The sequence below is a fragment of the Marmota flaviventris genome, chromosome 13 (assembly GCF_047511675.1).
Source record: "Marmota flaviventris isolate mMarFla1 chromosome 13, mMarFla1.hap1, whole genome shotgun sequence".
Lineage (NCBI taxonomy): Eukaryota > Metazoa > Chordata > Mammalia > Rodentia > Sciuridae > Marmota > Marmota flaviventris.
In genome coordinates this window covers 22,076,578-22,220,756 of record NC_092510.1, presented here as the reverse complement: position 1 = coordinate 22,220,756, position 144,179 = coordinate 22,076,578, and the positions used below count along the sequence as shown (strand labels likewise).

The following is a 144,179-nucleotide window of genomic DNA, read 5'->3' as shown; positions in this document are numbered from 1 at the left end:
CTTCTAAGTGTTCTACTCTGCTGGTAGTATTCTCAATTGAGTTTTTAAGTTGGCTTATTGCTTCCTGCATTTCTAGGATTTCTGTTTGTTTGTTTTTTATAACCTCTATTTCCCTGTATAGTTGATCTTTTGCTTCTTGGATTTGTTTATGTAATTCATTGTTGAAGTGATCTTTCATTGTCTGATTTTGCTGTCTGATGTCTTCCTTGAGACTCCAGATCATCTGAAGCATGTATATCCTGAATTCTTTATCTGACATTCCATCAGCTGCAGCTATTACCTCTTCTAACGTTGAGTTGACCTGCAATGCTTGTGGTCCTTTCTTTCCTTGTCTCTTCATACTGTTCGTGTTCCTTTCTTCTTGGTGAAACTGTTGTGCTATTGAATTTTCCCCCTATATATTTATATTGGTCTTGTATAGTTGCAAAGTCTCCCTCGCAGGCGCGGGCGGCGGCTCTGCCCCTCCTCCAATTGGGGCAATGTGCCTACCATGCCAGCAGGCCGCTGGGCCTGCTCTGCCAGTCGGTAGCAGGTCCGCCGACCTTGCAGGCGCGGGCGGCGGCTCTGTCCCTCTGCGGGCCGCTAGGCTTGTTCTGTCGGTGGTCACAGTTCTGCCTACTTTGCAGGCGCAGGCAGCGGCACTGCCCCTCTGCAGGCCTCTGGGGCTGTACTGCCAGTGGGTCGCAGGTCCGCCTACTTTGCAGGCGTCGGGGGGGGGGGGGCGGCTCTACCCTTCCTCAGGCCACTGGGCCTGTTCTGTCTCTCGGTTGCAGGTCTGACCTGTTCTGATGGTGGTCTCAGTTCTGACTACCTTGCAGGCGCGGTGGGGAGGGGGCGGCTCTGCCTCTCAGCAGGCCACTGCTCCTCTTCTGCCGGTGGGTCGCAGGCCCGCCTACCTTGCAGGAGTGATTGGAAGCTCTGTCCAGCCGCGGGCCACTGGGCCTTTTCTGTCGGTGGTCACCGTTCCCCTACCTGGCAGGCGCGGGGGGTGGGGGGCGGCTCTGCCCCTCAGCAGGCCGCTGGGCCTGCTCTGTGTTTGGTCACAGTTCCCTCTACTATGCCGGCGCAGGGGGAGGGGGCGGCTCAGCCTCTCAGCAGGCGGCTGCTCCTCTTCTGCCGGTGGGTCGCAGGCCCGCCTACCTTGCAGGAGTGATTGGAAGCTCTGTCCCGCCGCGGGCCACTGGGCCTTTTCTGTCGGTGGTCACCCTTCCCCTACCTGGCAGGCGAGGGGGGTGGGGGGCGGCTCTGCCCCTCAGCAGGCCGCTGGGCCTGCTCTGTGTTTGGTCCCAGTTCCCTCTACTATCCCATGGAACCTTTGAACCACATCTGGTTTGGAGCTGCCCAATTCATGAATTGTTGCTTATTCATAAAAAAAATCTTTTAAAATTTATGCTTTTGTGATTCAGTTTACTTTTTTTTTTTTTTTTTTGGTACCAGGGTGTGAACCAGGGGTGCTCAATGACTGAGCCATATTCCCAACCCTTTTTATGTTTTATTTTGAGACAGTGTCTCACTAAGTCACTTGGGGCCTTGCTAAGTTGCTGAGGCTGGCTTTGACCTTCCTCCTGCCTCAATCTCCCAAGTTGCTCAGATTACAGTTATATGCCACTGGTATACACCACCCAGCCTGGCTTCAGTTTAGCTTTTAACACAGCCTGCTTGCATATTAAATTCACCTGTGACATGATAATTTAAAATATGTTGATGGCCAGAGAATTATCTTCAAAGATCCCACCAACCAAAAAAAAAATTATACTTCTAAAAAACAACTTGTTAAAAAATAATCTATAGGCAGAAAGGGTAAAAATCTCCTTTAATTGGCCGCTATTAGGATCTCCTAAAATAATTTAATAAATTTGACAACAAAATTCATATTCAATATCATATTTATCCTCTCCAAAAGCATTAGTATTTCTGTCCATTTAATACTCTTCTGTTAGGCTAGTTACCAGCTTTCAATTTTAAAAATTATGGGACTGTAGGAAGACTGGTAAGAATGGAGCATAGCAAAAAAGTGATGGAAATTAGGGCAACTGGATTTGTATCAAACATATTTCCATCTCTTCAGACCTGTTACAGAAGGGGAACAGTCATCCCTCTCAGAACAGCACAAAGAGAAATGTAAAAATCCCAGGCAGATACGCTATTAAAGGTGAAAGAACTTTCAAATTTAAATGCTAGCCATTGTGATCTCTGCTTTCCAGATGAAAGAACCAGATAATATGTGTGGCCTGCACACATTATCAAAGATTACTTGGGTTAGAGATTTTGAACATTTTATATAGCACACTGTGAAGGGTGTTTCTTCATGTTAACAAGGGCATAGGAAACTTCTGCTGCACTTTCCCTAAAGGATTCTCCAGGTTTCTGTAGTGTGAGAGCGAGCACATGCATCTAGTCAGAAGCCTATGCCTTTTAATGTAAAGAAACATTCTAAAATAAAAATTTATTTCTTTCACCATCCTTAATGTGGACTTTTTGTCTAATTTCATGTTAATAATGTGGAATTTACAGAACTGCTATAAATCTAGCTTTCCATAAATAATAAATTTTGATATTTTGTTGGGTTACAGTAATTAGACTGGTGCCATGTAGGAAATGTCTTCCCTATGTTAATTATGAAAATTAAAAAGTCTTTATAATGGGCTTACCCAAATTCAGCAACACTCAGTTGTTTTTTTTTTACTTTTAAAAATATGTTGTTAAGAGCAGAGATTCTTAAGTTAGCAATGTTAAGTTTATTTGCAATGAGTGATATATATTCTTTGGGATAAAAAAAAAAATATTCAGTAGGACAAGCTGAAGGCAGCAGGGCCAGCACCAGTGAGACACGGGGCTTTCCCCACAGTGCCCTGCATTTTAGAGCTAACTGCGAGGTTGAGCGGCAACCAATTGTCATACATATAGAGACAGGATATCCTCAGTAGATTCTGCACTTCTGTGTACCTGCATAAAATCAGGTTACCTCTGATTCCAGCCACAGTCTTGGGGAGCAGCTCTGAGCAAGCTACCATCTTTATGCTGCCAGAGCTTAAGCTGCACATCTTTTTCTTTCTGCCCTGGGGCTTCTCTGAAGTTCTGGTGAGTGTGGACACCCAGGGAGCCGGTTGGCATTACCATGCCAACACAAGAATTAACGTCCAAGTGAATGCATGTCTGACTACTGTGTTTTTAAGAGGGAAAAATGTTCATCAAATGACAAAACCATGTACTATCCGGAAACGTTTCTGTCTGTTGGAGTCCTAAAATAACAATCCACGTATGATTAAGCAAATTGAAGGCATCTTTCACATTGCCTCTGAGTTATCTTCTGAAAAGGAGCTCTGATTCAATTGCTCCCATTAAAAACAAACAAACAACTTGAAATGCCTATGTCTGACAGAAAGAATATGAGCATTTATTTTTTCAACTATAAATGTCTCTAGGATGTGTTCCTTGATTTCATTTAGTACCTTTATTCTATGCTCTTAAAGACTTTGGTCTTTTCCTTCTAATAAAATCTTACCAAAATAAATAAATAAATATTCAATAGAATTTGAACAAACAATGAAGCTTAACACCAAGTGCTTTCTATGTGCCAGGCCCCTAAATTTTTTCCTATATTAGCCCTCTAAATCCATTCAATAGTCATGATTTAGCATCATTCTCATGTGACTGATAAGGAAACTGAGCCACAAAGAGCTTAAGTTGACTTACCTAATGCTACATAGCTAATAAAAGAGCTGGTATTTGGACCATGGAATAAGGCTCTAAAATTCACACCCCAGATCAGTGGTTTAGACTATTGAGCCTTTTACTAGACATTTTAGTTAGAACTTCATTACTTTGCACAGAAAAAGGTATCTGCGTCTCATTCTTTATAGTCTGACAGTGTGTTAGCTGACTTCTTGCTGCTGTGACCAACATTTCTGACAAGAACAACTTGAAGTAAATTTTTACTTTTTTGGCTCATGATTTCAGAGGATTGGCCCATGGTCAGCTGATTCCGTTGGAATGGGGCTGAGGTGAAGCAGAACACCATGTTCAACATAGAAGGATGTAGCAGAGGAAAGCTGCTCGGCTCCTGGCAATCAGGAATGAGAGAGAGAGGGTGGAGGAGAGGCAGAGAAAGATACAGTCCCCAGGGCACACCCTTAGTAAAACCTACTTTTTCCAGGTATGCCCCATCTTCCCACAGTTTTACACCCCACCCCACCCTGCCCAGTAGTCCATTAAAACTATTAATCCATCAAATTGATGAATTCAATCATTGCCTAAAAAGCCAGACCTCTCTGCATTGGGGACAATGACTTCAACACATGAGTTTTAGGGGACATTCTAGATCCAAATGATAAGAGCTAGTAAGTGAGCAGACATGATTCTGTTTTGGTCTAATTGTTCCTGCTCATCTCTGCTCCAAATCTAACCAATAACAAAAATGCTATGAGTGCATGACAGGATACAGACACAAGTTTCTATGTTTCCACAGGCACAAAAATGATGCTTCACATTTTCTTCTAAGAAAGCACATTCATGCACCTGAGGAAAATCACGTAAAGGCAGGTTTTATATTTCTGTAATATGTTTCTCTCAAATTATTTAACCACCACTGGAAGGTCCCATTGCTTTTAGAATAGAACAGTCTTTTCTCTCATAATAGAGTAGATCCTGCTAAAATAGCTCAGTTCTGCTCAGGAGGCACCATGTCTACAAGAGGTGTAGTTAAACAATGAGACAAAGGAGTCTCCAGAGCCTGTCATGTATTTACCTACTTGATCACCCCTCTATAAATTAAACTATAGAAGTAGTGGCTTGGGGGCAATAAACAGGACAGTGTAACTACTTTTGAATTCACATCTGAGTCAACTCAATGTTTTATTTAAGACCTGGAAATAAAATATAAATGGAAGACACTGAGGAGGCATGAACAAGATAATCCTGTAAGACAGTACAAGGAAGACCAACAAAAATGGGATGTTGCCATAGTTACCAGGAAACAGCCTGGACTCTTGATATCAGAAAGATATTGAAAAATGTGGCAAAATAAGCTCCTAAGACTTGAGTCATTCTCTCTCTGTGTTCTTTAATTACTGTGATCGTGGCCTTTGGAATCAAACCAGAATAGGAAAAAAATACCTTTATTCTGCCTATTGGCAATGCTCAATCCTTAGGAAATTTCCTCTCTGGAGCCTCTATTGAGTATCAGAGTAATTAGAGACATGGTTACCTTATAAAATGAACATACTTTCCTAATTAGAAAATGGATCTGACCTACCTATCACTCATGGAAGCCCACCACCATGAAGATCCCAGAGAAAACTATGGTGCCAGCCGAATAACACCACTTTCATTAATTCCATATCCCCCAAGGGACCTGCTTTTGTCTCAGTTGACAAAATCTGTAGTGAAAATGTAATGGACTTATCAATTGCCCCAGAGCACTCTATATTCTCTTTTCTTCATTATAGGTCAATAAGATTTAGAAGTGAGATTCAAATATGTGTAGCCAGCTGATCAACGCTTCCTACAATGTTTGTACAGATATTCACAGATGAAAAACATAATGAAAATCAGAAAGAGACAAAACCAGAAAGGCAACTTCCATCTGTAACAGAGTTTAAACATAAATAACAATTTATGCCTAAATGAAACTGGGCTTCAGGTCTACAATGAAGCAAATTTATTGTGTCTCCCTTTCTATTTGTTTGGACTGCTTTTCTCATATAAAAGTTTATTGGACTCTGACTTTACTCTATCAGTGGCTGTATATATGAAAAAGACAGAAGTATATTTAGAAGACAATGAGATTGGTAAAATAGAAAATGGAGGTGAAAGCGCATCAATTTGTAAATCTAACAGAAGATACTGGGCCCAGTGATCTCTAAGTATAGAAGAATACATCATCTGTAGTGAATGAATGAAAAACACAAGGGTAGTTTGAACTTGTGTATATTCAATATAGTCCTATTTTTTTCCATTCAGATCTATTTCTGGGTCCTGTATCTAGATGCAGTTCCAAAGGAAGAAAATAGACCACAATTGTTACATTTCTTCTAGAATATCAGTGGGTTACACCTTAAAATTCTGGTTTAGAGTAAGCAGGTGAGTTCCATAAATGGCTTCCTGTATGACTCTCTAAAAATGGGAGTTCATAATCCGTGTGAATCAAATGTATGAAATATGATATGTCAAGAGCTTTGTAATGTTTTGAACAAATAATAATAAAAAAATTTAAAAAAAGAAAATAAAAGTTAAATTGGGCATTGAAAAAAAGTTGATAAACAAGTGTTTCATATATTAACTTTAATAAGACATTTTTAGGCTTAAGAATATTGAGTTTAAAACATTTTAAAGCACACATTTTGTATATACTCAACTACCTTAAAATGTTACTCATTTTATATAAAAAATTAATTGAAAAGCTTTTCAAAAAATTATATACTTGGGTAAATATTTACAAAATAGTTCAAAAACCAAACACCAATGCCATAATATAAAGAATATAAAATAAAAAGAAATAAAAAGAAGTGATGGGGGTGTTGAAATGGAGAAAGAAAGACAGAGAGAGAGAGAGAGAGGGAGGGAGAGAGAGAGAGAGAGAGAGAGAGAGAGAGAGAGAAACTGCCCAAGAAGGAAGCCACGATCTTTTAACACCTTAGCTCAGAAGTAAGATACCATCATGCCTACCATATTCTCTTGGCCTCACAGACCAATCAATACTAATACAATGTTGGAAGAGACTACATAGGGTATAAATACCAGGAGCCAGGGAATCTATGGGAACCATCTTGGATATTGGCTGCTGTAAAGGGTAACTATGACATTCAGAGCAACTTAAATCAAGTATTTGGTCACATCCCCTGATTTCTTTGGGACCCAGGAACACAGTGAGAATAATTCTATATCTGGCCACCTAAGGGAGAGGATTTCAATAGACACCAGACTATAGGAAATAGTAGCAGAGACACTGATGACAAAAACGAAAGTCACCCTGCGATGGACTAAATTGCACACGCACATGCTTGGGCGTGCACACACACACATCCATATCTTGAAGCTCCTATCCCATTTGCAGATGGATATTTTGGGAGGTATTTAGATTTAGATGAAGTCATGAGGGTGAGAGCCCTTGTGATAATTTAGTGTCCCTATAAGAGACAGAGAGTTTACTTGCTTGTGTGTGTTCTCTCTCTCTCCTCTTTCTTCCTCTTATTCTCTCACTTTCTCATCCTCCCTTCAAACCCTGAACCATGAGAGGATTTCAAGATGGCATCTGCAAGCCAAGAAGAGACTCCTCACCATAACCCAACCATGCTGGAACCCTTATGGTGGATTTTTGGCATCCAAACTGTGAGACACTATTTTTAGTTTCATAAGCCTCTCGATTTACAGTGTTTTATTTTGAGCTGTCAGGAACCCTACTCCATGCACTGTCTCCCTTGTGCTGGAGCACAAGCCTTGTTCAGATGGTACTGCTTGTCACTTCATGATGTTTATGTCCAGTTGAACAAAGTAACCACATGCTGATTGGTAATAAGATCATTTTTGAGAGATACGAAATGTGAAAGAGTGTGAATTCAGCCCTTTGGCAGGTAAAAGTTCCAGATCTAGCCCATTTGAGAGCAAATAGTTTAAGGAAACAGAGGTGGCAGGATATTTGAGCATTATCTGATTACCCCACCAACAGTCAAATAAAAGCATCAAGTTTGCAGGGAGGCATCCTCTGTGATGAAAAGTGACAACTGACAGTAAGAGAACACACACACACACACACACACACACACACACACACACAGGACTTTAAAAAGCAAGTTGAATGATACTAAATGTACCGTTGTTAGGTCCATTCATAGAGGGGCAAAGAGCCCTGTGCACCTCAATATCTCTGAAAGAACACATCTAGTAAGCACTGGCGTTGCAATAATGGCCCTCTGAAATAAATACCTTTCAGAGAGTTGAAATAGATTGCTTATTCTTTGTCTATAAATACTAAGCTTGTATAAAATGGTTATAGAAAGATTTATATGAACAAGCTCATTTTATGGGTTTTTAAATACTTCTTAAACTTAGATACAATATACATAACATACAATTCCCACTTTAAAGTATACAAGAAAGTAATTTTTAATTTATTCAAAGAATTGCACAATCATCACCACTATCTAAATGCAGAACATTTTTTATCACCCCCCCAAAAAAAACACTGTAACCATTATCAATCACTTGTACTTCTTTTGAGATAGCATTTTAAAAATATATTCTACAGAATGATAGCTTGAGGAATGTCAATGGATGTTTTACCAAAAAAATTTCATAATCAAGAAAATATATAACATTGGATTGCATAATGTTTAACAGACTTCTTTATTGCAAGACCTCTCAATGATTTTGATATGTTTAGATCATCTGTCATACATCTCTATGCAGAATATAATGGGCAACATTTCTCATATTTACTTAATCATGAAACTAGAGGGACTAGTGTTCCAAAGACAAATTGAAACACTGTGATGAGATGTTATTCCTGTCTTCTGAGACTCTACATTCTAAACTCACACTACCTAATTCGATAGCATTAGCCAGATGTGGCTGCTGATGACTTGAAATGAGGTTAGGCTGATTGAGGAGTGCGGTAAGTATAAAATACACACTGAATATGGAAGATTTAGTACAAAAAACCCAGAATGTAAACGATATCATCAATATTTTTATATTGATTACATGTTAAAATGATAATATTTCAAATATATTGGACTCAAACAAAATACATTATTAAAATTAGTTTCACCTGCTTCTTTTTAATTTTTTTTATTGGTTGTTCAAAACATTACAAAGCTCTTGACATATCATATTTCATACATTAGATTCAAGTGGGTTATGAACTCCCATTTTTACCCCAAATACAGATTGCAGAATCACATCGGTTACACATCCACATTTTTACACAATGCCATATTAGTAACTGTTGTATTCTGCTACCTTTCCTATCCTCTACTATCCCCCCTCCCCTCCCCTCCCCTCCCATCTTCTCTCTCTACCCCATCTAATGTAATTCATTTCTCTCCTTGTTTTTTTTTTCCCATTCCCCTCACAACCTCTTATATGTAATTTTGTATAACAATGAGGGTCTCCTTCCATTTCCATGCAATTTCCCTTCTCTCTCCCTTTCCCTCCCACCTCATGTCTCTGTTTAATGTTAATCTTTTCCTCCTGCTCTTCCTCCCTGCTCTGTTCTTAGTTGCTCTCATTATATCAAAGAAGACATTTGGCATTTGTTTTTTAGGGATTGGCTAGCTTCACTTAGCATAATCTGCTCTAATGCCATCCATTTCCCTGCAAATTCCATGATTTTGTCATTTTTTAGTGCTGTGTAATACTCCATTGTGTATAAATGCCACATTTTTTTTTATCCATTCATCTATTGAAGGGCATCTGGGTTGGTCCCACAGTCTAGCTATTGTGAATTGTGCTGCTATGAACATCGATGTGGCAGTATCCCTGTAGTACGCTCTTTTAAGGTCTTCAGGGAATAGTCCGAGAAGGGCAATAGCTGGGTCAAATGGTGGTTCCATTCCCAGCTTTCCAAGGAATCTCCATTCTGCTTTCCAAATTGGCCGCACCAATTTGCAGTCCCACCAGCAACATACAAGAGTACCCTTTTCCCCACATCCTCGCCAGCACTTGTTGTTGTTTGACTTCATAATGGCTGCCAATCTTACTGGAGTGAGATGGTATCTTAGGGTGGTTTTGATTTGCATTTCTCTGACTGCTAGAGATGGTGAGCATTTTTTCATGTACTTGTTGATTGATTGTATGTCCTCCTCTGAGAAGTGTCTGTTCAGGTCCTTGGCCCATTTGTTGATTGTGTTATTTGTTATCTTATTGTCTAATTTTTTGAGTTCTTTGTATACTCTGGATATTAGGGCTCTATCTGAAGTGTGAGGAGTAAAAATTTGTTCCCAGGATGTAGGCTCCCTATTTACCTCTCTTATTGTTTCTCTTGCTGAGAAAAAACTTTTTAGTTTAAGTAAGTCCCATTTGTTGATTCTTGTTATTAACTCTTGTGCTATGGGCGTCCTATTAAGGAATTTGGAGCCTGACCCCACAATATGTAGATCGGAGCCAACTTTTTCTTCAATCAGATGCAGAGTCTCTGATTTGATATCAAGCTCCTTGATCCATTTTGAGTTAGCTTTTGTGCATGGCGAGAGAAGGGGATTCAGTTTCATTTTGTTGCATATGGATTTCCAGTTTTCCCAGCACCATTTGTTGAAGATGCTGTCCTTCCTCCATTGCATGCTTTTAGCCCCTTTATCAAATATGAGATAGTTGTAACTTTGTGGATTAGTCTCTGTGTCCTCTATTCTGTACCATTGGTCTTCCTGCCTGTTTTGGTACCAGTACCATGCTGTTTTTGTTACTATTGCTCTGTAGTATAGTTTGAAATCCGGTATCGCTATGCCGCCTGATTCACACTTCCTGCTTAGCATTGTTTTTGCTATTCTGGGTCTTTTATTTTTCCATATGAATTTCATGATTGCTTTATCTATTTCTACAAGAAATGCCATTGGAATTTTGATTGGCATTGCATTAAACCTATAGAGAACTTTGGGCAATATCGCCATTTTGATGATGTTAGTTCTGCCTATCCATGAACAGGGTATATTTTTCCATCTTCTAAGATCTTCTTCTATTTCTCTCTTTAGGGTTCTGTAGTTTTCATTGTATAAATCTTTCACCTCTTTTGTTAGGTTGATTCCCAAGTATTTTATTTTTTTTTTGAGGATATTGTGAATGGGGTGTTTTTCCTCATTTCCGTTTCAGAAGTTTTGTCGCTGATATTACAGAAATGCCTTTGATTTATGCGTGTTGATTTTTATATCCTGCCACTTTGCTGAATTCATTTATTAGTTCTAGTAGTTTCTTTGTAGACCATTTTGGGTCTTCTAGGTATAGAATCATGTGTTCCACAAATAGTGATAATTTAAGTTCTTCTTTTCCTATTTTTATGCCTTTAATTTCTTTCTTCTGTCTAATTGCTCTGGCCAGTGTTTCGAGAACTATGTTGAATAGAAGTGGTGATAGAGGACATCCCTGTCTTGTTCCAGATTTTAGAGGGAATGCCTTCAATTTTTCTCCATTCAGAATGATGCTAGCCTGAGGCTTAGCATAGATAGCTTTTACAATGTTGAGGTAAGTTCCTATTATCCCTAGTTTTTCTAATGTTTTGAACATAAAGGGATGCTGTACTTTGTCGAATGCTTTTTCTGCATCTATCGAGATGATCATATGGTTCTTATCTTTAAGTCTATTGATGTGGTGAATAACATTTATTGATTTCCGTATATTGAACCATCCTTGCATCCCAGGGATGAATCCTACTTGATCATGGTGCACAATTTTTTTGATGTGTTTTTGTATCCGATTCACCAGAATTTTATTGAGGATTTTTGCATCTAGGTTCATTAAAGATATTGGTCTGTAGTTTTCTTTCTTTGAGGTGTCTTTGTCTGGTTTTGGAATCAGGGTGATGTTGGCCTCATAGAAAGAATTTGGAAGAGCTCCATCTTTTTCTATTTCCTAAAATAACTTGAAAAGTATTGGTATTAATTCTTCTTTAAAGGTTTTGTAAAACTCCGCTGTATACCCATCCAATCCTGGGCTTTTCTTGGTTGGTAGTCTTTTGATTGCTTCTTCTATTTCATCCATTGATATTGGTCTGTTCAAATTATGTGTATCCTCCTGACTCAGTCTGGGCAAATCATATGACTTAAGAAATTTATCGATGTCTTCACTAACTTCTATTTTATTGGAATATAGGTTTTCAAAATAATTTCTAATTGTCTTCTGTATTTCTGTAGCATCTGTTGTGATATTGCCTTTTTCATCCCGTATGTTAGTAATTTGAGTTCTCTCTCTTCTTCTCTTCGTTAGCATGGCTAAGGGTCTGTCAATCTTATTTATTTTTTTGAAGAACCAACTTTTAGTTTTGTCAATTTTTTCAATAGTTTCTTTTGTTTCAATTTCGTTGATTTCTGCTCTGATTTTAATTATTTCTTGCCTTCTGCTACATTTGCTGTTGTTTTGCTCTTCCTTTTCTAGGGCTTTGAGATGAAGTGTGAGCTCATTTATTTGTTATTTTTTTTCTTTTTTTGAGGAATGACCTCCAGGCTATGAATTTCCCTCTTAAAACTGCTTTCATTTTGTCCCAGAGATTTCGATATGTTGTGTCTGTATTTTCATTTATCTCTAAGAATTTTTTGATTTCCTCCTTTATGTCTTCTGTAACCCATTGATCATTCAGTAACATATTGTTCATTTTCCATGTGATGTAGGATTTTTCCTTCCTTCTTTTATCATTGATTTCTAGTTTCATTCCATTATGATCAGATAAAATGCATAGTATTATCTCCACCCCTTTATATTTACTGAGGGTTGCCCTATGGCATAATATATGGTCTATCTTTGAGAGGGATCCATGTGCTGCTGAGAAGAACATGTATCCACTTCATGATGGCTGATATATTCTATATATGTCGGTTAAGTCTGGGTTATTAATTGTGATATTGAGTTCTATAGTTTCTTTATTCAACTTTTGTTTGGAGGATCTGTCCAATGGTGAGAGAGGTGTGTTGAAGTCACCCATAATGTGACTCCTAGAAAAATTTTTAATTATACATGTGAATTGATTTCTATTTCTACATATATAAACCTTTCTTAGAAATATCATCTGAAATCAGTTCAAAACTCTGTATCTTATTTGTGAACTCTGGAAAGTTATAGAGTTGTTTCTTTAACTTGTAAAAGTTAGGTACATACTGTATAAAAAAGAAAATTCATTATATTTGTTTAATAATAAGGTTTCATTTAAAAATCCTGATAATCAGTAAGTATGAACAAAATACAATGAGGTTACTGTAAAAAAAAAGGAGAGAAAGAGAGAGCCTGTCTAATGTACAGCTCTTGCTCGAGTTGGTGCTTACAAATATTAAATGGAACAATTTTACCTAATTATATATTACTATTTTAACAAGAGATCTGGCTAATTAACTTTACTTACAGCAATAACATGCACCCTGGTAGTGATACCTGCAATTATTGTGTCTTACATTGTAATTTTTACTTTATTCAACAATAGTTAAAGTAGCTCTGTGCCCAAGCATAACTGGAAATCTCCTCAGACTGGTGAATGCGGAGCATGTTGGAGTGACTGCCACAGCTGGCAACGGAAGAGTGGCCTATTGCTTTCAACATTCTGGGAAAGGTAATTAGACAGACTCATGATGATTTAAGAATTAAAAGGAAAGACTAACCTGGGAGGAAGAGAGATGGCACCTCTAGAACCACAGGTGGACAGGTTCAGAACCAGTTTTCATCAGCCAACTAATATCCTAGTAGGTAGCAAGTGATCTGGAGGAACTAAACACTAGTAAGTTAACCTCCCCAAGACCTCAGTCTTGGGGTAAACTGCTTAGAACTGAGTTGAAGGAGATTCAGTTTCCTTCAATGAATCCTGTTGTCTTGAACAGAGATCTGAATCCATAAGCATCACTATAGCTGGGGACCCAGGAATCTGCTGAGCCATGAGTCCTCAGCATCATCCCTGCAATAGTAGGAAGCAATAGCAGGAGTGGATTTGAGATTCCCGTCTTTTCACTTGAGTGATACTTGTGTTTGGATGTGAGGTGTGCCCTCCAAAACTCCTATGTTAATGCAGAAAGGTTCTGAAGAAAGCTAATTAGATTATGGAAGCTGTAACTTAATTAGTACATCCTAAGTTGGAATGGACTGTGTTGTAACTGTAGGTTGGGGTGGGGGACTAGAGAAGTGGGTCACTGGGGGTATGCCCTGAAAGGGTCTTGTCTGCACCCCACCACAACCACCACCACTCTGTCTCTGTTTCCTGCCATGGGCCCAGCAGCTTTCCTCTACTGGGCCCTTCCCCCATGATGTTCTGCCATGCTCTGGGCCCAGAGCAATGGAGTCAGCCATCTATGGACTTTGACCTCTGAAATCATGGGCCCCAAATAAACTTTTTCTCCCCTGAGTTGTTATTTTCAGGTATTTTGGTCACAGTGACAAAAAAAAAAAGCTTACTAAAACAACTGGGTAGATCTGACCCATTCTTAGATGGTGCAAGCTCCGAGGGTTCCAGGACAACTTAGTGAGAAGACAGACCAAGAGGAAGAAAATGGGTTTCCTATAAATAAGGCAGGAATTGCTTAAACAAGCAATGACAGTCATGTGCTACATAATGGTGTTTGGGTCAATGGTGGACAGCACATTGTTGGTGGTTCATAAGATTTATATAGCCTGCTGACATTGGAGCTATCTTAGTTTGTGTTAAGTACACTCAGTGATGTTTGTACAATGAAATCACCTAATGACACATTTCTCAGAATGTGTCCTTGTCCCTAAGTGATGCATCACTGTGGTTATACATGTAAAGAAATAGGATCATATTTTAATTCCAAGTTTATGAAGCAGTTCTACCAAAAATATATATTTTGCATATATGCCTCTTGTCAAAATCTCCTCCTCAGTTGATTGAATAAATCTCCTCCATCCTAAATTCATTCATCATGCATTTTCCATTTTGAAGAATCTTCAGATTTTTTCTTTTTTGGCCCATCATATCATAGTGTACATTACAGTCTCACAAGGTGCCCATAGAATGATAAATTGAAATGGATAGTTAACTCATGATTTATTTTCTTAAAGCAACTGGACAAAAAGGCTACAGTAGGAATGACTATATCCTTACTTTTTATTGTTTATTGTGCTTGACTGAGATGAATCAAGGGTAGAGTCCTGAAAAAATGTTTTACCTTATTTGGGAGCAAATGAGTTTACCAGATGGGTTCAAAAGTGCTAGAATTGTTTCTTTGTTCTATGATGAACTCCCTCTTAGGATACTGCTGGGAGCCATTAGCCAAGTAGGTATGACAATTTCCTTGCCAGCGTACCCCATGTTGCAGTGACATTGAATGTAGGTGACCTTGTTCAAGGACCAAGGCGGATTAGGGCATTCCCGGTTTAGGTTCCAGGTTTAAGGTTTAAGATTATTCCTGCTGGGAATAGGGCGTATCCTGCTGCCTGAGTTCCCCTTCAGTTCTCACGGGATTCAGACAGTATATTTTTGAGATAGAAGCCCAGTGGAGGTGGATTTGGGCAGAGAACGTGGATTTGGGCAGAGAACGTGGATTTGGGCAGAAAGTGATTGTAGACGGCTGGAGTGAGTTCGGGAATAAAGAGTTGCTGTTTGAATCTACAAGCTGTGTGGTGGCTCGTGATTGTGTGCCCAGCCAGACTGCGGCATTTGTGCCCAGCCAGACTGTGGCAGGATACTACAATGCAAACTTCTATAGTATCTTCATATTGTTGCATATCAAAGACTAAAACACAGGATGTGCAGAGAGATGATGTGAATTGGAGGCTTATACTGATATTTACTAATTGGGCAAATTTGAGCAACTTAATTCCTTTGAAATACCAGTTTCCTCTGGGAAAAGCTGGGAATAGGTGCCTACCACTTGAAGTTATTGATGATTAAACACAACCATACCTGTGAAGGTGCCAATCAAATGAAGGCAACATGCTTTGGGAGGTGGCATATGGATGGGCTTTCTCAGCTTTCACTCTGGTGGCAATCTCTGTTTTGTGCAGCCTTTGATGCTACTGTTGGTGTGACTTCCTAAGCCAGAGTTTCTTCCACAAGCTAGATTTATTTGTAGTGAATGTTGCCCCGTTGGGAATTTTCATTCAGAAAGTACATTTCTTAGTCTAAATGACCTGGGACGTAATTATAGTCTAGCTGTGTGATCTTGGGTAAGTTATAGCCACTCTCTGGAGCTTGATAACATCATCATTATTTAAACAAATGTTTTGATTAGGGAATCCTGAAGTTCACACATTTATTCCAGTGCCAGAATCTATAGAACCCCCATTTGAATATATGAATATATGAATAAGAGTCATGAAAGTGCTTATTCCATGTTGTGCTCAGATTAACTAAAGAAATTCAAATATTATAGCAACATGGCACTTATTAAATTCAATTCAAGTAAGTTAAGTAATAGACAATCATGTTGCAATTGTACAGCATCCAGCATCTTATTTAAAATATTGAATAATCCAGTGTGATATCCATAATGCTAACTTAAGAGCTCTTCCTGGATGAAAAGTAAATGTCTAGAAATTGAATATTGAATATTGAATATTGTCGCTATGTGAATTTACTGTTTTGAATAAACAGAAACTAAGAATCACGGGTTATTTCTTTCTAGAACTTCAAGTTTGTGAAAGACTTGTTCAAACATATCTAAATACAACATTAAGCAAGCTGAGAGCAGACTGTCAGTTTCTAATGAAGAATTCCTTTCAAGAACATGACACTTTTATTAAAAAGAAAAAGAAACACAGTGTTGTTCTCTCATGGCTTCATTCAAAACAGTATTCAAAGTGAGAACAATTTGGAGCCTAAAATAAAGCCAATAAAAGAGAAATTTGTGCTCATAAAAATTTTCACTCAGGATGTTTAAGTCAGACCATACTTTTTTACTGGCTTCCAAGAAACCAGCATCACAAAGTTTACAAACACCATGTGATGATATTCCACTCTCAGGCCATAGTACTCTACTCCAAATTCACGGAATATTCTGTGAATCAATATTCAATCTGCAAACCCATCCACCCTATTGTCATGGCATATCACCTTTTGGTTAATCATAGTTAGGAATAGAAATAGACTCCCTTCTCCTTCCATATACAAGGAAGTGTATGGAATATAGTAGTGATGAAATTATAGACATGGGTGCATGCTTACTGACTTTCTGACCTGTCTTAAACCTCTTTCAACTCCTGAAACCTCAATTGTTCTAAAGGTAAATGGGAGATAATGCTACTTTTAACACAGAGAAGATAGGAAGTCAATGAAATCATGTGTATTACTAGTACCTCATACAGCTCCTGGAACATGGAGGGCCTCCTAAACGAAAGCAATTATCATTATCATTCTCTCTTATTTTAATATTTTACTTGTTACTATAAATATTCGTTCCATTGCAAAAGTGGCAAAAGATCTAATTAATGGGTCAACTCTTAGATCTATTACCTGTTCCCCAACTAAGTAGCAATGCTCCCTTGGTGAATCATAACTTGCTCCTCCAGCTTCAAATATTTCTTCTTTAGGGTAATCATAATGTGCAAAACCTTTTTCTCACATAGGTACAATGTAAGATATGAGACTCTTCTACCTTTTAAATGCACATTTCATAGCATTGCTTCATGACAAGGTGGGAAAGCCTGGGAAACAATGTTAGTTTTATGTACTGGCAAGGTAGGAATAGGAAAACTAAAAGAAGCAGTCTGTGTCCAGAAGTCTCTCATTTTAAAGCCACAACATTAAGTGCAGGTACTGCTTGTAAATTCTCCAGGCTTCTGATCAGGCAGGCCTCAGAAACCTTGGGGAATCTTCCAATGTTCAGTTTCCACAAGTATGGACGTTGAAGAGCTGTGGAGCCTACACTCTGGTGATAAGAGCAAGGCAGCCAAATACTTCTATTTTGTAGAGAGGGAGAAAGAAAAAAAATCCATGTAAAATCATACCATGCTTCCTGACCCACTAAACATGAGCAGATCACTAGTGGGGACATTTTAACTTTTTCCTATATAGTACTGATATGAGTTGATAAATTTATAAAAAGATGAATAAAATTTACGAAGTATGATATTCCCAGCAAATTATAAGCCATGTTGATTCTCATTATTCGTGCTAGTTATATTCTATAAAGCTCTCACAGACACCAAATTAGCAAATATGGATCGTTGCTCCCAGAGGAAATGCTGGTTAAGTTCCTGTGGCCTCTGGTCACAACATTTTCATCAATCAATGAATACACAAGATTGTTGCGTGTGTGTTTATCTTTAAAAAAAAAAAAAAAAAAAACCCTGATTTAATATGTATTTTCATTTCATCAGCATTTAGTTCTTGACCAGCAGCACTATAAACTGTACCTGAATAAGGCTAACTTTACACTTAAATTTTCTCTGAGACACATCACAGCCTTCTTATACTAGGAACAGCAGAGAGCATTTCAGTATAAAGTTTGGGACCATTTCAACAGTGAAACTGCCAACAAAAATACAAAAATGTGAAAAAAGTAATTCTAAACAGACCATGAAAGGAACATTTCTTTGCAGTATAAGAGCAAATACAAAGTAATAGAGAGTCTTTGCATTAAACCTTAGCTAGGAATATGCACCTCTGAACACACAAATTTGTCTCAGCTCTGCATATGTCCACAAATGACCAGGAAAGTCATGTAAGTATTGTTTTCAGGGTTGCAATTAACTTTAACAAATAGGTGAGTTCACAAGTAGAGAATCCATAAACGAGGAGGACTGACCATATCAATACACAATAATCAGTAATAGAATATATGATTAAAGACAACTTACAGTTAAGCAGCACTACTTCAGTTTGTACTAGGTACACCTAAATTTCACAATAGCCTTCTTAATGGCAGAGGAGGTTTATGAAAAAAAAAAAACTTAACATTTCTTTCAAGTTGACAGTATGTACCACAAGAATATGGAGCCCCTTTGGTTTCCCCATATTTCTTACAAGACACATAAAACCTGGCTGATTTCTTTAAAGCATTAAGGCTTGCAGGTATTAATGAGTCTATTTTGGTAGTTGGTGCTATGGGCATATTTTTCATACATAAGTGTCTGTCATGCTACTATTTTCTCATGTTTGGGGAACTTCCTCTTAGGTGATTACAGATCATACAAAGATCACAAGGAAGACCATAATATGTTGCCTACTTGAAGCTGCAAACTCATGAGTTGGCTCTGAAGAAGTCAGGAAACCTTCATCTGTCTCTTTTTGTCAGACTTTCATGTAAATGATTACATACAGCAGCAGATCTCCAAATGTGGTTTCTGAATGAGCAGCAACTTGCTAGAAATACAGCTGTTGACTACTCATTACCTAATCTCCCATCTATTACACAGGAACTGCTGAGAGTGGGGCCTGGAAGTCCATGGCTTGACAAGCCCATCAGGTAACTCTCAAGTTTGAGAATCACTGATCAAAGCAATCTTCGGAAGAATGTCCATGTCATTTTACTGATTAGTAAAGGGGCATGGGTCCTTGGATCCATAATAAGATTTTTAGACAAGTTTGAATTTGAATCATGAGAACATAATTATACATATTCCAAATCCAGCACAAAATTAAAAATCAAAACCAAAAACAAAATAAGCTTAAACTGACAGTGCATTTTAAGACATTATTTCAAAATCAAATCATTGAAATTAATGAGTTTTTGTGATATATTTTAACACACAACCTATTTATTAATTTATTTTTCCATCCATCTAGATAAATTAATCTGAGTTAAGGATTTTTTTTTTTAAGGCAAAAGGGATGGGGTGTGTTTGTGTTGTGTGTCTGTAGGTATTGATATATATGTAAATAAGTCATATAGAAAAAGCTAGCCCTACACCAGTATGTCAGAATTATAGTCAAACATGACATAAACTACTGTAAGAATGTTTTTAAAAGGAGTAAATAAATGTTTATTATATTGATTGTACTACAGCCAAGTAGCTTATGTAGTCCACTTGGAACTTTTAAGTGTGAGACATGATCTATACTAAATAGAAATTGTATTTTATTGGAAATTATGAGCAGGGTAATGGCATATGTACTTTTGTATCAAGAAATCTTTGTTTTAGACTTTGCCCTTTTGCAAACTGAGTTCTTAGGACAACCCTTTATCTTTCTGAAGTTCAGATTCCCAATCTGTTAAGTGAGAGTATTGGGCTTAGTGAGCTCTTAAGTTCTCTGATAGATTGCAATTCGACCTGAGATAGACATTGGGTTAGAAATGCAAGAGTTAGCTTAGAACTGGAGTCTCAGAGATGAGGAAATGCACAAGGTAAAGACATGTAATGAAAGCCTCAGAGATGGTCCTGATTATTGCAAGACTGGATAGAATACTCAGTGCCAGCAAAAATGGTGGCCTATGGAAAGAAAAATTAAGGAGGCATCAACATTATTATGTGAGGGAATGCTGCCTTCCCATAGTACAAAGATAATGCAAGTACTGAAGGTGACATTCGTATAGAAGAAAAAACATAATTCTCCAATTCTCCTTGGAACTGAGCCTCCTCAGGAAGCCAGCAAGATAACAGAAGATGACTCAGTTGGCAATTCTACTCACTGCCCTTCATTCAACACATTCCATGTGTTGGTGAGCCATTACTTATCCTCTATTGCGGTCTTTTTACAGTGTTTGATCTCCAACTCAATTGCCTAACTCTCACTCACTCGCTTCCAGCTAAATTTGTAAGATCATCCAGCAGCAAGACTTTGATATTTAGTCCCAAAAGTTATACTCAAATTCTTGCATCCAGTTTTAAAATGTAAGTTTTGTTATTATCTAGGTATAACAAGGCCAACAGGTCAGGAGATGCCTGCTTTTGAGAAGGTAGTTTCTTATTCTCAGGGTTCCCAAGAGAGCATGCTATACCGCACTGAGTCACACAAGCACTGGGTGGTTGGAAGGCAGAAGGAACAAAGGGAAATCACAGGCAGGGGTCATTGTGTTTTCTATGGGAAGGAGCAAGTGAGGCAGAGTAAGCAGATTTGGGATTGGAAACTTTGACTGATTTTGGCAGGCTCTAGGGCATAGGACTCTCCTTGGTTGGGAGAAGTGTAAGCCCCAGGTAAAGGAAGTATTTAGTCAGAGTGGGCAGTGTGGACTTTGGATTGGTTAGTTTGCATATGAAAAACATGCTTGCAAGTGACTCCTTCATTATCTGTAGAAATTGGCTAGCCCTAGGAGGGCAGTTTCTCCATAATCAACATGGCCCCAGAAACAATGGCCAAAATAAAATGAGTAAAATTCTTAATATACACCTCCAGTGGCCACTTCCCTCCGGCCACATTAGATCCTTAGATATGATGAAATCAAAAGATGACAGCCTTTGCTCAAAGCAGTTGAAGTTGAGCCCCAAGCTGAATACCTTTTCCTTAATATGATCATATACATGGAACAATGTAAAAATGAGTTAAGTATGTGTAGGAGACCTAGGTTTGGAATCAGTATTCCTATTCAATAGTTCTGGGATATGTCATTTAGCCACATGAAAGCACTTTTTAAAAAAAAATCTGTTCACTAGTCATGATAATATTAACCAAATTTTTGTGATACCCTCATAAGACAGGCCCTTTAATACCATAAAAGAATATAATGGGTTAGTACTTATAGTTATTTTAACAGCATAAGATTAGATTGACAGAGGTGAACACTGTAGTGTTTGTGGGTAAAATAATATATCTAGATTTGCTATAATTATCCGAGTAAACAAACAAAAAATTGAAAAGGGTTGATGACATGAGAATTTAAAAAAAAAATACTGCTAATAATCGGACTGGATGATGGGAACACAAAACTCATTATTCAATTCTCCTTTTGTGTATTCATGAGTATTTTCGTAATAAAATGTTTTAAATGCAGGCTGAGAGACATAGAAGTAGTTTTAGACATCAGCAATCATTGAAGGACTCTTACATGGAAACTGAATCTTTACTGTACAATATTTATTTTTAGTATCATGGGTCAAAAATATGTCCTCTTTCCTAGACTTTTGGTTTGCTGAGGTTACTTGATCTTTTCATCAGTTCCAAGTGTCTCCAGGCTAATATTGACTTAGGTTAATTAAATTCTTGCTGTAATACATTTGTGTTAAGCAATGTAATCCCTAATGGTGAAACACTAATCAACATGCTATGACTGCTTCATGATGAGTGGTCCTGTCAATTAGGGAATTTCCCTAATCAAAATCCCTTCACTCTCAAGAGAGTGTCCCTGAATAGCAGCGAAGGTTGCTTAATTAGTGAAGTTAAAACAACTTTCAGAGACAAGGTCAAGATGACATTTCTATCTGTGCCATGCTGATAGAATTCTCTAAACAGAGCACTTAGAAATCTTGGTGTGAAAATTCCTGTCAGTCTTAGAAGGAAAGGAAAAGAAAAGATGAGAAAGAAGGGAAAAGAAAGGAAAATATGTTGACTTGAATAGCAGTTAACTATTATTGGCTTTACATATATTGACTTTAATAGCAATTAATTTAATGTACTAGCTATTGGCTTTACACAGTATTTCCTTAAACTTTTGATTGAGAAACTCTACCCAAAGTCATCATTCTCATTTGAAAAAATAACAATCCTTTAAAAAAAATCAATGAACTATAACTATAAGCCAATCAATAGAGGAAATTTTAAAAAGAAGCAATTCTCTGAGAGTCATCTTCTCATCTCTGTAAAACCAATGAAAGAGATTGCAAATAACATTGAGTCAATCTGTGTGATAAAAGGAGATGAACTGTGTAGGAGGCCTTTAATCAAAATGCTTTATGCTGCCACAAAGCACTTAATAATCAATGTGTCTGCTATAGAAAAGCAGCAGGGATGAACCTACACAAATATATTTTATTTAGTGGTGTCTGTGCATTCAAATGACAAAGAATTGTTTTCTTTTCCTTCCCATAAAATGAAAATCTCAGTGACAAATCCTGAAAAAAAAAAAAAATCTTTACTTTGTATGACCAAACAATTCTGTATTTCCAACTGATTAAATTCTCAGTAGAACACATCAACTTTCAGATTCTTTGTTTAACTTTGTGTACTTTCATCTACCATGGTAATGAAAATTTAGCAATTCTCTAAAAACATTTAATTGCTCAAACTAATAACAGGGTCTTCTGATAAAATAAGTCACATTGTTTAATCCTTGCCCATTTCCAAGACCAGTTTGCTTTAGATAAAAGATCTCTTTAAACCTTCCTATATTTTCAAACTTGACTTTGATGCAAAGTATAAACAAATAATTTAGCTAAGAGGAAGAAAGGAAAGGCCTACATTTATTGAAGGTATGTATTTTTTCAGGTAAATAAGTATCCACAACTTTGTTAACAAGAATGAAAATGGGATTCAGGAATTGATTTGTAACTTATTCAAGCTTGGGCATCTGTAAGAGGCTGAATTTCTTTTTTTTTTTTTTTATTTTTTTATTGTTGGTTGTTCAAAACATTACATAGTTCTTGATATATCATATTTCACACTTTGATTCAAGTGGGTTATGAACTCCCATTTTTACCCCATATACAGATTGCAGAATCACATCAGTTACACATCCATTGATTTACATATTGCCATACTAGTGTCTGTTGTATTCTGCTGCCTTTCCCATCCTCTACTATCCCCCCTCCCCTCCCCTCCCCTCCCCTCTTCTCTCTCTACCCCCTCTACTGTCATTCATTTCTCCCCCTTGTATTATTTTTCCCTTTCCCAAGAGGCTGAATTTCAACATCTTACACACTTTTCACTTTCTTTTGTTGTTTCTGAATCTTATATAAAAGTCAAGTATTTGGAATATTGGCTACCTCCCCTCAGCAGAAGAGTCATAAACTCAAAAAAAGATCATATAGGATTCTATACTATCCTCTCCTATTTTAACATAGGATCATTGTGTTTTAAGTAAAGAAGAATGGAGGGAAAACATCATGGAGTCTGCAGAACAGGATGACCACCCACCTATTAGTGGGACTGCTAGTTCAACCTTACCCATTCAGGGTCACTGCAAATTGACATAATATAACTTGCCTCTCAGTTCCCAAGTTTATTTTTCAAATTTAAATTTTTTTAATGTGCTTTTCTGTGTCCTCTTGATAATTAATTCAAGCGTGAATATAACCAGAATTGCAAATAAAGTGTAAGAGAAAAATCTTTGTATTTGTATAAGAAAATGTATGATATAATATGTGATCTTGTGCTTGAAAATACTATGGAAACTGTTCTAAAGCCTGTAAACACTATGAAACTGTGTGATCGCATTATTATAGACCCAAGACAAACTTGTGCCAAGTGAGTATCATGCTGACATATAGAAACTGAAAATAATCCTAGCCAAGAAATTTGTTATACATTTCAATAACAATAAGGGGTTTTACACTATTCCATACCTTGGCTGATAGATTATAGACTGAAAGAAAACCACCAAAGATCAATTGGTTGGTTTCAAAATTACAACTTCTAGGACTGATATCATCTAAGCCTGGAGAAGTTGATTAGACAATAGGCCCAGGGTCTACTTTCCTCAAGGAGATTAACTGCAAACCACCATACATTTCATCAGTAACACCCAAAGTATAAGTCTCTTGTCATCCACCCTCTTCTCCACCCTGAAACTCTCAGTCCTTCTGGGCCCCTGGGTCAGCCCTCTCTCAACCACCCACCCTAACAATTGAGATGAACTCTCTGGAAATAAGGCTTCATTCACTAAATCTTCTAAATGTGCATGGTTTCCTATCTCTCTCTCAAGTGAAGTCTTCTTGTTATCTTCTCACAGTCAGATGGCTCAGCATCAGGACCTGGGGTTTTTTCTTCTTTCCTCCCCATCACCAATGTTAACAATTATCATCTGCCCCTACATCATATATAATAGCCTCCTCCCTTGCCCCTTAGCTGTCACTTAACTAAATCACAGAAAGTAGTTCCTAAACTGGAAGAAAAAGTTGTTGGATCTACCAAAGTTTGCCCTAGTTAGTAATTTCAAATCATGAAAAAGTCCAAAGCCATCTTACCTAAATTATTTATTTGTACTTGGCACCAAAGTCAAGTTTGAAAATCTAGGAAGAGTATAAAGAAGTCTTTTATCCAAAGCAAACTGGTTTTGGTAATGGGGAAGTATTGAATGTGACCTGTTTTGTTTTATTTTGGTTCCCAGTTATTAGTTTGAGCAATCAAATGATTTTTAGAGAACTACTAGTTGGTCATAAGCCTCGGTTATCCTCCAGTCACCACCACTCATGGAAGACTTTGTCAGGTGATCCATAGTCTTCCTCTCCACTGCAAGTCCTGCCAATCTCCTACCAAGTGAAGGACCTCCAGCACCTTGATCTTGGGTGACCTCCTCATGACATAGGACCATCTCTTTTGCACCTCAGCAGTTACTCATTCCACTAGGAAGGCTTTGGACTTTGTCATGCCTTGACATTACTAATGAGGGCATTTCTTGGTAGATCCCAACTACATTTTCTTTCAGCTTATTAACTAATTTATTATCTTCTCCTACTGTGACCAATCTGCTGCCTCACAATGGCCTCCAAAAATTGTCTGCTTTACTGTCCCTCCTATTATCGGCCTCTAATTTCTTCAGTTTCATTCTCCTTTTGATTAAATTCTATAATCCATCATTTCACTCATAATCCTATCCTACTTGTCTTGCACAAGTGGGATCCACATAGATGGTGTCCATGTTCTCTGGCCTTGCACTGGAGTCAGTCACTCAATCTACTTACATTTTTAAACAAATGATAAACAATAGGTTACATTTTTCTGGTCAACATACTTCACTCTTTTCAGTGTCTATTTCTAGTGTATGTTACTCTCCTTTAGACATGTCCTTAGAGCCCCAGCTTTTCCTTTTCTTATAGCCACTTCATGGAATATGTTGAAGCCTTCAACACTGCACCACCGCATTCTTCCACACATTTTTCTTCATCTTTTTCAACTCATCTTACATTGATTTGCCATTTATCTTCCTTTAAAAAGTCATTTCCTAATAGTTGGATCCCATCAACTCCAGTCTTCCTCAGAAATATATAATACCATTTTTTTCCATCTTACACATTTAATCACTCCATCTCAAATCAATTCTTCTCAATGGAATTTGAACATGTTCATGTCTAATCAGTTATAAACCACTCTTTTAACGTCACATTCATATCCAATCACCTTATCTTTCTTTCCCACCCTTCTGGGAATGGAAAAAATTTCCATTTTCTTATGTCTCATTTATTCAGCAATTTGTGCTAATCTGTTTTTTGACTATGTCGCTCCATCAGAATAATTCTCAAAAAGGTCACTAATAATTGATAACAACTAAATCCTATGGACATATTTTAATTCTATTTTGAATACTTTAGCTCACACATCAGGCCACGGGGAGATGGAGCGAGTGCGGTTGCACTGACATGGGTATATAGGTGCAGACCTGTGTGTCCTTGAGCTAGAGAGTGGGTTGTCTGGCTTCTGATCTGGAACCTTCTTTGTGCTAACAATGAAAGAATGAATTAAAAATGGGTGATGTTGAGAAAGGCAAGAAGATTTTTGTTTAGAAGTGTGCCCAGTGCCACACCATGGAAAAGGGAGGCAAGCACAAGACTGGGCCAAATCTCCATGGACTATTTGGGCCGAAGACAGGTCAGGCTGCTGGATTCTCTTATACAGATGACAACAAGAACAAAGGCATCACCTGGGGAGAGGATACACTGATGGAGTATTTGGAGAATCCCAAAAAGTACATCCCTGGAACAAAAATGATCTTCGCTGGCATTAAGAAGAAGGGAGAAAGGGCAGACCTAATAGCAAAAAAGCCACTAATGAGTAATAGCTACTGCCTTATTTATTACCAAACAGAAATGTCTCTTGGCTTTTTTATGTGCACTATAATTTAATTGATGTGATACACCAGAAATCAGATCATGAATGACTGACAAAATTATTTTTGTTGGACAATCCTGATTTAAGTAAAACTGACTTGCAGTTAAATTAATATTTTGGTTATATTCCCACTTCAGTAAATTCTATCACTGTTTCCCCTTTTTAAAGTTATGGTTGGACTTAATTAGTAATGTTCACAGAAATGGTGAATGACATCTGAAAACTGGTTTTATATTTAGTTTTATAGAATTGATTATGTGAATATGTTTAAATATGGGGGAAATCCCTTCACTCAGAACCAAGCATGATTCACATTTGTTTCAATTTGTGTTCATTAGCCTATTAAAGGCAGTGGTTGAAGATAAAGAAGCAGTGTCTACTTTATATTTTTGTTGACCATGCCAATTTAATTAGAATTCCCTGTATCTAAAATGCTATTTTTTCCTTATGGAAAGGCATTTTAGTGTGATTTATGTATGATATTAAATAAAGAATATTTAACACTTCTCACATTTTATAGCTGATCTAACTGATGCTTTTAAGTCAGCATAATACAATAACAAGTTAGACTTTACTTTTTAATTCTTTATTTTCTAAAATTAAGTTATCATTTAGGATTGTTTTTAAACAACTATTCAGAAACAATACTATGGAACATCTAGGTGGTTGGTAGTGGTGCTTTTGCCAACTTATTAGATGGAAAGATTAAGGTAAAAGAGATATACCCATCAGTACAAATTTGTAAAATATGTTACCATAAGATTTAAGATAATTAAATTAACAATCACAGATCATGAAAAATAAATAAATAAACAAATACTTTCAGCAGTGCTGGGTATTGTTAACCATTGTTTATTTCTTACATTCTCTTCTTTTTATTTCAAACATTTATGTGTACATACACTCAAGTATGTACCTTCTGGTTTTTCTTCTTTCCCTTTGGCTACTTCTTAGTCTTTTTCATAAAGTCAACTTCCTCTCTCTGACCATTGACCTTAAGAGTTTCTCAAAGCCAAGAGCAAGTTCATATTCCTCACTCATGGTACAGTTTCTCCCTTGATATCAACGATAGCCATGACTTCTCAGATTTATCTCTCTAGGAGGATGTGGTTCTGAGCCCCAGGACTCTATATCCTAACACCTAACTTTACATTCTATATGTGTATACTAAAACACTTCAAACTCAGCATAGTTAAATATACACACAAATCTTAATGCTTCAATAGCATTAACTTATAAATTTGTATGCTACTGCAATTACTCTAGCTGCATAAGGCAGATGTCTCCCTAAGATTTATCCTTGGTCTCTACTGTTTCTCATTTATTGTTCTGGTTTCTCAGAACTTCTATAAATTTTAATTAATAATACCTTACTTATATGTTTTCACAGTCCCTGCCCTTAGACATCATTATCTCTGGTATAAATACATTGCAATGATTACTAAACAAAAGCATGTTCTGCATGAGGGCAGTCTCGGCATTTTGTGGGAACTTGCTAGATGTGTAGATTCTCAGGCTACCCCCAGAACAACTGAATCATATTGTGCCTTTTAACAAGGACTTTGAGTGAATCATATGCATACAAGTTCAGAAAAGCACTGAACTAAAGAACATCAAAACTTCCCCACAATTCTATAGGCCCAATGCAAGCAAGTTAATTTCTACCACCTGAAGATTAAGACAAACAAGAGTCTTTTCTCATTAGCAGTATGTTTAAACCCTCAAATTCTCCAATGAAAGAAGATACTTGTAGTTAACACTTTATTTTGTTGATGTTGTTTGTAATTAAGGTTCTTGAATTGCAATGTACGTGACTGTGGCTTAACTCCAAGTGGAGGAGGGCTGGAGATAGGAATTCTCATGCATCTTCTTATAGCTCCTAGAAAAAGCATTAGAAACAGCAAACGAACCAACAACTTCTTATTTTTAAGCAAGTAGGAAAATCTGTATTAAAAATCTGAGTCTGTTCAAAACCCCAGATAAATCTCAAAAACATGTTGAATGAAAGAAGCCAGACACAAGGAAATACACAGTGCCTTGGTCCCATTTAAATGAAGTTTAAGAAAAGGCAAAACTTACATCAGCACAGAAGAAGAGTGTTTACCTTCAGAGGAAAGGGGAAGATTATGACTACAGAGGGACATGTAGGAACTTTCTGGGGTGATATTCCATGGATGTGGGAATATGGCACATATAAAAATTCATCAAATTGTACAATTAAGATGTGTTCATTTTATCATATGTAAACCATTTTTCAATATAAAAAATAAAAAATAATATTAAGTAAACTTATGTGAAATATGATTTTTATAAGACACAAAACTTGAGTGAAGTAAGCATGGTGGCAAATGCCTGTAATCTCAGCGACTCAGGAGGCTGAGGCAAGAGGATTGTCAAGTTCAGGGCCAGTCTCAGCAACTTAGCAAGGCCCTGTTTCAAAATGAAAAAATTAAAATAACTTAGGGTATATCACAGTGTTACAGCACCCCTGGGTTCAAACTCCAATGCTACAGGGGAAAAAAAAAACTTGGCTGAACTTACTTCAGCATAGTATTTGAAAGTTTGGTGTTACCAAATCATAGCCTAAGCCAGATCTCAGAGAACTAGGGTTCCCAGGACTATTCTACTTTGGGGAACTATTCTAATAAAGTTCTTTGGAAAAATATAGTTCTACTCTGTTCTAATGAAATGTTATTGGAACACAGCCATGCACATTGGTTTGCAGGGACTATAGTCTATCAAAGCCTGAAATAGTTTGTAGCTGACCCTTTTCAGAAAAAAGTTCACTGATCTTGACATAAGCCAATGGTTCATAACTTTTGGGGACAGTTTTTGAATCTTTTGGAGAACCCAGGAAAGAATATAGATCATCTCTTCAGGAAAGTATATAGCTTTTTAAATACAACAACTATGGGCTGGGGCTGTAGCTCAGTGGCAGAGTTCTTGCCTAGCATGCGTAAGGCACTGGGTTCGATCCTCAGCACCACATAAAAATAAAACAAATAAAATAAAGGCATTCTGTCCATCTACAACTACAAAAAAACTTTAAAATAAATAAATACAACAATTATTTGCAATTTTAGAAAATCTATATACTCTCTGTGTTAGGTGCAGGGCAGGCTGAACTAAGTTGTCTGCAGGGCAGGCTGAAGGAATGTTAGCTGCAGGATAACCCACACACTCAAATCCCCCTCTGTCTGGTCCTTTATCACTTGTTTGCATCAAGTCTGAACACTCAATCCCACTCAAAGCTGAATACTTGACCCCTACTCCTCTGGTGCAACAGAAACCCACATCTAGCCCCTGCCCCATCTGCCTGAAGGCAGAAGATGACACTACTGTATGATCCAATCACTGTATACCAACAAGGCAGCTTGCAGACCCAGAAACCCCATTAGATTTGGCTATAAAACCTCCCTCCTGCCGGGCCCCTCTCCCTTGCTCTTGCTCTCTCTCTCTCTCTTGCTCTTGCTCTCTCTTTCTTCTCTTGCGGTTGCTCTCACTCTCTCCTCTCCTCTCCTCTCCTCTCCTCTCCTCTCCTCCTCCTCCTCCTCCTCTTCTTCCCTTCTCTCTCTCTCTCTCTCTCTCTCTCTCTCTCTCTCTCTCTCCTCTCCCCTCTCTTTCTTCTCTCTTTCCCCACTCTTTCTCTCTCTTTTCTCATCTTTTGCACTGCTGCAATAAAGATCTCTTGGTCGCTCTGAGTGTTATGGTCATTTTCCTTTCACTCTGAAGCACGGTCATCAAGCCTCAACTTAAGACCTCTGTCCAAGGCTTTTTATCACAGATTACTAATCTGCTCTCCTGAGAACAATCCACAGGTTGGTTTTTTTTGTATTTAACCACATCTGATTGAACTTCCTACCACATCCTCCTTTGTGCCATGGAACTACTGCTGGTTATAGCCAATAACAAAATTACCCAGATCACAAAAGCTGAATATCTAGTCCTACATCAAGCACTTCATGTTCATTGTTTTTCTCAAGGGAACAATCTGCATACAACCCAAACTTGAGAAGCCTTTCTGAAATGTATGCACTTTGGTACCAACATAGACCAAGGCCTTCAGAAGTGTGTGGGGGTTTTTAGCCCCCTGTTCCCTCCTGACCTGCGGGAGAGATTGGGGGAGCACGCCCCGACCAGGATGGGCCAAGAAAGGTAAAGGACAATCAGTTGCGCCAGGGAGAACTGTCAAAGCAGGAGCTCATTTAATGAGAAAACATACACAGCTAATATAATGTACAGGAGCCAATCAGGATAAAGGTCAGCAGGGTGGGGAGAATTTACATCTACACCCATCCTACAGTCAATAATGGGAGACATAAGCTGTCCTTGAGGGCCGAAGGGTTCTGAGCCTATCCCAGAGGTGGTCCCGTTCTTCATCACAACCCACGGCAATGCCTTCTGGCTAATCCCTAGGTGCTCTCTTAGCCATATGTGGCCCCAGGACTGGGAAGTGGGTAGCAGCCAGCAAGTTAAGTTTCCTCTTTTCTGATGCAACATGCCCCACTTTACATCATGCCCTACCCAAGTGATGAACTGGAAGTCCCCAGCATCAGAATTAGAAAAAGCACAAGGCAATAGCTTACAGAGGTGTAAGAGGTGTCCACATATTAAAAATGTTGGCACCTCTATTCACTTCCATAGAAACCAAGAATACAGAGGAGGTGAAAATGTGTGGATTAGACAATGGAATCTGTGAGGATGTTATGAGCTCTTTTTCTGCAGGGTCATGCCTGTGCATCTATTTATGTCCTGTGGTGCATTCATATTATAGGAAGCTAAGAAGTAATAAGGAAATGGATGAATTAAACCAATTTATGAAAACAAAAGTTATTATTTTATAAATGGTTTAAGCTTCCTGGGAGCAATGTGATAGCTTGATTTATGTTCTTTTATATAGAAAGATAATTATGAGTAGCAAACACTCCCTCTGTTTCTGTAATTCTGATTTCATCTTAATGGGCTCACATAATATATCAAAAGTCTGCTTGGTGGGGGGCCTGCCAGGTTATGAGCACTATTTATGGTGCTGAAAGAAAGCACTTACAGAAGTCATTTGATGAGGATATGGCAAGTTTTGACCAATTCCTAAATTAAAAAAAAAAATCATACAAAACAAAGACACTCCAGTCAGCATGGTCTCTGATCTAATGCTGATTCTACAATTCTTCATTACTACTTTCCTTGTTGCTGTATGAACAGTGGGTGGCATTTTACAAAAGCTAATTAATGCTGGTATTTTAAATTGCTTGAAAATAGAAGGAATGTGCCTCATGCTGACAATTAGTTAATCAAAAAAATAGTCATTTCTCTCACTGTGCAAGCTTTAGCTCATTTTATAAAATCCATTCGCATTTCTTTCCAGAAGCAATGTTATAGATTCTCTTCTCAGTAGAAAGGCTTCATGGGTTAATCAAGGGGTTCAATCTCTAATTCCCATAAAGTTGTTTTAAAGTAAAAGGAACATATTTCTGTCCATATTTGCTACTTATTGTATCAGTTTGATAAGAATCCACAGATCTGTATAGACATTGACTTCTTATGAATTTAACAAACAAGCATTTAATTACTCAGATAAGTATATTTTTAAAGAGAACTGAGTGACCCAAACTCTTGTTGGTATTAATTTGTAGTAGTTAGCATTGTCAAAGCCTCAGAGTAATTAGCATGCATCAACTTATGCAAAATGGACATCTAATATGGAAAGATTATGACTTTCAGAGCAATCATATTTCAGAGCCAGAATAGACTCAAAAGAATACAAGGCTGACATTAGACTCCTTGGCTCCCAAACCACAAGGAACATATTACATTGAGAACTCTTTAATAATACAATGAGAACTCACTTAGTGGTTGCTTTAGTCAAATTTTTTGCTGATATGACCAAAAGACCAGACAGGCATAATTTTAGAGGAGGAAAAGTTTATTTGAGACTCACAGTTTCAGAGGTCTCAGTCCACAGAGGGCTGCTCTGTGACAGAGGTGAGGCAGAACATCATGGTGGAAAGATGTGGAGGAGGAAAGCACCACTAGACATGGAACCAGAAAGCAGAGAGAGCTCTTGTTCACCAGGGACAAAAAATATATATCCCAAAGGTACACCCACAGTAATCTGCTTTCTCCAACCACACCCTACCTGCTATAGTTATCACCAAGTTAATTCCCATCAGAGGATTAATGCATCAATTAGGTTAAAGGTCTCATAACCTAATTGTTTCACCTCTGAATTTTCTTATATTATCTTACACATGAGTTTTTTGGGGACACCTGATATAAAAACTGTAACAATGATTCTCATCACCCCTTCTGCATTAGTCAGATTTTTGTCACTGTGACAAAATATCTGACTAGAAAAATTTAGGGGAAGAAATTTTAGCTCATGGTTCCAGAGGTTCAATCCATGTATGGCCAACTCCATTGCTCTTAGCCCAAAGTGAGGCAAAACATCATGGTGGAAGGGCATGGCAGAGTCATGGAAACAGCCAGGAAACAGAAAGGAGGAGAGTAGGAGGAGCAAGAAACAAAATATATAATCCCCAAGACACATCCCCAGTGACTTTCTTCCTCTAACTCTACCCTATCTGCCTACAGTTACCACCCAATATTCCATTTAAAGTATTAATCCATCAAGTGGATTAATCTGTTGCTTAGATTACAGCTCTCATAATCTAATCATTTTTCCTGTAAACATTCCTGTGATAACACAAGAGTTTTGGAAACACCTCATATCCAAACCATACACTTTCCCATTGGTTTGAAAGCAAGCAGGCACTTTTCTCCTCCATCAAAGTATACCAATAGAGTTCCAATGCAATTCCTTCTCTCAACTCTTCACCTTTCACCATCTCATGCAGGCTGAGGGTAGATGTTTGACAATGCTGGCAAAACTACTATTATAATCTCTTTGCATATATTAACTGATTCTAGCACCTTGATTTAGAATGAAAATGAGAGGACATGTGTTGAACTTTTAATTTTAAGGACACCACAGAAGATAAAATAAAAAGCCTAGAGTGTGTACAAAGAAGGGAACCAGGAGTGTGCATAGAGTCAGAGTCTTCAATGGCTCTACCTTTAGTGAAAGAGTAAACTGTGCTGCTCAATTCCACAAAGAAAGACATCACAGAAATTGCCTGTCTTCCTTTACCTCATTATTTATAATCATGAGCTAGTTTTGATACTGAAAAACCAGCCTCTACCTCAGAGCAAAGCCTGTCCAAGGAAGGGACATCACCTTTGTCCTTGCACTCCTGGGCACATTCCCACCCTGCTAAGTGGTTTATCTACAAATAACAGGAGAGATCTGCTGTGCCAGGTGTCCCTGACTCAGTCAGGCTAGGTGGAGACCCATAGTAATCCCCTAGCAGCCACCAAACAGCATGAGACAGGGAAATACCTGGGATGCCAGATGACCCTCCCAGTAGTTTATGGTGGTTGATAAAGTGCTGGGAAACCATGTAGTTCAGTATGAACACCCCTCTTGGCTTAAACCAATCAGTTCAAATGAATACCCCTTTTGTACTGACCAATCACCCCTACCCAGCTTGTTCCTGCCAGTGAATGTGCTAATCATGTTTTAGAGTTGTTATTTGATTTTCCCGCGGTGTGTGATGATTTGCTAAGAGAGGCTATGATGTATGTGGAGGTCCCTGCCTTCTCCAAAGAATGCATAAAACTGCTGCAAACCCTGGGCTCGGGACCTCTCAGTGTCACCAGTTGCTGTGTGCGCGCAGAGGACCCAGCTAGCTCGCAATAAACACCTCTTTGCTGTATACATCGATCTTGGTCTCTGGTGGTCTTTTGGGGGTCCCAAATTCGAGCATAACAATACTGCTTTTTGGCCTAACTTTATACAATCTGTTTGGTTTTAAATATCTTAAGTCAGGAATTTCCTTCAAAGTAATTCTATTATTTAAACATATTTCTAATATTCTGTAGCAAGCAATATTAGAAAATTTGTCCTTCCCTTATTATAGTGACTTAAATAAGAATAAGAAGGGACTTTCTGGGTTGTAACTATTACACAGAATCTTTACCCCCTACCTCAGTAGCTAATAACATTAAAAAAAACATGAAAAAAGTTAAAAACCTCTAAAACTTTTCAGTAGAAACCAAGGGGCCAGGGTGGGGGTGGGGAGGGGGAGACAAGGGGTCTCATTGAAACCAGAAAGTGAAGCAAATCCTTACTAGAGAAATGTATGTTCACTCAGTCTTCCAGGTGGTCCCAACAGAACATCAACATAAGCTGACATTAAAAAATTAAAAATAAATTGCAAACCACAAAAATAAATTGCAAACCACATGAAAAAACAAGGCACCATGAGGAAAAACTGGCTGTAACAAGAACAGAATCAGATGTGTGGTCTGCTAATAGTGGAATTTTTAGATGCAGAGTATGAGAATGCATGTCACTAAAGAAATGAAAGATAGTATTAAAGTAGGAAGAAATAATAAGAAACTATCAAACTTGGTTAGGCAGATTTCAGAAAGAAAGAAAACATCTAAAAATATAAATGTAATAATTAACATTTATAACTCAATTGATGGATTGAATAGCAAATTATGTGAAGAATTAATGGACCAGAAATAAATCTGAGGACAGCATGCAGAATTCGAATGCTGACAAGATATTTGTTCTTCTGAATAGCTTACAGGTTAAAAAACACATCAATAAGAAAAATCTTGAAAAGAATTTTTGAAGAAAATTAGGATAATGATCTTAATATTTCCTATAAAATGAAGCAGAGAAGAATGAGGAATAAAATGTCTAAAATAAAATGGGGAGCTTCCCTTTTCACTTATCAAAATATTTAATAAAAACGTAACAGAAAAATGCAATATTAACATAAGAATTGACAGACAAATCAATGTATTAGAATATGTAGCTATAAAATATATTCTGATGAGGAGGAAAACTTACTAAAGAAAGCATTCCAAACCAATGGAATATTATTTAGACACATTTATAATATTCTGTAGCAAGCAATATTAGAAAATTGGTCCCCCACCTTATGATAGTTACTTAAATAAGAATAAGAAGGGATTTTCTGGGTTGTAACTATAACTCAGAATCTCCCCCTGCTCACCCCAGTAGCTAATGAAATGAAAAATAAAACATGACAAAAGTTAAAAATACCTAAAACTTTTCAGTAGTCACCAAGGCGCGGGGAAGGGGGCGGGGTGCAGGGAGAGAAGGGCTCTCACTGCCCACTGAACAGAGTAAACTCCGAAAACTTTTGAGAGCAAAGAAACAGAAGACCTTGGCACTGAGAAGAAGGGCTAGGATGACTTGGTTCCTAACCCCACCCCACCCACAGCTTTGGAATTTGTACTGTCAAAAGTATCCTAAGGCTGGAGCAATGGCACATGCCTACAATCCCAGGGAATTGGGAGGCTAGAGCAGGAGGACCCCAAGCTTGATGCCAGCCTCAGCAACTTGATAAAACCCTATCTGATAAAAAAAAAGGAAAAAAAAAGAAAGAAAGAAAAAAGTGCCTATGGGTTTAATCTCCAGAAAAAAAGCAAATTATTAATTAATTTTTTAAATGCTGAGAATAAGGAGAAAACAAAAGTGAATTATGTTTAGGATGCTAGGAGAAATAAAGAGAAAACAAAAGTGAATTATGTTTAGGATGCTAGGAGAAATAAGGAGAAAACAAAAGTGAAATATATGTAGGATGCTAGTAAGCCATAATTAGTCGATTCTTTCCTTGAAAAGACAAAAAATTTTTAATTGTTAGACTATTTATAATAGTAATTTGGAGTAATAAAAAGTATGACTATACCTGTTGGCTATTTCTTTGCAGAAATGTCTATTCAAATCCTTGTCCCATTTTTAAAATAAAGTTGTTTGTGGGGTGTCATTTGTTTGTTTGATTTTGTATTGTCTTGTCATGATTTTTCCTATTGATTTGAATAAGCTGCTTACATATTTTGGATATTAACCCTCTATTGGGTATATGGTTTGCAATGTTTTCTCAAATCTGGACGTTGCCTTTTAATTTTATTGATTGCTTCCTCTGTGGTATAGAAACATTTTAAGTATAATATTCTGTTTGTTTATTTTTCTTTTGTTACCTGTGCTTTTGGTGTCACATCCAAAAAGTCATCACCACAGAACAATGTTATGGAGCTTTTCCTTGTTATTCTAGGAATTTTGTGGTTTCAGATCTTACATTTAATTTTTTAATCCATTTTGAAATGTTGCTCAACATCTCTAATTATCAGAAAAATTTAAATCAAAACCCTGATGAAATATCACCTCACAGCTGTTTAGATGGCTATTATCAAAAAGTCAAAAAATAACAAATGTCAGAGAAAAGAATTTATGTATTTATGTATTATTAGTAGGAATGTAAATTGGTAGTAATTATGAAAAAACATATGGAAATTCCTTAAAAAACTAAAAATAGTTTTCACATGTGAGAGAAAACATTTGACCTTTGACTTTCTGAGTATAGCTTAATACACTTAGCAGTTCCATCCATGCCAATGACACAATTTCATTCTTCTTTATGCCTGGGTACAGCTTCATTGTATGTATACCACATTTTCTTTATCCATTCATCTATTTTGATAGACATCCAGTCTGGTTCCATAACCTGGCTATTGTGCATTATGCTGCGATAAACATTGATATGAATTGGTATGCATATAACACTATAGTATGCGGATTTTTGTCCTTTTAGATGAATACAAAGGAGGAGAAAGGGAGAAAAAGGGGAAGTGTTGGGGATTGAAGTAGAGCAAGCTATGTTACATGTATTTATTAATATGTCAAAATGAACCCCACTATTATGTTTAACCATAACACACTAATAAAAACATTTTAAAAAAACTAAAAATAGAACTGCCAAAAGATTCAGTTATCTCCCTCTGGTTATATATCCAAAGGAAAAAAATCACTACCTCAAATATACTCTCCCATGTTGCAGCATTATTCATAATGGCCAAGATGCAGAAACTATCTAAATATCTGTTGGTGGGCGAATGAAAAAAGAAAAGGTAACACACACACACACACACACACACACACACACACCATTGTGGAATATTTTTCAACCTTTTAAGAAGAATGAAATTATGCTACTTTCACAAGGTAGATAAACTTGAAAGAAATTATGTCAAGTGAAATAAGTAAGGCACAGAAAAACATGATCTCATTTATATAAGGACTCAAACTGTTGAGGACTGTGGGTGAAGCTCAGTGGTACAGCAATTGTCTAGCACGCAAGAGGCCCTGGGTTTGACTACCAGCACTTCAAAAACAACTTTTTCATTAAAAAAAGACTCAGAAAGAGAGTAGAAGGGCAGTTACTAGAAGTTGAAGGGTGGAGAAAATGGGAGATGTCAGTTTCAGTTTCTTACCACTGATGCTCCATAACTTCCTGGCTATTGCCATTTTACACTGGAGATTCATTCCTAGGAGTTAAATTGCCCACACTTCATTCAGCACCTGGTAAACCCTCACTCCTCCCAATCTTGCCTCAGAAACAGCAAACAATCCATAACTAATCCTGTTTCCTCAGAATCCTTCACAAGGAGCCCAAACTGTCCATTAAATCCTTCCTGCTTCCTGTTGAGCAACATTCCGGGGTTCTGTGGAGCAACTTCCCTGAAACTTCAAGCCAATAAATCTAATTTAGTCAGTCTACAGACTTGTTCCTGGTCTTCTTTGGTTGATTAGGATTCAACATTATCAACATAATGGCAAGAACTAGGGTTTTGTTTTTTTTTTAATCAAGGCAAAAATACACACCTCATAGAATTTATCATTTTAACCATTTTTTGGGTGGAAGTCCAGTGACATTAAGTACATTCATATTATTGTGCAACCTTCACTAGCACCCATATCCAGAAATTTTTATCATCCCAAGTTGAAACTGAAACAAATTGAATTGCCTCCCTTTACCCACTTAAAAGGCAATTCTCCTGCTGAGAGAAGGAATCTTAAGGGGCTACGTCCATCCTCACTCCCTGACCAGCACCAAAGAAGCAATAGATTGTGAGTGGAGATTGACCCTCAGTCCCATCTAACATAGGATAACTAAACTTACGTATGTATATCACCTCTTTTTTTTCACTTCCCTGCCCTTCTCCTTTAAAAGTTCTGCTAATTTTCAGGGATTTCAGAGTTGGAACTTTTGAAATAATTTTCTCCCATCTTCCTTTAAAGCTGGTTTTGAATAAAACCCATTTTATTCTGAGTATTTCTGGAGCACCAAGTGTTATGGCCCAGCCTCTTTCCTCCTCCAGCAGGATCTTGTAACAGAATTTTATATCCATTAAACAATAACCCCAACTCTCCCCTCACCCACCCAGCCCCTGGCAAGAACTACCCCACTTTGACTCTATGACTCTATTCCAGGTACCTCACATAAGCAGAATCATATAGTCCTTGTCCTTTTGTGACCGGTTTATTTCATTTCACATAATATCCAAGCTTCATCTGTGTTGTTGTGTGTGTGTTAGAATTCACATTCTTTTCAAAGCTACATAATATTCCATTGTATGTGCAAACCCCATTTTGTTTATCTTTTCATCTGCCAGTGAATGCTTCAGTTGCATTCATCTTTTGGCTGTTGTGAGTATAGCTGCTATGAACATGAGTATACTAATTAATATCTGTTTGAATTCCTGTTTTTAATTCTTTAGGGTATATACCCAGAAGTGGAAATACTGGATCATATGGTAATTCTAAACCCTTGACTTTCTGAATATGGCTTATTTCATTTAATATGATATTCTCCAGTTCCATCCATTTGCCAGCAGATAACATGATTTTATTCTTCTTTATGGCTGAGTAGAACTCCATTATGTATATATACCACATTTCTTTTTTTTATTGCTTTAAAAAAATGACAGTGGAATGCATTACAATTCTTATTACATGTATACAGCACAATTTTTCATATCTCTGGTTGTATATAAAGTATGTTGACACCAATTCGTGTCTTCATACATGTACTTTGGATAATGATGTCTTATCACATTCCATCGCCCTTGCTAATCCCTTGCCCCCTCCCTATCTAGAATGCATCTATTCCTCCCATGCTCCCTCTCTTTACCTGTATATATTACTCCCCATGAGTTAGCCTCCTTATATCAGGGAAAACATTCAGCATTTGTTTTGTTTTGTTTTTTTGTTTTTTGGGGGGGGAGGTGATTGGCTAACTTCATTTAGCATTATCTTATCCATTTATCTGTTGAAATGGAGAAAACTATTATGTGTGTTTGTGTAAAAAAAAAAAACCACTATTGCTTATAACTATAGTGCACTAAAAATAAAATGAAAAACATCATGTGGGAGGTCAGTACAGCAGGCCTAGACTACAGAACCATCCCCCCAATCCCAGCCATACTGCTCATGTCTGTCTGCTACCTATCATTCTGACTATGTCACATTACATGTTTCAAACATTCCTTGAGATGTTACCTTTATAAGAGAAAAATTATCTGTGAAGTTCATTACCATTCTATTATTTAGTCAGAAATAAGTGTTTGGGAGATTTCAGAGTCAGGACGGTAAATAAAGCAGCCAGCGATTCTCCTTTCCTGAAGTTATAATAATATATACAAAATTCTTTAATAAACAGAAAGCTATACTCCAGATGCAACCAAAATATAAAGAGGCACAGGTGAATGCCAAATACCTCCTTTACCTAAAAGGAATAAACCAAAGGTCTTGGGGCAGAGAGAAACACTGCCGTTTTTGAGAACTTCAAACCATCCTCCCACTTCCCAAGCCTTGCTGTGAGTCAGTAAAATTCTGGAATCTGTCAACATTTACTCAAAACTAGAGACTGGTCTCATCTCCTTGTCTCCTTGCCTTGTCCTCTAGTGGATTCTTTCTAATACCCTCTCTCCACCACCTTGATGTCCTTGAACTCCAACCTAACATACACACAATGGAGTTTTACTCAGCCACAAAGAACAGAATAATATCATTTGCTAGATAATAGATAGAATTTGAGATTATTATGTTAAGCCAAAATAAACCAGACACAGAAAGTCAAATGGTATAACTTTTTCTCAGATGTGAAAGCTAGAAAAAAAAAAAAAAAAGGAAGATGATCTCATGAAAATAAAAGGGATACCAGGAGAGGAAGGGGATCATGGTGTGAGAGGAAGGGTAAAGGACAGATACTGGGAGATAAAATTCACCAAGGTATGTTATGGGCATGTACAAATATGTAACAACAAAGGCCACTATACTGTACAATTATAATGCACCAATAAAAAGGATCTTGTAAAAAGGCTGAGGCAGGAGGATCACAAGTTTAAGGCAAACATCAGCAACTTTTAAAATCCTGTCTTAAAAATAAAAACTAAAAAGGGTTGGGGTTGTAACTCAGTGGCAAAAATGTCTCTGGGTTTAATCCCTAGTACCCCCTTACCAAAAAAATCTTATAAAAAATAAAATAAATTTGTAAATAAGAAAAAGATGTCGAAGTCTCTAAGAAATCTTGCAGTAAAGGAAATTGATTCGGTGTTGCTCAACTCAAAATTTGCCAAGGTTTTGTGTCCCCTTCTCAGGTTTAACTTTTCACATAACATGTATTAACATCCATGATATAGTTGTGGAGACACAAGTCAGAAATGCTGAGTGAAGAACCTAGGATCTGGGATCTGGATGTCCATGGAGCTGAGTTGATCCTGGGCTTCCACCTCTGATGTGTGGCTTCAGCAAGTTGCTTAGCAGTTAGATCCTTCATTTTTTCACATATAGGAGAATAACTGTAAAACACTGTTATGGACTGAATGTTTGTACCTCCCGATTCACACGTTGAAGCCTCTAATGCCAACATAATGGTGGGGTGGACCTTTGGGAGGTAATTAAGTCATTAGGATTAAGCCCTGGTGATGGGATTAGCGCCCTGCAAGAGAAGGAGCTCCCTCTTTCTCTCTCTACCATGTGAAGACAGAGCAAGAAGGCCATCCTTTGCCAGCCAGGAAAAGAGCCTTCCTGAGAAACCAAATCAGCTTGCGTATTATCTTAGGCCCCCCAGCCTCCGGAACTGTGACAAATAACTTTGTTATTTAAGCCCCCAGCTTCTGGTGTTTTATTCTAGCAGCCTGAGCAGACTAAAGCTTCTGCCTCCTAGGTTTCCCTTGGAGGCATTTAATGAGAGGACAGAAAACTGCACATATAGTTTCCCCTGCCTCAGATGTGGCTCGTACTTTCCACTCCCATTCCTAATTCATCAGCAATAAAGCCTGAAGTCGGTGCACTAAACCTGCACCTTCATACACCCCCTGGGAGGGTTCCCAGTAGCTGCTACTGACCTGGAAGCAACTCTCAGCCTCCTAGAATTCAGATAACCAACATTACTAGATATTTTCTATTGACTAACAACACCAAAAGTATCATATAAATATTTTTTAATAAAAATTATAAAATTTAATTTTCTTTGGATATATCATACATTTTCATTAATGGGATATCCTGGGCTAAGAGGATACAGAAATAGGACACAGATTCCCAGAACAGCCTGCTGATTTACTGAAGGGTTTTATTCCTGTTTGTGCCATGGACTTTGATGAAACTTGTTGACCTATGTCAGAATAATTTCTATAAATCAACAAAATATAATGTATAAATTACAAAGGAAACCAATTATATTGATGAATACTTACAAAATTTTTAAAAATTATGGCACTGTAATATATATGCTTCTTTATTAATATAATAAATATTAGGATATAACCATTGGTCCAGTAACTACCATGAGTTTGACATCGTGATAAGCATAAACTACATTTCAAGATTCTGTAACAATTGTAATGTCAATTTAAAATAACCTGTCATGGCTAATGTTGAATGTTGGTTGACTATAGTCATTGTAAGAGAAGATCCTACATTTCTGTAGGAAGAAATGAAAGTAAATGTGATTTTTCTACTTAGAAGCAGCTCTAGTGGTAACTGTCCACGGCAATATCCTCAAAGTATGTTTCATAGAATCAATGTTGAATAGATTGCACAGGAAAAGAAGGTTCTGTGGTAGAAGTTATTTTCCAAAAATGATAGCAACACTATTTCTTGTCCTGCATACCCTTCTAAATTTTGCCACTCCTTTTTCAAGATGCGAAATTGAATTCCCCTGCTGTGAATCTGAGTAGGCTCCTGGCTCAACTGTAAGTAACAGAATGCAGTAAAAATAATGCTGCATATTCCAAGGTTATGTCAGAGAAGTGGCTACAGCTGCCACCCAGTGAGTTACAATACTTGATCAGAACTCTGAGCTACCATACAGTAGACTTAGTGCCTGCAGAAAGCCATGCTGTGAGGAAATTCAGTCTAGTGGCATAGAGACCACAAAGAGAAGCTCTAAGCTGAAAGGAAGAGAGATGCCCATCCAGTCCACAGCTGCTCCTGTCTTCTCCTGACTACAGTGGCATGAAGGACCCTGACTCAAAAGGAGCTGGTGAATTCTTCCCAAATTCCTTACCCCCAAAATCTGAGAGATAAGAAAATTATCATTGTTTTAAGACTCAAAGCCTTGGGGCAATTTGTTTCACAGCAGTATTAAAGGTTCCATTACAAAATTTGGGCAAAACTGGATTAAACCAAACTCTACCTGAACATTGTTTTTTTCCCCTGCAGAATTTCTGAGTTTTTCAGATGCTAATGAACATTTCATCTCCAAAATGAGCATTAGTATATAGTATTTCTGGATTTGTTTCCACAGACAACCAATTTTATAACTATTCTCAAGAGATGACTTTGGAAAATAGTAGATTAAAATAATGTTCTATTCTCATTTGTATGTTTCCTTCTTCTGTAGTGACCTGAGCTATAATGAAGATTTTACTTCACTATTAATTAATTGAAGAGCAGCAGTTATTGGCCAGCTCAGAGAAAGCTACTTCTTGGTAACTCCTGTGTGTGACGTCAACTCATTCCAGCAGTATCAGAGAGCAAACAGCATAAACTCTGAATGTCACTCACTGTTTGCTTTGCCAATAATAGTTTCAGGATGTGTATTCTTCCAATGGATTGACAAACATTTCAATGAACTGAAATTCTCATAACCCTCCTGCTCTTCTGAGTATCTCACCTTCAAATTGAAAAGCTCTAAGAACAGGGAGAGGTGGGGTGGGGGCTGGGGGTGGATTTTTGTCTCACATCTCTAATCTCTTCAAGAGGAAAGAAGGGATGGTGTGAAAATTTCACTCCAGTGTAAGATCAGTTCCCAACATGGTTTGAAGAGTATTTCTCCTGTCCACAAAATACTGAAAGGCCAGTGATAGGGATTAAATTGCTAGTGACCTAGTGATTAGGAAAATTTTGCCCACTTTGTCATTGTTTAAAAATTAGAGGGACAATAGTGAAAAAGTTAGAAATAGTAAAATTTTCTAATCAAATATATAAAATAATAATTAAACTAAAAGATTCAAATCTTAGTAAATATGTAACAAGGGAGTTACTTACTGATTTGATTATTTTTTTAAATAGGAGGAGTTATTCTTTGGATTCCCAATTAGTCACTGAATGTCTACATCAAATGTTATAACCATGACTCAGTTTCTCCACAAATAAAATGCCACTCAGTTTTCTAGACCTTTTACCTAAAGAACTCTAAGTACAGTAGGTCAGAGCTGGGACTAGGTGAAAGGTGAAAACAAGTAAGAAACTCCTTAGGGATTCAAAAATGAAGGGGACAGCAAACATCTCAGTCATCAATATAAAAAACATTTAGTGTGATATTTTAATAACGTAAATTTATGCAAACAAAATCTATGATGAGCAAAGTGTCAAAAAATCAATTAAAAACAAAGCCAGTGTTGCTGATGTTCTCTCTTTGCTTCCAGATCATTATGGCTCAGTGTGGTGCTAATACGGGATCCTATACATAAATTGTGCTCTACCAATACATTACATATGTGAATAATGACAGTCAAGAAACAAGTTCTAGCTGGGCACAGTGGTGTATGCCAATAATCCCTGTAGCTTGAGAGGCTTGAGATGGGAGAATTGAGAGTTCAAAGCCAGCCTTAGCAACTGGCGAGTCACTAAACAATTCAATGAGACCCTGTCTCTAAATAAAATACAAAAAAAAAAAAAAAAAAAAAGGTTGGGGAAGTGGTTTAGTGGTTGAGTGCCTGTGAATTCAATCCCTGGTACACGCCCCCAAGAAAAAACTGTTGTAAGATTGTAAATTATATTCCAATAAATTAGTTATTTTTTAAACACATATAAATCCAAGACATAAAAATAAATATAGTTACTATCTTCAATGTTGCAAATAATTCCCTAATGGATATCCACCAGTAAATCCACTCGAAAATGCTCCCATCTGTTATTGATGCAAACACAACCTGAACATCTCTAAGCCTCCTTCTGGTGTCCAGGAACTAGTACTAGTAGATTAGCTCAAACTAGTACTAGTACAGGAATGTTAGAGTACACAAAGCTTCAAAAGCATTCCTTCCAAGTCCCTCCTGTACTCTCATTCGAAATTGCACTTCCCATTCTCATAAATATTCACTAGTGAGTGTGTCAATACTGGCAGAGGAGAGCTTGCTAGTTAATAAGTAATTATTATAATTTCACAGGGAAACCAATAGCTTTCCTAGGCTCATGAGAATGTAAAATATGTAATATATATTTTTGTATATATATATATGTGTGTGTGTGTGTGTATATGTATACACACACGTATATACATATATATGTATACACACAACTAGGCTCAAGAGAATATTAAAAAAATTATGTATATACATGCTTGTATATATGTGTGTATATATATATATAATTTTTGTATACATATTTATATTCATGTACATATACAGAAATACATACACATATATATGTACGTACAAATTGTCATATTGCATTCCAAAAGGTACCAACCAATTTAAAGAGCCACTACAAGGAAATTACACCAGTTCTACAATCTTGCTGGTACTGTATTATATAATTCAAAAACTATTTTAGTTATCATTTGAAAATTAGTTGTTCAGGGTTATTTAATATAATTATTCTTACAATTATTAACTTTTAAAAAATTCTGTTTTCTAATTGTTTTCACATATTCATTTAATCACTCAATATTTATTACATACTTATTATGTGTTAAACACACAGGAAATGTCCTTGTCCTTGTAGAATTTATAATCTAAGGAGATGCATTCATATGCTCTTTTATACTTATACTTTAAATTAGTTGTATTTGGACACAATACCTTTATTTTACTTATTTTTTTATGTGGTGCTGAGGATCAAACCCAGGGCCTCGCATGTGCTAGGCGAGCGCTCTATCACTGAGCCACAACTGCAGCCCCTATAAATATTATTTTTAAAAAATATTGCATAGATCAGCACTATGGGTCTTCTTTCATAACACAGAAATTTAAGCGTGTCTTTTCTTAAAGGTATCAATAATCCCATTATCATTTATTTCTTCAAAAGTGAAGTTATTTTTCTTCCATATATAGAATAAATAAATGGTCTGTCAATTTTTATTATACTTTAGTTTTATATTTAATTCATTAATCTATATATATCCATGTCTTGTTGAAATGTTGTCCCATCCTAAAAAAACATATTTAACAAACTTTCCTTCACTTACTTAAACCCACTCACACGGTTTTGTATACATATATTTACCCTGTATTGGTTCTCTTCAGTTTGTAGTATTCATTGGTATTGCTATTTTTGTTGCAATACGAATATATTGTTTGGAGAGTTGTTGGTTTATATATTGATAATACATATTTTAAAAGAACACAGTCACTGGATACAAAATGAGTAAGATAGTCAATGTAATAAAAAGATACTAAATCATCAGAACTGATTGAGTTGGAAAAGGGAGTTAAGGGTTGTGAAATGTTTTTATTAAAGATTTATCTATAAAACATTACAGTGGGTCTGTCTTAAAGTGAGATTTCCTATAATAATGGGCTATCTTTTAGCATACAGAAAACAGGAGAATGGTCAGTGTTGAGAAAGATGCTTAAAGAGCCAGGGGCATCAGGACAATAGCAAAAAAGTTTCCTGCTGTGAACAAGTAAATTTTACAGATCATTATGGAGAAGCTTGCTGACTGAAGTCAGGAGCTGGATCTACTAGGGCAGGAGCACTGGAAGTTGTTTCATCAATGTGACATGGAAAGGCATGAAAAGTTCATTCAAGCTGAGTATGGGACCAGAAAGAGGAGACTGGACGGACATTCAGTAAGACACAGTGGAGCAACCACAGGGGATTCTTTTTTATTTATTGGTTGTTCAAAACATTACAAAGCTCTTGACATATCATATTTAATACATTTGATTCAAGTGGGTTTTGAACTCCCAATTTTACCCCAAATACAGATTGCAGAATCATGTTGGTTACACATCCACATTTTTACATAATGCCCTATTAGTAACTGTTGTATTCTGCTACCTTTCCTATCCTCTACTATCTCCCCTCCCCTCCCCTCCCATCTTCTCTCTCTACCCCATCTACTGTAATTCATTTCTCTCCTTGTTTATTTTACCATTCCCCTCACAACCTCTTATATGTAATTTTGTATAACAATGAGGATCTCTCTCCATTACCATGCAATTTCCCTTTTCTCTCCCTTTCCCTCCCACCTCATGTATCTGTTTAATGTTAATCTTTTCTTCCTGCTCTTCCTCCCTGCTTTGTTCTTAGTTGCTCTCATTATATCAAAGAAGACATTTGGTATTTGTTTTTTAGGGATTGGCTAGCTTCACTAAGCATAATCTGCTCTAGTGCCATCCATTTCCCTGCAAATTCCATGATTTTGTCATTTTTTAGTGCTGTATAATACTCCATTGTGTATAAATGCCACATTTTTTTTTATCCATTCATCTATTGAAGGGCATCTGGGTTGGTTCCACATTCTAGCGATTGTGAATTGTGCTGCTATGAACATCGATGTAGCAGTATCCCTGTAGTACGCTCTTTTAAGGTCTTCAGGGAATAGTCCGAGAAGGGCAATAGTTGGGTCAAATGGTGGTTCCATTCCCAGCTTTCCCAGGAATCTCCATACTGCTTTCCAAATTGGCCGCACCAGTTTGCAGTCCCACCAGCAATGTACAAGAGTACCCTTTTCCCCACATCCTCTCCAGCACTTGTTGTTGTTTGATTTCATAATGGCTGCCAATCTTACTGGAGTGAGATGGTATCTTAGGGTGGTTTTGATTTGCATTTCTCTGACTGCTAGTGATGGTGAGCATTTTTTCATGTACTTGTTGATTGATTGTATGTCCTCCTCTGAGAAGTGTCTGTTCAGGTCTTTGGCCCATTTGTTGATTGGGTTATTTGTTTTCTTATTGTTTAATTTTTTGAGTTCTTTGTATACTCTGGATATTAGGGCTCTATCTGAAGTGTGAGGAGTAAAAATTTGTTCCCATGATGTAGGCTCCCTATTTACCTCTCTTATTGTTTCTCTTGCTGAGAAAAAACTTTTCAGTTTAAGTAAGTCCCATTTGTTGATTCTTATTATTAACTTTTGTGCTATGGGTGTCCTATTAAGGAATTTGGAGCCCGACCCCACAATATGTAGATCGGAGCCAACTTTTTCTTCTATCAGACGTAGAGTCTCTGATTTGATATCTAGTTCCTTGATCCACTTTGAGATTTTTAATACATGAAGTGATATCAAAGGAATGATCTCAAAGCAGAAAAGTCAAGAGAAAGAAAGGGCAAGAGGAAGGGGGTTAGAAGTCTACAAGTTAAGTTGGCAATAAACTGTTATGCACCTAAAAAATAAAAATAAAAAAAAGATACTTCAAAGACTGACTTCTTTGGTAGAAAACATACAAAATTATAATCCTCGAAAGGAGCTTACCATTTTAACTCACAGTACTTGTTTTAAAAATGCCATGTAGCAGGAGAAATTAAATAACAACTGCAAATTTTAGTCCAAGCCTACAGAAATGGCATTGGTGATATTTTAATTAATTTGTGTTTTTCCAAACACCTTGTTTTTAAGGTTTCCTGAGTATGTTGCTTTTCTACCTTTCTCCATTGATCAAATAATTCTTGCAGGCTAGTTTCAGATGGCTCTATCACTGAAAACACTGCCATTATCTTTGTTTTATGTGAGGTTCCAATTCTGCTTTTTTGTGTATTTCCAGCTAAATGCCTGGCAATCCTTAGCCACAACATAACTCATAAATTGAAATTGTCAATAATGAAGCTAGTTCTCCAAAGAAAATATTATAATAAAGAACAAGTAGGAGCTGGAGTTGTGGCTCAGTAGTAGAGCACTTGCCTAGCATGTGTGAGGCACTGGGTTCGATTCTCAGCACTGCAAATAAATAACTGAATAAAATAAAAGTGTGTCCCCATCTAAATTTCTTTTTTTTTAAAAAAGAAGCAAGTATGCTGGGGGAGGGGTCTAGGAAATAGTTGATGTCAAGCAGGCAGGGTTGGATAAAAGCATCTTACCCTGAAAATCAACTCCAACTTAAATTCAACACAATAAAAATGTCCAAATTGGCAAACAAAGGAATACAATGGAATCTATTTTGAAAGATCTTCCACAACATGTTTTTCAAAGCAATAGAATAATTTTTATTAAATGCTAAAGCATCAACAATTAAGCTCTTGTAGAGCAGAGTCAACTTACTTATGAGCAGATCACTCATTCTCTTTTCCCAAGATCCCAAACACATACTTAGCTATTTTTCTATTTGAAAAACAGCATTACTTTCAGAAATCTACCTGTGGAGCTTTGTGACTTCTTGCTCCATCCAAGGTCTCAAAGGAATGTCTGTGGATTTTTAAGAAATCATCTGCAATAAACCCCAATTCAAACCTTTAGGATCGGTTTTTAAAATTTATGATTGGTGTCATGAAAATAAAAGACTTATCTATGGTTGCCACCTCCTTATTCTAACAGTCTCCTCCCAGATAAAAAAGAAAGCATGGGTATTTGAACATGAAATGACACACAATTATTGTCAGAGCGATCATTTGGTGACAGTTTCTGCTTTGAGGGCATGGGTCACAAAACACAAGGCTCTCAGTGAGCTGGAAATGGTAATGTTGCAGAATTTTCCCAGTTTGAGTGGTCCTGAATGGTAATTGAAATGTGGGTGATTTGATCTTCAAATTATGAAACAGCACACCAGAACTTCTACACCTTACTGCTCATAAAAGCAGTATCAGTCTCAGTAGAGAGCTTATTAGAAATGCAAGATGTGCATTTTAACAGGATCACCAGGGAATTTGTTCAGTTTTGAGGAGCCGTGTACATTAGAAATTGAGATTTGTAACTCTAGCACACATTCTTCCCAGTTATTTCTTTGTATATAAATTAAAATAGGAAATATATTTTTTTCTGAAATTTATGCAAAAATAATCTCAAAAGTCACAGAAAAAGTTTCCCTCTGAACATGAAAATGTTGTATCATTTCAATTGGTATTTGGATATTTTTAGTATTGATCCAAGTACTAAAAACTGGTTGTTAATTTCTAAAATACTAAATATTGGTTGTTAATTTCCCCCTCCTACTTTAAAATACTAGTAGTAGAAACAAAGAATATAAATAAACACTATCAATGGTGTTTTTTAATCACTGGGAGGAATTAGTGCTAACAGTGATATAGCTGGTTCATACTAAGATGATCATCGCTGAGTTTATATATAGTTCTTTGAAAGACAGCAGCACAGACAAAAATGATCATCATAAGAGGCCTGCTTCCTAAGCCATGAGATCAAGGGCTCCATGCATTGCAATAGTGCATGTGTCTTGTGAAGTCAAGGCCTGTAGGTAGAGCAGAAGCAGGAAACAATCCGCTTCAGAGACTGAAGATTCCAGGCTTCACTTCTATCACTAAGGTAGTTATATGCTGATTCAAAGTGTATAGTTGGAAAGACACTCACTCAGTTTTTAGCATCTCATTGAAGTTGTTTTGGACTGGATAAATGACTTTGGGACATCAAAACCTTAAAGCCATGGCCTGCGGTGTTGGCCCATGCCTATAATCCCAGCAGCTCAGGAGGCTGAGACAGGAGGATCCTGGGTTCAAAGCCAGCCTCAGCAATGGTGAGGAGCAACTCAGTGAGACCCTGTCTCTAAATAAAATACAAAAAATAGAGCTGGGGATGTGGCTCAGTGTTCGGGTGCCCCAGAGTTCAATCACTAGTACTAGGAAAAGCAATAGAATATGGAGCACAAAGATCCAATCAGTTTCCATTAACATCCTTGGGAAAGAAACCAGAAAACATTAAGGCTGAAATTAAGAGTGAAAAAAATATACAAAAACATTAGACTTCTGGCTATGGCTGAGTGAGGATGTCAATAAATCCTTTTCCTTAAAACAACTACAAACAATAATTTGGGGAACATTTAAGCTTGTATTCATTTATTTTTGTAGTTGTAGATGAACAGAATGCCTTTATTTTATTTTTTATTTTTATGTGGTGCTGAGGATCAAACCCAGTGCCTCATGCATGCTAGGTGAGTGCTCTGCCACTGAGCTACAGACCCAACCCCATTTATGCTTTTTAAACAGTCAAATTTCAAATAAGCCAATAGGAATGAGACACTCTTGCCTGAGGCTGCTGCAAACCCTCTTCTTCCCTGTCCTCCAGCTCATAAACACAGGAGTTTTGCCAGGGCTGGGGAAAGGCTGTAATGCCAGGCTGCTACTCTATTTGGTGTGGTGGAGACACCCACACCCAGGGGCATTATCTGTGGAACTGATGATCTTGATGATGAGTAAGCGGGGAGGGCCAATAATTCTATAAGGTTGAGGTTGAGGTCATAAGTGGGGCAATGATATTCCTGGCTCAAGCTTGCCTAGGGCTGAAGGTGGGAACCGAAATAATACTGCAAATGAGCACAAAGGAACTTTTTGGGATGAAGTAAATGTTCTGAAATTCAAAATCATTGAATTGTACATTTACCCTTGGTAAAAGTTATATGAAAATTATATGCCAATAAAACTTTTAAAAATAAACAAAAAGGAAAACTCTCTAGGAAGAAAGAATGTTGGGATCTATAGCTCTAATGAACTCACCATGTCTCTAGCCAAAATTTTTGATGTTGCTCAGTCTTAAACTTGTTTTGGCAATGATTTTATTTTTATGATAAAATTTTTATAAGGGCTATAATCTTAAACACATTACTTGCAAAGGGAGAATGATCACACTGAGCTCAAAAGTAAAAGTAAATGTCATATTAATAAAAAGCATAAATTTTTACAGAATTTTAATACAACAAATTGAGCTCTCAGAATCATATAACAAGTTAACAAGTAGCTCTTGTCAAGGCAATAGAAATATGCACAAGTGTGCTTATTTGATGCCCAAAAGAATTAGTTTACATTTACAATAGATTCTTCTCAACAGTAAGTTATATACATATGGAGTTTGATTTGTAAACAGTGTTTTTCCCATGATACTTCATTAAAATACATTTATTGCAAAAGTGAGGTCCTCAAGTTTAATTGCTTTCAGTAATAGGCAAGTTAACATAAATGAAGCAAGAAGGCTAGGTGTGCTACCATCTACAGAGCCATAATTTCTGGATTTCAATGCCATCTTGATACTTAGTTTCTGAATCAAAGAAACTGTAAGGGGTGGCAAGGATTGTGATAAATTGGAGAGGGTCCCCAGAAAATTGGCATTTTTTAAAGAATGGAAACCTTTGTGGCTGATCTTACTTTTTCAAGAGAAATCAAACACATATTTTTATATTTAAAAAATCTTCAGTTTATTCAACTGAAAAGAAAGGGTTTTCCCAAGAATCAGTTAGTGGCTTTTGTGTGCTATTTAGGCTATAGAAGACTTTCTTCAAATTTGCATTATTCATAGAACACAAAAATAATGAAAGAAACAAAACTAGATTATATTTTAAGTCCCTCAGGATTTGTTATGATTTTTATGAGACTCCAAATGAGAGTTAGTGAAGTCATGAATAGCCTATTATCTGGCTTGTTGGTACATTTAATTTATGTCAACTGAACTCATTAGGTTAGCTCAATTTAACAAGTATTAAGCAACTGTTAGGCATAGCTGGGCCTAAGTGACAGTCTATGCCTTTATGGATGTGTAAACCCACCAGTGATGGTCAGGCATACACATTTCAGGGGAGAGAGTGCAAAGCTGGGAGAACATCTTGTCTGTGGAGGAGGAAAGGGATGTCCCCCAAGGTGATGTTGCCCTTAAAGCATGGTTTTAAAAAGGAGAGAGGACTGGCCATGGGCATCTGGAACTGAAGAGACTCACATAGGTGTAGAAGGACATAGGGCAATGAAATAGCTGGTGCCCAGAAGGAAAGAGCACCCAGAAATGAAGCATTTACCTGCTTACTTGCAATTAATTGAGCTGCACTAATCAGTCACTTGTTTGTAGTATCTGGCATTAAGGAGGAGATAAGCCAGGGCTCCAAATGGCTCAAACCTTGGCTTACAAGTAAAAACCATTCATTTAATTATACCTTTTACATTAGGATCACAAGGATAATATTTTAATATGCCAAATCCTCTTAAATATTATATACACCCAAAACACAAATATGTGCCACTTTTTACACAAACTATAAATATCATGGATTTGATTCTCATAAACATTTGTAAACTTAATTCTGATTAAAGTTTATTAACTCATTAAAAAAACTGAATCATCCCAAACAATTTTGAAGCTACATTTCCAAATAAATTTTGGGGGGCCTCCTCAGTTTTCTAAAAATTATCCTTAACAACCAGAATGATTGGCTATAACTCAGACTGAATTCTTGTTCAAAATACAGATGGAATGTTATATTTTTTAATAAGGACTATAAAACTCACAGGAGGAAGTAACCAAATATTAGATATCTCTGGGTCTGAGTCATACCATGACCTTAATGTTCAACTCCTATCTGAGCCTATAATCCCCATCCAGGGTTATTATATTACTACACAAGCTTGTAGATTAATTTCACTATTAATATTTTATTTTAAGGTATACTATATTTTTTAATACACATTAAGCATGATATTTTCTCATTTGAGGAACTTTAGAACTCACGTAAATACTGCATTCTTTTCATATCCTTTCTACATAGTAGGGCCTCTAAATTTGTTTTAATTCTAAAATGAAAACATTTAATTGGATCCTTTATCTTTCCATCATGTCTCACCACAATTTCTAAGGTTGGTCTGTTCAGTTCCTAGCAGACTTTGGTGTTCTATGAATAGAAAATCCAAGGAAAAACATCTTATGTAAATTTAAAAAGGAAAACCTACAGTTTAATAAGATTAAAAACAAGGAAAGGCAGAAATAGAGATTTTAAAGAAAGGAAAAAAGATTGGAAAAATAAAATAAGACCAAAGTTAGTTTGTAAAATATGTCACAATATCCTCTGTCCTATTAAGATGATTAATTTCACAAATTCGATCTGGGTTTCCTAGCAGCCAAAGTAAAGAAGGAAGCATAATCATATTTTTCATAAGGCAAAATTAAACAATTAACTCTGAAAAAATGACAAATATCCTAGATCTGAATTTTTTGAGAATTTTATCTCATGGGTCCTCCTAAGAGGATAATTTACAATGCAATTACTAGGAATGAACTAGTGCTATTTAATAAACTATGACATTTGAAACAAATAAATGAAGTTCTGCTGGGGGTGGGGAGGTAAAGAGTTCTTGAAAGTGACACTTTCCTGGCAGCCATCTGGTTGTTCCCAGATAAAGTCCTCAAAGATATCTTAATAAAGAATCTGAATGAAAATGTAAGAACACTGTTTTGTTTTTGTTTTATGGTAGGTGATTAAACCCAGGGGTGCTTTTACTACAGTGCTACATCCCTAGTTTTTTTTTTTTTTTTGAGTCAAGATCTTGCTAAGTTGCTGAGGGTCTCATTAAATTATCCAGACTAGCCTCAAACTTGTGATCCTCCTGCCTCAGCTTCCAGAGTTGTTGAGATTACAGGTGTGTGCCACCATGTCAGCAAGAACACTGTTTTTTTTGGGGGGGGAGATCCCTCAAAATAAACCAAGAATATGTATAATGACCAGCATTTCAGTTTATCTCTGAAGGACAAAGTATCATTATTTGAAAAAGAGGTAGATGAGAAGCAGGTGGAATAGGCTAGATAATCACTAAGGATCCTTCTAGCTCTGAAAAATTTAGATTCTTGATTCAATCTTTACTGAGCTCCTGCTTGTCCTGTATTTCTCTGAATTGGAAAAAAAACGATTTCTACACATATGCACACAATCCTTTGAGTATTTCATAATTTTGCTATTCTGGAAAGTAGGTTTGCTGCTATTTGCCTGTTATTATAGCAGGAAAGAATTCAATATTTGCACACCAATTGATCCATGAAAGTCAACAAAGAACAGATAGCCTCTGTCCTCCTAAATTGTTCGTCTGTGGACTCAGATGAAAGTTAGAACCCTTCATTAAATATTCAAAACTCTTTCTGACAGCTACTATCAGAAATTTTCAAATTGACGTGCATATGGGTACATATGTTAAATAAAAGGAATTTAAACCTTACTCTTTTAAACTGTGATTGTATTTAAACTCCGAGGAATATTTCCCACATTAAAAACACTTAACTGAAGACTTGATTAAAATGCTGGGCTTCTGAAACCCTGGGAACAAAATTAGGCAGAGCCAACAGAACCCTTAGTAACTGAATAAGAATGACAGAGTGAGGCTCACAAAATATTATCAATTTTCATAGGAATTTTAAAAGATAATAGTAGAATCTTGAAAGCATTTCACACTATGATTATGCTCTGTAACTCTCAGATGCCACAAACACATGACTTTATACGTACACTGTATGTATATATTGCATATACACATATCACATGTATATTCTATATTTGTAGAAGAAAATGTCTATAAACCTGGCTGAGAACACTTTGTCATCCATTCTTTCAACCTCAGAAAGAACAATTATGTAAAAACATAAAAATCATTTTTCAGATAATTTTTACATTAGTAGTGTTAGGGGACAGATAGATGAGGATGGTGGGAACATGAAGTTAAGAAAATAATTCTATTAAACTGGGTCCACTGTATTGACCCTCACATGCTTTCTTTTCCAAGGAGCAATTTACCTAAAGCCCTGCCTGGCCTAAGTGATATGTGGCATTCCCCAGCAGACTACCTATTTGCAGGAAAAATGCAGGCCCAAGATAATGTTGACAAGAGGAACCCAAGTTAACCTGAAGGAGGAAACTTTTGTGATCAGATCCTGAAATTCTGAGAGATAAGGTTAGTTCCTCCTAACCATAAAATCTGTAGGAATATATGGTTATGAATCTAATTGAAACCATTCAGCATGGGCCAAGATGACCTAAAGTTGCCATAACAGTGGGGACTTGAAAGTCTGTCATCTTGTTGTAAGTCAAAAGTCAAGAGGTGGACCTAGGCGGGACTCTCTGGAAACTTCTCTGGGATCCCCAATAAAACCGGAGTGCAGGAAAGGCACACTATACCTGTCCTTCTGAGACGACTCACTCTCTCCCTTAAGAGTGTCCCGTTCCCCTTTTCCTATCCCTTCAATAAACTCATTACTATTACTCTGAGCAACATGTCTGAAATCTTACTGACTTGATGGCAAGAATCAGTGTTTGAAGGTGGTCTTCATGCTGTCTCAGTTTCTTAGTTGGTCTCAGCTCTGTAACAGTAGGAGTCTGATATTTTTCTAGAAATGAAGTTGTCTTAAGTAAGTTATCTTGGTTACCTAGATACTATGCACAATGTTAATGACATGGTTTGCTAAAAACATGAGCCACTCTTGATAAGTTTCCAAAGAAAAAGAAAAACAAAAATCTACAGTCTTTATTCAATAAATTTGGCAGTTGCATTTCTAAGATAAAAGCACATTAAATTCTGCAAAAGTGTATTCGTAAAATAGTATTAAATTCTTTGCTCAGATAATTATAAAGTTTTTTACACCTACTTGAATGTACAGACATTAAATAATTATGTGGGATATGGTTATGGGTTGTATAGTGACCACCCAAAATTCATATTTCCATAACCCAACCCCCAGTGCCTGACCTTTATTTGGAAATGGGGTCACTGCAGGCATTAGTATTAGATAAGATGAGGTCATGTGAGAGCAGGGTGGACCCCTAATCCAATAGGACCAGTGTCTTTATATAAAGAGAATATTTGGATACAGATATACACACACAGGGAAAACATCATGTGAGGATGAAGGCAGAGACCTGGATAATTCTTTATAAGCCAAAGAATATCAAAGTTGGCCAGCAAACCATCAAAAGCTAGGAGGGAGACACAGAAGAGACTCAGACAGCCCCCCCAAAAGGCCAGTCCTGCCAAAACCTTGATCTCAGGTTCTGGTCCCAGATCTGTGAGATAATGTATTTCTGATATTTAAGGCACCCAGTTTGTGGTTCTTTGTTGCAATAGTGCTTGGAAACAGATACAACATGTGTTATAGTGATACTTATCAACAGCTATCTTTCTTTAACGTAATTTTTAAAATCTGGTGAGTGTAGGGCCCATTCAATATATTTCATTTTTATGCAGTGCCATGCAAATGATATATTGTCTTTTGGGGAATGAGGGAAGATATAGAGAGAAAGCCATACAATTCCCAGGGTGGAGGTAGAAGCATCTTATGGGACATGAGCTGAGTACCTGACGAACAACCCTATGTTTCAGGAAAAGTATCTTCGGCCCATGTCCCATCACAGCCCTAACAGCATCACAGCAGTGGTGTCATGTACAAGAGCAGGGCTGATGGCAGGCCAGAGCAGTCAGCCAGTCATTCTCCAGGAAGTGGCACTCAGTTATCTGGATGTTTCCCTAGAGACAGAAAAAAACAAAGAGAAAAAACAACAAAGCCCTTATAGAGTTTATATTGACATACTTTGGGGGAAGTGCCTATTCCCAGGGTGAACTCTCCTAGGCCACAGAAGTTACTGAGCTGTAGAAATAAGGCGGCTGCCCTCAGGCAACTCAGAGTCTGTCTGTGGAAGGAGTACCCCAGGAAAAGAAATACTGAGCTGTTAAGGAAGATGGGCATGCCCATGGCAAAGGGAAGAAGGGAACCTGCGAGATGAGTACCTAAAGAGTCAGAGCTGGTAACAGCTCCATGGTACTGGACAGTGTGTCAGTTACTTGACAGCTAACGAGAGAAGATCATTTTTTTAACACCCTCTACTGGACAATAAACTGTTTTTTTTTTTTCACCTGTAACATTGCTAATATCAAATGCATGGAGGTTTTCCACACCAACAACCAGTTCTCCAGTTCTCTGATACCAGCTAAGTGTCCCACAATCCAGTTCAATTTTGATACTAACTACCCAAAGCCAATATTAGACTCTATATGTTTAAAGGCTGATTTCCCAAGACTATCTCACTTCAGACACCAATTGTAAATACAGCATTATCAGGTTACCCATACTTCTGTCTGACTTGGATACAAATTTGGGGTACCCACTAACCCTTCTTCTAAGATTTATAATTTACTAAAAAATTCATAGAACTTAGGACATTACTTACTACTATTGGGTTATTATAAACGATAAAACTCAGGAATGGCCAGATGTTAAAGATGCCTATGGCAAGGTATGAGAAGAGCCATAGCCAATCTTTACCCTCTCTGGGTGCCTTCATAATAATCCAGAAACTCCGTGAATCTCAATGTGTAAGGGTTTCAACAGACCAAAGTTAGTTTGTAAAATATGTCACAATATCCTCTGTCCTATAAGATGATTAATTTCACAAATTCTATCTGGGTTTCCTAGCAGCCAAGGTGAAGAAGGAAGCATAATCATACTTTTCATAAGGCAAAATTGAACAATTAAATGTAAGCAAGAACAATTATTAAATCAATCTCTAGTCCCTCTCCCCTCCCTAGAGATTGTGGAGTAGAACTCCAAGTTCCAGACCTTTAGTCAAGGTTTGAACTTCTTGACAAGCAACTCCCACCCCAGAGCTATCTAGGAGCCCACTAAGAGTGATCTTATTAGAATAAAAGTCTCTCACCACTCAGGAAATACCAAGGGTTTAAGAACTCTGTGTCCAAAACAAGGAACAAAGACCAAATATGTAGTTATGCCAACAGGGTAAATTATTTTCAGTAATCATTATGTTCTTGAATTGCTTAGTTTTGAAACAATACCTATAATACTTTCAACATTAAAGACATTATTTTAATTTTTGTATGAACTAAAAGGTGCACATGCCCAAAGAGATTATAGCTTAAAGTTTTCTGCAATAAATTTTAAAAATGTAAAGTTTCCATGTAGTCACATAGAACAATAAAATAAAGAAACTCAAGTTCTGTTTCTTTATCTTTATAATCACTGTAAGTCACTGTTTAAATGCTTGGATATGTAGTTCCAGCAGAATTGGAGAAATAAACTGTAACTATAGTGAACTCCCCTAATCCTGAAATACTCATAGACTAAGCTCCCCATATGAATGTGTTATAGTTAAGTACACTACCATCTGACTGGAAGCTCTGAGCTCACTTCCATGTAGAACATAGTATATGCTAAAGGATAAATATTAAAAACAAGCAACTGCGAATCTTCTATATTAATTATTAAACTCAACAGCAACTACAAAAACAAGTATATAGTACCAGTATATAGAACTTAGACCATCAAAAGGTTACTTTCTCCTCACCCAGCCCTTGGGAGGAGGAATTGAAAGAAAGCAAAGGATGTATATATAGCAGGCCAGTTAGGAGAGAGCTCGTGGAAGAGAACATGGAGGCTTAACTTGGGAAAATACATTGAAAGAAATTTAGGTGGTGGGACATGATGACTGATTGGCTCTTCAGTTGGAGACAGCAATGTGGCCATATTAGCTTCCAGTTTTCTGGATGGGATATCAGGTGGATTGTGGACTTGTTGGTATGTGAATAGGGATGGACACCAAAGTAATAGAAGTAATTGCCTAGGATGACAGGGTTGTATAATAATTCTAAAACTTCATGATTTCTAACAAGGGAAAAGAATACATTAGCAAATCATGTCTCCATTTTGCAACTAGAAAACCAAGGCACTGAGGGGTGAAATCACTTTCCCATAGCAAGTTAGGAGAAAGATTGGGTTAATTTTTTTTTTTTAATGGGAGGGTGGGTACCAAGGATTGAACTCAGGGGCACTCAACCACTGAGCCACATCCCCAGCCCTATTTTGTATTTTATTTAGAGACAGAGTCTCACTGAAGTGCTTAGCACCTCACTTTTGCTGAGGCTGACTTTGAACTCTAGATCCTCCTGCCTCAGCCCCTCGAATTGCTGGGATTACAGGTATGCACCATTAGTGCCCAAACCCGGGATTAAATTTTACTTTATCATGTGGATCCAGAAGTTTAGTGTAACTTCATTTTAAGAACCCATCCTTGATAAAACTTTGCAGATAGGAAAAGAAATACTAGAGCTTGTCACTTTGCCTTACCAAGGAAGATCTGTCTATAGACATCAGTCTCTGACAAGTGGAATTCACACCTAAAGAGCAGGAGGTACGAAGGAGCAATATGAACTATTTTTTTTTCTAAAAATAATGTTTTAAATTTAAATATGGCTTTCAGTAATTCCAGGAAGGCTGCCAGAGATGTGGAAGAAAGCCGGCAGAACACAGTATCCAACCAGGAGGGAAGGTATCTCAAGTGCTGGAGAAGCTGCTTGTGCTGGTATTTGTCCAGACTCCCATGCAGGTATCTTTCCACTCCAATTACACTATGAGCTACTTGAGAACAAGACTGGATTTTTGCCATCTGATATTCCCAGTGCCTAAGCAAGGGGTCTCACACATGGTAGGTGCTCAATAATTGTAAAATAATGAAAAAAACTCAATGGAATAGAAGGAATACCAGGATACAAGAATCAATAAACTGGATCTAGAAAAAATAAAATATGCATCCCTAATCCAAAAGGCTTCTGTCAGCTCTAAAATTCTGCAGAAAGGATGGCCAATTCCTGAAGAATTAGCATTTTTCTCTCTGGTTATAAGAAAGAACCAAAGATTCAAATGTCAAGAGCTATCTTTCTTCTTCTAGATCCTTATTCTAAGGAACTTCAGGGTGAGAAAAAGCCTACAACTTGGTGAACATGGGTCAGAATTTGAACCATCTTCCTGCTCCAAGGCCACTGCTCCCTCCACAGGTCCATTTCCTTCCTTCATTCACAGAATTAATGAAAATGTTTTCTTTTATAACATATATATATATATATATATATATATATATATATATACACACACACACACACACACACACACACACACACACAAACACACACTCACACACACAAGGGGAACTAAAATTGAAGCCAAACAATATATTTTATGTGGTGCTGAGGATCAAACCTAGTACCTTGCACATACTAGGCAAGTGTTCTAGCACTGAGCCACAACCTCAGCCTCAGAAATTCTCTTGATTGATTTGCTTACCAATCTCTCAGTACTGGTATTGCCAACTATAACACAGAGAGAACCAAGAACACTTCAGGTGCTGTTAACAGGACTAAAATTTCTAGCCATATAGACCCTTTCTATGGCAGTTAGTGACTCAGAACTCAGAACAAAACCCACTGGAGAATTTTGTAGATCAATATTTTCCCCTCTGGGCTAATAAAATATCTAATTTTGTTATAAAGAATGACTTTGGAAACTTGTTTTGCAGAAGTTTCTATATAATATAAAATACAGTAGAATTTAGAAATAAGTTGGATCGGTTACACTCAACCATAATAGCTTCAGTTAGGACACAGTTTAGGAAGTCCCATCAATCTCCTACAATCTCCTTGAATGAATGAGACCTTCCTTTGGTCTCTTTACTGTATTAAATTGTTGTCAAGCAATAAATAAGTATCTATAGATTTATACCAGACAGAAAGTGACAAGACTTCTGTAACAAGAACATTTAGACTAATCTACTCATAATCTGATTTCCTAGTTTTTATTTCCTACTTATTTTCATGTATACTTAATCTGCAACTTTCTGTGTTTCCTAAGGACCTCATTAACTATCTTTGTGTATTTTGCAAGCCATAGTGGTATCCATGGCAAAAATGGGGTCCACCAAGTGGCTGACTACAGCAGTGGCTTTCAATAGTTCCCTATCATTATCTGTCTACAGAAGTAGTTAGCCATCTTTTGTATCCAGTACATTGTTTTTAAATCAGCAAATATTCTACATGGTTTTTTTTTGAGAGAAAGTCATTGGTTGTATTTCATCAGAAAAAAGGGTTGAGAAAAGAGACATGGGTTATTTTGATTATAAGTACATGTTAAAAAGTAAATTCTATATATTGCCCATACATCTTACACATTACTATACAAGACCAAGATGGGAGACAGAAGTACAAAGTGAAGATCTCACAAACACATTTTGACTTTTGAAATTAAGATGATAATGATTATACTTCATTAAAAAATGAAAAATCCAAAACAAATAATATATCAAATAAGGCATAATTGAGGACTTTCCTTTGCAAATTGGGAAGGATTTGGACAAACTCGGATGTATTTGCCTCACTATTAGATAATCAGGTATGAAACAGAGGTCTTCCAGACATTCCCCTGTTCCAAATGCACACATTTAGAATCATCACTGGTTAGATCATATTAAAGGCCATGAGATAGCATGGAACCACCAAAGGGAGAGGGTATAATCAGGGAAGAAAAAGACCTAAGACATTCCATCATGGGGAGAGGAAAGAAGATGAGGAACCAACAAATGGAGAAGGGAAGTTGAAATTCAAATTGCAGAATATTATATATCAAATTTCAGAGTGCTCACGCCTCAGAGAACCAGAATATTCACCGAGCGCATGCTTTCTACTAGTCACTTCCACATCCTGGAATTTTCCTGAAAAAGAGATTGAACTCAAATATGCAGGGGCCAGAACAAGGAAAAAAATCTCCTGATACAGGTGAGTTCAAGACCAGAGAGAGGAGTGAAGAGTGCTTGAGAAGGCAGTTCTCTTGCAAAGGAATTTTTAAAATACTCTTCTCAATTTTTTGAGCAAAGAAAACTACTTCTGTGGAACAAATATGACCTGTATGGGTTTTAACTTTGTGACACCTTCTATGTATTAACTCTTCAAAAGATAAAATATTCCTAGTTTCTAAGCAGCATAAAGGGATCCAAGGCTTTGAAACTAGTAGCAGGCCAAAGAGCCCATGTTCCTTTTACTATACGAAATTGCTTTCCTGAAATTTCTGAAACCAAGTAGGCTGTAATCTAAGCATTAAGCTAGGTCTTGTATAACTTTTGAAGTGAACAAAAAAAGTAGAGAAATTTATTTCATTTGTTCCAAAATATTCTCACTACAACTTTTATATTTCTTGCCCCATCCCATCCATGTTCTAAATTAAAAATAGAGCTTTGTGTATTTTTTTTCTTTTTCTTTTCTTTCTTTCTTTTTTTAAATAAAAGTTCTACATCTTTGAAGTGTGAAGGAAATATATGGAACCTCTTTTGGTTTTGGTATGAAATTCCCCCAAAGTTCCTGCATTAATACCAGCAGTGAAATTATTAAATCATGAGAACTGTACCTATTACAAGGATTAATCTATTTGATGGATTAATGACTTGAAAGGAATACTGTATTGCGTGGTAACTGTAGGCAGGTGGCGCACGGCTGGAGAGGTGTATATAGAGGTGTGCTCTAAGGGATTATATCCTGTCCCCTTGGCTCCTCCTCCTATTTCTCTCTGCTTCCTGGCTGTCATGATGGGAACTGCTTCCCTTCACCATGCCCTTCTACCATGATGTTCTGCCTCACCTCGGGCTCAGAGAAATGGAGTTGACCAACCATGAGCTGAAACCTCTGAACCTGTGATCCCAAATAAATGTTTCCTCCTCTAAATTTTTCTTGTTGGGTATTTTGGTCAGTGACACACAACTGACTGACACAGACTCTAAACTCAGATGAAGAAGGGCCAACACATATCCATGTATCTTAAGGGCTTTGAGGAGTATTCATGGCTCCCTGAACATAGCGCTGGTAATTAACTGGGCCCAAATGCTGCCCATTGTTCCTGGACTTAACTTGCCTTTTTCTCTCTTTACTTTCTGATTTACTTTGGGATTCTGAATGCCTGTGTATAATAGGTGGTGTGTGGGCACTCTCTCTTGGCTGTACCCCTGTTTTACCTTATGGAACTCACAGGGGGCAGTGGGAAGAATGTTAAGACAGTAAGGTGATGAGTGAGGCCAGGCTCTGCCCTGTACTATCTAGGTGACCTTGGGGCAAGCCACACAGCCTTTCTGAACCTGTTTTTCATTTTTTAAAATTCTTTAATGGGGATCAAAAATACCATTTTTTATTACTTCCTCAGATGATCCTGAACCTACAGTAAAGTATTCGTCATTTCTCCCCTATAAGGACACTTTATTAAACTTTCTGAGCTTAAGGATTCTCATTTTAAGAGTAAGTATGGGGCTGGGGTTGTGGTTCAATGGTAGAGCACTCACCTAGCACAAGGAGGCACTGGAACCCTCAGCACCACATAAAACTAAATAAATAGATAAAATAAAGGTCTAAAAAAGTAAGCAAAGGGAAAATAATGTGATGTGGAGAGAGGAAAAGGCAGGTTTAAAAAAAATTAGAAGGTGAGCAAGGGAATCACCTTGGGATAGAGAAAGGAGTGCCCACCTAGGTAAAGAACTTACAAAACTCATGCTTTAATGTTATGTGCTTTAGAAGTTCCTCACTTCAGAGACAATCTTGTGTTCCAGGGAGTGGGAACAGTGTGAGGGCAGAGCTGAGGCCACAGCTGCTGGCCCAGCTGTGAGTTTTCTTACTCTGACTCTAAAGCAAAAGGCTGTCTGGTGTTCAGGAGTGCCTGGTCTGTGTGAAATTATATGACTGAAAATAAAGACTGTGAGTACCTTCAGAACTGAAATGGGCTCCAGAAAGGTTGATTTTCAATCTATTTCAAATCTATTCATAAATGATGAATATTTAATGAAAAATTAAGTATTAAATTTACCTGTCTAAAAATATTTGTAAATCAAAGTATAACTCTTATAGGATATTGATGTTTATCATCTGACCATGAATCTATAATGATATCAGTGACCACAAGAAACAAGAAGACAAAAATCTGAAGAATCATCAACACCTATGTGTTAGCTTTGCATCATTGTGACTATTACCTGAGAAAAACAACTTAGAGGATAAAAGATTTATTTTGGCTTATGGTTTCAGAGCTTGGCCAACTGTCTCCAAGGATGAAACATCATAGTGGAAGGATGTGGCAGAGGAAAGCTACTTGGCTTATGCAACCAGAAAGCAGAGAGAGAGAGAGAGAGAGAGAGAGAGAGAGAGAGAGGAGAGAGAGGAAGAAAATGGGACAGGGAGAAGAAATAACCTTCTAGGGCACGCCTCCAGAGATCTAATTCCTTGAACTGTGCCCCACCACCTAGTTTCCACCACTTCCCAGTAGTCCATTCAGTTATTGATGGATTAACACACTGATGAGATCAGAGTCCCCCAAATCCAATCACTTCCCAATGTCCTACCTCTGAACTACCAAAGTCTCCATCTCTGTATTGGGGAATATGCTTTCCATGCAATAACCTTTGAAAATATGCCAGATAGAAACAAAAACATTTGACCTCTGGTATCCAAATGATCTTGCTCATTTCACATTGTAAAATACATTCAGTCCTAAAATACATTCAGAGTCCTATGGTCTTAACAGTTCAGCATTGCCCCAAATCCAAATGCAAACTCTTCTCTAACACTCAAAGCAAACTTTTAGCTATGATTTCCTATAAAAATCAAAAACAAGTTAAATATTTTCAACATAATTTCACAGGGCAAATATTTACATTTCAAAAGAGAAATAGGGGCATAGAAATAATGAATGGGACCAAAGCAAGATGGAAACCCAGCTAGTCAAACAATTCTTATAGCTCCAGTATCAGTGGCATATGGTGGCAGGATATGGCTTCCAGAAAGCTTGGGCAGCCAGCCATGCCCCTATGGCCTTGCTGGTTACAGCCCATGTGTTCTCTCTCTTAGGCTGGCTCTGCTTGCTGCCTGAAGCTTTCCTTAGCAGATGTTTTATGTTCCTGGCATCTTTAACTTCTTGAGTTCTCAATTTAGGTTTCATTCTCACAGCTTCATGTATTGCTCTCTCAGAGGATTCCTGCAGAGATTTTGATCCTGATCATATTGACTGGCTTTGGAGGCCTTCCTTTGAAATCTCAGTGGAAGCCTTCATGATGCCATAACTTACATTTTTTTTATGCCTGCCAAACCACCACCACATGAGTGATGCCAAGGTATGCTGCCAACAAATCTGGGCCTGCCTAGACCACGGTTGGAGTGGCCTCTGAGTGCCTGGATGACTAAGCATGCTGAAATGAAATGAAATGAATTCTGGGGTAATAACTTCCTAGGTGACCCTGCGTAAGCAGGGTGTCCCAGCAATCTCTTCTCAAAGTAAAGTCCTTCAAATGAGTTTACACTCTTACACCTTTAAAAATGAGATGGGTGGGGTCTTGCCAATTATAAAGATGCCCTCAAAGTATCTATCCTATTGTCTGCGTGCAAAGTACTTAGCTTCTCTTTAGTGGTACTAATCTCTTCAGCAATCACAATTACTTTGGCCCCAATTTTACCTGAACTTTTCTGGACAAAAAGCCAGTTTTTCAATTCTTTCCATCATTCTTTTTGCTCCCAGTTCTCATTATAAACCTGACTAAAATCTGCCAGCAATACCCATGCCATTGCCTGAATCCTGCTCTGTCTTGAAAGTCCATCAAATTAATTGATCTATTATCTTTAAATTCAGCCTCACAAAAAGTTTCAGGATAAAAATGTAGATAAGTTCCAGAATGTAGCATTCATGGGCTCTAGTCTAATTCCCCATAAAGTCCTCATGTGCACAAATCTTCATGTATACAATCTTTACTGTCCACATTCTTATTGGCATTCTAGTCTTCCATGATCACATGAAACTCATCCATTAAGCTCTGCTTATAACATTCTAAGGCTTTTCTAGCCTGCAGCTTCTAACTTTTCCAAACTCCTTCTGAAAGCCAGTTCCAAAGTCTTCTGAACCATAAGGTTAGTTATAGTCACAGTAACAACCCAACTCCTGATGCAAATTTTCTGGGTTAACTTTTCATCACTGTGACAAATACCTAAGAAAAATAACTTAGATGTGAAAAACCTTATTTTAGCTCACAGTTTCTGAGGTTTCAGTTCATAGTCAGCTGGCTCTAAGGCAGAAACATAATGGCAGAAGGATGTGGCAAAAGAAAGCTACTCAGCTCATGGCAGCCAGAAAGCAGGGAGAAAGAGGAGGTATGGAAGAAGGGACCAGGGACATGAAATACATTTTCAGGCCATGCCCCAGTGATCTACATCTCCAACCATCCCCACCCCAAATAGATTAATACACCAATGAGATCAGGGTTTTTATTACCCAGTCACTTACTAACATCCCCACTTCTGAAAATTGCTGTACTGGGAACCAGGTTTTGAGCCTTTTAGGGACATTCCAGATCCAAACCATAACAACTTAATTCAAAGTTAATTTAATATTTATTGCAAAAAGATTATGCCTGAAGATGCTTCAGGTCATTCACCTACAAATTACACATATAAATATCATTCTGGGATGCATAAATTTTCACACAAATTAGATGACTACTTTTAAAAAAGAAATTTATTTCATTTTTAGTCCACATTACATTGTACATGTAAGATAAATTAATTGATAATACTTAAATGATGTCATTTTTATCCCAACATGATCCAGTACAAAAACTAGACAATGATTTAATATAATTTCAATAAAGGTTGGAGTTTTTTTCATCCAATTACTGAGAATAAAAATAAAGCTTTTTTTCCTAAGATTATTCTCCCTAAAGTGAGACACCTGGCATCATTGAGATGCCACTGTAAATTAATTTAAGAGGTCAGCATTAAAGACCAAATATTCTGTAGTAGTAATATACATTTTTTGTAGAGTGTTATGGTAAAAAATATTATTACTAAATTAAGAATCTTATGAGAAGGAAATGTGTTAGGAATTAGCTGAAGTTCATACATATCATATATTCAGAACCAAATAAGCTGTGATATATAATTAAAATAGACATATCTGTTATAAGACTTAGGAGTATTTCATATAATAGTATTAAATAAATTACAAAATAATCCACTAAACAGTTTTTGATATTTATATGCAAGGGAGAATCTGTTTTCTCTATTTGATATATATCATTAATCAAATCTGAGGAAAGTTTAAGCCTCTAAAAAAAAACTTTGAAAATCAGTCATATAAACAACTCCTCCAAATTTTTATTTGTTCAATATCATTTACATAATTTTAGGCAAGTAGTCAATGAATGCAAATCAAAAACTTCAGCTTTTACCATTTACTTTGAAAAGCTCTAATTATTAAAATAAAGCTCAAAAACAGAAATTCACTCAAATGTATTCCTAAAAAAGAAATGGAGAAACTGGAAAAAATGTGCAGAACTCACACATTAATATTTAACTCTGAAATTTTCGAATAGTATGTTAGAATAACTTTTCTATTGGAAGTCCCTTTTGAGGAATTTAATGGGATATTTTTATATTCTGCACTGAAATGGAATTTTGTAGGGAAAAACCTACAAAATTGCAGCATTTATATTTGGAACACATTCAAAATTATGATAAACAACTTCTTTTTTAAATTTTTTTAGTTATACATGGGCACAATATCTTTATTTTGCTTATTTATTTTTATGTGGTGCTGAGGATCAAACCCAGGATCTTACACATGCAAGGTGAGCACTGTACCACTGAGCCACACCCCCAGCCCATAAACAACTTCTTTGTGACTTTTGTTTTATAAAAATATTTGTTGAATGGAGATAAAATTGGTGAAAATATCATGGCCACTACATCTACAAATTCTAATGCAGAAAAGGTTAGAATTAATTTAGGAATTATGTAAAAATTAGGATTAATCTTTTTTTAAAAAAATTTATTGTTTCTTTTTAGTTATACATGACAGTAGAATGCATTTTGATATATATTGTACATACATGGATTATAACTTCCCATTCTTTCGGTTGTACATGATATGAAGTTACATTGATTGAATATTCATATATGAACTTATGAAAGCAATGTCTAATTCATTCTACCATCTTTCCTATTTCTATCCTCCCTCCCTTCCCTTCATTCCCCATTTTCTAATCCAAAGTACTTCTATCCCTCCCCGCCTCCCTTATCATATGTTAGCATACACATGACAGACAGAACATTTAGTCTTTGGATTTGGGGGATTGGCTTATTTTACTTAGAATAATAGTCTCCAGTTTCATCCATTTATCAGCAAATGCCATAATTTTATTTTTTATGTCTAAGTAATATTCCACTGTGTATAAAAAATAGTTGCAACTATTAACCAGAACCCAAACTAATGGGGCTTTAACAGAATCTAACTGACCTGCAAGAATGGAAATATTCAAGGTCCAGCCCCCTCTTCCCATCCTGTCATATCTAAGAAGGGAGAAATTATAACTTGTGCAATAACAGTCTAGAAGCATAGTCTCGTGAAAGACTGAAACTCAATAATAATAGGACTATAAAGCACTTCCCCTACACACACACACACACACACACACACACACACACACACACCTTATCATCACAGTACTAATTAAGCATTTATAGCAGTTCCTTTTTCTTAGTACATCATGTCTGGCTATCCACACACACACAAAAAAATTATAAGGTGTACTAGAGGGTATTAACACACGCAGTTTGAAGAGGCAAAGCAAACATCAGGGCCAGACTCAGATAGAGCAGGGATGTTGAAATGATCAGACCAAGAATTTGAAATGTTTTGGCAGAGTTGTTGGAATTATCAAACCAGCAAAGGACTGTGATTTATCTAAGTGCTCTACTGGATAAAGTAGACCGCATGTGAGAACATATAGACAATGCAAGTTGAGAGCCAAAAATTCTAAGAATGAAACACAATTAGATTCTAGAGATCAAAAATACTCTAACAGAAATAAAGAATCCTAGCTGGGCATGGTGGCACAAGCCTGTAATCCCAGAGGCTCTGGAGGCTAAAGTAGGAGCATTGCAAGTTCAAAGCCAGCCTGAGCAATTTAGCAAGATCCTTAGCAATTTAGGGAGACCCTATCTCAAAATAAAAATTAAATAGGGCTGGAGATGTGGCTCAGTGATTAAGCACCCCTGGGATCAATCCCTGGTACCCCTCCCCACAAAAAGAAATGAAGAATCCTTTGATTGGTTTCTTAATAGACTGGAAATTACTGTAGAAAGAATCTTTAAAATGGAGGACATCTCAATAGAAATCACCCAAACTGAAAAGCAAAAGGTAAGCATTCTGAAAAAAAAAAAAAAAAAAAAAAACAGAGTATCTGGGAACTGTGGGGCATCTCTAAAAGTCAGACATATTCATGATGGGAAAATCAGGAGAAGGAAAAGAGAACGGAACAGAAGAAATATATGAAACAAGAAAGACTAAGAATTTCCCCACGTTAATGTCATACCAACCACAGATCGAAGAAACACAGAGAACAGACACCAAGTGGATACACACCACAAAAGAAAAAAAAGCAATTTATGCGTATAATTTTTAAACTATAAAAATCTATATATAAAGAAAAATTCACAGAAGAAATGAAAGAGAAAAATACTTTATTCATATTGGAGAGCAAGTACAAGAATTACTTTTAACTTTTTCAGAAACCATGCAAAAAAGAAGAGTATAGTATGAAATATTTAAACTATTGAGACAGAAATGCCCCTGTCCTAGAATTCTGTGCCTTGCAATATTATTCCTCAAATGTGAAAGAAAGAAAATGACTCACTTAGATGAAAATTGAGGGGATTTGTTTCCAGTAGACCTGCCTCTTAAGAAATGTTTATGTACAGATGCATGATTTGATCTTTTTATTTGTGTGTGACCAAACTCATTGCAAAAAGAATGTGATCAGGTTTTCAATTGATAAAAAGGAAGGCAATCAGGAGAAAGGAAAAAACAAGGGTAGTGATAAGGTAACATTCATATTTGCTAAAAATGGGTATTAAATTTGGGCCAAAGTTTTCTAATAGCTAATTATAAGACTAAACAGTATAATCCAGAATACACTAAAATTAGTAGAAACTTGAAGGATCCAATTATTCCACCAGCCTTCCCAAGCTCTTCTTTCAGTACAGAAGCATTTATGAACTTCCTTCTAAAACAAAATCAGAATTCAGATTCCAGTTGTATTCAAAATAAAAAATAAATAGACCAAAAGTATTGTCCAGGTATATTACAGTGAGGATAAATTGCAAACACCATAAATTACACCTTAACAGGCTTGTATCCTAAAAGGCAGTGTCATTATTAGTGCTCACCATGCTATACACTGTGACCTGAAGAATAGTGAGCAGTCCTTGACTTAACTGCTACAGGAGTAGCAAGCAGGACAGCTCTGGGCACATGTAGGTACAGCCCTCCTCTCCCATGTCACCACAAGGAAACCAGAATCCTCAACCCCAGCCCTGTAGGGGTTGGCTTAACTCTTTGAGTTCCCTAATGCATGGTGAAGTTAAACAGTTTGGCACCTCCCACAAAGCAAATGCAAGAATGACTGAGCAAGCCAGGCACAGATGCTGCAGGGAGGAAAGGAGCCTGTTGTGGCCTGCTAACAACTCCTGCTTACATCTGACACACAGAGGTGTACATAGAGACTAAGTCACAAGAGAAGCACTTTTATACCTCTAAGTCTTCTCTAAACATGCAACTGGAAGGACAAGTCTTGGGACTAGCTGGGGGCTGCCCTACTGATGCAGGGAGCCAAAGTAGAACAAAATCTGCAACTCTGTGGCCAGTCTGCAGTGAGATTAATGAGGACCGCAGAATTGCCATCAGCACAGTGTGTGTGCATGCATGAGTGTGTGTGTGTGGTAAGAAATTGTTCTTGCACCACACAGCTCTTATTCTGTCTGTTCTGTCTCCTTCTTTAGTGATGGTGTGTCTTCATAAAACAAAGTACACACTCTGCAGCTCCTCCTCTCTCCTGCTTACCCCCAGCCTGGTCACCTGAGAGGAAAGATTTGTTTAGTTACCACAAAGCAAACACTGCTGCTGGCAGAACTTTTGAGAAGAAAAGTCATCAACTGACCGATACCACTCACCTTTGGCTCTAGTGCTGGGGAATCCCAGGCCACTGAAACACTTGAGTGGTGCCCCAGTGTCAGATCTTAACCCAGCTGAACAGATGAAGCAGTCACCTTTGTCTCATTTTACATTGAGGTAGAGGTCTCAGATACAGGCACTGAAGGAAGCCATTCTCCCTCTAGCATGCAGAGGTTGAAGAGCAATATGGTCTAGGTTCAAATTTAGTTTTGTCAGGTACTCGCTGTATGATCTGGGAAAGTTACATTCCCTGCTTCTACTTCTTCAGCCAGAAGGAGGGTTTCACTTCTTCAGAGGGTTATTGTGGGGATTTAATTAGCTAATATATCTGAAGGGCTTAGAACAGGGACTGGCACAAAATCAGAATTATATGTACAGTTCCCTAAATAAGGTGGTTGAGGCTAAGTAAACAAGGAGTGAGCAGATAACACTAAACTTGACCACAGGGAGCAGAGGCTGACATCTCCTGGCTCTACCACAAACAATCCAATGTCTCGAGCAAATCACTTACAGTCTTTAGGTCTTATTTTCTCCAACTTTATCTAGCAATATCAACTTCTTTCCAGGATTGCTTTAAAAGTCCATGAGATGTTGAAGCCATCAACATTTTGTAAATAAGTATTCAAATGTTGGATGTAAGTCCTTCTGTGTTTCTTTTCTATTGTAATAGCTTTATTGACATCATACAGCTCACCTATTTGAAGTGTACACTTCAGAGGTTTTTAATATTTTCAGTTATCCAACTATCACCATAATCAATTTTAGGATATTTAGAACATCATTTTCCCCAAAGAAGCTCCATATCCTTTAGTAGTAATCTGTATTTCTCATATTCACCCTCAGAACTAGGCAACTTCTTTCTGTCTATATAAATTTGCCTATTCAGGACATTTTATATAAATGAATTATGGAATGTATTGTTTTGTAATGGGGTTCTTTGACATAGCATGATGTTTTTAAGGTTCCTCCATGTTTATAAAATAGATAACCACATGTTATGCATCCAAATTATGAGCAAATGGACATTTGTGTTGTTTCCTTTCTTGTGTTACTATGAAAAATGCTTCTAAGTGATAGTGAAGAGTTGGCATTTTTTTGTGTTAGTGTGCTAGGTAGGCATTGTGATCAGTGTTTTTCTAATGTCTTGCTCAGCTGAAGGCAGTCACTGTAAGGTAGGTAGAAATGTTGCTTGATTGGCCAGATGTGGGACATGGGTCCATCTGTGAAATCAGGATGCACCTCAATTGAGGGAGGAATGTTTCCTCAAAGAAAAGTTGAAACACACTGCTATGATTTAGGTATTAGATGTCCTCTAAAAGTTCATGTGAGACAATGCAAGAGGGTTTACAGGTGAAATCATTAGGTTATGAGAGCCTCAACCTAATTAGTGCATTAATCCTCTGATGGGGATTAACTGGCTGCTAACTGTAGGCAGGCAGGGTGTAGCTGGAGGACATAGCTGGGTCCCTGGGGGTGTGCCTTTAGAATATATATTTTTTCTTGTTGAGTGGAGCTCTTTCTCTGCTTCCTGGTGCCATGTTTTCAGCTGTTTCCCTTTGCTACCCGCTTCTGCCATGATATTCTGCCAGGAGGATTTGAGTCAGCTATCTATGGACTGAAATCTCTGAAACCATGAACCCCAGAATAAACTTTCTGCTTCTAATTGTTCTTGTCATGTCTTTTTGGTCATGTAGCAACCAAGCTGACTAAAACACTTACCAAAATGGAAATGCAGGCAAGCATTCAAGGGGAGCACTCACCTATGACTACACTTAGGCTTCGGCTGCACTAACAGAAGTAAAGCATTCAGATCTCAGTAAGTAAGAGCACATGTGTAGCTCTTTTGATCAGAACCTACCTGGCTGGTTATATAAAATGCTCAAGTAAGATTTTGACAGGATTAGCATTTTTTTTGTATTGGTTTGCCCTGAGTGGTTCCTCTTTGTGCCTTTTATCTGTCATTATTAGACACTGCTTTTACTCACAAGTACACCATACTTTGATGAAGTAAATTAGAGAAAGATACTAGAACTTGGCAAACAAGTGAGAGAGCATCAGGAGACATATGTCCAAGATGACAAAAGTCCGAGCTTTATAAAGTGCTGGGAAACCAGGGTTTTTCATCCAAGAGAAAGCTAACATGAGACAAGAGTTGTCCTCAACACACGAAGAACACCCAATTAAAGAGAAGGATAGAATTGTTTTATGTGATTCCAAGAGATGAAGTGGTACCATCAGTAGAATTACAGGGAGAAAATGTCAACTGTATGTAGGAATAAAATTTCTGAGCACTTTGCTATACTTAATCCAGTCATATAGGGGAGACACCAGAATGGGGGAAAATCTTGGAGTCTTGAGAAGGATTTGTGTGAAGTCACCATATGTAATAAATCAGACCACAGATCTTAAAGAGTAAGCAGTGTCAGACATAAAACAGATTTAAAATAAAAACAAGAGGTGGATTTTAAGAAGAAAAAGAGATTGGAGGAAGGCAATAATTGTCCCTGCAGCTAAGGCAGGCTCCTGAGGTTTAACTCCTTGATCTGTCCTATGACATTGGTGTCATGGAGGAGATGGTACTTAAAGGGTTACCTAAAAGTAGTTTCAGTTCCTGCAGCAGCCTGGTAACCAGAGGCAATTCTTTCATGCAAGGTACTTTTGTGGACACAATATCCTAGTCAGGAAAGAGATGAGACCAGGAGAAATAAGATATGCCTCCAAATAACTATAGATTCTAATGCTATTATTTGTTACCTAAACAAAACCATATTTGATTCAAGTCATGTAAGAAAACTAATGTTCAAGTACCTTCTCACTTCATGACTAAAGGCAAAACAAACTAATATTCCTGTCAACTTTTTTTTGTCACTATGACATTGCAAAAGTCAGTTAAAATCTAAAGACAAACAATGATTATTGACTAGAATTTAAACTTCTGGTTTAAATTCAAGGAAAAACTCACATGCTGGCTTTTGTCATGTCTTTATAGCTGAGTTGCCGAATACAGTAGACATGGCCACGTTAGTCAGTTTTCCCTTAGTGTAACAAAATATCTTGAACAACTAATAAGGAAGAAAGGTTTATTTTGGCTTAAAGTTTCATAGAATTTAGTCCATGGCCACTTGGCCCTGGTGTCTGTCCCACAATGAGGCAGTACATCATGGTAGGAATACATGGGAGAGGAAACTGTTTAACTTCTGGCAGCCAGGAAGCAAACAGAGAGGGTGGGTGGAGATGAGGTCCCAATATCCCTTTAAGGAAACACCTCCATTGACATTATTTCCTCCACTAGGTCCTACCACTGCCTAAAGATTCCACCACCTTCCAATAGCACCACAGGCAGGCAACTAAGCCTTTAACAAATGGGCCGTTAGGGGATATTTATCCACACCATAGCACTGTTGACACTTAATTAAAAGTTCAGTTACTTAGTTGCATTTCATAGATATAGATTAGTATTTCTACCATTATAGGATGTTCTAGTAGACACCATTGTTCTAGAATCCAAGCTGAGATTCTACAGGAAAGTATCATAAGATAGTTCTTCACACAAATAACCTAGATGATTTTAAAGACAGTCTGAAATGTGGAGGAAAAAAACTGAAGATATGAACATACACTTTAATTGCTGTATCTTAAATTATTGCTTAATTCATCAGAAAAGCAATTCATCTATAGAAATAAAGAAAATCCTTAAAGAACAAAATAAATAATATAATACAAAATATCAGAAATCTTAATATATTAGTTTAATTATTAATGAAACAAAGCAAAAGACTAAGTGAAATTGCATAGCAAAGGAAACAGTAGTGTGAAGAGAGTTCATATAGAAAAGAAGAAAATCTTTGCCAACTACTCTTCTAGGTAGAGGATTAATATCCAGGATATATAAATAACTCAAAAACTTAACAATAAAACTGCAAATAACTCAGTCAATAAATGGACAGATGAACTAAACAGACATTTCTTAAAAGAAGTGCAAATGACCAACAGATATATGAAAAAAATATTTAACATATTTAGCAATCAATCCAATCAATAAATGGACCAAGGACCTGAACAGACACTTCTCAGAAGAGAATATACAATCAATCAACAAATATATGAAAAAATGTTCATCATCTCTAGCAATTAGAGTAATGCAAATCAAAACCATTCTAAGATTTCATCTCACTCCAGTTACAATGGCAGCTATTATGAAGACAAACAACAATAAGTGTTGGAGAGGATGTGGGGAAAAGATACACTCATACATTGCTGGTGGGACTACAAATTGGTGCAGCCAATAAGGAAAGCAGTATGGAGATTCCTTGGAAATCTGGGAATGGAACCACCATTTGACCACTATCCCTCTCCTCGGTCTATACCCAAAGGACTTAAAAACAGCATACTACAGGGATATAGCCACATCAATGTTTATAGCAGCACAATTCACAATAGCTAATCTGTGGAACCAACCTAGATGCCCTTCAGTAGATGAATGGATAAAAAAGTGACATATATACACAATGGAATATCACTCAGCAATAAAAGAGAATAAAATCATAGCATTTGCAGGTAAATGGATGGCGTTGGAAAAGATAATGCTAAGTAAAGTCAGCCAATCCCCCCCCCAAAAAAAAATGCTGAATGTTTTCTCTGATACAAGGAGGCTGATTCATAGTGGGGTAGAGATAGATTCATAGGAGGGATAGATGAACTCTAGATAGTGCAGAGGAGTGGGAGGAGAAGGGAGGGGGCAGAGGATTAGCAAGGATGGTGGAATGCAATGGACATCATTATCCAAAGTACATGTATGAAGACACGAATTAGTGTCAACATACTTTATATACACCCAGAGATATGAAAAATTGTGCTGTATATGTGTAATAAGAATTGAAATGTATTCCAATGTCATTTATTTTTAAAAAATCAATTAAAAAATAGTGCATGTTGGTAGTATATCTTGAGTGACAGTATAGAATGTCAACATTCTTATAAATAACATTCATATGTATAAGTGATTGTAATTATAGGCATATATATAAATGAATAATTTTTAAGCAGCAATAAAATAATACTTCTTTTATTCAAAAACAAAGGAAAATGCAAATTAAAACTACACTGAGAGTTCATCTCACTTGAGTTAGAATAGTAATCATCAAGAATACAAAAAATAAATGCTGATGAGTATGTGAGGAAAAGGTACACTTGTACATTATTGGTGGGACTGCAGACTAGTACAGCCACTAGGGCAATCAGTACGGAAGTTCCTCAAAAAATTAGGAATGGAACCACCCCATGGCACAGCAATGTCAGCATAATATAGTGATATGCACATACCCATGTTTATAGTGGCATAATCCACAATAGCAAATATTACAGAACCAGCCTAGATGTTCATCAATAGATGAATTGATAAAGAAATGTGGTATATATACAAAATGAGTTTTTATTCATCCCATACAAAAACAATGAAATTACATCACTTGTAGGAAAAGTGAATAGAAACAAAGAGCATCTTATTAAGCAAAATTAGCTGAACTTGGAAAGTCAAGGGTCATATATTTTCCATCATATGTAGAAGATAGGAAGGGAAAGAAAGAAAGACAATTTTGGTAGTATTATGCAAACTGACTTCTCTATCTTTATCTCCATTTGGAAACAGAAAACACAAGTTCCTTCTTTCTCGTTTCCACCATTCAAAATCTCCCCAAAGTCAGAATTCCATCTCTGATGAAGGACACTGCCGTGTTGCTCAGAGATGACAGCACATTCCCCTTGACTGCCCAGTAACCATGCAATTGCTCAAAATATTTGGCCTCATCAGCAGGATGCAAGCACAGGAGTCCTGCTCACTAGATACAACAAGGTGCTTGGCATCTCAAACACAGCTGCATTGTGTCTGAGACACCATGTCTGCTGCCTCCAGCCACGCAGCCTGTCTAACTAACGCAGGGAGTTAGTTACTAGCTTCAAATTTTGCCATGAAAATTTACAAAAGCCAGAATCTTTGACAACCAGCAGGTGAACTCAAACTAATCCCCTGTCACTGATTCCACCTCAAATGCAATTTGTTTACAGAAATAAATTTCCCTTTGACTAGATCATTAAAACTGCATTTTCCCATATACCATCACAGTTATTTAACAACCAAATATCACTCTAAAGCAAAGGAAATCTGTGATTCAACTTATAAAATTCCAATTTAAGAGTAATTTCATTAAAACATCTTCACTAAGCGTATTTAATTTAAAAACTATTGACTAATAAAGAAACACATATCAGAATTAGTGTAAGCACTTAAAAAAACACATTAATACCTTGGTTTCAATTAATCAGTTACATTGTCATCAGCAGAGCAGTCAGAATATAAAAATCTAGAAATATAAGTATTTAGAAGTATCTGAGTCATTTATCATTCAGGAGGAAAATGTTAGATTCCTTTTAGCAAATGTCAAGCAGATAAAATATTTTTTTCTCACTTGACTCACATTTCCTTTTTTTTAACTGTTCTTTTCTTATATTTTTAAAATTCATTCTATTTGTTATATGTGACAGCAGAATGCAATTCAATTCATATTACACAAATAGAGCACAATTTTTCATGTCTCTGGTTGTCCACAACTGGGGACCTCCTTATTGTGGCTAATGACATATGCTACATACCTGAGTGCCCTTGTCCCCCATAGGAAGATAGATCACAGAGCAAAGGTAAATTGCTGGACGGGTAGACCTTTCGTCTTCTCTTAGCCAGGTATCAATCTCTCTATCCAAAACAATTGAAGCTGAAGGTAAAATAATAGAAAAAAAGGTACCAATAGGACATGTCAGAAACAAAACCATTAAATCTCAACAAGTACTCAAACTAATAAGCAAAATATTTAAACAGATATTAATAATAAAGTTACCTCTTAACCTGCCCTGAACGAAAATCCCCAATTCCAGATCTAGCTGTGGTCGCCAGGGCAGGAGCAACTCTCTCATCGACGCCAAGGATGCTGAAGCCAGCCTGGCCCCAAGTCCTGGAAATCTTGGCGGCTTAGGGAAGGTGCAGGGTCAGGTCGCCATGGAAACCGAGGGGGGCGTGGCAGATCCGCTGCGAGTGGGCGGGTCCGCAGTGGCTGCATTGAGGCGCTGCCGCAGAGGCTGCATAAACTTAGAGCAAAGGGGCGACATCTGGGTGCTCCTAAGGAAGCAAGGAGCCGCTTCCCAGCCCAGAGTGTCCCCGTTTACCAAATGATCCCAATGACGCTGGGTAGAAACACGGAACACCCCAATATCTCTCCCCAGTATCTCACTCTGCCAAATCAGAACCTCCTTGGCAAGGACCTGGAATGTGGATTTAATCAGGGGCTGTTTTCACATTGAGAGGTTAGCAAGAACTGCTCGTCCATTCCTTTTTCTCAGGATCCTACAATGGTAAAAAAGATTCTCTACCCTGCTTCCCGGTTTCCTTCCTGGCGACTCCCAAACAAGTAAAGGTGAAGAGCGGCCTCTATTCACCTAATTAGAAACGTCGCGGTTTTGTGAGTGTTCCACTGGGGGGCAGTATTGTCCTTTGAAAAATTCACCCCATACCACTGTACCCCACGGTGTGGAATCTATTAATTTCTCCTGCAGCCTGGTTACCATAAACAGATCCAGAAAGCAGATCTTGCATGCAGAGAGACGCAGCTCCTTAGGAGGAATGAGACAGTGCAGAGCCTAGAGCTTTACATGGAAGATGTTCTTTGCTCGAATTCCTCCTTCACATTTAGGGTTAAGAACAAGGAATCCACTCTAGGAAGCGATCCTGGAGGATAATACATGTGTGCTGGATGACAGATTCCTCATCCCTCAAAGCTTTATCCTTTATTGAGCCATCAGATGGGAATTCAGGATTGATGTAGACAACACTGACCCAGCTCAACTTTAGGCCCTGGCTGGACCAGTGGGAACAATTAGCCTTCACTAACTTCAAGAGGTAACACTTGGGTGAGGTGAGACTCATTTTAGCACTCATGGGGAATCCTCCTAGTATAGTCTTCCCTGACTGTGAAATAGGGACCTGTACATTTGTACAACTTCTGTTAGCGATTTGGGGGAGAATTATCTCAGTAGAGTAAGATTATCTATGGTCCCTGGTCTTTATGCATTTATTCTATTTTATTTTAATATTCTGTTTATAGGTCTGTTTTCTGTGTTACTGTGTGCATGTATTAATAAGAACAGTTCTCTAATAATCTGGAACATACTTCCTCCAATGCAAACTTTGAAATCCTGAATTATTAATAAAAGTGATTAAGGAGGCTGAGATGGTTAGGGCCAAGTGAGCAGATCACAGTATGTCCCTTGGGATAATAAAAGTTGTTTAACATAAGATCTACAGTCAAATTAGTATGTAAAATACTTGGTTAAACAATTAAATGTATTTTTTATTTGTTCTTTTTATATATATGTGACAATAGGCATATTTTGACATACATACACAGGATCCCATTCTTGTGACTGTATATGATGTGGAGTTACCCTGGTGATGTATTCAAATACAAGGATAGGAAAGTTATGTTAATGACAGTTAATTCTACTGTCCTTCCTTTTCCCCTTCCTACTCCCCCTCCCTTCATTCTCCTTTGTCTAATCCAATAGACTCATATTCTTCTATTCTTCCCCTTCCATCCTCTCATCCACATATCAGAGAGAACATTCAGCAGGTTTTGGGGGATTGGCTTATTTCACGCAATATAATAATCTCTAGTTCCATCCATTTACTCGCAAATGCCATAATTTCATTCTTCTATATGGCTGAGTAATATTCCATTGTGTATATATACAACACTTTCTTTATCCATTCATCTGTTGAAAGACATCTAGGTTGGTTCCATAGCTTGGCTATTGTGAACTGAGCTGCTATAAACATTGATGTGGCTGCATCACTGTAGTATCTTGATTTTAAATCCTTTGAGTATAGACTGAGGAGTGGGATAACTAGGTCAAATGGTGGTTCCATTACAGGTTTTCCAAGGAATATCCATACTGCTTTCCATAGTTGTTGCACCAATTTTCAGCCCCACCAGCAATGTATGAGTAATCCATTTATTGATTCTTGATTTTATTTCTTGCACTTTAGGATTCTAGTTGAGGAAGTCAGTTCCTAAGCTGACAATGAAGATTTGGGCCTACATTTTTTTTCTATTAGGTGCTGGATCTCTATTCTAATGCCTAAGTCTTTGATAAATGGGCTAAGGAACCGAAGAGACACTTCACAGAAGAAGAAATACAATCAAGCAACAAATATTTGAAAAATGTTCAACATCTCTAGTAATTAGAGAAATGCAAATCAAAACTACTCTTAAGATTCACCTCACTCCACAGAATCCCCACTAATGTTGTACCCTTGTTCACTCAAGGGGAATCCAGCCAAAATGTAAACTGGGGACTTAGTTATGTCACCACCATAACTAGAGCAGAGAGCTCAAACATCTATGTTATGAATCTAGAACTTTGGCACAAACAGGAATCTCAAAGTTTAAGAAACACACACTCCACCTTTTCCTCATTTAGACTCATCTGTAAGAGCTAGAGTAGTTGTATCTAGGTCTGATTTGGGGAATAAAAAGTGTTAGTACATAGTAAAAGCTGCATATTTATTTTTAAATTAGATATATGTAGAACTGTATTTGTTGTGAACAGTATAAAGCCAGTACAATGGAAATTTTACATGAAAATGATAAAAAATATCATGGTGGTGACATGCCATTTTACAAGCTTTTGGTCTGACACTCAGTAAACCCACAAGAGTCACAGTCTTAGCCCTTGCCACGTTGTTTGGTAGTGCTGTGTCACTGTCATTTGGTGAGGCAAATCTCCAATTCTTATTAATAAGCTGAAGTTACTTGGCTCCATGAATATAAACATGCATTTTCTTAGTTTTATTTGGTTTCATCATTAAAAATCTACATACTGGGAAGTGTAAGATGTCAGGTCCTCTGTTCCAAAAAGATCACCCTCACCTCAGCCTTAAGTCAAGAATTTTTTCCATAGGAGAGAAATTTCCAGTTCATAATATTACTTGGAATATAAATACCCTTGTGAGAGACAGCAGCAACTAACTCACACTACAATATAAAAACACTTTTAGAACACCTTTTCCTTGAAAGGTTATATTATGGGGAATATGAAAGCTGCTTTGGGAACCTTCAGGATGTCATGGGAGGCTGGGCAAGTTTTCCTCTGTACTCTTCACATTATTCCATTAGAAACTTCCATTTTCCAGGTCCTAGTGGCATATAGTGGGGAGATATATATATATATATATATATATATATATATATATATATATATATATATATATATATATGGTGGTGAGAAGGTTAGGAACTAAGTGTGCATAGAAAACAGAATTCTTTGATCCAGATTGCAGGGAAGCAGAGTTTCCACAGGATGCTCACTGCCATCTGTGAACAAACACTCTTCTAATTTTAGGGAAGGAATGGTTCACTCTGGAATTATTTCTAATAAATCATTTCTTCCCCATCTATATGTAGTATGCTTGTCTCTTATTGGTGGAAACAATTCAGTAGTGGAGCTTTCCAAATCATTATTTCTGCTCAGGTTGGCATTTGTCTGCTGCACTTAAGTATTATTTGATTGTTTTAAAAGATTTGCCTAGGGTGAAAAAAATATGTCAGTTACTAGGATGTACTCTAGTTAGTTCTTGAGGGCTGGGATTTGAGCCAAATCATAGTGTGACCAGCTGTGACTACCCAAACATTTTTTCATGGGGAAAGCATTCTGCTCAGCAGCTAGACAAGCAAACACTCTTATCATGTTCTAAGAAACTGCAGCAGAGCAAGCCCATAGCACACGCCTGTAATCACAGTGACTCAGGAGGCTGAGGCAGGAGGATTGCAAGTTCAAAGCCAGACTCAGCAATTTATTGAGCCCCTGCCTCAAAATATTTTGAGATGCAGCTCAGTGGTTAAGCACCTCTGGGTTCAATCCCTGATACCAAAAAACAAAACAAGAAACTTCAGGAGAAGAAAAGTGAAACAATTACCAAACAATTGTCCTTAGAGAGCAGAAGCTAGGATTTCCTGAATTTTGGATATGCTCCACCAGCATGAGGTTCTTTCTTCTTGCATTTTTGTTAGTGGGTTGATAGCAAGTATTCAGTAGATGTTCTTCAAGACACCCAAACTGAAATATTGTGGCAGGATCTCATCATCCCTCTTTCCCTTCTCTCTCCTCTCCTAGGACCCTGTGTCATCCTTGTGGAAGAAAGCCTGGTGCAGCATATGCTAATGACATTATTTCAGGTTGATCCATAAAGGTAGGTCTATAGCCATTTGGGCTGGATACAGAGGGGACGTTCTGATCAATTGACACAAGGCTGGTTTATGGGAATCCCCCCAGCCCATTTATGTATGTAGGAGGATGCAGGGTCCTTCGTGGTTTCTCTGATAAAAAATTTGAGGCCACACAGCCACAGCTTCCAGAGTGGGGTACTGGAAGCCCTTCCTTTTGCAAGTACCTGACAAATTATCCACATGTTCCAATTCAACCTAGTGAAAGATAATATTGTTCCCTAGTGTTATCAGGTCTGGGCATGAAAAATCACGAAGCAGCAGTTTTAAAAGACACAGGAAACAGACATGGGTATCAGCTCTTACTAAACTAGATATGCAGCAAGCATTGTGGTAAGATGCTTCCCTGAAGTAAGTCCTTTCATTCAAACCCTACAAAAACCTCCACATTGTCTTAAAAAGTACATATATAACTTTTGTGTTGAAATGGACACTATACTATAGCTGTATCAAAATAAAAGAACTATAGAAAAGGAAACAAAGAGGGTGGGGAAATGCTGAGGCAGATAGAGGATAATCAGTGTAGAGATACTTTTTTTTTGTCCTGAGCATTGAACCCAGGAGTGCTCTACTACCGAGCTACATCCTCATTCCTTTTAATTTTTTTCTTTTTATTTTGAGGCAGGTTCTCACTAAGTTGCTGTGGAAGGCCTTTAACTTGCTGTCCTCCTACTTCAGCCTCCCAAGTAATAGGAATAACAGGCATGTTGACACCATGCCAAGAAAGTGGAGAATTTTTTATAACCACCAACTTAATTATGATGTAATAAAAACATCACTTTCCAACAGGACATTCTGTAATAATGGAAATGTTCTCAGTCTCAGATTCCAATATGGCAGCCATCAGCCACATGAGGCCACTAGGGACTGGAATCTGGTTAGTGTGATTGAGGAATTAGAATTCAAACTTTAATGGATTTAAACTTAATTTTAAATAGCCACTATGGCTAGTGGTTACCATATTGAACAGGACATGTCTTAACAACATTATTGCTTTGCCATGTCATCTTAGAAATAATTTGTTCTACTGAAATTTCCAGGAGAAACTGATTTCTGGCTGCAAAAAAATATATTTACTAAAACATAGTTTATGGCTCACTGTGGCCCTGACCCAACCCATTTCCCAGCATACATAGAATTGGTGCTACTTTGTTCCTCAGAAGCAGACTTCTAGAATGAAGTGACTGACTTACCCTCACCCAGGGAAAGTTCCTCTTCCTCTCAATGGGAGAAGGAAACGGGCTGCAGGGCTCCATGTCAACCATGAGGTATTCGTTCAGAGAATGGGAACTGTGACTGAGTAATGTTGACTCTGAAAACAGACACAAGCCAGTGGTGTTGGTGTCCTTTGTGGTGCTGACCCCTCTCTCTCAGTGGCTACACAAGCTGAGAAGTGCCTCTAGATACACACAGTAGGTTAAGTGAGAAGTAAAGGTGATATAATACTCGTGACCTATAGCCCTTCCTGTTTGCAAGGTCCTGACAAAGTATCCACATGTTCCAATTCAACCTAGTGAAAGATAATATTGTTCCCCACATGTCATCAGGTCTGGGCATGAAAAATCACTAAGCAGCAGTTTTAAAAGACACAGGAAACAGACATGGATATCAGCTCTTACTAAACTAGATATTCAGAAAGGTTATTAAAGGTTGTGGCTCAGAGTAATAGGATAAGCATCAAAACTCCCTGCCAGACCTATGCCACCAATGTTCTATAGCTACAAGCTATCTTTCTGTTGCTGGATGTCCAGTGTCTAATATTCCCATTCATACCCTTCTCACCAACCAGCTATGAAATATAACTGTTTCTTCTTTGGGAAGGAATGTTCATATTAGCAGCTGTGGCAAGAGCAGATGGCAAGGAAACTATGCAAGTCTCTCATCAAAACCATTGACTGACAGCTGGGAAGCCTGGTTACATGTGTTCTTGAGGAGACCAGTTGTCTACCCTGACAATATAAGAGATGGACACCTGCAGGTGGATAATTGCTATCTCATCCATCCCCTCCCCATATTTCCTGTCAAAACTAAAACCAAGTTATCCTTTGAAGATAGGGTTAAATGCCTTCTTCCACCTTGAAGTCTTTCTAGACTGCTTCTCACAAGACATTAAATAAGCTGGTTTAAATAGGTTTTTTACTTCATTTTAAAAATGTAATGTAAAACTTAAAAAAAATCCACAACTAGGTTAAAATAATGTCCTTTTGAACTTTTCTTTCTTACTTCTTGAAAACAGCTTAGGTAGGGTAATTTGGGGATAGTATTAAATGTTTTACTGTGTAAGAAAGCTGAATTCAATATAAAAATCCTTCCATCCTGCATACTAGTTAAGTTTCCTCCAAGCCTCTTCCACTCCCAGCTAAATTATGACTTCTAAGTTCAGGGTTTGGCAGCAGAAGGATGGGCAGTCTGTTCTTTTGTTCTTTTCTTTCCTTCCCTATCCCTCTCAAGCTCCAAGATTGTGAACTTTGGTAACTACCTGGTTTGGGAATAAGACACCAGTCTCCCCATATACCAACTGTATCTCTGCGTCAATTCAGTGTAGTGAATTAACTAGTGACTTCAAAAGGGAAATAAAGACACTTAGAAACACTAATAAATTGTTTAAAATTGTTTATTTGTTGTAGAAGTCATAGAAGTTGTCTCTCTAACATCCATTTCAACCTCCTTGAGTGACTACCACGATGCTTGCGATGTATTGGTCTCATCTTCAGATCCAAAGGAGGGCCCTAATTACTCTAAACCACTTAGAACAATTCTATTTCCTTGTCACAGTGATGGTATGGATCTAAGCCAATCAGAGAATAACATTTCCCCAGCTACCGAAATTGAATTTGGGGTGTCCAATTAGAGTGAAGCTTGGGACTTTTGTATCATGGTTCTAAAAACTTCCCTTGGCCCTTGCTGGGTCCTTGCATATGAATGAGCCACCATGACTGTTGCTAGCAGTCATTTTCTGAGGCCACCCCTAAGCCCCAATATGCAAATGCAGGCAAAAGTGAGACAATGTAGAAAAACAGTTGACCAAACCACAGCCAGTTACTTTCACATATATGAGCCCCCTGAATTCTTACAATATCCTTTGAGATTTCTATTAAAGCCTCCCTAACCTCCACCCCTATTTTACATTTGGGGAAACAGGTTCAGAAAAGAAGAGTAATTTACTCCAAATCAAATAGAATTTATTATCAGAGGCAGGATTTGAGTCTAGATTATTCTCTTTATACAAATTTTCTGTCTTTATGATATAAAACTGGAAACCTGAGAGATCCTTAATGATAGATAGCAAGAGTTGGAGGAGCTTAGAGGACACCAACATACACTGGTTTCAGACTGCATTATAGCAATTACAGTTTCTTGTATTTCAGATACACTTAAATATATATAATTTTATTTATAAATAAAATCTATATTATAGTCTTATAAATAATAAATATAAATAAATTATATAATTAAATTCACAAACAAGTCTGGTCCTTTGTCTTGGGAGTAGCAAAGATAAAGAAAAGAACTCAGTTATGTTTGCTACCATACACCTGAATGAAACACAGGATTTCTGATTCTGATGGACTCCCTCCTCTTTTTCCTGAAAAGATATGATACTTTAGGGGAAAACAAAGTTTATGAATTGTCATTCTAGGAAGCGCCTTTTGCAGCTTAAACTTTACTACTTGCTTCATCCCTCATCTACCATCTGTTTGACCCCAAAACGGCTGCAAAGATTGATAAGAACCATCAAAATCACAACAAAGAACCCTCTGTGATAGAAATACCATGGCATGAATTTGTCTCTCATTTTGCAATTCTTCCTATGCTGGCTTCATAGGGCCATTCTCTTAAAATCTCCAGGATACTATCACAAGATGTCAGGTCTACAAAGGCAGCCCTTCCATCAGTGCACTGTTCACCAAAATTCCACTGAACCAATCTCATAATCCAGTTTTGCAAACTCATCTCATCCCCAGCTCTGTAGCCAGTCAAGCTTGAGAGAATTTAAGGAAACCTGCTCCAGTGATGAGAACTTAAAGTGATCTTAGTCTGTTTGTGCCACTCAAAGTGATTTACATAGTACTAGGCACACAGTAGGCATCATTTCTCAGTTCTAATCATTAGCTTCTTCCCTCATTTCTGTGAGCAAACCCACTGTCTTGTGCCCCTGTTTTAGAATCTCCACCCCAATATTTTCTCCCTGTGCTCAAGTTTTTAGTTTATCAAAGGATGAAGTTCCTTTTAATATCAATTTAGTCCTTGTAAAGACCTGGCTACGTCTTTGATAATTGATTTTATGACTCTCTAACATCTACATAATCATTTTTTCAATATGTTGTTTCTTAGAGAATTTCCCCAGGTGTTAATGCTAGTCATGAAGTGTCTTAGGTTATTATGCTCCCTGAAAGCAGAAAGCAAGATGTGAATGTTTAGGTAAGTGATAGAGTGAGGGAACACTGTAAAGGCGGGGGGAGACAGAAAAGCTTAGGTAAAGAAGCGAGGCAATGATGTGATTTCTTAGGGCCCTGTGGAGAGTGAATTTTACCAGATTATCCTCCCCATTTGCAAGAGTGCTGGGCTGATACACCTGCTATTACACAGTTATGGGCTCTGTGGGGGAGGATGGGTGGAAGCTAATGTAAACTCTTAAGCTTCTCCAGACCAGGTGTCTGCTATCAGGCAAGAAAAATCCCTCTGGGGAGATTTGAGGTATAAAATTAACAAGCAACACCCATTGCTATCTGGGGTGTAAGTACACTAGAATGACACAGGGGACACAGGTGGGCCTCAACAGTATCTACTGCACAACAATACCTAATGTTTAGTCTCTGATCTAAAGCAGCTAACCCCAGAGGGACTTCATAGAAATAGATAACCATAAAGCAACATGTAAGCAGAGTAATAGAGCAATGCACATGAGTACTAGGCAGAGAATTAACCCAGCTGGTGTGAGGATGGAGTGGAGGTGAGATGGAAGTGGTTGTCTCCCTTCTTCATCCTCTGTGGACTGATACTAGGGTAGAATCCAAAAGTGAGCCAATGGAAAAATGAGACACAAAGCAAAGATATACAAAACATAAGCCTTAAGCCACCCACCAGAACTCAGACTCATCCCAGGACCAGCTCCACCCACTGTCAGAGCTCAGGCTCAGCCTAGTACCACCTTGCCAACCTGCACAAGAGCCAGGGCCTGGGTAGGTCTGAGTCCATCTAGCCACTGACACAGCCCTACCAGGGCTCAGACCTGGCCCAGATCTGCCTTGCCAACTTGGGCGTGAGCCAGGGCCCAGGGTAGGCCTGGGTCCATCCAGCCTCTGGCAGACACCCACCAGAGCTCAGGCCTTGCCCAGAACAGCCTCGATGACCTGTGAGGGAGCCAGGGCCCAGGGTAAGCTTGGGTACATCCATACCACCAACACCTGATAGCCCAGAAAAGGAGTTCAGAATGTTCCTAATTAAAATGATATGTGAATTAAAGAATGACCTAAATGGGCAAATATAGGTAAAAATTGATCACTCCAACAAAGAGATAAGAGAGCAAATACAGGCAACCATGAATGAGACCAATAAACAGATAAAGGAGCAAAAACAGGCATTCATTGATCACACCAACAAAAAGATAAGGGAGCAAATACAAGTAGCAAAAAGAGAGAGAGAGAGAGAGAGAGAGAGAGAGAGAGATTCTTAAAAAAAAAAAAGACAGAACTCCTTGAAATGAAGGAAACAATAAATCAAATAAAAAACTCAATAGAAAGCATCACTAACAGACTAGATCACTTGGAAGACAGAATATCAGATAATAAAGACAGAGTATACAATCTGGAAAATACAACTGAACACACAGTGAAGATGATAAGTATCCATGAGCAGATGATCTGAGAATTATGGGATAGCATCGAAAGAACAAATCTAAGAGTTACTGGGATAGAGGAAGTCACAGAGTTTCAAACTAAAGGAATGCATAATCCCTTCAATGAGATAATATCAGAAAATTTCCCAAGCATGAAGGATGAATTGGAAAACCAAATACAAGAGGCTTACAGGACACCAAATGTACAAAATTACAACAGATCTACACCAAAGCACATTATAATGAAAATGTCTAGCATACAAAATAAGGATAGAATCTTAAAAGCCCCAAGAGAGAGGAATCAGATCACATATAGGGGGAGACCAATTTGTATCTCCACAGATTTTTCAACCCAGAGCCTCAAAGCCAAGAGACTATGGAACAATATATACCAAGCTCTTAAAGAAAAAGGATTGCAACCAAGAATCTTATATCCAGCAAAACTAAGCTTTAGATTTGAAGATGAAATAAACACTTTCCATGATAAACAAATGTTAAAAGAATTTACAACTAGAAAGCCTTCACTACAGAACATCCTCAGCAAAATATTCCAAGAAGAGGAAATAAAACACAATGATGAAAATCATCAGAAGGGGCTGGGGATGTGGCTCAAGCCATATCATGCTCGCCTGGCATGCATGTGGCCCGGGTTCGATCCTCAGCACCACATACAAATAAAGATGTTGTGTCTGCCGAAAACTAAAAAAATAAAGATTAAAAAATTCTCTCTCTCTCTCTCTTAAAAAAAAAAAAGAAAGAAAATCATCAGAAGGAGGGATTACACTAAAGGAAAATCTAATCAGAGGAGAAACCAAGTCAAATTAAATGCCAAAAATAAATAAAAATGGCTGGGAATACAAATCTTGTCTCAATAATAACCCTGAATGTTAATGGCCTAAACTCACCAATCAAAAGACATATCAGATTGCATAAAAAAAAAGACCCAACAATATGCTGCTGCCAAGATACTCATAGGAAAAGACATCCACAAACTGAAGGTGAATGATTGGAAAAAAATCATACCACTCACATGGACTGTGGAAGCAAGCAGGGGTTTCCATCCTCATATCAAATAAAGTAGACTTCAAGCTATAGTCAATCAAAAAGGAAAAAGAAGGATATTATATACACTAAAGGGAACCATACACCAACAAGACCTAACAATTATAAATATATATGCTCCAAACTATTGAGTGTCCACATTCATCAAACAAACTGAAGTTCAAGAGTCAAACAGACCACAACACAATAATTTTGGGTGTCTTTAACAAACCTCTTTCATCACTAGATAGATCTTCCAAACAAAAGCTGCACAAAGAAGCTATAGAACTCAATAATACAATCAATAACTTAGACTTAACTGACATATATAGAATATTTCCTCCTTTAATTAGAGAATACAATTTCTTCTCAGCAGCACATGGATCCTTCTCTAAAATAGAACATATACTATGCCACAAAGCAACTCTTAGCAAATATAAAAAAAATATAGAGATACTGCCCTGCGTTCTATCAGATAATAATGGAATGCAATTAGAAATCAATGATAAAATAAGAAATAAAATCCACTCCAACATCTGGAGACTAAATAATATGTTACTGAGTGAACAATGGGTTGCAGAAGACATCAAGGAGGATATTAGAAAAATTTTAGAGGTGAATGAGAACACAGATTCAAAATATTGAAATCTGGGACATTATGAAGGCAGTACTAAAAGGAAAGTTCATTTCATGGAGTTCATTCCTTCAAAGAAGAAAAATTCAACAAATAAATGTCCTAACATTACATCTCAAACCCTAGAAAAAGAAGAACTTATAAACACCAAAAGCAGCAGAAGACAGGAAATAATTAAAATCAGAGCTGAAATCAATGAAATTGAAACAAAAGAAACAATTGAAGAAATTGACAATAAAAAGTTGGTTATTTGCAAAAATAAATAAAATTGACAAACACTTAGGCATGCTAACAAAGACAAGGAGAGAGAAAACTCAAATTACTAATGCACATGACGTAAAAGAAAATATCACAACAGACACTACAGAAATACAGAAGATAATTAGAAATTATTTTGAAAACTTATACTCCAATAAAATGGCAAATATCAAAGGAATTGACAAATTTCTAGAGTCATATGATTTGCCCAAATTGAATCAGGAAGATATACATGATTTAAACAGGTCAGTTTCAAGCAATTAAATTGAAGATGCCATCAGAAGCCTACCAACCAAGAAAAGCCCAGGGCCAGATGGATACACAGCTGAGTTCTACAAGACCTTTAAAGAAGAACTAATAGCAGTACTCCTCAAATTACTTCAGGAAATAGAAAAAGAGGTGGAAATTCCAAACTCATTCTATTAGGCCAATATCATCCTGATTCCAAAACCAGGCAAAGACACATTAAAGAAAGAAAACTTCTGACCAATATCTCTAATGAAGTTAGATGCAAAAATTCACAATAAAATTCTGGCAAATCAAATACAAAAACATATCAAAATACAAAACATATCAAAGGGATGCAAGTTTGGTTCAACATAAGAAAATCAATAAATGTGATCCATGATATCAATAAACTTAAAGATAAGAACTATATGATCATCTCAACAGATGCAAAAAAAGCATTTGACAAATTAGAGCACTGCTTCATGTTCAAAACACTCAAAAAAATTAGGGATAACAGGCACACGGCTCAACATCATAAAGGCTATCTATGCTAAGCCCCAGGTAAACATCATTCTAAATGTAGAAAAATTGAAGGCATTCCCTCTAAAACCTGGAAGAAGATAGGGGTGCCTACTTTCATCACTTCTATTTAACATAGTTCTTGAAACACTGGCCAGAGCAATTAGACAAATGAAAGAAATTAAAGTGATACACATAGGAATAGAAAAACTCAAGTTGGCACTATTTGTTGATGATATGATTCTATACCTAGAAGACCCTAAAATTCCCACCAGAAAACTTCTAGAACTAGTAAATGAATTCAGCAAAGTAGCAGAATATAAAATCAACACCAATAAATCATGCATTTCTGTATTTCAGTGACAAATCATCAGAAAGGAAATAAGGAAAACTACCCCATTTACAATAACCTCAGGAAAAATAAAATACTTGGGAATCAACTTAAGAAAAGAGGTGAAAGATCCATATAATGAAGATTACAGAATGCTAAAAAAAGAAATTAAAGAAGACTTTAGAATATGGAAAGATCTACCTTGTTCTTAGGCAGAATTAATATTGTCAAAATGACCATACCACCAAAAGTACTATACAGATTTAATGTAATTACAATCAAAATCCCAATGACATTCATTATAGAAATAAAAAAGCAGTCATGAAATTCATCTAGAAAAATAAGAGCCCCAGAATAGCTAAATCGATCCTTAGCAAGAAAAGTGAAGCAGATGGCATCATTATACCAGACCTTAAACTATACTACAGAGCAATAGTAACAAAAATAGCATGGTATTGGCACCAAAACAGACTGGTAGACCAATGGTACAGAATAGAGGACACAGAGACTAACCCACAAAATTACAATTGTCTTATATTAGACAAAGGCACCAAAAATATACATTGGAGAAAAGATAGCCTCTTCAACAAATGGTGCTGGGAAAACTGGAAATCCATATGCAACAAAATGAAATTAAACCACTATCTCTCACCATGCACAAAACTCAATTCAAAGTGGATTGAGAACCTAGGAATTAAACCAGAGACACTGCGCCTATTAGAAGAAAAAGTAGGCTCCAATCTCCATCATGTCATATAGGACCTTGACTTCCTTAATAAGACTCCTATAGCACACGAATTAATATAAAGAATCAATAAATGGGAGGGATTCAAACTAAAAAGCTTCATCTCAACAACAACAACAACAAAACAATCAGTGAGACAGAGAGCCTGGGAACAAATTTTTACCAAATGCACATCAGATAGAGCACTAATATCTAGGATATATGAAGAACTCAAAAATCTTAACACCAAAAAAACAAATAACACAACCAATCAATGGGCCAAGGAAATGAACAGACACTTCACAGATGATGAAATAAAATCAATCAACAAATATATGAAAAAAAAATTGTTCAACATCTCTAGCCATTAGAGAAATGCAAATTAAAACTAAGATTTCATCTCACTCCAGTCAGAATGGCAGCTATTAAGAATATAAACAATAATAAGAGTTGTCGAGGATGTGGGGAATAAGGCACACTCATACATTGCTGGTGGGACTGCAAATTGGTGCAGCCCATATGGAAAGCAGTATGGAGAATCCTTGGAAAATTGGGAATAAAACCACCATTTGACCTAGCTATCCCACTTCTCAGTCTATACCCAAAGGACTTAAAAACAGCATACTTTACAGGGACACAGCCACATAAATGTTTATAGCAGCACAGTTCACAATAGCTAAACTGTGGAACCAAACTAGATGCCCTTCAATAGATGAATGGATAAAGCGGTGTATATACACAATGGAATATTACTCAGCATTAAAAGAGAATAAAATCATGGCATTTGCAGGTAAATGGATGGAGTTGGAGAAGATAATGCTAACTAAAGTTAGCTAATTCCAGAAAACCAAATGCTGAATGTTTTCACTAATTTAAGGATGCTGATTTATAATATGCTGCAAGGGAGGGAGATGGGAGGATTAGATGAACTCTAGATAGGGCAAAGGGGGAAAAGGGGAGGGAGAAGAAGGGAGGGGGCATGGGAGTTGGAAAGAAGTGTGAAATGTAGTCCTGGGAGGAATGAACATTTTAACTTTTATTAATTACTTATGCCTTACTGGGAGTGATATGTAACACAGTTCTTCAAAGCAGCATTTCAGAGGGGGATATAAACAACTCTAAAGGCACTAATGCTAAGAGTGGAAAAGAAAAATGAGAGGTGATAGGGCACCAAATATAGTGTTCCTTTTTTTCCGAAAATTACCACCATTTAATGAAAAAAGTACACATTCTTAGCCATGTAATTGCTTTAATTTTTGGTTCAGAGCATATTGTATTTTTAGAAACTAGTTAGTAACATTGTTTAAAATAGATGCATTGGGAATGTGAGGAATTTATTGGGATTCTGCTGCTTACTACTGTGCGAACTAGAAAAGCCACTTAGCTTTAGTTTCATTCAATGAGAAAGTGGGCATAATACCTACCCTGCTTACTTCACAGGGTGGTTATGAAAGTTGGAAAGCTTTCTAAGTTGGAAAAACAAATATATTATCTATAGTTGATGTCATCGTAAAAAGAATAAGTGCAATGAAGACTTGCCTCTCATTATCAGTGGAATTTATGGTTGGTGGAGATAGATAGATAGATAGATAGATAGATAGATAGATAGATAGATAGATAGATAGATTTGTACCTATTCTATTGTTTCTTTAAATTCTGAAGGAATTTCTACCCAGGTTCTGAAAATGAATATTATTCGCATTTTGGGAAGAGCCTTTCACAAAAATTTCCTCTACTTTTAACTCTAGGCCCATTAATGTGTAAGTTTATCTAGTCCATGATATCATTTTACAAGAGAAAAGCTGTTCTTTTTTTCCATTTTCTCAAAGGACTGTTAATTTATATCAGAAATTTGGTGAGACAGTCAGAAAAGGCTTGGTACAGCAAGGCACGGTGTGTTTCAGAAGTTAGGACCGACAATTTCTGATCTACTCTACAGATTTTTTTTTTTAATTAACAAATGCTGAGGGGTACTGGACCTCTCCTCTGCGTTCGCACAGCTCTTGAACTGTGTAGGACTTATCTCTAAAGTCCTAACATGAGCTCTTTAAGAGCAGAGCCTGTGACTTACAGATGTCTGTGTCTCTGGGTCTCCAACAGGAAAAATTTGTTAAATAAAAACTTGAATGAGCTTGCATATCAAAGAGACAGGGAAGTGGCAGCTCTTGGCAGATTTTTATCCTCAAGGCAGCTACTTGCTCCTGCCTGATTGAAAGAGGGCTGTGCCTGACTTGGAGGCTTCTTACCTGGCCAAAAGAGATCAAAGAAGAGTGTCGGCCATGTTCATCAAACAGAGGGCTTCCGGGCTTAAGAAACTCATAAGAAATTAGGAGACAGTTCAGAGGAGAGCTCACATGAGTTAAAGAGATTAGAAAAAGAGGCAAAGAAAGGAGGCAACATTCAGGATTTGGGATTATTTAAACCTGCAGAAAAGAGCCAGAATAAAATGTCACAGTTGATATTCAGACATGAGCAGGGTGGTTACACACCATAAATCTTCTCAGCACTCTTTATGTGTCCCATAAGGGTAACCAGGTGCAAATGCTCAAGACTAGGTTCTGTCCTAAGGATATGAAAGGCTAGGCGGCTCCCAGCCCCCAAGGACCAATGGGATAAATTTCTTAGCATACTGTTCCTCTTCCTGGTTTGAGAAGTCACATATGTTATGAAATTCCTGTGAAGAAGTGAGATGGTCTATATCTCAGGTCGAGTTTAAAGAAATGGATCAATATAATGAGTGAAAGATTTAAATATAAAAGGAGGAAATAATTGGTTCATATGAAAAAAATACACTGATTTGTTGAAGGATATGTCTATATGTCTGTGTATATATGGAGTAGGTCAAATCCTGTGTATAATTTTAAGGTTCCCTACTTCAGAAAAATAAATGATATAATCTTACAAGCATGCTTGAAGTTTTAATTATATACATTTAAATTAGGTTTATTTTATATTTGTGATGTTATTCCTTCTGAAGGTATTAAAAGCTAACTGAAACTCAAAACTTTTTATTTTAACATTCAAAAAACTAAGTACATGTGAAAGATCTTTAAGTTTTACATATGACTTAGTGTAAGATAAAAGTATTCTGTAGATAAGATGGATTTAAGAACATAGGTGACCCTGAGATATGAATGTCTGCATATAAGGAAAAATGTGCATACTTTCAAGGCAGTGGAATGGTGGGGTCCAAGTCAAGGGCTCCAAGAGTAAGGGGGACTCAGGTAAAGCCTAGATCACAGAAAAAACAGGAACGTTCCCTGGAGTAATACATACTACAAAGAAAGATTAGAGTGGGAATTGGAACCTCAGGCCTGGACACAGGGTCTGCTGGTTGGTGGGCGGGGAAGGAAGGGACTGTGGGCACACCTTCCTCAGATGCTCAGAACCCTTTGTGACTCTACAGGCTCTGTGATGCAGGCCTGAGGTTATAGCCAAGCCCAGGCACCCTCAGGGCTCAGATGCCTCAGGCAACCGAGCGATTCAGATGATGGAGAATATTCTCTGTTTTCTGGAAAGCAACATTCAGCCATGGCTGAACCATGACTTAGATTATTTGGATACAGTCCCCAGCAGCATCTTTATGACTGGGGTGGTGTTGCTCCTTCTGCACCTGTGCTACCTGGTGTTCAAAGTGTTTTTCTTGACACACTCGGAAAAACCCAACATCCCAAAGGTAGGGACCCCCAACAGGGGTTCTTCTTGTGGCTTCCCATTTCCCTTCTCACATTAGTAAATGAGTTGGGTTGGATCAGAGAGATATGTAAGGTGGGAAGTGGGAATAGAGGATAAAACTTCACTCTTTAGGGGAGGAGATCAGGCAGGGCCAGGGGCTCAGGGAGGACTAAGATTTCCAACTGAAGCTCACAGACTATTCTGGGTGAAGGATTCCAAGAGAAAATGACAAAAAGTAATCGGTACTGATTGACATCCTTACTTATAGTGGGTTCTCAGAAGAAGTGTCTCTCCAGACACTTGATCCTGAGTGCCATACCCATATCACCTATCCTTCATTAAACCTCCTACATGTTGGGCTATGAAGGACAGCAGTGCTAACCTCTGAAGGCCTCTGATCAGAGGCTGGAGGCTGAGATCTCTCCCCAGAACATAGGGTCCTGTGAGGGAGGCAGATGTGACTGTTGGCTCCAGATTCTATGATCTCCTTCAGCAGAGGACTTCTGATTGAGAATGTCAGAATGTGGAGCTCAAGAAAAATGCTCTCTTACTTAAGCTTTCTAAAGAAGAAAAATTGAAAATATTGTATTTCCTTAAAAAGTTAAAAGAAGGAAGAAATCTCTATTAATTAAGTGCAGAGTAATAATAATTGTAGAGAATGGATAGCTGAGTTTCTTAGAAAAAGGAGAATTGAAGTGAGTCCCAGGCCCTGATTCAATTATTTTTGTTCTCAGCAAAAGAAGAGATTCAAGAAGAGAAGAAGCAAAACATTCAAAGGTATGCTTCTTCTTATTTGACCTGAACACTCTAAAGGTGACCTAAGGATGTCAGTTTCTAACCACAGTCTCTCTCAGGAAACAGAGCCTCAGAGGAGAGAGACAGTGGGACTTTACACATCCACAGGGTCCCTACTGTGCTCATTCTGGTAATAAGTAGTGATGGACATGGGCAATGGGTGCTGCTTAATAGGTGACTATGGGAGGTTGAAGAAGGACTACAGGATGCTTTGAAGTCAGAACTTCTTTTTCCTGACATTGTGCAATGTACTTTTATTTCCTGGGTGATCAGACCCATCTCTGAGGAAATTGCTGAATTCAATGCTTATACCTGCTGGTTCAGAGCCTCTAATGGGATTAACTATGAGAAGAACTTCATCACTGAAGCCACACACATAAAAGCATTCTTAATGATTATTGCTCCAGTTGATCTTTGTCTTCAAAATTCTTGGGGGTTTCCAACCTGGATATTAATAAGCTTTTCCTATAAAGGGATCCCTGTGTGATCACTGTGTACAAACATTCCTTATGTATAACCCACTCTCCTGGTTTTCCAGGTCCGAGAACGAGCCAGAGAGAAACACAGGAGTTGAAGAAGCTGTTTTCTGTTATAACAAGGTGATTACCCATTTCTTTTCCTTCATTCCTAGTCCCTTTCTCACATGTTCTATGCATTCCCCAGAGATTCAGTACAGCATGGCCTTCTCACAGGGAGGGGGAGCCCTAGCAACAGGTATGTGAGTGAAGGTCTTGGGAAGTGCTAAAAAGTGTGTTGTGAGGTGAAGGATATGGGCAATGTGAAGGGGGTAGGAGGTTTCACCCACAGGACTGCAGACCTCCTTTTCCTGTATGGTCCTTGTTAGAGCTTTGTACTTTGTGTCCCTTACAGCCCCCTGGGCCAACATCAGGATAGAGACAACTTGCAGCAACTGTTACGTCCAGACAACCTCTGTAAGATGTTTAATGAGGTCAGTCATCTGCTATCTCTGACACCCTTGGAAGATGTTGCAAGTATTCAGACACATTTGGATTCCACAGGTTATGTGAGAAAATCATCACCTTCCAAATTCCCTGCTCTCTCCTCAGTCCCAGGAGGGGAACTATTGCCAGCCTCTCTGTTGAAGCTTTCTCCACCTTCCTCATTCTCTCTTCCCCCTAACAAGGTCATGCCCTCAGCTGACCTTCTCTCACCTTCCCCGTTGAGTGACTCTCTGCCACCAGAGCCTCTTCCTGCCTTGGACTCCAAGGCCACAGAAGACCCTTTACCACCCCCATCACTTTCCCTCCCCCCTCCCCCACCACATCCCACTCAGGAAACAGACACTCTTCTACCACAAGATGCCACTCTGCCTGTGGTGAGCAATCCTGCTGGCTTGTCCACTTCTGTTCCAGTGGGAGGCATGGACCATTCCAGCACAGAGCCCCCTGCCAAGAATATGCTGTCTTCCAATTTGGCACAAGATGGTGTAAAACAGCAATTTCTTGCCCTCCGTTCTGAGAACTTATCTGGGGGAGACACTGTAGCCTACTGTGTGGAGACTCATAATATCTGGTTTCTGCCCCCTGCTGTCCTGACATGCCTGGAGAGACAAATCAAAAAGAGGGGTGATGTCTTCAAGTGGAAAGAAAAGGAAAAGAAAGCAGAATTTCCAAAACAACATCAGCCAAATTACCAAGGATTTTCTTCAGAGAAAAGGTCAGAGTCAGCTGCTGATCAGCAGGACTCGGCCATCTCTCTTCTTTCATGGAACGAAAAAGGCAAATCAGAGGAACCACAGGTGGATCACCAGTCCCCTTATCCTAAGAGCTTTGAGGACCATTTACAGAAAAACTACACCCAGCTTTTCTATGGTGTCCCATCTCTACACCCCAAGTCCCTTAGCCCTAGTGTACCAGCTTCAGGTGATTATTCCTCAGCCTTTGTCTGCTTCAATACAGCATCCAATGACGCCACAGCCCACAAATCCCCAGTCCTTCTCTATACCCCACCTGCCTTCTTGCCTGCGAGCCAACCTCAACCCTTGCCCAAGACCTCTTCCCAACCTCAGCCCCAATATCTCACTCCTGAACATGCCCAGACCCAGCTTCAGCCTCAATCCCCACTCCCAATTCTGTCACCTCCTGAAAACCAGTTTAGGGTCTGTGGAGTGCGTGATCTTGGACACAAGAACGAGGCACTATCTCTGGTGCCATCTGAAATTCATGACCTAGAATACAATGTGACACAAAAATCACAGGAAAGTCTGTGGGGTTTACCCTCTGTGGTCCACAAATCCCAGGAGGACTTTTGTCCCCCAGCTCCCAACATTGTGTTGGTTAACCCATCCTCCAAAGCTCATGTTGCAATCTCCATCCTTCCTGGAAATTATCCCCTCTCAGATGATCTTCAGAAGAAACTAGACCACCACCTTCGAAAGAGGCGTATCCAACAATTGTGGGGCCTGCCCCGCAGAGTCTATGCATCCCTGTCACTGATGCGTCCTCTGGAAAAAATTCCTGAGACCTCTGAGTCAAAGAGCAGTCATGGGCTCTCAAGAAAGTCTTTGGATAAGAGTCAGAGCACCAAAGATATAAATAAGGGGGGCTCAAGCCAACCCAGAAACCTCCATGAACTGAGCTCAGGAATGCTTCCTCTAAAGATGGGAGTGAGGAAGGCACAGAGAGATGGTACCAAGATTGAGCAAAATCGTCATGTGCTGAGTGACCGAGATAATGTTCTGGGGTCTTCCTCAAGGAAGGACCTAGAACATCACTTGCAGAGTCCATCAGGTGGAACTCCAAGTACCTCAATGGTGAATTCACTACAGAAACAACTTGAAAATGCCTTGAACTCCCACCTGAGCAAGAAGTTTCAGGAAATCAGTGAGGGTCAGATTCCTGGCACTGTGCATAGATCATGGCATTCTATCAAGTTGGCATTGCCTGTAAGTGAGAAATCCACCAGACAAACGAGTCACAAACCTTTGGCACCAACCAGGACAGACAGCTCTGTCAATACTACCCAGGCTATTTCCTTCCTCGATGCTGGCAAGAAGAGGATGATGGTAGATCACATTACACTGTTTCATAAGAGGTTGATATATGGCCTTCCCAACAGGGTTCAGGAATCCCTGGAGATCTTTAATGAAAAAGATTCATATCACTCCTTTTCTCACTCCAAGTTTCCTTGTTCTGCCACCCGTATTTCTGGGGTGGATTCTAAACAGAGCATGTCCAAGACCCATGGAGGAAGATATAGTGCTTTTCATGGAGACAAAGAGAAAACCAAAGATGCAACTCAAAGTCTAGATCGTCCTCTCCTTGCCACCTCAGTCGTGGTCAAGAAAGAACAGGAGATCCTGACACAAACAGTCTTTGAGATCAAGCATGAGCATGTAGAGGACCTTCGCAGAATAAAGGATGGCAAACCATCTGTTCTGCCCCAGACACAGAGCATTATAGGCAAAGCTTATCAGAAACCACCTGTAGCAGCCAATAGATGCAGCCCAAAGCTGGCCAGGAGGCAAGCTGGGGTTGGACCTCAGGAAACAGGACCTAAGAGACTGAGTTCCAGCTACAGTGTAGCAAGGCCTCAGGGCAATCGGATGCCCTGGGGAAGTTCTTCCATGTCCAAGATATCTGAGAAATCCAGGGAGACATTGAAGGCACAGGAGCTCTATGCTTGTCAGTCACAACCTCCCACTGTCTTGACAACCAGAAAACCAGAAAGCTCCCCAGTGTCAGATGTCTATACTCCTGAAAATTCCCCCAAACTACCAGTTGTTAGAGACCCTGGATTGTCACACCTTAACAATCCATTGCTTGGTGAGTTAAGGGCTAAAATGAAGAAGGGGGAACCTAGCCAGAAGCAAGGCCATAGCAATGGCATACCCCTTGTTTCAAATAGCTTGACTTCCAAGACCTTCCTTAAACATGACCAGGGTGCTGCCTGCAAGAACATGGCAGTTTCCCAGGTCCTGCATGTCCACCTGGACAACACACAGAGCAAAAAGCATGGGCAGGGACCCTGGGTCCCTAAGCTTGACTTTCACAAAGGCCAAGATAAGAACTGCCCAGCAACTGCTAAGACAATGACCCCTCCAGGACCCAAAACACTCAAGCTTGGTGGAAGGGATGCAGGGTTGGGCACATGCCAACCCAGAAGGAGGAGCCACCACCCTCAAGACAGGACATTAGAGCAGACACTTGGGAGCAAGTCCTGCTCAGCCCAGTCACTGAAGGGACAAGCTCCTCCTGAAAGCCTCAGAAACCAGATGAAGAACTTTTTTCAATGGCTTTATCCTAACATAAAAGGCAAACGGCAAGAAGGTTCCCCGGAAAACGGCAGCTCCCCATCATCACCTGTGCAGGGCAGAGGCCTAGTCCAAAGGAGAGCTGCCTTTACTGGGAATACTGACAACCCCAGAATCATGAGAGACGGTGAAAAGGTCCTGGGGGAGAAACGTGGACACTGGCATGGAATCAATGTCACCTGCCCCCAAGAGCCACATTTGTCCCCCAAGAAGTCTGGGAAAACTCAGCCCAAGGCAGGACTTGAGGTCCAGGCAGAGTTTGTCCAGGTGCATCCCTTCAATTACAAGGCTCCTTGCTCTAAAGTAACAAGGATCAACTCCATGCCCCACAGGGATTGAAAGACTCATTCAAGTCTCACCTGTGGGCATCAAGTGGGCCAGTTTTCTCTGGTTGCCCCTTTCTGTGCTGAAGCCAATTTGGTTATTATTCCCTAATTTGTAAAGAGAAAATTCTTATCCACCATTTGCAAGAAGGAATATTTCCTATAATAATTATCCCTGATGGAAATACTGAATGTCCCCAATAAATGTTCTTACAAGAGTTTTCTTTGTATTGTGTTGAATGCATGGTTTGGGGGTCACTCCATTGGTTGTGGTTACGGAAAGAAAAAAATCAGTTTAACCCTTGCCCGTATTTGCTTGCAAGGTGACAAGTTCCCTAGAGCTCTTCTTGAAGGTATGTTACCTGCCCCTGAATCCCCTCCCCTCCCTTGTGAAGTTGGAGGAGGTGGCAGTTTCCAACCTCTTAGCTTTGTCTTAATGGCATTGTATGACAGTCCACACTTTCCCCCCTCATTGATCAAGTAGAGAGAAGTACATTTTCTTAGAATAAAATGACTTAGTCATTTTTAAAATAAAATTTGTCACCAATCAGCCTGTCACTGGTGCATGACCCTTTCCTGGGGGCATTTAGGGCATTGCCAAAGTGGATTCAAGCAAGCTAACAGAACATCTGGGAAAAGAGGAGGTGCTGCTTAAGAACCTGTCACATGGGCATGGTAACGTATTTTAGAAGCATACTGTTATCTTGCCATTGAGGTTCCCTTACTGGAAAATCACCTAAGGCAAATGGTCCCTCTTCCTGAATATTTCTTCAATCTGCCTGGACTGTTATTGATGGTTTTGTAGAGTAAAGGGGTCTCTGCTGTCCCTGCCTACAACTGTCAGTGTTAAGAATATCAATTAGGGTAAAATAAAGCTAAGAGTAATGAAAAGATATCTTAGGGTGAGTGGGAAAGTAAGAAAAAGATGCACAGAGAGTAAAGAATGACACTGTTGGTGGAAGAGAGGTTTATGCCCCATCATTCCCACATCCTGACCCTGGCATCTTCTTGCATTTCCCAGTGTGATTCTGCCACCATTTCTCTGAGGCTTTTCAGGGTACTGCAGAGCTTATGTTGTACTGGCAGAAGTAAACATGGGGCTCTTCTTTACAAGAAGACAGCTGATTGGTTGAATACAGACATGTCATCCTTACCTTTAGGGAAGGTGCCATTGGGACATTCTTTCTACCCATGCTTATAACAATATGCAAGATATTGCCCTTATGAGGATGAGAATGCCACCATTGATCTTTCTGGGCTAGATGGAGCCATGATATATATCTCAGATCACTTTGAGCTCCTGATCCCACAGTGAATGCTGAAGTATGCACCAGGTTTACAGATTTTCACCTGCTTACCACAGACCTGTATGGAATGCTACACACATGAAGGTGACTCCTCTTGCACAGACTGAGTCTCAAAATTGAGTGAGTTTCCTAGGGGATATTTGAATAGGTTTTCCAGGAAAAATTGTGAATTCTGGTTGGCAAAATCAAAACAAAAAGCTGTCTACCACAGCTTCCTTTTAATCTAACTAGAGTATCTTCTTTGTCAGAATTCAAAGCAGGGTTCAAAGCTCAGAGTTGCAGAAGACATACAGATTTTGTGGAGTCCCTGGGATAAACAGATAAGGAGTTGGTAGAGGAACTGGAAAATCACCATGTATGGATTAGTTAATAAACTGGTCTTTGATCCATATTGTCCTACCTTAGGATTCTAACCTTTGGTCCAGTTTAATTATTGACACACTTATAGAATTTATCACCAGAAAAACATCTCCATCTGAGAAAACAGAACCATCCCCCTATCATTCTAGTTTATGCTCTTAAATTCTGAGGTGTCAAAAATTTTTCCATTTCTCATTCTATCCACAAAGGTCTTCATTCCCTCCCTCTTCATCATAGAATTGTCTATCAAGTAAGCAACATTAATAAAGCTCTACTCCAACTGAACCTCATCCCATATATTTAATCCTCCTTGTCCGGGAAAATCCCATCTGTCTGCTTTTCCCATGGATGCCTTCCTATAAGTGATGGATCACTACTGGATTCAATCTAACAGGTTTACTCTCACCACAGTGAAGTCATAGTTGGTCCCGTACTATGTGGAAATAATTCACTTACTTATTCCCCAAATAATTATGGTATACTTACTCTCAATAAACAAACCTCATGAAGCTTAGGTCACTATTCCTTAGTCCATTCTCTCATGACACATTTATTCCAACTCTCTACACTTTCTTCAAAGTGGGGTCATCTCTACTTGTTGAGTCAATGTTTTAGATTCACAGTTCATAGAGGTACTAGAAGCCATCACATGGAATTCGTATTAATAAACTTTAAAAAAATACTCTATGCATCCTCCCCCCATTTTATATTTCTTCCTGTTATACAGAAAGAAATTTTCTTCCAAGGGCCTAACCTGAAAGGAATTCCTGAAGTATCTATATTGAGGAACAGCTCAACTCCAGTTTATGGACTAAACACATCCTTGCCAGCTATTGTTATCAGCTCCTCCCTCTTGTCATATGGAAATTAATATGTTACTTTTTAAAAGCTTTTTATTACAAAAATGTTTAAAGATATACAAAAGCAGATAGACCCACATAACCATTCTGATAGCTACCACTCAACTTTTGTAATTATGGATTTGGCATCTGTGATGCACCCCATTTTTACACTATGAAGCAAAGTGCATTTAACTATCTCATTATTCATTCCAGATGATAAGCTGTGTATCCTTTTTCAATGTTCTCACAGTCTTTTGATAGCACATTAAGAACATACCTGTCCATGTACAGGTGTGTTAATAAACTGGTCTTTATTTTTTTTCATTGGCTTTAAACAAGAGATTTATGGATTTTGACAATGCATTCTTCTCCTTTATTCAACCCTGAGAAGTCAATTGGGCAAATTCCTCACTATAACAGCAATCTTATGAATTAACTGTACAATATGTCAATCCCTTAATCACATAGTAACTATCACATGAAACAAGTATAGGCATAAAAAATTGAACCTCTGGATAAAAACTATTTACAAGAAAACAATTCTTTTCACTCATTGACAGTGATTGTTTCCATTTAATCCAGCAAACCAAATATATTTATTTCATCTCTTTCCCTCAATGCCATTTTGTAACAGATTATATAACAAAATGCTCAACATCATGAGTCATCAGAAAAATGCAAATCAAAATCATTAGATAACTCTTCACACCTGCTAGGATGGCTAGAATGACTATCAGGAAGTATGTGAGAATATGTGGAGAAATCAGAAAGTTGTATTCATTGCTGGTTGGAATGAAAAAGTGTAATACTTTTGGAAGATAGTCTGTCATTTCTTCAAGATGACCAACACAATTGACCCACAACCTAGTAATTCTACTCCTATGTATATTCCCAGGAGAAATGATATTATATATCCACATAGTAACTTATGCATGCATATGCATAGGATTACTCATAATATCCAAAAAGTGGAAAAAACACAAATAGACAAAATATGGTATGTCCATATAATGGAATTTTATTCAATAACAAAAGTATTCATACATAGTACAATGTGGGTTAAATGTGAAAACAAAACTATTGATACATGGTAGAACATGGATGGATAGTGATATTCTGATCATATATGAGGCAATTAAATGTCCAAATTAGGGAGATGTATAGAGACAGAACATAGATTAATGGTTGCACAGAGTCAAGGGGAAAATGTGCAAGAAGAGTAATAGATAAATGGTGGGAGACATTGAAATTCTGAAAATATTTTAAAATTGACCCTGGTGATAGATGCACAACTCTAATGATCACACTAAAAATCATTGTATTACATACTTTACGTTGGTGAATTTTATGGTATGTGAACTATATTTCAATAAAATTTTTAAAACAGTAAAGGATCTTTAAAGATTGTTTCTAGATGACAAAAAAGGGATAGGAAGCCAGGCATGGTGGTGCACCCTGTAATCCCTGCAATTTGGGAGGCTGAGGCAGGAGGATTACAAGTTCAAGACCAGCTTGAACAAGTTAGCAAGACCCTGGCAATGGGTGCTACCCAATTGGTGGCCATGAGAGACGTCAAGGAAGAACTCCTGGTTGCTTTGGGTTCAGAACTTCTCCCTCCTGATGCGTAAAGTAAAACTTTATTTCCTAGGAGCTCAGACTCATCTGTGAGGAAACCACTAACTTCATGATTCACATGGTGGTTTCAAGCATCACAACCACATACATATGTGAGATTTGTAGTTATCATTGGCCATTTGACCTTCTCTATTAGAGGATTTTTATGGCTTTCAGATTTTGATATTCTAAAGCATTTTCTACCAAGGGACCTATTTTTATTTTTTTTAAATTAGTGCATTATAGCTGTCCATTATATTGGGTTCATTTTGACATAATTTTAAAATCATGGACTATAATTTGCTCCATTTTTTTTTTATTTTTATTTTTTGAAGGTACAGTTTTATTTTTTTTCCAGCTTTTATTCCTTTAACATCTTAACAAAAGAAGATTTCCCAAAGTTTAAAAATCTTTGAAAAATATACAGTTTCATATTATTTACACAATATATGAGTACAGGTTCCAATATCATACAAATATTGTAATGTTAGAAACACAGTTGGAAGGCATGATGTAACTCACTGCTTTTAGATGAAAGACTAATGGACAAGTTTTCATATTTCAACTATCTTTGTTACTTGTTATATCCTGATATATGAACTATTAGGCACCTGAGAGGCTGGAAGACTACTGAACATGAGATGAGCTTCAATACCTTCTATTTTGTTTGATCTTATTTATTTTTAAAACTTACCACACTTATCTCTTTACAACTTTGCTTTATTCTCACTACCCTAAATGACCAAATAATAACCACATGAACTGTTAATGTATACATGAATCTAAAAATCAAACATAAAAATGAATAGCCAAGTTATATAAGATATATATTTAATCCCAGGCAAGTCCCTATGGCTTCATGAGCAACTTAGATTCTAGAGACAGGTGTCAACACTTCAGTTTCCATGCTCTGAACTATATTTTTAAAAAACATAAAAAAGGACTGACAATAATTGGAATAATTCATCTCTTTATATTCAAGAAACCTAAGATTAAAAATTCTAAATTATAGTTTTATTTATACTTAAAAATACATTGGAAATTCTGCATATGCCCATGATCAAGCTTATTTTCAATGCACATTACTTCAATTTTGATGACATGGTTTGTTCTGACAAGTCCTTTTACAAGCTGAACACCAAAATAGGGAAACTCCTGTAGATTTTCGCTGGCATTGCCACGGATGATGTGTATTGCTTCCTTGCTAATGGTGATGGGTGACTCTCATCTGCCTTTTATCACCTGAACAGTTTTCCGACCATAATGATAATAACTGTAAGCTGATGCATCTGTGGTGAAAGCTGTAAAATACCAAAGCATCCGAAGGTAAATGCTATCACCATAATTGAAAACTGGAGCTGCCAAAGAAGCTGCCACCAAGATTAACTGAACTGCTGTGTTTACCTTGCTGATGAACGTTGGTTTTAATCTAGCAGTAGCATAACAAGGATTGAAATACTTAGCTAGTGTTCGCGGTGTTGGAAGAGTTCGATATCTGACATAAAAAACAGCAGCAATCAACATTACATCTCTTGAAATTATCATATAAGTAAGTGGAACAAATCGGTTAGCCCAGCTAAAGCAAAAACTCCTAGTGCAACATTAAAATCTTCTTCAATAATCAAATATCCCAAAATTGGGGCCAAGCCAATTCTTGTCATTGACAACATATTTGGGATTGTCCATGGATTTTCATACGGACTGGGGGCGCTCGCCGGGACCCACCCGCCGCCCGGGGCCTCCGCGGCGGCGTCCCCTCCTGCCGCAGGCCCGGGGGCCGCTTTGCCCGCGCCTGAGCAGTGGCTCCGTGGGCCGGCTCTGGGCAGCCGCAGGGCAAGCGCGGCCGGGCGCAGCGACCAGCGCTCGGCCTGGCAGCTCAGGCAGCAGGGCACGAGCGGAAGCAAGGCCCCGCGGGAGCGCCCCTTACCCGACCGCACCCCCAGCACCCAGGCGGCCGCACGCAGGGCCCCCCACGAGCAGCGCGCCAAGCGCGAGGCCAGCATGGCCCTGCGGCCGTGCCGCGAGGGCCGAGGCGGCGAAAGCTCAGCAGCTCGGGTCACCGGCGAGCCTCTTCTCCATAGAGACCCCGAAGTGCCGGGGAAGCACGGCCGCTGGTGCCTCCATACTAGTTTCCTGCTCCATTTTAATCCCTAGTACTTCCCCTTTCTCTCTCCTCCCCTTACCCCCATTCTCTTTTCTCTTATCTTTCTTCTATTTATTTATAGTTTATGGATAAACATGATGGTGAAATTAACTGTGCTATATTTATATATAAATATACAAAGAAAACTTTGGCTAGATTCATTTCACATTTTTGTGCTTCCCTTTTCCAGTTCCTTCTCCCTTCCCTGAATTCCCTTCCTCTTCTCCACTGATCTACTATTTTCATAGGATTTTCCCTCTCTTTTTTCTTCTCCTTACTTCAGTTAAGCTTCCACATATGAGAGAAAACAATCAACCCTTGACTGCCTTGAGTCAGACTTTTTTCATTTAGCATGATGTTCCATCCATTTCCCAGCAAATCCCATAATTTTATTCTTCTTTACAAATAAGTAAAACTCCACTGTGTATATATACCACATTTTCTTTCTCCATTGGTCTGTTGATAGACACCTAGGCTGGTTCCATGGCTTGGCTACTGTGAAATGCACTGCTATACACATTAAGTGGCTGCATTCCTATAGTATGGTTTTAGATCTTTCGGATGTATACTGAGGAGTGGGATAATTGGGTCGTATGGTTGTTTTGAGGAATCTAGTCTTTTGAGGAATCTCCAAACTCCTTTAGTGGTTGTACTAATTTACAGTCCTATCAACAATGTATTAGAGTACTTTTTCCCCACATCTGCACCAACATTTGTAATTTTTATATTCTTATTAATTGCCATTCTGACTAGAGTGAGATGAAATCTCAATGTAGTTTTGATTTTCATTTCCCTAATTGATAGAGATATTCAACATTTTTTCATATACTTGTTGACCATTTGTATTTCTTCTTTTCAGAAGTTTCTGTTTATTAATTGGGTTATTTGTTGGGGGGGTATTAAATTTTTTTGAGTTACTTGTATATTCTGGATATTAATGCCCTGAGGAGCAGGTGGCCAAGATTTTCTCCCATTCTGTAGATTCTCTCTTTCCATCTTTGTTTCCTTTGCTGTGTAGAAGCTTTTTAATTTAAAGCCATCCCACTTATTAATTCTTGGTTTTATTTTTTATGCTTTAAGAGTCTTGTTAATGAAGTTGTTGCCTGTGCCAATATGTTGATGTGTTGAGCCCACATTTTGCTCTAACAGTTGTAGTGTTTCTGGTCTAATTCCTAGGTCTTTGATCCACTTCAAATTGTCTTTTATGCAAGGTTAGAGATAGGGATCAAATTTCAATGTTGTACATACAGATATCCAGTTTTCCCAGCACCATTTGTGAATGCACCACATGCTTTCTTCAATACATGTTTTTTGGCAAATTTTTCAAGTATCACATGACTATATTTATATGGTTCTGTCTCTGTGCTATCTATCAAGTTCTATTGGTCTTCATGTCTGTTTTCAAATACCAAGCTGTTTTTATTACTATAGCTCTATATTACAATTTGAGGTCCAGTATTGTGATGCCTCCAGAATTTTCTTTATCCACTGGTCTATTAATGAACACCTAGGCTGGTTCCATAACTTGGCTATTGTGAACTGTGCTGGTATAAACATTAAAATAGTATAGTATAGTATATATAATATAGTGGCTGCATTTCTATAGTATTTTTAGATCTTTTGGATATGTACCAAGGAATGGGCTAACTGAGTCAGATGGTGGTTTCATGCCAAGAAGAGCTTGCTCAGATCTGCTTTAGCTATTCTGAATCTCTTATTCCTCCATATAAATTTCAGAACTGTTTTTCTAGTTCTGTGAAGAATGTCACTGGTATGTTAATGGGGAAGCATTGACTTTGTGTAATACTTTTGGAAATATGGCTATTTTGACAATATTATTTCTGCATATCCAAGAATATAGGAGGTCTTTTCATCTTCTAAGGTTTTCTTCAATTTCTTTCCTCAGTGTTCTATAGTTTTCATTCTAGAGGTCTTTTTCCTCCTCCACAAAGGAACTTTGTGTTACTACCTGCATTACAAATTAAACATTTTCCTGTCTTTCCAGGTCAAAAAAAAAACATGTTTAGAGAACAGAAAAAGGGAGAAAACTGCTCACTGTTATGATAAAGTGATTGATTAACCATTTCCCTTCTATTCTGCTTCCCTTTTTAGGATGCTGTACCCAAGGATTCAATGCAGCCTTCTCTTGTTTTGAGAAGGGCAACTATAGCAACAGGAAGGTTATAGAGTGTGTTGTGAAATTATGGATATGGAACAATGAGAAGAATTTAGCAGGTTTCAGGTGGTTCCAGCCCAACCAGGCCAATGGGCCCTTCCTTTCCATGTTTTTGTTCTAGATACAGCTTTGTACTTACTATCTCATGCAACCCTGTGAACTAGCATCTTTAACATCCACATTTTGTTAATTATCATATCTGCATCCCTCTGTGAGAAAATGCTAAGATCAATTACCTGCTGTCCAAAGAGTCCCTTATGCTGCACCCTCTATGTCTCTTTGTCTTCTGAAGCTTATATGCCTGAGTTGTCAAACATCCTGACATCCACACTCTCAGCATTCCCTACAGTAGACAAAATACCAAGCTTCAGTCTTTTCCACTATCCCTTTAATTCCCTCACCTAACAAGGTCACCCCTTAGCTAACCAACTTTCACCCTCACCACTCAGTCCCCAGAGCTGATTCCTCCCTTGGATTTGAAATTCCAAGTGAACCACTTTCTATTCCAACAACTTCTGCTTCCCTGTCTCCCACCAAATCATACTCAGGAAGAAGAACCTGTTCTCTAATGAAAGACCACTTTGTCTCTAGTGGATATATCTGCTGGTTTGTATATTTATATAACCAACTCTCAAAGGCACTGATCATTAAAGCACGACAATGTCAGAATTCTGCCAGTGGCTAACCCCCACCGGGAACATGTTATCCCAAGATTACCACATCTCATTTTCAGCATGAGCATTTTCCTCTCCAACTACTTGAGACTTGTCTCCAGGGAGATTCTGATACCAAGCACATGGAGTCCAGTAGCTTTAATTTCTTTGGCTTGAATATTCTGGCACTATTTGAGAGACAAAGAGAACAACTTGCTAGAGTGTAGGGGGGAAAGAAGAAGAAAATTTTTCAAGACAAATGTGGTTTGAATACCAGCAGATATTCAAGGAACTCATTGCAGTCACTTGTTGACAAGCAGAAGAAATTAAAGCTAAATAAAGGCATCTGTATCTTCATTGGCAGCTATTATATGTGAAGACTTTGGGAGGAAACTTAAAACAGTAGTCAGATCTTCTGGGGTCTTCCCCTGCTACACAGAAGGTCCATAGTGGATACTCCACAGGGTTCTAGGAGCAGTCACCCCCTAGAATCTCACTCTTGTTTTATTCAGTGGCATATGTAATGTTCCTGCCCTTTAAATGGAGGATTAAAGGTCTCCCTCACTGCCTCTGTCCCATCCACTTTCCCTCACTAATGTACATTCCTATTGCTTTCCTCAAACCAAGATTCAATACCAGATCCTATCTCATACTCATTTCCATTCCCATGCTCACCTTCAATCCCTACTCATAGTCATCTTCATCCCAGAATAAGGACTATAAGGTATCATTCCATAGATTCTAAAATAAAGCTGACTTTCACATTTCAATTGAAGATCAACCCCTGGAAGGACATGCATGTTACCTCCACATCTCTGTGAGCAAATACCTAAGAAAATCAACTTAAAGATTTATTTTTTGGCTTAAGTTTTAGAGGTTTCAGTTCATGGTCACTGGAATTCATTGTTTCTGGGTCTGTGGAGAGGCAGAACATGGCAGGTACTTTTGCTCACCTTCTGGTGGCCAAATAGTAAAGAGAGAACTAAAAGGGGCCAGGGACAAAATGTACCCTCCAAAGGCATACCCCCAGAGACTTACTTCCTTCAACTAAGTCCCAACTACTAAATTTTCCACCACTTCCTAATAACTCTGTCAGCTGGGAATGAACCAAGCCTTTAACACACAGCCTTTGGTATATATTCCAGATTCAATCTGTAACATTATGCCCTTGCCCCCAAAGATTCATAAGCATTTCACAATGCAAAACACATTCAGTCCCTCCCCATAGTCTTAATAGTTCTAGAAGTGCTTAAAAGTCCAAGTCCAAATTCTTCTTTGAGTCTCAGGCAAACTCTGAGCTATGAACCCCTACAAAAATTAAAAAAAAAAAGAAGTTAACTATGTCAACATAAAATAGCACAGGGTAAACATCCCCATTCCAAATGAGAGGAATAGGAGAATACCAAGGATGAAAACTAGCTGAGAAAATATTAAATCCTCTAACTATGTCCAGCATCTGAGGCACCTGTTGGTATTTGATGTAAGCTTCATAGGACTTGAGCATCCTGACTTTATGGCCTTGCTGGCTGAAACCCACTTGGTCACACTCTTGGGCTGGCTCCACTGCAGCTTTCCTCAGCAGATATTCCTGGTACCTTGGTATCTCTAAATTCTTGAGGTCTTCATTGCAGCTTCATTTTCACTCTTATAGCTTCATATAACATCTTCTCAGGAACTATCTGAATGAGTTCCATTCCAGCCACACTTTTCCTGGCCTCCAAGGCCTTCATTTGAAATCTTGGTGGAACTCACAACTCTTGCATTCTTTATGCCTGCAAAGCCAGCAACACCATATGGATGATGCCAAGATTCGCTGCCAGACCAAGCAGTGGTTAGGCCCCCTTGAGCCCAGATATAACAGTCCTGGAGAGACTGGATAGTTGAACAAGGTGAAATGAAACCCGAGGAATAGACTTCCTAGATGGCCCTGTGGGAGCAGGGCACCTAGGTGCTCTCTTGTCAAATGAAATATTTATACTTTTATGCCTTTGACCATGGAAGAAGTAGTGTCTCACTGATAACCTGAGACCCATCAAGACATCTTTCCTGTTGTTACAGTGCAAAATATTTGATTTATTTTTAATGGTGATCATCCCTTTAGCAAATATATCCAACAACTTCTGCTTCCCTCTCTCTTTCTTGGAAAGAACTTTACATATACTCCTTTTCTGGTCAAACTGCAAGGTTTTCAAAAAATCTTTCTGCTCTGATTTTCCTCCCAATTCTCTCCCTAAAATCTGTCTAAAACCATCTAGATTACCCATGCCACAGCCTGAATGTTGTGCTGCCTTCACATTTTATCTGCCAGATAAACTAGTTCATTACCTTTAAACATGGCCTCGCACAAAATACCAGTGCATAGACCAAATGTAGACAAGTTCTTTGCCCAAATATATTAATGGTGTCTAGTTTAATTCTCAATAGAGTCCTCGTTTCCATCAGACACCTCATGAACACAATCTTTACTGACTGCATTCTTATCGCCATTCTGGCCTTCTGAATTCCCACCAAACTCTCCCATTAAACTCTGTTACAGTACTCTAAACCTTTTCTGACATCATGATCAGATATAACTAAAGCAATGGCCCTACTCCCAGTACCAATTTTCTATTAGTCAGCTTTCTATCCCTGTGACAAAACCCCTGAGAAAATCAACTTAAAGGAGGAAAGATTTATTTTGGTTGTTTCAGAGTTTTAATTCATGGTCCTTTGACTCTGCTGTTTCTGGGCCTGTAGTGAGGCAGAAACATCATGGCAAGAGAGTGTGTTAAAGCAAAGCTGCTAACCTCAGTAGCAGAAAGCAAAGAGAGAAAGCCATAAAAGTCCAGGAACAAAATTTAGTCTTCAAAGGCATGACTCAGTGACCTATTTCTTCCAACTAGGTTCCACTTCCTAAAGTTTCCACCAGCTTCCAATAAGTCACTAGGTGGGGACTTACCTGAAATACATGAGCCTGTGGGGGACATTTCAGATCCAAACTAAAGCTGCCGTACTGCAGAAACAAATAATTTGCAAGGTTTAGTCATTCAGCACTCAAAATGAAAAGAAGCAATTTGCTCTTTGACTCCCAATATTTCATTCATCAGACAGTCTTCCCAAGTCTATGTTCTAGTCTCCATCTCTCCTGGCCATTATTATAGCAGCATTGAAGTCCATGAGATCTTGTAGCTTAATGTTCCAGAAAGATTAATCCCATGCTATTACCTCTGAACCCATAGTAATCTAGGATTTATAGGATTGAAGGAACCTTAGTGAAAATCAAGAGAACCATCTCAGCACAACTGCAGACATAATCATTTGATATTAAATGTCCCCCAAGGGTTATGTTCTAAAGGCTTGGTTGTTAGTTTGTGGAACTACTGGGAGATGGAGAAGCCTTTAGGAGGTGGGGCTTAATGGAAGGAAATTAGGTCATTGGGATACTTTTGAAGGTGATACTGGGAACCTGCTCCCTTCCTCTCCCCTCTTTTCTTCCCAGCCGCCATGAGGTGAGCATCTTCATGCACTTCCCACCATGTTATTTTGCCTTGCCAAAGGCCCAAAGTGGCATTATAAAACAACCATGGACTAAAATCATGAGCCAAAATAAATATTTCCTCCTTACAAATTGATCATGACAGGTATATTCTCATAGTGATTTAAAAAAAAATTGACTAACTTGCAACCCTCTGAACTTCAGGACTACAGGATCAAGTATCTAGGAAAGATAGAAATGATTCACCAGAAAGTTTCCATCAGAGGATCCCAACAAAGCTTCAGCTAAGAAGGGGAATGGCAAAGAATCTTGTGCATATCCTGAGGAAGTTCCCTTTATATAATGCATCAGTGGTCTCAGAATGTTTTCTAGTGAAGGGTTTGAGGCTGTCTGAGTCAAAAAGTGACTGGGTACATAACTCAAGAAATGACTCAAAATGAATTACCATGTTTCTCAAAGAGGAACTTAGATTAGGATTAAATACATATCCTTCTCACATTTATGCAGGATTTCTGGCAGATAACCGTGGATAGGATCCCTACAGCTATGTGTCTTTAATGACTTCCTGAGGACAATAATTGCCTTCTCTGAAAAAAGAAATTTGACACCCCTGTTGGGTAGGATCTATTACCATATTACCATTCTGGAACTTTCCTTCATTACAAAACATAACAGACGTTAAAAGCCAAAATTCTAAGGTTTCCAGTGAGTCAGAGATGGAGTTGTCCCCTAAAGGTTTTTGAATCTATAAAATTCCATTATGTTGAGAGAAGCTAAAACATGGCCTCTTCCTTAACTGACTTTTCTTCATCTTATAACCATAATTTGGGGGTGGGGAAACAAGACCCCTTAGGCAAAACACTAAAGATTTTCATGGAGACAAGAAGGTGCAAAAACATCAGTTCCCTGTCTGGATCATCCCTCTGCCATCACATCTATGGGCAAGGGAGGACTGAGCAGTTGCCATCTGGTACAGATCATTAGCTTACAGAAAACTTCCAGACACTTGAGGATGTCACAGACTCTTTTTACCCTGCATACATAGCATCATAAACAAATTAAGAAAGAAAAAGACTGTACTAGCCAATAGCTAGAGCTTAAAGCAGCCAAGAAGGCTAGAATGAGAAATATATGAATCAAAGGGTGAAAGGGTAAATTCCATCCATAGAATATAAGTTATTCAGAAAAAAAGGATGATGGGGAAGAATTCAGAACATTTTTCAACATCCAACATATCCAGGCAGATATTCAAGGCCTCTGGGCTCTGTATCTCTTCAATCACAAGATAGTGGTATCCTGACAACCAGCAAGTTGGGAAGCTCCCAAATGACAAATATGAATGTCAGTAAAGTAGAAAATACCTTGACCACTGAACATACTCCACCAAGAATATCCATTCTTGAAGATCCTATATTATCAGACCTTAAAAAAAAAAGCTATCTAGTGAATTAAAATTTAAACTGGAAACTTGAGTCACATAACCAGGCTCTCCCAGCAACTCGTCCCTTCCTTCAGACAGCTTGACTTCTGATTCCTCACTGACTCACTTCCACAGCGTCTCCAGTGGGGAACTGGCAGCTTTCCAGAAACTGAATGTCAACCTGGATGACTCAGGGATTAGCACACTGCAAAGCAGGCACCCAGGGTCCCTAAGCAAGTCTTATGCAAGTGCCAGGATAAGCTTCTGACCAGCTGAGAGGAGAGTGAGCCCTCCAGGATGCAAAAGAGTAAAATACAGAGGTGAGAACTCAGGGTTAGAGTCATCCAGAGCAGTAAGGAAGAATAATCCTGCAGAGGACAGAAAAGAGAAAGAGGATTCCAAGTCCTTGTCACAGAAGTAATCATTTTTCTCCTGAAAGTTTAAGACATGCGTTGGGGCAGGAAAGATGGTGGACTGAGATGGACATCGTTACCCTAGATACACGTATGACTGTACATATGGTGCGATGCTACATCCACTACATCAGTACAACCAGAGAAATGAAAAGTTGTGTTTCAATTGTGTACAATGAATCAAAATGCATTCTGCTGTCATGTATACCTAATTACAATAAATAAATAAATTTTCTAAAGTAAGAAAGAAAGAAAGTAAAATGCATCTAGGTATGACTTACAAAAAAAAAAAAAAAAAAAGACACAGTAGGTTTTTTGTTTTGTTTGTCAGTTGGTTGGTTGGTTTACTCTGGCTGTTGTTGTTTTCCAGCAGGTCAAAAACAGGACAAGAAAGTGTCCTGAAAAAGATAAGTTCATCCAGCCCTAATTTTGTGCAGCCCTAAGATTGAGTTGGAAGTAGAGCATTAATTATGAGCTATCAGCCTCCTGAAGCCCATGAGCTCAAGGTACTCTTTGACAAGATCCTGAAACAGAAACTGGCACATAAGAATGTGAGGTCTTGGAGTTGAGCCAGCAGAAGGAGGAACTGCACAATCCTAGGCAAAGCCTAAGTAGGGACAACCTTTCAACTATGGGACTGATTCTGACCCACAGCAAGTGGAGGAAGAGGAAGGGTCAAGTCCCTGCTCCTGCAACCAAGAAATTGTCTGTCCTGGCTCAAGTTGTCTTACAAGTGTTAGGTGGATGAGAGACAATGTCAGACTCCCAGAGAATATGTCAGGTATTACTTCAGAGTCATCGAGTTTCCCTACCTCCATGGAGCCTGTGTCCCATTCAAGCTTCACCTGCATGCACATATGCCAGGAGCCCCTAAATGTCCTCCCACTTGCTGAAGACACTGGGTTCTGAGATTTGACTATTGTATGCAAACAGAACATATTACTCCTGTACTTACAAGAAGTAGAAATTTCCCCCAAGGGGATAATCTAGTTCTTGAGATAAAAGCCTCCAAGTGTTCACAATACATCCTCTGATGAAAATAATTTCTCTTTAAGAAACCCTTTTTTGACATTGCCAGTAAATATTATTTCTAATATATAGTAGTATTCCCTGTGTTCTGCACTGGGGTAAGAATTTTATGTATCCAGAACTGTTCCTTAAAAAGACAAGATTTTTTTTTTTTTTAACTCTGACTGCTACTTTCATACTAAAAGATGATTTTTTTTTTAAATTCTAAAAGATGATCAGTCATTGTAGGGAGCCTGACAATGCCCTTCTTGTTTACCCTGGGTCTTTAACACTTCTCAGAATTTAAAAGCTCTATTTTTTTCATTAAATAAAAAGTTTAAAATTTACCAGGCCTTTTCAATGTGGGGAAACCCTTAAAATTCAGACCTTGGCTCAAACCATCTTTTCACCTGCTCCCTCACTATCCTAAATATCAGCTGCAGGATGGGTCAGTTACTCTTTCATAGTAGAGCCAGAAATTACCCTTGCTTCCTTATAGCAAAGTTTTGGAATTGGAAGCAAGGTACTGGTTAGGTCCTGAGGTCCGTAGCAGGGACAAATCTTCCTCCTAGATCTCTTGGTAAGAAATAAATTTCACCTGCTTCTAGAGGCCATCCCTTCTCTGCCTCAGAAAGGTTAATGAAATAGACAATATTCTTTGCCTGTAACAAAAATGGAAAACAGGTGAAGGTCAGCCTATCCCCTTTCTCTGTCCTTTCTTGAACAATGGGAAGGACAGAACTTGCAGCTCTGAAGGAGGCCAGGAATATGAATATTTTCCTGAAGACAGTGGCTTACATTCATAAAATGCCCTCAAATCATAAATGGTGTTATACTGAATTACCTGGCCAAAATGTAACATAAATATTAACAATATTTTCAATGAAGAATATAAACAAAAAATAAAGAGGAAATATAGGTATTGAAGATAATCTCTTAAATATGTTGCAGTTACAAAGCAAGTAAAAAAATGAAATTACAGACTAAGTAGAAAATAATTACAAGCGAGCATCACATGTAATGCTTTCTGGTAAATGGCAAAGATTATAATCAAGAAGTAAATTATTTGTTTAAACTTGTTACAAAAGGAAGAAAACTAATAAATTAAGCCCTTAAATGCATGGAGTAAAGTGCAACAAAACAGGAACAGAAAGAATTACTAAGTTTAAGAATGAATGACAAGAAAAGAAAAAAAAAAACAGCTTAAGTAAGTTCAATAACCAATTCTTTAAGAGAAAATGTTGAGAGTCTCTAACCAGCAGGGGAAATTAGATGTTAATTCATTAAATATCAATTCTAGTTTTATATTTTATTTTTTTACTTTCTGTTTTATTATACTTGCATAAGCCCCCCTATTTAATTCTCCCTACCTTTCAAATAATTCTTCATCCTAATATGTAATTCTCTCTTATTAATATTTTTATTTTTATTTTTAAGAGCATAATCTATGCTTTTTAATTTTTATTGCAAACATAAAGCAAGGGTCTACAATCACATCTGGGCAAGATTTTTAATTAAATTTTATTTTGAGATATAGATTCCTTTACCCCAATTTCCCCAAAGGTACATCTTATAAATCTACAGATCAAGCCCATAACCAGAACATGGAGGTTGATTTCATCAAGATGCACACTGTCAGCCAGGTGTGGTGGCACATGCTTGTAATTCCAGCAGCTTGGGAGGCTGAGACAAGACGATCCAATGGACAGATCAAAGTCAGCCTCAGCAACTGCAAGGCACTAAGCAACTCAATGAGACCCTGTCTTGTACTCATTGATAAATCCCATCTCTTCTTCAGGTGTACGCACCTTGGCCTCTGATATCCACCCTTCTACTATCAATTTCTATATTAACAATTTTTTTTAGATTCCCTATATAAATGAAATCACACAGTGTTTCTTTCTGTGCCTGGCTAACTTCAGACAATATTTTAAAATAGGATTCCTTTGCATTCAGAATGTCTGATTTTAGTCCTAGCAGGCTATAAACTCTTTTCATAAACATTTGTCTCTAATTTCCAGATGCATATTATTTTTCCTCTGGATAATTTAGTAGGCATTTGGATGAGAGGAAGAAAAATTAAAGTAATGTCTTATAGAAAATTCTAGAGTCAGGGGAAAATATAATAAAACTAATATATCTGAATCTATAAAAATATAAAATTACTAGCATAAAAATTAATACATAAAGTAGATCATATTTTATATTTTGATGGGTAAGATGTATAGAACTGTTTTCAATGAAAAGCTTAGAAAATATTATGTAAAATCACTAAAAATTTGTTAAATCTAATAGCCTTTCCTTTCCCAAGATTTAGGAACACTGATATTATCTTACACATAAAATCATAAATTTACAAATTAATTGGGACATTGAGAGATATTTCAATTCAAACTATTTTACAGAAGGACAAAGTGAGGCTCCATTAAGCAGTTGGTTATTACACACATCACAAGCCCATAGGGAAGCCAGAGTTAAAGTCACAAAGCCTATCTGTCCATATACTTGTTTTCTCTCTCTTTTTTTTTGTAATTATTAAAGAAAATTAGTGGTTTGAAAACTAAAACACCACAGTGCTATCTTTAAGAGCTGAAAGCAAAATATTGACACATATATCTTCTTCTTATTTTTCTTTATACTCTTATCAAGTAATGGGATTTATATATTTCCTAGCAGCAACATGGTCAGCAGTGGAAAGTGCTACACTACATTAGTCAGGAAAATCCAATTTTGTGAATTTTTTAAAAATAATAATGCTTTTGAGCAGCATACCTGACATGAAATCATGTTCCATCTTCCTGCAGTTCCCACCTCCTCCCAGTAGTCCATTAAAATTATTAATTCATCCTATGGAGTAATACACTGATAAGATTAGAGCCTTCATGATCTAATCACTTCCCCAAAGCCCTACCTCTAGACATTACTGCACTGGGGACCATGTTTTCAACACATGAGTTGTTGGGGAACATTCTAGAGACAAACCATAATAAAAATCAAAACTGAAAGAAAATGAAGAGAAAAACAGTAATCATATTAAAAGGAAATAAAATAATAAGTTAAATCTCATGCAAGAGGAAACTCTCCTTATTCCAAGCACACAGAGGCAGTTCATAGCCTCCTTATCTCAGCTGTTTGTGGCTGGTTAACTGCTTGATTGTCTTACATATGAAACCTTTGCTCCCCAGCTCTGGGGAGACACAAGTCTTGAAGGACAGGCTTGGCTGGTTGGCTTTCTGTGTATTAACAGAATTTGTCTGCTCTAAGGAACACTGCTTGTCCATGCCAATTTAGGATAAATGACTTCCATAGGTTATCCTCATCCCTTTTCAGATCTGAGGAAGAGACTGTTGTAGGGACAGACAAGGCAAGTCACCGAAGATAGCAAGAAATGGTTTTATTTGGCTGTATAGGCTCAGAGGGCACAACTTCTGCTGCAATCAATCAATCCCCTGAACCCTGAGTTCAGGTATTTTCAGAATTTTATACCCAGCATGTAAGGGGAGGGGCTCAGAAGTTCACCCTCACTGTCATCTCTGCCCCTTCCCCTTGGGTGTTACCTAGATAAAGCAGTAAGTGCCCCCATCCACAGTGGGAAATCCAGAGGAGAAAACAAGGCATGCATAGGGGCTCAGTGGTTCTAGCATGCATGAAGCCCTGAGTTCCACCCCTGCTCCAAGAAAAAAAACAGGCATTAGCAGGATAAAAGAGATAAGGAGAAATGTGAAGGATTAGTTACAACCATAAGAACTAAAAATCTCACGGATAGGACTGTGCAGCTGACAGTGGTCTGGAACACTGAACAGGGCCTGATTGACTGGACACTCTGCTTCCTACAGTCTGTAGAAGTTCACATAAAAGCAGTTTTTTTTTTTCCTTTCACTATTCTGGGCAAGTTAACCCTTCAAGGACAACACCTGAGAAGGGGAGAGCTTCTTCTCCCCTTTCTTTCCTCCCCCTGCCAGCGGATACCATGGAGTGCAGTTGGTAACTTCTCTTATCTTAGAAATGGAGACATCTCTATGAAGCCCCAGCTCAAGGCCAGAGGCCTTGTTTACACATTTCTACAAACTACTATACTGGATACATGTTTGTTGAAAACTAGTAAGGGGGGTGCTGATTTCTTCCCGGCCAGTGGCCAAGAAAGACAGGGCAACACAAAAATAGGAAGTTTATGTCAGGTGGATGGAGGTGGCTGAGGAATAAAGCACCAAGCAACCCACACACAAAAGAAACACTTTTCCTGTCCCAAGCCTTCCCTTCCTGCCCTAAGCCCAATAAAAATTCCAGTCTGGTTGCCATCTGTGCTTCTCCTTAGACCCACCCTGTTACTCTGAGGGTCCTGCCCAGGAGTGAAATCTCAATCAAGCCTCATTCAGCAGCTTTTTAAAATCTGCCTCCTTTTGGTTGCCACTGCCTGACCTTACAGATGATCTACATTGAACTCTTTCGTAGAGACTGTTTTGCTGACAGTCCTAAAATCAGCCATAGTAACTGGAGAAGCCCAGTTAAGACTTTTCTGTGGAGAAAGGGGTGCCACTACAAGACAAGAGCCTAAATTTGAACTTTTGGGATCTCAGGGAATAACAAACTGCTCTGAGAGTGTCTGATCACAGGAATAGGTTACTGAATAATATTGTGACATGAGAAATATTAAATTAAGCTGAATTTTATGAAGGTATATATAGAAATGAACTTAATTTAATGTTGTTAACCAAAAGATAGCAACAGTTCTCATACTATGCCTTTCAGTATACCTTTCAAAAAGACAAGTATTCTACTGATGGGTCCTATACAAATAATTACATTGGGAGAGAGTCAGAGAAAAAGACTTAGGACTTTAAAACTTGCAATGGTGAGAAATGATTCCTGCATGCTAGCACTTTGTCACTCAAGGTGTGGTTTGAAGACCAGTAGCATCAGTATCTTCTGGAAGCCTGTTAGAAACACAGATTCTCATGCTCCACCTAGACCTATGGAATCAGAATCCATGTTTTAACAAGATCTAAGAGATTTGCCTGGTTTAGGTTTGGGATGCACTGGTTTGACAGATTCAACAGGATATCCAAGGGAAAAGATATTAGGAAAAGTCTTACCTAATTTCTTCATTTTTCAAATTTTAAAACTTGACAGAGTTTCATAGCTAAGATGGACAATTAATGTCAGAGTTAAATCTAGATCCAACAGCAATGCCAGACAAATGGCCTACTCTATCACCCAAGAATTTCCAAATACCTAACTCAATTTTGAAAACTGTTCAGTTAGCCTCTTTCTTAACCCCTTCCCATCTAACTTCACATTAGTGCTAGATTTGATATTTTTAAAACTATCTTATAAATAAATCACCTGTCAGGGAATAAACCTATAAACAGGACAGACATACTGAATGCCCAGGTTATGTATCTAAAAGATCTTCTCTTCCAATCATTAGTGATGTAATCAAAGCCACAGTGAGAGATTGCTGGAAATTATTGAACATGCTTTAATTACATTGATAACTTTGTGGACATAGTGAGAGGATAATAGAGAAGGAAAAAGTCAGGACAAGGGCCGGTGGGAGGGTCAAGCAGGAGTGGATGGAGCTGCTGGGGCCTGCCTGTCTGACAGCACTGGCTTAACATTTGTATTTCAGTCCATCACCTGACTAATAACACCATGTAGTGAAATAAGCACCCATTCTAGAGGTAACTGTTATGTGGTGGAATATAAACAAGCTCCATTCTGCAGTATGTTTACCACAGTACATATTTATGAGTTGGGTTTAATTAAAAGTCAGGAACACTAAAGCTATTTTTTAACTAGATGCCTATTATCTAGTGTCAAATGTTTGGCTTTAATCATGCATTTTATATCATCGTGACCTAGATCACTGCCTGTGACATATGAGATAGTGTGTTGTCTTTCCAGAGAAGATGTAGCAGGGCTTGATGGATGCTTTCTCTTTCCTAACCTTATTACTACCAGCTTCCCAGCCATCTAATAAAATGCTATGATAGCGAGTGGGAAGGTGCTATAAATCATAATATTCCAGCTGCTTTGAGCCGATTATTAGAAATGCTGACTATATATCTCACAAACAGAAAGTCAACAAAGTAAGTTGCATCTTCTTCCCAGGATCAAGGCACTCTGTTCCCTGCTTCTCCCTCCCTGAGTGTAACAAAGGTCTCTTTAAAATGTCAAAAAAACACCAGTTAGTGAACAACTGTGTTGCCCTCTGTTCTGACATGATTTATCTAATACGGAGTTGATAGACAGTAGCTTCAGTATTGTTATACACAATCCAGTCATTATTCCTCTGATTGGAAGAGCTGTCAACTTCTGCACATTATAGACACATCTGCAATTTAAAGCTTAAGTTTGGAGTTTTATTCACCATTGTTTTTGCCCTGTCAGAAAAAGAAGACTCTTAAGGTCTCCTTAAAGTTAAGGTGGAAGCTGTGGAAGAGTGAGAGCTCTGGGGTCCTTCAGCCAGTGAGGCAGGAAAACCTGGGGACCTCCTTGGCTCTACCATCTGTTTCAATGACTCAGTGCTCAGCAAACATTCCATGAAGACCTTCTGCAGGCTAAGTACCATGCTAGCTGCTGAGTTTGAACTGTAGAGTAGACATGGCCTTCCCTGCATGTTAGGGGAAAATGCCAAGAGCAATGAGAACACATAAGAGGAAGTCCTAATCCAGTTTGGGCAGGGTTCTGGTGGCCAAGAGAAGACTTCTTGGAAGATAGGAAATCAAGGTAATCAGAGAAGAGGAAAAGGAATCTGTGTTCCAGAAAGAGCAGAGCATGTGCAAAATTCAGAGCTGTAAAATGAGTATGATCCAAGTTTGGCATAGCTGAGACCAAGAAGTACAGGGAGTGAAGAGAGAAAGTAATTTAGAAACAATATAGGCTAGGCCATGAAAGGACCTGTGTGCCTTATACATAAGTTTAAGCTATTATAAGGGTAATGCGAAACCATTAAACACATTTCAGGAGAACAAGGACATGGTGAGTTTTGCATTTTACCTTAATCACTCTTAATAGTGGGAAACACATGGGGGAGGGGAGCCCAGGAGGATTAGGTCAGGGCAACTAGTCAGAATGCAGCAGGAGTAAGCTAGACCTGTGAGAAGGGAGAAGAATCTGGAAGTACTTAAGAACTACTTATTAGGTACAGGTGACTGTACCTAATTTGTGATTGATCTGAGCTCTCTGATAGAACTGGTCACCAAGTTCTTTTTTCAAATGAATCCTTGTTCAGCAGTTTCCATTTGTTCCCACAGCTGCTATAGCTTCTGTAATGATAAACACTGGGAAGTACTGCACCTAACAACCACAAAGGGCCAAAATCTCTACTTTCTAATCCATGTTCTACAACTTCACAAATTCTTATGGGCCTCTTCTCTGTTCTGGATTCTTCCATTGGTGCCCAGTATTTGACCCAACATGTCTATAGCAACCGTTCTCAAATTCAGTAAATATCTGAATTACTAGGATGATGGATTGGAGAACCTGTAAAAAATGCAGAAAGAATACCAATGCCTATCAAGATTTAACTTTTAAATTAGATATGGCATGGGATGAAGAAATAAGCCTTTTTAAACAATCTAAGATACTGGAGCAGAAAGTATAGTTTGAAATAAAGTTCAGTGCTATGGCCTGGAATTCATGAACCTCTATAATTTCTGCACCTCTCATTGTCCTAGTGTCCACTTACTTCTCTACCCAAATCACTTTCTGTTGAACTTTGGCTTGTTTTTTTTCGTTTTGTTTTTACTGTAAAATGATTGTGCTATAAGAATTCTCATCTACCTTCCTTCAATCATATTGTTCTGCCTTTATCTTCTAATTGCGTGAATTCATTCAACTGAGTAGTTCTCAAGTACTTGCAGATTATTCTCCATTCTCACATCCTAGCTCACTGCTGCTGCACAATATTTGGGTAAGTAACCCTCTTTCCAAACCTGTTTCCTCATTTGTAAAACAGGGATTATAAAATTTTCTGTCTTGTGGAATTATTGCAAATATTAAATGAGATAATCCATTTAAAGCAATTAGTACAGTTTATTAAGATATCCTATAAAAGTTAATAAAATCAGTGTAACTTAAAGACAGAAATGGCAGCTTCTTTTGTATCATTGTCCACCATCCCCACTCAAGAACATGACATAAAACAGCATCACTGAGCAGATGGACTGATATTTATGGTATTCAAAATAAAAAAAAAAGTGAGTATAGCAGAAATGAACCTTACAACACAAACTCAGGTATCAACAATTATTACATGTCCACATTTATTTATGTCATCTTCAATATGACTAATAGCTTAAATCTACTAAACAAAAGGAAAGATCCCAAGGTCCCATGTAACATCAGAGAGTTTTCACACTGTTCCACACTGGACTCTCCTGCAATGCCCAGAGAGCCAGTCTGTGTGACTCCTGTAGGTCACAGGCAACTTAGCTATTTCTCTGCCCTGCATGGAATATAGGAACTAGACCTGATTGGGAACTTCTGGACTCTTGAGTGAAGTTCCCTGGGTCCTGGCTACTGAGATATTTGTCCTCTTCTTAGAACTTTGCTAGGAATGAGAAATGAACCCTTCTCCAAAATGACCCACTATTTTCATTTCCCATCTCAACAAAAGGGATTCTCTCTCTGAACTCCCTGACTTGAAAAACAGTTTTCCCTCCTTTGACTTTTTAATATATCTCACTATGACTTTAATGGGGCACTTAGTTAATGACTTTAATAAGTTTAGGATTCTGCTCGTGGCTCTACCAAAAAATACTCTGAAGCAGGGAATTATTAAGGGCCTGACTACTGTGAAATGAGGAAATAACAACAAATGAAAGAATAACAAGCACAAAATAATATTTTAATAAACTATCCTTTCCAACAAGCCAAGAGGGATCCATTTGCTCCAATATAGAATAAACAAAACACAAAGGAAATGGATGCTGCGATGTTGGCAGCATTTTCTTTTCTTGATTCCAACAAGACCCTGTTCTCTTATGTTTTGACACTGAGAGAAAGAGTGAGATTTCGGTCAAGGTTAGGATTCACTATGTCTCCTTTCCACATTTCAGGGAACTTTAGACTGTTATAGGGAGAGTGCCATCCATGCAAGAAGAGAACCTCCTACCTCTTGAAAGAACAAAGGCTCAGAGGGGCCACAAAAATCACTCAGAATTCTTCTAAGACATCAAAGGACTCCAACCAACATGCAGATGACTTGGTGAAAGCAAATAGGGAACATATGGATTAAGATTCTCTTGAGGCCTGGGGTTGTGGCTCAGCAGTAGAGTGCTTTCCTCACACATGTGGGACCCTGGGTTTGATCATTAGCACCACATAAAAATAAATCAGTGAAATAAAGGTATTGTATATAACTAAAAAATAAATATTAAAAAAAGGTACACATGGGTTTAGAAAATGGGTGCACAGGGAATTTCTTAGGACCCAATTCATTTTGGATTTTCTAAACATGTGTATGGCTATACCCTCACCACCACCACCACCCCCCCACACACCCACACAGACATTCCTTGCATGACCAGGAGACCCAGACAAAGGTAAGGCTCCTAGAGGCCACATGCCAGGGGTGGCATCACAGGTAAAATTAAATCAACAAGTTGTTTTTTAAATGCTTCAGAAAGGGGGAAAAGAGAAGGAAAAATTGATTGGTCATTCAAGATAAATTATATAAAACTTTTGATTATGGTTTCTGCTTTGCAGAATAAATACATATCTACTTTGTTGACGTCTGTTTTCATATCTGTAAATGAGGATGTGAACTAACTGATCTTTGTGCTTGAAAAAGTCTTTACACTCCAATTTGTTTCTCAGCCTACTTACTCCTCCTTATCTTTCCTTTTCTTTTTTCTATTTTTTATTCTAATTTGTTATATATGACAACAGAATGCATTACATTTCATATTACATATACAGAACACAATTTTTCATCTCTGGTTGTACACAAAGTAGAGTCACACCATTTGTGTCTTCATATATGTACTTAGGGTAATGATGTCCATCTCATTCCACCGTCTTTTCTACCCCAATGCTCCTCCCTTCCCCTCCCACCCTTTGGCCTATCTTGAGTTCCTCTAAGCCTCCCATTCTTCCCCCTCCCACAACACCATTATGAATCAACATACTTACATCAGAGAAAACATTCAGCATTTGTTTTTTTGGGATTGGCTAACTTCACTTAGAATTATATATTATATTCTCTAACTCCACCCATTTACCTGCAAATGCCATGATTTTATTCAATTTTAATTCTAAATAATATTCCCTTATGTATATATACCACATTTTCTTTTGCCATTCATCTACTGAATGGCATCTAGGATGGTCCCACAGTTTAGCTATTGCGAATTATGCTGCTATAAACATTGATGTGGCTGTGTCCCTGTAGCATGCTGTTTTTAAGCCTTTGGATATAGACTGAGGAGAGGGATAGCTGGGTCAAATGGTGATTCCATTCCAAGTTTTCCAAGAAATCTCCATACTGCTTTCCTTATTGGCTGCACCAATTTGCAGTCCCATCAGCAATGTATGAATGTGCCTTTTCCCCGCATCCTTGCCAACACTTATTGTTGTTTGTATTCTTAATAGCTGCCATTCTGACTGCAGTGAGATGAAATCTCTGGGACCCTATGAAAGCAGTACTAAGAGAAAAATTCATTGCATGGAGTTCATTCCTTAAAAGAAGAAAAAGCCACAAATAAATGACCTCACACTACATCTCAAAGCCCTAGAAAAAGAAGAACAAATCAGGAGCAAATGCAGCAGAAGGCAAGAAATAATTAAAATCAGAGCTGAAATCAATGAAATCGAAACAAAAGAAACAATTGAAAAAATTGACAAAACTAAAAGTTGGTTCTTTGAAAAAATAAATAAAATCGACAGACCCTTAGCCATGCTATCGAAGAGAAGAAGAGAGAGAACTCAAATTACTAGCATACAGGATGAAAAAGGCAATATCACAACAGACACTTCAGAAATACAGAAGATAATCAGAAATTATTTTGAATCCTTATATCCAATAAAATAGAAGATAGTGAAGGCATCGATAAATTTCTTAAGTCATATGATCTGCCCAGATTGAGTCAGGAGGATATAGACAACCTAAACAGACCAATATCAATTGAGGAAATAGAAGAAACCATCAAAAGACTACCAACTAAGAAAAGCCCAGGACCGGATGGGTATACAGCAGAGTTTTACAAAACCTTTAAAGAGGAACTAATACCAATACTTTTCAAGCTATTTCAGGAAATAGAAAAAGAGGGAGAACTTCCAAATTCATTCTATGAGGCCAACATCACCCTGATTCCTAAACCAGACAAAGACACTTCAAAGAAAGAAAACTACAGACCAATATCTCTAATGAACCTAGATGCAAAAATCCTCAATAAAATTCTGGCGAATCAGATACAAGAACATATCAAAAAAATTGTGCACCATGATCAAGTAGGATTCATCCCTGGGATGCAAGGCTGGTTCAATATACGGAAATCAATAAATGTTATTCACCACATCAATAGACTTAAAAATAAGAACCATATGATCATCTCGATAGATGCGGAAAAAGCATTCGACAAAGTACAGCATCCCTTTATGTTCAAAACTCTAGAAAAACTAGGGATAACAGGAACATACCTCAATATTGTAAAAGCAATCTATGCTAAGCCTCAGGCTAGCATCATTCTGAATGGAGAAAAATTGAAGGCATTCCCTCTAAAATCTGGAACAAGACAGGGATGCCCTCTCTCACCACTTCTGTTCAACATAGTTCTCGAAACACTGGCCAGAGCAATTAGACAGAAGAAAGAAATTAAAGGCATAAAAATAGGAAAAGAAGAACTTAAATTATCACTGTTTGCTGATGACATGATTCTATACCTAGCAGACCGAAAAGGGTCTACAAAGAAACTATTAGAGCTAATAAATGAATTCAGCAAAGTGGCAGGATATAAAATCAACACGCATAAATCAAAGGCATTCCTGTATATCAGCGACAAATCCTCTGAAATGGAAATGAGGACAACCACTCCATTCACAATATCCTCAAAAAAAAAAAATAAAATAAAATACTTGGGAATCAACCTAACAAAAGAGGTGAAAGACTTATACAATGAAAACTACAGAACCCTAAAGAGAGAAATAGAAGAAGATCTTAGAAGATGGAAAAATATACCCTGTTCATGGATAGGCAGAACTAACATCATCAAAATGGCGATATTACCAAAAGTTCTCTATAGGTTTAATGCAATGCCAATCAAAATCCCAACGGCATTTCTTGTAGAAATAGAGAAAGCAATCATGAAATTCATATGGAAAAATAAAAGACCCAGAATAGCAAAAACAATGCTAAGCAGGAAGTGCAAATCAGGCGGTATAGCGATACCAGACTTCAAACTATACTACAGAGCAATAGTAACAAAAACAGCATGGTACTGGTACCAAAACAGGCGGGTGGACCAATGGTACAGAATAGAGGACACAGAAACCAATCCACAAAACTACAACTATCTTATATTTGATAAAGGGGCTAAAAGCATGCAATGGAGGAAGGATAGCATCTTCAACAAATGGTGCTGGGAAAACTGGAAATCCATATGCAACAAAATGAAACTGAATCCCTTTCTCTCGCCATGCACAAAAGTTAACTCAAAATGGATCAAGGAGCTTGATATCAAATCAGAGACACGGCATCTGATAGAAGAAAAAGTTGGCTACGATCTACATACTGTGGGGTCGGGCTCCAAATTCCTCAATAGGACACCCATAGCACAAGAGTTAATAACTAGAATCAAGAAATGGGACTTACTCAAACTAAAAAGTTTTTTCTCAGCAAAAGAAACAATAAGAGAGGTAAACAGGGAGCCTGCATCCTGGGAACAAATCTTTACTCCTCACATTTCAGATAGAGCCCTAATATCCAGAGTATACAAAGAACTCAAAAAATTAGACAATAAGATAACAAATAACCCAATCAACAAATGGGCCAAGGACCTGAACAGACACTTCTCAGAGGAGGACATACAATCAATCAACAAGTACATGAAAAAATGCTCACCATCTCTAGCAGTCAGAGAAATGCAAATCAAAACCACCCTAAGATACCATCTCACTCCAGTAAGATTGGCAGCCATTATGAAGTCAAACAACAACAAGTGCTGGCGAGGATGTGGGGAAAAGGGTACACGTGTACATTGCTGGTGGGACTGCAAATTGGTGCAGCCAATTTGGAAAGCAGTATGGAGATTTCTTGGAAAGCTGGGAATGGAACCACCATTTGACCCAGCTATTCCCCTTCTCGGTCTATTCCCTAAAGACCTAAAAAGAGCATGCTACAGGGACACTGCTATATCGATGTTCATAGCAGCACAATTCACAATAGCTAGACTGTGGAACCAACCTAGATGTCCTTCAATAGACGAATGGATAAAAAAAAATGTGGCATTTATACACAATGGAGTATTACTCTGCATTAAAAAATGACAAAATCATAGAATTTGCAGGGAAATGGATGGCATTAGAGCAGATTATGCTAAGTGAAGCTAGCCAATCCCTAAAAAACAAATACCAAATGTCTTCTTTGATATAAGGAGAGTAACTAAGAACAGAGTAGGGACTAAGAGCATGAGAAGAAGATTAACATTAAACAGGGATGAGAGGTGGGAGGGAAAGGGAGAGAGAAGGGAAATTGCATGGAAATGGAAGGAGACCCTCAGGGTTATACAAAATTACATACAAGAGGAAGTGAGGGGAAAGGGGAAAATAATACAAGGGGGAGAAATGAATGACAGTAGAGAGGGTAGAGAGAGAAGAGGGGAGGGGAGGGGAGGGGAGGGGGGATAGTAGAGGATAGGAAAGGCAGCAGAATACAACAGACACTAGTATGGCAATATGTAAATCAATGGATGTGTAACTGATGTGATTCTGCAATCTGTATACGGGGTAAAAATGGGAGTTCATAACCTACTTGAATCAAAGTGTGAAATATGATATATCAAGAACTATGTAATGTTTTGAACAACCAACAATAAAAATTTTAAAAAAAAGAAAGAAAAAATTGACAAAACTAAAAGTTGGTTCTTTGAAAAAATAAATAAGATTGACAGACCCTTAGCCATGCTAATGAAGAGAAGAAGAGAGAGAACCCAAATTACTGGCATAAGGGACAAAAACGGCAATATCGCAACAGACACTACAGAAATACAGAAGATAATTAGAAATTATTTTGAAACTGTATACTCTAATAAAATAGAAGATAGTGAAGGCATCGATAAATTCCTTAAGTCATATGATCTGCCCAGATTGAGTCAGGAAGATATACATAACATAAACAGACCAATATCAAGCGAGGAAATAGAAGAAGCCATCAAAAGATTACCAACCAAGAAAAGCCAAGGACCAGACAGATATACAGCCAAGTTTTACAGGACCTTTAAAGAAGACCTAATTCCAATACTCTACAATCTATTTCAGGAAATAGAAAAAGAGGGAGTACTTCCAAAATCATTCTATGAGGCCAACATCACCCTGATTCCAAAACCAAAGACACCTCAAAGAAAGAAAACTTCAGACCAATATCTCTAATGAATTTAGATGCAAAAATCCTCAATAAAATTCTGGCAAATCGGATACAAAAACACATCAAAAAGATCATGCACCATGATCAAGTGGGATTCATCCCCGGATGCAAGTTGGTTCAACATATGGAAATCAATAAATGTAATTCATCACATCAATAGACTTAAAGATAAGAACCATATGATCATTTCAATAGATGCAGAAAAAGCATTTGACAAAATACAGCACCCCTTTATGTTCAAAACATTAGAAAAACTAGGGATAACAGGAACTTACCTCAACATTGTAAAAGCTATCTATGCTAAGCCTCAGGCCAGCATCATTGTAAATGGAGAAAAACTGAAGACATTCCCTAAAACATCTGGAACAAGACAGGTATGCCCTCTCTCACCACTTCTATTCAACATAGTTCTTGAAACATTGGCCAGAGCAATTAGACAGATGAAAGAAATTAAAAGAATAACTATAGGAAAAGAAGAACTTAAACTAGCACAATTTGCTGATGATATGATTCTATACCTAGAAGACTCAAAAAACTTTAGCAAGAAACTTCTAGAACTAGTAAATGAATTCAGTAAAGTGGCAGGATATAAAATCAACACCCATAAATCAAAGGCATTTCTGTATATCAGTGGCAAAGCCTCTGAGAAGGAAATGAGGGAAACTACCCCATTTAAAATAACCTCAAAAAAAAAAAAATAAGGTACTTGGGAATCAACCTAACAATAGAGGTGAAAGATCTTAACAATGAAAACTATAGAACCCTAAAGAGAGAAATAGAAGAAGACCTTAGAAGATGGAAAGATCTACCTGCTCATGGATAGGCAGAATTAATATTATTAAAATGACCATACTACCAAAAGTACTATACAGGTTCAATGCAATTCCGATCAAAATCCCAATGGCATTCCGCATAGAAATAGAAAAAGCAATCATGAAATTCATCTGGAAAAATAAGAGACCCAGAATAGCTAAAGCAATTCTAAGCAGGAAGAGTGAAACAAGTGGTATAGCTATACCAGACCTTAAACTATACTACAGAGCAATAGTAACAAAAACAGCATGGTACTGGCACCAAAACAGGCTAGTAGACCAAGGGTAATGAATAGAGGACACAAAGACTAACCGACAAAATTACAATTATAATGGACAAAGGTGCCAAAACCATGAACTGGAGAAAGGACAGCATCTTCAACAAATGGTTCTGGGAAAACTGGAAATCCATATGCAACAAAATGAAATGAAAACCCTGTCTCTCACCATGCACAAAACTCAACTCAAAGTGGATCATGGACCTAGGAATTAAACCAGAGACTCTGCATCTAATAGAAGAAAAAGCAGACCCTATTCTTCATCATGTGGGATTAGGCCCCAACTTCCTTAATAAGACTCCTTTAGCATAAGAATTAAAACCAAGAATCAATAAATGCGATTGAATCAAACTAATAAGTTTCTGCTCAGCAAAAGAAACCATCTATGAGGTGAACAGAGAGCCTACATCCTGAAAGCAAATTTTACCCCTCACACATCAGATAGAGCACTAATCTCTAGGACATATAAAGAACAAAAAAAGCTAAGCACCAAAAAAACAAATAACCCAATCAACAAATGGGCCAGGGATCTGAATAGACACTTCTCAGAACAGGATTTACAATCAATCAACAAATATATGAAAAAATGCTCATCATCTCTAGCAATTAGAGAAATGCAAATCAAAACTACTCTAAGATATCATCTCACTCCAGTCATAATGGCAGCTTTTATGAAGACAAACAACAATAAGTTTTGGAGAGGATGTGGGGAAAAAGATACACTCACAAATTGCTGGTGGGACTGCAAATTGGTGCAGCCAATATGGAAAGCAGTATGGAGATTCCTTGGAAATCTGGGAATGGAACCACCATTTGACCCAGCTGTCCCTCTCTTCGGTCTATACCCAAAGGACTTAAAAACAACATACTACAGGAACACAGCCACATCAATATTTATAGCACAATTCACAATAGCTAAACTGTGGAGCCAACCTAGATGCCCTTCAGTGGATGAATGGATTTTTAAAAAAAATTGGCATATATACACAATGGAATTTTATTCAGCATTAAAAGAGAATAAAATCTTGGCATTTTCAGGTAAATGGATGGCGTTGAAGAAGATAATGCTAAGTGAAGTTAGCCAATCCCCAAAAAACAAATGCCGAATGTTTTCTCTGGTATAAGGAGGCTGATTCATAATAGGGTATGGAGGGGAGCATGGGAGGAATACATAAATTCTAGATAGGGCAGAGGGGTGGGAGGGAAAAGGAGGGGGCAGGGCATTAGCAAGCATGGTAGAATGTGATAAACATCATTATCCAAAGTACATGTATGAAGACATGAATTGGTGTCAACATACTTTATATAAAACCAGAGATATGAAAAAATGTGCTGTATATGTGTAATAAGAATTGTAATGCATTCTGCTGTCATTATTTTTTTAAAAAAAATCAATAAAAAAAGACATTTACAGTTTGGTCACAATGTACAGAAATGGTAATTCAAATTATTATCTACATTATAATTAGTAGGTTTTCAAAAGAGTTTACAGCTTGTAATGGAGGACAACGTACTGGGAATGAGGTCTAGGATGATATGCTGAGAAGGTAGGAGGTGAGGAATAGAATTATATCTTAGGAAGTATGAAAAAAAAGAAGGTTATTAGCAGGAGAAGAGAGAGGAAGTACTTTGGGGTAGACAAGTGGGAAGAAAGTAGAGTACATAAGACAAACACACATACATATTAAGAAAATCTTTTAAATGTTAAAATAGATAAAATGTTTTTTTAAAAAATATACTACACAACTATAATATACTCTTCAGACATCCAAGTCCTCAGAATCCTTATTCATGCAAAGTACTTGATTTCACCTATGTTGGGGATGCGATGGCAGGAGGATAAATAGGTAGATGAAGATAAAAAAAAAAGAAGAAGAACAATCGGGAGGCTGAGGCAGGAAGATTGTGAGTTCAAAGCCAGTCTCAGAAACTTAGCAAGGCACTTACCAACTCAGCAAGACCTTGTCTCTAAATAAAAAAAATCTGTAAAATGGGTTAGAGATGTGGCTCAATGGTTAAGCACCCCTGAGATCCATGCCCAGTACCAAAAATAAATAAATAAATAAGGAACAAATAAACACCAAAAGTAGTAGAAGACAGGAAAGACAGAAAAAAATCTTTAAAATCAGAGCCAAAAATCAATGAAATTAAAACAAAAATAAATAAATATCAATAAAGCAAAATTTGATGAAATTTGGTTCTTTGAAAAAAATAAATAAAATTGATAAACCCTTAGCCAAGCTAACAAAGAGAGAGAATTCTCAAATTATTAAAATTGGGGATGAAAAAGGAAATTTGACAGACAAATATCATACTGAAATACAGATGACAATCAGAAAGTATTTTGAAAATTTATACTTCAATAAAATAGAAAATTTTGAAGACATCAACCAATTTCTAGATATCTGGGACCTATGACCCACCCAAATTGAATTGTGAGGACATAGAAAATTTAAGCAGATCAATTTCAATAATGAAATTGAAGACACCATCAAAAGTCTACCAACAAAGAAAAGCCCAGAACCAGACAGATTCTCAGTTGAGTTCTCCCAAGACCGTCAAAGAAGAACACCAATCCTCTTCATTCTATAAAGATAGTATTACCCTGATTCCAAAAACAGTCAAAGACATATTAAGGAAAGAGAATTTCAGACCAATATCTCTGATGAACACAGATGCAAAAATTCTTAATAAAATACTGTCAACTCATCTACAAAAACATATTAAAAAGCAGTGCACCACAATCAAGTGATGTTCATCCCAGGGATGCAAGGTTGGTTCAACACACAGAAATCAATAAATGTAATTCATCACATCAATAGACTTAAAAACAAGAAACATATGATCATCTCAATACATGCAGGAAAAATTGAACAAAATACAGCATCAATTCATGTTCAAAACACTAGAAAAACTAGGGATAGTGGGAATGTACCTCAACATTATAAAGGATATATCACGTTAAAACCAAGGCCAACATTCTTTTTTTTAAAAAAAAAAATCCTTATTTATTTATGTGTTTTTAGTTTTAGGTGGACACATTATTTTGTTTTTATGTGGTGCTGAGGATTGAACCCAGTGCCCCATGCATGTCAGCAAGCACTCCACCACTGAGCCACAACTCCAGCCCCAAGGCCAACATTCTAAATGGAGAAAAATTTAAAGAATTCCCTTTAAAAGCTGGAACTAGACAAGCATGTCCTCTTTCACCATTTCTATTCAACACAGTCCTGGAAACTCTAGCCAGAGCAATTAAGCAAACCAAAGAAATTAAAAGATTAAGAATAGGAAAAGAAGAACTCAAACTATCCCTCTTTGCTGATGACATGATTCTATATTTAGAAGCCCCCAAAACTCCACTAGAAAACTTCTAGAATGCATAAACAAATTCAGCAAATAGCAGGATATAAAATTACCACCCATAAATCAATTGCATTCCTATACACTCACCTGAAAAAGAAATTAGGAAAACCATCCCATTCATAATAGCCTCAAAAATATTTAGGAATCAATCTAACAAAAGAGGTAAAATACTTCTACAATGAAAACTACACAACACTAAAGAAACAAATTGAAGAAGACCTTAGAAAATAGAATGATCTTCCATGATCTTGGATAGGCAGAATTAATATTGTCAAAGTGACCATACTACCAAGAGTGCTAGAAAGATTTAATGCAATACCCAGTAGAATTACAATAACAATCTAAATGGAAATAGAGAAAGCAGTTATGAAATTCATTTGGAAAAATAAGGAGCCTAAAATATCCACAGTGATTCTTAGCAAGAAAAATGAAGAAGAAGCCATCACAATATAAGAACAATATACTACAGAGGCATAGTAACAAAAACAGCATGGTATTGGTACCAAAATAGACATGAAGACCAAAGAAACAGAATAGAAGACAGAGATACAAACCCACATAAACACAATAAATATAAATGCCCTTTATTATTTCCTACTTGAGGAACTGTGTGTGATTATAGTGGCTGAGAATATTGTAGTATACATTTCATACTGAACTTTATTAATCAATGTTGACTAAAATAAGAATACTATTGTATTATTATTTCAAATGAAAATACATGTGTATTCATTTGTTCATAAAATAAACCTTATTAATACTGTAAAGATAATATGATCCCACCTTGATAATTTCAATAACTAGAACCACCTCAGTTTGGCATGTTAGGTTTACCATCTCATAGTGCTCACAAATACAGATATGCTGTTGGTAATGAAACAAATTAAATCTTTGAAACTAATGTGTCAGTTTAACAAAATAAATTGGTAAATGTAACTGGATGAAATGTGAATTTCTGACAAATAAGCACTGAAATATCTAAAATGTATTAAATTATCATTTTAAACATCTTTTTGATGATACAAAGAATACTGTAAAATTATTTCATAAAAAGTGAACATTTAGACTGACAGGACCATGAGCATAAACTTCTTCCTAAAATGAAGCTTAGCAATGACAGTGGATGAGACTCTTTTATACATTGGCACTGATTGAACTTCAATGCTAACAGTTTCTGCCACATCTTTTCAAGGGCTTGGCTCAGTTGAATTCAAATTTTAAAGCTCAGCATTGTCAATATGCCATTCTTATGAGTCAGCAATAAGTCCAACTTCATGACTAATGATCACATTTTACACATTTTCTTAATAAGAAGTATATACAGCCAAGAAAACCATGAAGCACATGTACTCCACATATAAAGTGTAATTCCAAGGGCTTCAGAGGGAAAATTACTGTGGTGTGGAAAACCTATGTTCCATAACAGATTGGTCAGAGACCACCACAAGACTGTTTAATAGTTAGAATTAGTAAAATGCCCATTAAAGTGGTATGCCCTCTCATCTGTAGGTGACTAGTAATGCATAATCCTACAAATGTGATGGTTACTCTTTATGACTGAAAACACACTGAATATACTGTATTCTGTAAGAGATGGTTTTCTAAAACCTGTGGAAAAGAGACACACTAGATTGTCTAAGAAACACAGAGGTTTGAAGACAGTGAAGTCTGAAAAAAGACTTGGAGAGCAATTGATAGATGAGGGCCAAGACAAATTAAGGAAAGGGAGGATGGGAGCCTGAGGACGCTGCATCACTATACCTGGACACCAGACCTAGTGTTATATCTGAAAGGGAGAATGTGGGACCTGTTATGGGAAAAGGGATTCTCCATTTCCAATGCCAATATACCTCCCAGAGGACAGGGTCTAGATTCCTCAGGCCTCTGGCACAGGAACGTGTATTCCTATAATACTGGCAATCCAGTAGTATAGATTAGAGATGTAGTTAAATATAATAAAATGAAGAAGCAAAACATGCTCTTTCAGCCACTGCAACACATACTTAACTCTTATATTTACTACCTATGCTGCTGGTTTGGACAAGACATAACCTGTATAGATAATATACTCACAGTTTGCTGTAAGGATTGGATTCATCTGTTTAAGAATACTATCAGAATATCTGATTTTGATAATAACAGTTGGTGATAATTTCGAGAAATTGGTCTTCCAATAAATTTTTGTGGAATGAAAAAAGAAAGAATATCTGGCATTCAACAAATTCACCTTCTTTATTTCTTCCCTTTTGCTTCTCCTTCTCCTTCTTCTTGTCTCTGGCTTAAAGCAGTCACACTCTATATCTCTGGCCAAGGAAATTAATCTCCTATGCCTCAGCTTCCTTTTCTGCATTGAAACACCTAGTAAGTCTTTAAATATACTTTCCTTTATGAATCTATGATATGTAAAATGTACCTCAATGTTTGTAAGAGTGTCTTATTTACATATTTAATATGTAAGGTATACATAATCATTACTGCAATTCTATTATACTGTGTTGATTGTTGTTAAATTTTAGCTATTATTAATTGGACAAAAACTTGTAAACTACTTTGTGGTTGATGAGACCTAGTAAACACATTCTCAGTGAACTTACACATAGGACTTTGAGTATTTTTAGGCTTTCACCCCATCCTGGCCTCCTCAAAGTGCTTTGCCATCTACTCCCTCTCTCTGGAGGGGCCAGTTAAGTGTTAGCAGCCTCCATGTCACTTCGGCTGAGGCAGGTGAACTGAGCCTTTGCCCACGTTCCTGGTTCCTTCAGATGCTGCAAGAGTTGGTTTAGCACACAGGAGTTCCCAGTCCCTGAGCCTGTGCTCACTCCTTTCAGTCAACACCAGGACTGTTTCCACTATGAAATTACACACAGCAGTGCTTTCATTTTTTATCATTTAAAGATTTCAGGGATGAGGGATGATTAAATATGCATTCTGTAAGATATAAAAGGATATAGAAAACACTCAAGGGAACTCAGTCAAAAATATAGACTTTGAGTTTATATTATATTATAATATATTAAATTATATTTATTATATTTTAAACTCAAAATTCTTTGAGTTTCTATTCTTATAGAGAAAACTATATAGCTATTTGGGGACAAGTACATGGAGTGCTGCATATGTGGCATATGTTAATGGTGCCTAACTGGCAGGCCACTCTCTTCATTTTATTATACTTAACTACATCTCTAATCTAATCATGTGCTGGGCACATGAGGGCCAGGCTGCTTACCCTGTAGGCACAGTGCCCTGGGCTTGAGGCCACATGTTGTGGTCTCAGGGGCTGCTTACCCCATAGGCACAGCCCCCTGAGCGTCAGGCCACATGTACGGCCCACTCCTCAATTGGTAAGGACAGTTGGCCAGAACTTGTATTGTTGCCTATAATCTGCTTAACTACTGCCCGAATATACATACATGGTAACTACGCAATAAAATCAGACCTGCTTCCAGCTTGGTCTCTGGAGGTCTTAATTCGTGACTCCACAGCCACACTCTACCCTGTTCTGTGGACCTCCTCACTGGACAAGACAGAGCCCACGTATCTCTACCCTGTTCTGTGGACCTCCTCACTAGACAAGACAGAGCCCACGTATAGCTAAACTTGTGGGTAATAAAACCATGGAACTGAAATGTATGACTAAATAACAAGGAGCACATGTACCAGGGACTACCACCTTAGGATGACTTGCACTTCTACTGTTGAAGAATATCTGTGCCCTCATGATGGGGTAATTCACCTATCAGGTATTGAGCACATGAATTAATTCCTGTCACTTTCCCTTCAGGTCATGTAAAAATACCAGTTAGCATCTATTGGGCAGGGGGTTGGTAATGCCTGATCTTACATCCATTTGTGGTCACATTTACCAACTACAGACTTGCCCCTAGGTTGAGCCCACACAGAATTAAAGAGCACGTGAGGTACTGGAATGAGTCAGAAAAGATAAATCCCTCCCAGAAATTCATATTTTTTGTTGTGATGGTTTGATTTACTATACTGCTCAGTGGAAGTTATTCACCCTGAAAGCATTAACACACCTACACAAAGCCCTGAGCCATGAAGGATTTGGTTCAGGCTTGCAGTTTGTTAAAATAGCGCCCTGTAAGCAAATTTAGGTATCAGGTTTTCCAGAAAGTTTCTAGCTAGTGGCAACTTGAGAAGGTAAAACGAAAGTCTTCAAGCTTTGTTATTCTCATGTGATATAAGAATCACAAACATCAACATTACCTGAGAGCTTTCAGAATGCAGAATCTGAGATCCCACCAAATAGCTATGACAACCATATCTCACCTGCCCCATTATTGTCACTGTTGTGCTCTCATTCCTTCTGGCCCCCGTTCAGTACAGTCAATCTGAATCATCTTTTGGGGAGGGGGGTCGGAGGGTACCAGGGATTAAACTCAGGAGACCCAGTAGTGTTTAACAACTGTGCAACATCCTCAGCCCTTTTTATTTTGAAACAGGATCTCACTAAGTTACTTAGGGCTTCACTAAATTACTGAGGCTGCTTTGAATTTGTGATCCTCCTGCCTTAGCTTCCCGAGTTGCTGGGATGACAGGCATCTGCCATCACACCCAGCAAATAAAATCATACCATTTTTCAGTACAAATAAAATCATACCATTTCCTCATAAGTCACATGCCCATTCCTAAATTATTCTTCCCCACCTTTTAGAACTATGATAAATTTTTCATAGCACTGTTCATCCTCTCCACCATCTTATGCAATTTTACATTTGTGTGATTATTTTATTAATACCTGAATAGAATCCATACCTGTTCTTCAATCGCCGTAATACCCCCAGTATGTCTGTCACATAGAAGAACCCAATATATATTCTCTAATGAATTATTGTTCTTATATGTAAAATTATCAGAGTGAGATACTAAAAAAGTTAATCCTGCAATCTTGATCTCTGCCCCCCAAAAAGTCTAATGCTGAAAGTGGAAGTCCAATGACTTCAAAGTCCCTTCTTGATTATCTAATCTGTGTTTCTGAAAGGCTACCAAAAACAAAAGAGAAATCACTTCCTTATCATGCTCTGGGAAAAGTGACACAGGAAAAAGTGTGTGAAAACTCTCAAGGGAAAGTTGAGGGGAACTCTGGCTGATTGTGAAGATGGAGAGCAGGATGTATTCAAAAAGAAGAGGAAAAATTCAAAGAGGGCTCAGTAAAATATGAACTGAGTTTGAATGTCAACCAGATACATCTATCCCCCAAGGAAGGAAGTCACCTCCTAGGACTTTGAACTGGGAAGAGCAAGAAACAGAACAACTCAAAAGAATTACAATAAGAGCAACAATAAGGCAGGAGGCACCTATTCAGAGAAGTCCAAACTCCCCAAATTTAGAGCCACTAAGAACCCTATTGGCAGACTTTCAAAAGATCAAAACATTGGCAAAAGGGGAGAAGGATTTGCCAGAATAATATACCAAACATTGACAAGAAATCTATGCTATTTAAGCATATTCATATAAAAGTACAGTTGTTGTGGGACAGGTCACTCAGAAAACTCACCAAGTCCCAAGTTTGTCCAAAGTGAAGAGTCTTTATTCCAACTGGTCAGGACTGCTTCCCACAGGATCAAATTGTCTCTGCAGAAAGCAGCCCCAAGCCTGAGCATTTTAGAATATTTAAAAGCAAAACCCACATCCGGGTTGATGTAGCTGCAAACAAGCAGGTACAGAAGCTGAATTGGGCAGTTAGCAAGACAATGCAACGAGTACATTTATATTTCCCACAGGCCTTTCCAAATTGGCATAGCAGCAAGCAAGAAGAAGGAAAGTGGATCAAAATGACCCTAGTTCAGTACAAGTTAGAGAATGGTTACTAATGTCTAGACAATCAATCTCTGACAAGGTACATTTGCCCAAGAAAAATGGAAACCAAAGAGAATGATTTTACATAAGAATTGCTATTTTGTGTTGCCAAGTATACTACTATTCTAGGTAACTCTTAATGGGTACAGAGGCAGGGCTTTCCCATGGGAGAAGATTTTTTTACATGATATGGAGTCTCAGGGTAAAATGGAGTCTGTTTGGTCATTGCTTGGTCCATAACACAGTAAGAGTTCTTGCCCCAAGAGGGGAATATTAACAGCCCTGCCATATCTCATAATACAGTAACATCTAGAGAGTGAAGTAATACACTAACATGAGTATTTCCAACCCCAATGGATGTTAAACCATATAACATCTTTATTTTTAAGGGTTTTTTAGCTGAAAAAAAAAACCCTGACGATTCAGCCAATATAAATGTAGCAATATGTAAGAGGATACTTTCATCAGTTAAAGAATAGTGGATATTCCTCCTGAAAAGAAAACAAAGCTAGGATTTTTTCATTTTAAAACAGGGTATGAAGAAAATTTGTTATAAGTGAAAGACCCAACTTAAACTAGATGTTTTCTCCTCTTTCATTTCCAGAACCTATCAAGATTTTAGTGAAGGAATAACAGGGCTATATCTATAATAGGAAACAATATGTTCAGGGATGTGGGCATAGATGACTTAACTATACCTGTAGAATGAAATTTTTTTTAAAAAGTTAGCATCTTGGAAAGGATGCAGGTAGAAACGAAAGAATAGATGGAAGGAAAGGTGGGGGTTAATAGATTCATTATGTAAAGCAGGGAGTCAGGAAATGCTGTCTAAAGTCAATAAAACAAGAAATAGAAGCCATATGAAAATGTGTACGTTTATAGTGACATGATTATCAAAAAAGACAGGGAAAATAGAGTTGAAAGATGGAGTAAGAGAGCAAAATCCTCATATGTTACCTATTATCTGCCATAGCAAGGACACAGATAAAGTTTAAAGATGAAAACTCAAGACTGTGGTCTCTGCATTTGTACTTAGAGAGATAAAACAATAAGCATAGGATTCTCTGGCAGAGAGATAGGATGGGGAGAGTGGGACTCAGGATTAATACATTTCCTGTTTTACAAGAAGTACATCAAAGATTGTCCAAACCTTCTACACACAGTTTAAGGATTTTTAAACTATGGTGTGTTGTAAAGTTTTGTAAAATTCATAACATAAAATACTCTTTTAAAAACTTCAATAAACCAACTTTAGAAGTACCAGTATAAGGAAATAATTCATATCTTTGCTTACAGACAATTTTAGAAAATTATATGTGAGGTTCTATGTAGGGTGCATTTCATGCCAAAAATAAGATAGGGACACTCTATCTCATGCTAACATTGCCTCCCCTCATTTACTGGAACATCTATCCTACCATTGGTCTCCCTTATATTCCACATGCCCCTACCCCACTTTCTTCTTCTATGGTATACTGAAAGGAGTATCAATTGGGAATAAGACATCTTGGTTTAGGTTATAGTTTTGGTATTCATGCTCTGTGTAGCTAGGGTTAAGCTAGTTCTCTTAATGAAAAAGCAGTGTCTCCCTCACTAGTAATCTTTCAGAACTAAATGATACAATATATTTTTGAATGCACAAATATGTGGATGCAGGATTTTACACATAGTAATTATTCAATAAATAGACATTCAATTCACTGAGAAAGAATAATGAAGAGCACATAGTAACATAATCCAAACAAAATTTTTGGAATTTCAGATATTATACTTTCCATTACCTTCTGTGATCCCAAGCTCTTTTCATCCAAAAACCTAGGGAAACTCTGGAATTTATACTGTAGTAACCAGATCACCACACTTTTGCATCTGTAAATGTCTAGTTTGCAGACAATCATTGTGCATACATTGATTTACTGTTTACATTTGTTTAGACCATGAAAGCACTTTCAGGACAGGAAGTATGCCTTATATTTCTTAAGAGTTCTCAAAATCTAGCAATAGACCATTAAGTGGATAGCTGATCAAGAGAGGTTATGCTACTAGTTTCATTTCAGATTCTTGAGACTGAGGCTTTATGCACAATTAGAAAAACACACTTAGAAAAAAAAACTGAGTTAACCAAATCCATTGTACAGCTTATAATGAAATAACATTTTTTATTGTTAAAATTGTGAGAAATATATGTGGCAGATAGCTGGTTATCTACTACTATCTGAATTGAAACAGATTGTTTCTTACATATTTAGGAGGCTAATTGCTAGGGTTAGTTGCAAAAGAACTTGTTTATTTTGCTCAATAAAGTCATTTTATCACTTACAATGTCTGCCATTTTGTCACTGCAATATCATTAGTAGGGAC

At 37.8% G+C, this 144,179-nt stretch overlaps 1 protein-coding gene, 1 long non-coding RNA gene and 1 pseudogene across 2 annotated transcripts; 1 reads left to right on the top strand and 2 right to left on the bottom strand.

Annotated features, from left to right (window-relative positions):
- The first annotated feature begins 26,133 nt into the window (after positions 1–26,133).
- LOC114083542 (spermatogenesis-associated protein 31D4-like) lies at positions 26,134–101,566 on the top strand. Its single transcript, XM_071600385.1, is given in 4 exon segments — positions 26,134–26,440; positions 42,580–42,631; positions 78,511–78,675; positions 97,825–101,566. Coding segments are annotated over 4 exon segments (4,266 nt in total).
- A 4,703-nt stretch (positions 101,567–106,269) lies between these two features.
- On the bottom strand, positions 106,270–107,798 carry LOC114082176 (cardiolipin synthase (CMP-forming) pseudogene; annotated as a pseudogene).
- A 3,761-nt stretch (positions 107,799–111,559) lies between these two features.
- On the bottom strand, positions 111,560–113,716 carry LOC139701507 (uncharacterized). The gene is made up of 3 exons (XR_011704037.1): positions 113,584–113,716; positions 112,111–112,417; positions 111,560–111,953 (listed from the first exon to the last, which is right to left on the bottom strand). It is a non-coding gene; the product is annotated as an uncharacterized lncRNA (long non-coding RNA).
- Between the last annotated feature and the right edge of the window lie 30,463 nt (positions 113,717–144,179).